We start from the raw sequence: 144,179 nt of genomic DNA, 5'->3' as shown, positions 1-144,179 counted from the left end.
GAGCAAGGCTGAGCAGAAAAAGTAACAAATTTTGCTGGAGCTGGAGGTGATTGCTACATTTCTGCAGGAGCTTCCCCTTTAGCAGAGTGTAGCAGAAGAAGTAACATCTTCTGGGGTAGAAGTCACATGTTGGGCAGAAGAAGGGAATAGCTCTGCTAGGACTTTCCCTTAGGGGAACACAGCAGAGCTCAGCTGTAGTGGCTCTCTAGGAGAGGAGCAGGGTTCTTATATCCTGTGAGAGATCATTCCCCTGCTCCCGCACCCTTGCTTCAGGTACCCTGGCTTCCTGACAAGTCAGGACACCTTTCCTTCCAGGATGGAGCTATCTTACTGCAGCTGCAGCCTCCAGAGCTGTCCTATTAAGGTTCGAGGTACAGCCTGGCTTCCAGATAAGTCAGGATAGCTTTGCGGCTCCAGAGCTGTAACACTCACCTTTGCTTACATGGTCTATTTGTGGGACTCCTAACAATGGGAGCAGGGACTGTCCCTAATGCTTTGACTGGCTCTTGGGAACCTATTCTTCATACCGGGTTGCCTTGTCCAGGCGACATACAAGAGGAGGGGCTTAGTTTTACCACAACTTGACAATGCCTTGCTTTGTTGATACCCATGTGAAGCCTGCCCTTTTCTGAACAGAAAGAAAGAGTGGATGAGTAGATTGAAGTGGGGAGGGAGATGAGGAGGGAAGGAAAACTGTGGTTGGGATGACAACTAAATAAAACTTAAAAATTCTGAGAATAAAAAATTCACTATTTTTTGCTCAATTCTTTCACTTTGCTCTCTAGTACACAGGTGTTGACACACATTGAAAAGAAAAATCTGTGTCCTCCCTAATAATATTCCTCTAAGCCAGTCTCAGAGACACGTGAAAGACACCCAGTTCACCTTCTGGTAGACTGTTCTTTTTCCAGTAAAGTTCTATCTATACCATTACCTTCAATGCTTGTGTAGTATTTTAATGAGCCCTCAGCCTTATATATCAGAAAATTCATTTCATAATCAATTGTGCAATGATTGCCTTAAGAGAATGACTTTATTTCCAAATCAACTTTCCCGCTGCAAATCTGTATGGAGCTGTGTTCAGCTTCGTTTCTGTTTCTATGATAAAACATCCAGACAGACAGAAACTTAAGGTAAAGAGTTAATTGCTTACAGTCCCAGGTTAGAGTCCGTTGTTGCCCAGAAATCAAAGCAGGAACTTAAAACTTCGAACTCACAGTCAAGAGCAGAGAGAATAAATGCAGAGACCTTTGGCTGATCACTTGCTGGCAGCTTGCTTTCTGCCCTCCCTCCCTCCTTTCCTCCCTCTCTCCCTTCCTTTTTCCCTCCCTCCCTCCCTCCTCTCTCTCTGCTTCAAGATCCAGCCTAGGGAATAGTGCCACCCACCATGGGCTGAATCTTCCTTCATCAATTAACAAACAAGACAATCCCACTCCGAGAACTGCTCACAAGTCAACATGATCTGAATAATTCTTAGTAATACAATATTTTCTTCTCAAGTATTTCTAGGTTGTCAGACTGACAGTGGGCACTGACCAGAAAAAAAACAGTAAGAAGGGAATTGTGGGAATAAGATAGGTGGAGAAAGGATGGTGGAGTCAGATTCAAGCGTGTCATTCTGCTTCCCCTTTGACACTTGGCAGCCAGTGTCATGAGTCCTCCAACCCCATGTTCATTCCAGAGGCTGTATAAATGGGAATTCTGCCACTATGATGGAATATCTTCTTTTGTGAAGAGACCCCAGACCTAGAGCTCCACCCGCTAGGTCCCATCCCCTGAAAAGCCAAGTCTTTGTATATAGGACTTCGAGGGACACTGCCTTTGCTTAAACCATTGCAGTCACCAAAACCAAACTTACTGTAAAGTGTGTTGGTCATAGTCACCTCTTCCCTTTTCCGCCTGTCACTGGATGCCAGCCCCATCGAACACCCTTCCTTACGAGGGGCCCACTCTTCCCCACAGTCATACCCAGACCAGAGCCCACAGCTGCATTTCAATTCACCCATAGCTTGTGCTCTGCTCGGTTGCAACCCAGGCTCTCCTGGATGTGTGTCTGAAAACGCCCAGTGGCTGGTTATTGTCCCTACAATATGCCTGGGCTCAGAGTGTTCTCTGGTCTTTCCGTCTGTCCCCTTGATCTCATGACAATTTCATCTCTCACCCATAGACTCGTCCTAAGTTTTAGCTCTGAACTTAGCAATACACTTGAAACTCCTCCCTCTCCTCTTTCTCACTCCCTCCTTTTCTGTCCCCCTCCCTCTTCCTTCCTTCTTTTCTCTCTCATCCTTTCTTTTCTTTCTTTCCTTTCTTCCTTTTCCCTCCGGCCTCCCTCTCTTCCTTCCCCCTCCTTTTATCACTGCCTTCATATCTCAATTTCCTCCTTTTTCCTTCCTCCCATTCTCTTCTTTCCATCTCCTTCTTTCTTCCTTTCTGTTCTCCCTTCCTTCTTCCCTTCCTCATCCCATCTCCCCTCTCTTCTTTCCTCCCATCCTCCTGCCCCTCCTTCTATTCCTCCTTCCCTGTCTTCCTCAGTATCTCCTTTCTCCCTCCATCTCGTTCTTCCTCAATTTCTTCTCTTGCCTCCTTCCTTTCTTCTCCTTTTCCTCCTTTCCTTCCCTCCCTTTTTCTCTTTTCCTCTTTCACTCCTCTTGCCTTCCCATCCTAATTCTCTTCATCCCTCTCCCTCCTTTTCTTCCCTTCCCATCCTTCCATCTCTTTCTTTCTAATAAGTATGGGTTTCATCCCTCTCCCCCATCCTGATCTGCTTGCTCTGTCTGTTAACCTAACACCTCACACTCTGCAGTCTCTGGACTCAGTGCCACCTTCTCTGGGAAGCCTTCCGTAGACAGACCATCAACCTGTGCCGATCTGCTGTCACAGGCATTGCATGCCTGGTGTCTCCTCTGATGATCCCCGAGTTCCATAAGACAAGACTCTGTGTCCCTCCATGTTGTGGTCCCAGCACTTAAGACAGTAGCAGGTATACAATTGCCCGCTAAATGATGTCTCCTGTGGGGGGGGGGGTGAATACCATATATATATATATATATATATATATATATATATATATATATATTACCACTATACATATATACATAATATGTATATATGCATAGTGGTAATATAGACTAATGCCAGCACAAATGTCGTCTATCATCTAAGTAGCACGCACAATGCTGGCCACCTTTGTCTGAACAAGGACCCACACACCTCTGCTTAGACTCCTCATGTGACACTCTTGTAAATGTGGCTAGTATCCAGAATGAGTTTCACTGGGGTCATATCTGAGGCAAGTGTCCTTTGTCAAAAGCCTCAGTTTCCCTTATCTTTGAAATGGGGCAATCATACATCCATCTACTGGCTGAGGAATGGAGGCATCCTGAAAACATCACATTAAAAGCTTCAAATGAACCTCATTAGCTACGCCAGACAAGACGACTGCTCACAGAGATCATGGACACTTGGAACGGAAGCCTCACTTACCTGGTACTTCTCAAGGACCCTTCGTTCCTCAGCTCTCTGAAATGAGTGATAAATCCCAGAGCAACGTGAATAATGGCTGCTCTTGCTGCCATAGTTGGGCATGGACGGGGTAAGTCTTGGTTGAGAGGCTTCCCCTGTGTGCTCGCAGCTGCGCTGGTTGAAGTCTCTGCACACGTGGTCATTATCCCATTCTCATATGGACATGTGGCACAGAAAGTTTAGAAAATACTGACCCATTTGTCTAAACACCAACTCATGGCCCTACTCGCCACGGCGGTGTCTGCTGTGCGGGGAGCAAGCAGATGCATAATCTTATCGGTACTGGTCCGAGGGAAAGTTGTGAGTTCAAATGCCCATCCCAGGCCCGTGGTCGCGTTGGCACATTTGCAACCAGCAGGCTGGTGAGGGGATCTGAAGAGGAGAAGGACAGAGGTGGGAAGAGAGGGCTGCTATTATCCTGGCATAAACATACGTTCAAATCATGCAGCCCGCTTGCCTATGCTAGATAAGGAGAATATTTTTTCCTGTTCCCAGCTGGCTCCCACCGTGCATATTTTCAGGCATAGGACTCAGAGAATCATGGAACTAACACATTCCTGCAAGAGAAAGCAATGTCCGTGTCTGAAACTCTACCTCACGTCTACTTGAAGGAAGCAGACCCAGGCAATGTCTCCCCTCCCTAGAAATACAGCTCGTGGAGTCAGGAAACATTTGGGCAACTTAATCAGTAAGAAACTTCCATTGCATAGCCCATTAGAAATATTAGAACGACACAGAGTGATGTTTAGAAGCTCATCTATTCCGTCCGTGAACATTAATTGAGCACTTGCTGTATGCAAAAAAGTGGACCCACAGTCTCCAAAGAAGTGTGGGGGGGGGCCGCAGGTGATTCCCATTTCATTCATCTCCAAGGCTGCTTGGATCTGAGGACGCTGATATGCAAATCTCCCTTCTCCTGCCATCCAGAAGACTGCTTATCTGATCTCGTTCTAATTGCAAACCAAGAAGAGTCACAGCAAGCTAATTACGTTCAGTTTCTGCCTCAGAAATACTTGATAGCATTTCAATTGCAAAAAAAATAAATCAGAGTTCAGATGTGGGGGGCCAAACTACATGGTCCATATTCCTAGCTCGTGTCTGGAGTATCACCTCGGCAATCGAGTTTGTAGAAATTGATCACCGTTTCTGTGGACAGCGGTAAAATCTGAGGATTAAAAAAAGCGGCAGGGGGTGGGGAGGTGTTTTCTCTTTTGTTGCTAAGGGAAATTTTCCTTAGTGAAATAAAGTAATTATAAGCAGGCTTGTCATCTGGGCCACTTCTCCAAAGCTTCTTCATGGCTTTATGACTTGACTTAGCTTTAGATTCTGAACAGGAAAACGTGGTACAGATGACATAGTCATGCCTTTTCCCACACACTGGTGACTTTGAAGATAAGAATTCTTGCACACAAAGTTTTCTGTAGCCTCAAATGCAAACACTTTACAAATGCAAATACTAGTACATTGCATTGTTTGCAGTGTGGAAGGTATGGCTCATACGTGTGAACCAGCCCACATCATCCGAGTTCTTCGGATTAGGTTTACCGTGACTTCAACAGCAAAATTGAAAAGGTCAACCCATCTCATTTTCATTTCTTTCTTTCTTTTTGTATTCCAGACAGGGTCTCATATAACTCAGGCTGGTCTCTCACCCCCTATGTAGCCGAAGATAACCTGGAATCTCAGGTTCTCCTGCTTCCACCTCCCAAGTGCTGGGGTTACAACTGTGTACACCCACAAGCCATGTATAAGATGCTAGGAGCTGAGGGCTTTCTGTGTGGGAAGCAAGCGCTCCACAGACTGAGCCACACCCCCAACTTCCATTTTTTTCACATCTCTTGGAGGTTAAGTTGTATTTCTTAGAACTTTCATAACAGGGTGACATAATCAGTAAATTAAGATAATTTAGTCACACTAAGGTCACAATCATGCCATCAATTAAAATAATAATGTATCTGAACACTGCAGAATGCCCTTGCTCAAATGAAGATGACCATAACATCACTAAAGAATATAGCATCCTGGGACCCCCGGTTGTATATGCACATGACCTTGGCCAAAATATCCTGATGCAGCACATGATTATAATTTCCCCACAACTAATTATTCCTGACTAAGTATAGCCTTTTTGTAGATGAGGTCATGATTCTTGTTTGTGTGTTTCTTCAGTCCCACAGTCCCTGGGTTCTCACGAATGAACAGTTCCCCATATCTTTAGTCCTGTGTGCCAAGGGATATGGCATCTCCCTCAGGCATCATCTGGAAAGGCCAGCTGAGCCACCGAGCCATGATGACTCTGTCCCTCCTTCCTCACATCTTACTTACAGATCCGAATAGTCTTGCACCCACTGCTTCTGGGAGCCATGCCCCTTTACTCTGATGACCCTGTAGCCTTGCCTCTAGTTTCATATTTCTGTTGGAGTATGGAGGACTGATATACTTATCCTGATATCACTTCCCTTCACCAGTCCCATCCCGCCGGTCCTCAGACTTCTTCCCACTGCCCTTGGATTTCTCTCCCTTGATCTGAGTCATATAAAATACTGATTCATTCAAAACAACCAAGAACCATCTAATTTAAAGTTTAAATGGCACCTACCCTTGGAGTGAGAGTCACCTCACCTCTAGCCTTTCACCTACCCTACCTTTGAGACCTGGAAGCCTCTACCGGACCTCTAGGTCTTCGTCATCTGTAAAGCCAGATCTACCTTCACATACAGTCCTGCGTAGCAACATCCATCACCAGTGCCGCCTTCATCTAGGATGCCCAACCTCCTGGTACCCTCACCCCTTGCCTTTTCCTTCATGTCCTCTTCTGTTCTTGTGACTCCTTCATGTGGCACATCTGGGCTGCCCTTGCCCCTTCCGCTGACCTGAGGAGGGTAAGGGACCTGCCTTCTTAGGAGCTATGCCACCACATAATCTCTCTGACAGCTCCACACATCATCTCCTACAATATCCACTCAAAACATGTCCCAAAGTTTAGAGCTTACCAGTCTCTTGAGAAATTCTTTCCAGGTATATCCTAGAATTTGACCGATTTATGGTTATCACATACAAAATAATTAAGATACAATCCATACCACGTTGTAAAATTGAGCCCTGGAGACAAAGCAGTGTGGCCAAGGCCTAGTCCTTATGGCTGTGTCTCTTGTGATGCACAACCAACATCTTGAGAATGATTCACCTTGGGACAAGCCATCCACTACTGCAAACATATGAACTAGGCAATTATGGTGGCAAAGATGCAGACAAATGTGACTCTTGACTCCTTTATAGTGTTTCACTCAAGTCACTGAGGTACCATTGTGGATACTGGAAAATGACTAAGATGCTCAACTGGGCCAAGACATGGTATAAGAATCAATATATAGAAAAAGGTCTGAGGAGATGACTCAGTGGGTCAGGTGCTTTGTACACAAGGCATGACGAAAATGTGAGGATTTGAGCTCAGATCCTCAACACCCACATAGATGTCATGTGTTTGTGTGGGAAGAAGGTGGGGTAGCCTGTTTGGCATCTTGGGCACTTGGGAGGCAGATAGAGGATCTGTAGAGCAAGCTGGCCAGCCAGACAAGTATGATGCATGAATTCCAGGTTCAAGTGAGAAATCCCACCTCCCTGTATAAGGTAGACAGTAACTGAAGAAGACATCTGATGTCAACATCTGGTCTCCTCATGGTCCTCCCCAATAAATGTAGACCAACATGCATGTGAACACACACACACACACACACACACACACAAACACTATACACACAATTACAGGGGAAACAATTAAAATAATAATATTTTGAAAAGAAGCAGCATGTGAAGGGGCCAGCATTTGAACCTGGTGTGATTAGAACTGGTAAAATGTACAAGTAAATACTGACATCAGAGGTAGCACAGAGGAAATAAAAAGTTCTCCATTCTGCTGTGGGAACTCCTTCAGCCAATAGCTTTTCAGATGCCAGCCCACTCTGGGCATGGTCTCATATACACATATATAGAAGGACATCCCACATCACCGTTTCTTTCAGATCTGCTAACCTCATGAAGCAACACTCCCCACAAGGTGTCCCTGTGGGGTGAGGATGCTCAGACGGCATGGTAACTATACTTTCATCTGCTTAGGTCCTATTTAGCTTAATTTAATGTCTAAGGCAGATCGCTCAGTTCCCCGCTTTGACTTCTTCTCATAGCCCGGAAAATTGCATTTAATAAATTGCAGCCCTTTAGTGTCCCTTGGCTGCCCATTTAGTTGCGGTAGCTGCATGAACAAGTTCCTCGTTGGATATTTATTATATTCTCCACACTAGCTGCTCCAGATCTTATCTCAGAGTAAGGAGCTCACACATTAACGTGCTGTTTCCTGGGAGGTGCAGGTCTGGCTTTGTCCCTTATACCTGAGTGCCTTTTCTCTTTCGGAGTGCTCTTTTTCTCTTTGAATATTTTGGTATCTCTCTGTGTGAGGAGCCTAGTGGGGAGTCAAGGAAATCAGGCTCTCTGGTGTAAATCTTAACTGGCCCTTGCTGGCCTTGTGACCTGAACCCATTCAATTGCTTGCCTTGTGCTTTTTAAGGTGTGTGTGTGTGTGTGTGTGTGTGTGTGTGTGTGTGTGTGTGTTGGGGCAGGGACTTTCTCCCCTGTGCCCTCCAGGTTCAGTGGTCCACAAACTTCCTAGCTCCATAGAACAATTCAGGCTGCAATTCAGGAACTCCCAAATAGAAACGATGTGTAGGATAAACATAGTGGAAGGAAACCCAGCTCCTCGTGCTATCGGTGATCCTTTCCAACACTCAGGAGGTTCACCAACACTGGGATTGTTTTCATTTAGTATTTTCTATAGAAGTTCCATCAGACCCTCTCCCACTCGCAGAGTTGGGCCTGATGACTTAATACGCATCACTGATCTCTTTGGGTCATCACCCTGGAGCTATCAAACTGCTTCCCCCCCCCCCCCCAGACTCATCGGTAAACAGAATCAGAACATTCTAATGCAGTGGTTCTCAACCTCTGGGTCACAACCCCATTGGGTATCAAAGGACCCTATATCACAGTGGTCACCTAAGACCATCAGAAAACAGATATTTACATTACAATTCATAACAGTAGCGAAATTAGTTATGAAGTAACAATGAGAATAAAACTATGGTCGAGAGTCAGTACACCACGAGAAACTTCATTAAAGGGTGACAGCATTAGAAAGGTTGAGAACCAGGGCTCTAAGGGATCAAGGTTCAGTTCTAAGAACAAGGAACAAAGAAAATGTAGTTTTTGTTTTACAAAGCACCACCACATCTCAGCCCTTAGAATTGTAGCCTTTCAATGTTGGTATGAAATGTGCCGAGGGACAGAAAGCGACTCTGGATGGGACCAGGATGTAGGCCACTTCTCCAGATTCCTCACCAAGGACCAAGACTGTTATGATTCAAATCTGAAGTGCTCCCTACAGCCTCCCAGTCTGAACACTTCTTCCATAGCTGGTCGTGGTAATCAAGGAGGCTATGGGGCATTTAGAATGCAGGGTCTAATTAGTGAAGCAGGTCGGTAGTGATGTGCCCATGAAGGTCATGTTCTTGCTCTGGTTCCCACCAGTTTCTCTGCTTCCTGGTCACCACAGTGTAAGATGTCTCCCTCACAAGCAACTGAAGGCCATGAGACTTGCTCTGGGACGGAGGACAAAAGCAAACCTTTCCCCTCTTGAGCTGTTTCTGTCGCGTTCAGTGATCACAGTGATGTGACAGCAACACACAGAAGAAAAAGTGACAGAGAAATGGGGTTGTTGCTTTGCCTAGAGGCCAATCATGAGCTCCTCAGACAGGAGGACTGTGGAAGAGATTCAGAGATGCAAGCTAGAGAAGCCCTGGAAATCTGTAATGAGTGCTTTGGGCTGGAGTCCAAAAGACCGAATTATCAATAGGAATGACGACATGGCACGCTAGGCTCACGCGGGTTCAAAGGGAACAAGGACTCTTCTAAGAATGGGATTGGAGGCCATTCATGTTCCATTCTGGCAAGGGAGTCCGTGTTTAATGTACGCTGTGAAAATTCGAATTTGAAAAATGAAATTGTAGTGGGTGAATAAGTCTGTGGGGGAAATTTCACCGCAGCGTAGCGTTCAGACTGCAGCATGGTTGTTGGTGGGTCTGTTTAACCAGATGCACAGTGAGAAAATGGAGCAGAAGGTTGAGTTTGCGATTATGAAGAAGAGGGCTCTCTGGTCTGGAGAAGAAGAGGGCACTCTGGGCTGGAAAGAGCTGTGATGAAGAAGCATACGTGAGGGCTCAAATGTCAGGGGGTTAACGCCACTAGGAAGATGTTGTGCCATTTGTCCTAGAGAAATAACAGGGTGTTTCGGGCATTTCAGGAACTGAGGAGACTCTCTCTACTCATGCAAGATTCGTGGGGTAAAACTACAAAGGCATTCTGAGCACTTTCCTTCAAAAAGAAGCCATGAAAAGGCCTTGTGGAAACAGGAGAACCTAGGGTAAGATTTTCCCAGGTTCATGCAGAGAATCAGTGCAGCAATAGTCTAAGGGCCTGACTACGCTTAACCTGGCAGCAGAACACCGCATCATCTGCATGACGCCGTGTTACACACATGCAGAATGCAGGAGTTACAGCGGCTTGCACCTAGGTTTTGAAGGAGAGACAACGAGGCCAGGCAATTGCATTGCTGAGAGCTCTCAGAAAGGAGCCCTTTGCAGAGCATAGGGCTGGGAGTCGGGGAGCCCAGGTTGCCACAGAGATCCTAAACCTGGAAGGCTGAAGCTGAAATGTCCTTAAATGCTCATATTTGGAATGATTGTTCCTTAGCATGGGACACTATTGTGGGATGCTGTGGAACCTTTAAGAAGTGTGGTGTATATAGAGGCAGCTCAGTAGGGGCTTCCCCTTGAATGTTCTAGCTTGCCTGCGGTTTCTGCCACTCTATCTGCTTACTGATTTTCCACAGTGTGAGGAGCCTGTGCCGTACACTCCCTGCTGCCACAAACCTTATCATATCTACCTTCTAAGAATGGACCGAAACCAAGAACCAAAATAGATCCTTTCCCACTTAAGCAGTGGTCACATAGAAAAGGCAACCAATCCAAGCCCAGATTCTTGGAGCACTCTTCTTTGTTATGGGCCAGATGTAGGCAAACGTTGTCCTGGCTACGCATTTTAATGCTCTCTTCCTGGGTATACAGGTGCAGTGACTGGAGAGATATCACTGATACAGTTACTCTGCTATGTAGCCATGGTTACCCTGACTCTAAAAGGAAGAGGACAGAATCCAGAGGTCAAGGGTTCTGGGCCCGGCAACCTTGCTTGTAAGTAGGTTCAATCTTCTAACTCTGGCATACAGAAGACTGTTCCAGCAGCAGCATTTCGAGAATTTGCTTTCAAGAGTTTCCCTTTAATGGCTCTTTATTGCCACTATAACAGTCCCATTTCTTTCCCATCAGGATTAGCGGTGACCATCTTTGCAAGCTTCCTCATAAGAAATTTATTTTCATTTCCTCTTGAAGCATGAAGTGTTTCCTACAGTTGAATTAACTGTAGCAGCGATTTGACTTGTTTATGTTGGAGGAGGCTGCTTGTTTGTTTCCTGGCTGCCCAGAAACTGAAATAATCACACAGAACTAGTATTAATTAAATAACTGTTTGTTTCATTAGCTCTAGCTTCTTACTGGCTAACTCTTACATACTAATTTAACCCATTTCTATTAGTCTATGTATCGTCACTTGACTGTGGCTTACCTAGCCTAAAGTTCTGCCATCTGTCTCCAGCGGGGTTACATGGCTTCTCCTTGACTCCGCCTCCTTTCTCCCAGCATTCAGCTTAGTCTGCCCCGCCCCACGCCTAGCTCTCTTCCCCTATAGCCTGCTATAGGCCCAAAGCAATTCCTTTATTTATCAGTGGTAACCTCAGCATACAGAGGGGATTCCCACATCATGTCTACCTTTCAATCCCACAGAAAGGGGGCTGGTGGAATCTTCACTTTCTTTGAAAGCACAGTTTGCTGGGGTGTGAGCTTTCTCGGACTCTTCAGGTCTCTCCTGGAGGCTGTACTGCTAGGAATCCCTGCTTTGTGTCCCATCACAGTAGACCTTTGGCCCCGTCTGGCCAGCGCATGTTTTTAGCACACAGCTTTTGAGCAGCTGACCATCTGCTTGTTTTGAGCCCTGCAAACATCTACCCCATCGGCTCTTTCATCCGGCCGGATTTTCTAGCATTTGGAAATTTAAAAGCCGGAGGAGGTCTTTTATTCTCTTCCAGCTTCATCAAACTCCAACTGTATGTCTGCCACATATGGACCTGTCCCAAATGATGCGCGGCCCACAATTCAAAGCTACCGTCCACAACGAGCCCCTCTCCTCTGCATTTGTTCCCGGTAACACATCCTCAGCTTCAGCCTCCCCCCCCCCCCTTTTTTTTAACAAATGACAATTCTCTCTCCTAAGCTAACGGCAAATGTTCAGACATTCTGGGATAAAAGTAACATCTTTCTCAGAATATACTAGACGCTCCTATGGTCACAAAGGAAGGGTCACCACAGTCCATTGCTGCCGGTGTCTAATCTTGCACAGAAGGCAATAGAAACTGTGGCTGTATCGGTAACAATGTAAGTCATTGTGACCCAGGAATGGGGATAATTATTTGAAAAGAAAGGCTACATATAAGCATGAGTAGTTATCCCTGCACAAGCGGCTACTCATCAATAATCGACATGAGCTTCCTGCCAATGCTCTTCTCTCTAGGCAATACGTGATTCGGAGGATTGGCCATGCATCCATGTGGAGGTTGAGCCCACAGGCAGCACAGCACCATCCACCACTGCCCTATGCTGTTCAGAGGCAGCTGTCAAAAGCTGGCTCTCTTGCCCTAACAGCAGTGGAGAAACGTGAGTACATAAATACATTATTTTGTGCGTATTTGTTATATGTGTAGTGTGTCTTATGTGATGTGTTTATCAGTGTATGTAGTCATGTGTTCCTACAGGCAAGCAGGTGGAAGCCAGAGGAGGATGTGCGAAGTCTTCTTCCATTGCCTTCTGGCTTCTTGTCTTGCAACAGTGTATCTTGTTGAACTAGAAACGGTGTCTCAGCTAGTCTAGAAGGGGAGATGTAGGGCTCTCAGATTCTACCTGTTTCCACCTCCTGATGCTGGGGTCCCAGGCACCCACAGTTATGCTCACCTGTGAATTCAGTTCCTGGTGGTTAAAGAGCAAACACTTCACCACTGAGCCGTGTCCCTAGCTCACCAATACAGACGTGCATCGATATGTGAGAAGATAGTCTTAATGCCACTAAAGTAGCATTCCCTCTGTCCTTGAAAGGATTGTATGTGAATTCATCCAGAGGACAGAGAGAAGGAAAAGTGAATCCAATCAGAAAGGAACAGAATTTAGAACTGAGAGAGAAGAGACATAGAGAATGCCTCTGAACTCATAGTTATAACCTTTGCTTTGAGACCAGCAGAAAAGATACAGGAAGGTTAGACCTCAGGACAGAAAGTATGTTTTCAAACTGAAAAGTCCCCCACAGACTCACTTTTGAGTGCTTGATCCCCAGAGGGATGATATCTCAGGATGTGGTGGACCCTGCAGAGGCAAGGCCTACATGGCAGAGGTAGACACCTGAGTAGGCCTTTGAAGATGAGGGCTGATTACCCAGTGAAATGTCTCCACCATGTACCTTTGTCCCCAGGAACAAGCCCCTCCACTCGACTCATCCCACGTTGATGCCACTTGTGTGCACGTAGGTCAAGAGACACGACCCCTCCCTTGTGCTGTATCTGCCAGACATTTTTTACAGCACAAGCTAGTAATGCACAATCTGCCCAGAAAACAAAGAGAAGTCTCTATTTCCATCAGCCTGAAGCCGGTCTAGAACCAGCTTGCATCCCCAAAGACACTGGGTTCATTCTGCCAATGCAGTGATGAAGAAAACAATCACGAAGAAACAAGTATTGGGTTCAACTCTTAAGGTGGGCAAAATAAAACCTCAGTTTCCACTTTAATTTTTTGAAGATTTGCTATTTTATTTGTGTTTTTATATGACTGTGTATGTCCATGTGTCTATGTGTGTATGAGAATGTATGTTCACATGAATACATACCCAGAGAGACCAGCAGGGATTCTGGATCCAGTTATAAGCTTTGTGAGCTGCCTATGGGGGCCCTCTCACTTAACTACTGAGCTAGCTCTGCAAGCCCCCTCCATTTTAACTAAATTATTGTTTCTCATAAGTTTTAAAGAATAAGCCAGATAACTATTTGTATAAAATTTTGTGAATTTTTTATGCATAAAGCAACCAAAATTAACTTTTGTTGTTATCTCTAATTATTATACCATTAATGCTTTCAAAAGTCCATGAAATGCATTTCAATCTGTATACGGGGTTTTGGACTCTTCTACCTGGAACACAGTTGATCACATTCTCTAGTTGGGCAGTGGTTCATGCATGACAAGGTCAATGGTGAGAATCAGTGGCTCCAATGTTTTGATGAGTGTCGCCAGATCAACGGATATGGAGTGGATGATCAGTTCACTGTTGACAGGAACACAGATTGCTAGAGAGTACACTCACCCACCTCTAAAAGGAGGTACACACACACACACACACACACACACACACACACACACACACACACATATATATGAATTCTAATTGTTCTTAATAATAATATAAAAATACAGAGTCAGCTATCAGGGGCGAAAGCCAAAGGATCAGTGAAGAGAGTGGCCAGTCACTAGAGTTCTAAACTCTACCAATGTTCAGGGCAATCCTGTCCTCAGGCCACCACTCAGACTGCCTAGACTGCTGACTCAGACTGATTGCTCAGACTGCAATAAGTTCCTGTCTCCTCCCTAGTGATGGGATTAAAGGGATCTCAAGTGCTGGAATCACCTTTGTGTGAGCTCTGTTTCCCTTTTAGACTGGATCAATTTCATGTAGCCCAGGGTGGCCTTGAACTAACAGAGATCCATCTGCTTCTGCCTCCTGAGTGCTGGGATTAAAGTAGTGAGCTACCACTCCCTGGCCTCTAGTGGCTTCACTCTGCACTCCGATCTTCAGGCGAACTTTATTTGTTAAAACACAAGCAAAATATCACCGTGTGTGTGTGTGTGTGTGTGTGTGTGTGTGTGTGTGTGTGTGTATACATATGTATGTATAGGATGCCACCCTCCAATAAATGTTTCTGATGCTGATGGGCTCCTTCAGGAAGGATACTAGGACTTAGTTTCAATTCGATCATGTTTCCAAATAGACTCAGCTTTCCCTTAGCCACCAGCAGAGCTGGATACACATGGGACAGCATAGAACAGCCTATGACTGGTATTGGCAACCATGGTGCTTTTAGCACAAGCCCTTTAGATGTGTGGCAGCTAAGTGATATTCTTACAGAAGAATGATGTGAACAATTGCCTGCCCCTGGAGGTTTTCTCCAAACCACTAACATCTAGATCAATTGTTTGTTTGTTTGTTTGTTTGTTTTTTGAATTACTTCTTTTAAAAGATTACTAGTGAAGCTGTAACAATGTCAGGAACCGTGTCAGGAAGACCCTCGTGGTGGAATCTAGCTGGAGTGAATCACCTCATTGGTCTGCTCAGAGGACCAGCAGGAACAGAAGGCCAAGGGTGCCACTTCTACATCAGGCTCCACCGATGAGGGTGTGGTTGCCTGCTTGGCTCCTCTCTTTCAATGATGTCCCTGTAAACTCTTCTCTAAGCCCCAAAGTGTGATCTCTGGGCCTGACCGCTGAGAAATTTGTTTCTTGCCTCCCTTCAAGAAAATCCATTACAGGGTCAGGCAGGCTGCAGAAGAGCAGACCCGACTGCCAGGGTTCCCACTGTTGGTGACAATGAAGATGTTCTCGTGGCATGTGCCAAACCCGCTTCTCCTCACAGACCCAGCCTGGAGGAAGCCAGCATCTCCACAGATTCCTGGCTCCTGTCCATCAACCTCAGGAGGAATCCAGCTACTGGGGAGAACAGCTCATGACTCAAAATCAGGTCCTGTTGCTAACACAGCAAGACCTCCATCCAAAGACAAAGTGTAATCAGAGAATATTAGAATTTGTTCTCCTCAGTAGAGACAGGATTTTCAAATGGTTCCAGACCCAGCAAACTTGCAATGGGGTCAATGCTATGACCTAAGGTACACATACACCCCTATCTGCAAGTAGCAGCTTGTGCTATATACGTAGGCCTCCTAGCATGTACACACATGCACTCACACACCCATTCATACGTACCTGCATTTATACATGATTATACATGTGCGATACACTCATGAACTGCACAGGTGTTCACACAGACACATATACACTCATGCACACATGCTTGCATATACATTCTCACACACACCCATACATGTACATACGAACTCAGGCCTGCACGGATTCATGCCTCTATTCATGAATACATACAAATCAGTTTTGAAGTTGTAACAATGATACCAATACATCCATAGACCTAGATGTGAGCAATGCCAGTTATGAATTCTGAAACCTGAACAAGTCCCTCATGAGGTCAACATTTTCCGTCATGCCATGTTCCTTACACCCAGAGGACCATGAAAAGAACCCTTCGCTTTGCTCATTTGTTTTGAAACTTAATTGAAAGAGAAGAAAGATAAGGACTTAGAAGCTTCCGGTTGTAGTAGCTGGTGATCGACACTGAGATGCACCAATGGCAAGGATGCAGAGAATAAAGGACTACAGAGTCCCGCAGGGGACACATACTGCACCATCTTCTCCCACGGTTCAGGAATCATTGCAGAAAAGGGAAGCAAAAATGGAGTAAGAGTCCAAGGCAGTGGAGGACTACAGGGAAACAGGGCCTTCCAGGCCCAGCAGGGCAGCTGCATAGGCAAACTCAAGGCCCTTGCAGTACGCATGAGACCAGCATAAAGACAAGCCATAGCTAGCTGTAGAGCAACTGGCAATTGCTAACTGCTGGTAATGACAGTTTTCTCTAAGAGGGTAAGCTGACCACAGTCCGGTGGAAGGTCACATGTCCGTGAATATATGGGCTGTATGGATTCATCCTGATGCAGAAAGAAAGAAAGAAAGAAGGGAAGGAAGGGAGGGAGGGAGGGAGGGAGGGAGGGAGGGAGGGAGGGAGGGAGGGAGGGAGGGAGGGAAGAAAGTTAGGTTGGTAGCAAAGACAGGGGATGGATCTGGGAAACACTGGTTGACGGGAGAGGGTGCTGTGAATATAATCAACATGCTGTACAAAACACTCAAGGAATTAATTATAAAAAAAAAAACTATAATGGCCCCTAAACATGTTCATCTTGAGCAATTGAGATTTTCACTAAAATGAAAAGTATTTTACCAAAAACAAAGAAACAAATGAATAACAAATAATAAAGTACTGGAACATACATAAAGTAGTTAAAGCACTCTATCAAAATAGAATCTCAGACCGGTGAGTTCCTCCTGAAAACACTCCATTTGTAGAGCTGAACTGAAGGGAGCTGTCCCCTAAGCAAAAGATGGGCTGTGGTATCCCTCTGAGTGGGCACACATCTGTGGACTCTGATGTCATTAAAGCAAAGTGGATGCTTGCATGACCTGCCCCATCCCTGCTGCTAGTGAGGAAACTGGAGCGCGAGAGCCAATGAAAGGAAATCCATAAATCACACCATGGCTCCCCAGCCACTGTTCTTCAAAGTCCAAGTTGAACACTCTTCCCAGGAAGAACCGGGTGACCCCCACATTGCCGTGGAATCTTATGAGAAGTGTTTCTTTGTTTTTCTGGAGTATCAAAAAGGCAGAAGAGAAAAAGGACATGGGATGAAGTGGGGCTGTTAGGTCAAGGTCATGTAGGGAGCATTTCTGTGCCACAAGGGTTTAGGGTAACTGTTGTGGGTTGAATGCCGTATGCACCCCAAATTCATACATCGAAGTCTTCACTTTCATTGCGACAGGATCTGGAAATGGGGCCCTTGAGTGTTATTTAGATGAGGACTTGAGGTTAGATGGATTAAGAGTTCTTATAGGGTGAGGACACTGAGAAACAGCTCATGTTGTCAAGTGCTTGGAGTTCAAGCAGAGGGATGCAAATTCCCGGGCCTCGTGTATGAGAGCAGTGTGGTGGCCTATGCTCATGACCCTAGGCTGGTAGGCTCTAGGTGGCTCTCTAGAGTTCACCGGCTAGTCAACCTACATACATCCGGGAATTCTAGGTAAAACGGAGAGAAGTGATTTCAAAACCTAAGGTGGACTATGTCCTGAGGAATGGCACCTTAAGTTGATCTCCAGCCGTCGCACAAGTTGGTACAATTTTATTGTATTCCTTGGCTCAAAATCCATACCCCGATTTTATGGACCACTGCATTGTGCTGCTCTGGCTGCTGTGATAAAGCCCCGAGAGCCAGAGGGGTTCTTTGTCTCCGCTCTGGAGGCCAAGGGCTGAGGGCCCACCATCCAGTTTCTGGTAAAGGATGTCCTCCAGGCTTGCAGAAGATTGCCTTCTTAGCATGCCTGAGCAAAGTAGAAGAAGAACCACTGCTGGAGTATCCCCGTTCTTACTGTGTCTAACTTCCTGTTGTCTATGTGTATATGTGGGTGTGCGTGTGTGCATGCTTGAGGGACAGACTAGGGACATTCTGAATATTGGAGACTTTCTTATAAACAAATAGGATTTCTCAAAGATTTGCTTTTGATTGTTGGATTAATATTTAAATTTATTTTTTACAGGGAATTGATTTAGGTGTCATTTTAATAGAAATGGAATTGATTGGGTACGTATGTAAACGACCTTTTGCCGCAGCCCATTATGGCAGCCTTATGCAGAAAAGACTAAAAAGTATGACTCTTTGTTGCTTGAAAAAAATAAGGCCTACACACATCACTGGGGTGTCTCAGAAACCAAACATTTCAAGGGACATGAGAAACAGTGCTAGCCCAAGGGTGTGGTTGCCTTCCTTTGTTACTTCCCATCTGAAAATAGGGATTGGTGGTAAGCCATCTTGGCAAGCTTCTCACCTCACGTGGAGAGGGCCCCTTACTCTACCCCAGCCCAGCCCAACCAGTTCAGGCAAGCAAGGACCTTCTGCTCTCAGGAACATCACAGCAGGTGGCCTTGCCCTGTGTCTAGGAACTGGTCTCATTTAGTGTACAGCATACAGGCAGGGGAAAAGGCAGTATAGAACACTTTCCTCTCATTATGTGAGGCCTACGTCTCCCACATTCCATAATAACTTTGAACCTCAGAGACTGGCCAGGCCACACAGCTGGTGTGCCATTGTGAGGATACATGTGAACCCAAATCATAGGTTTCCAGGCCTATGTTTTCCCCACCACACGGAGTCTTTCCAGTGCTCAGCACATTTATCAAACTTCATATCACCAACTGGAAACTGTCCATCCCAGCTGATACCAACTAGAGGCCTGGTCTAAAGGCTTTTCCTTCTGGTGGCTCTCCCTCTCCCTGAACCATGACATGAAGAGCCAGAGTGGGAAGGGCTCCTGAAGAAGTAGGGAAGGGTCATCTGGGGGTCACACAAAGCCTAGCCAGAGTGAGGGTCTGGCAGAGACAGGAGAGGCAGGAAGGGATGGTGGGTAGACAGATGAAATGGGGGAGCCAGCAACTATGGCAACAGAGCAGGGCAGAAGGTGATGGGGCCCTGGGGCCGATTGAGCCCTGGGAAGCAGGCAGGCCTGCCCACAGAGCCACCAAGTCTAGACTCCAGATGTGCTTGCAGCCAAGCCAGTTCCAGTGGTAAATATTCCTAGCAGATGACAAGGGACTTAGCTATACATTGGTCACAAAAAACAGAAAATATGATTATAGTTAAGGCTGGGCATTGCTGTTGTTCCCCAGGAAAGAACCCACGCTCATTCCTGTGCACACATGCATACACACACATACACACACTTGTGTGTGAACACATATATGTGTGAATCTATATGTATATATGCATATAAATGTATGAATATATGTGTACATGTTATGCATATATGTGTATGAGTGTATGCACATGTATATGCATGTATATGTGGTATGTGTGTATTATGCATGTGTGTATGAATGTATGTAAGTGTATGTGTGTATATGTTTGTGTGAATACACACACAAGGTACTTCTCCTAGTTAGTATTATGACAGTAAATTGTACATGTCCTTACGTTTTTCTTGCTATGCTTTACACAGTTCCAAGATAAATTGTCCTAACTAAATTAATTAGAAACTTCCAGTGACCTGATATGGGGTGCATGGAGAAAAGGCGAGCCATTTTCGTTCTGTTTTTCAGCCTCTGGGGAGACTGGGGGTTGAGAAACAGACAGACCCCAAGTGTTGTTAGTTAGGGTTCCTCTACAGTAACAATGCACCTGGGAAAAGGAACCTAGGGAAGGAGAGGTTGGTTTGAGCTCAGGATTTCAGCCTGGCTTCAGGAGCTCCGCTGTTTCTGGAGGAGAAGCACCATGACCAGCAGTGTGGGCAGGGCAAAACTGCTTACCTCCCAGGAAAGAGAAGATAAAGAAAGGGAGGAAAGAGGGTGGGGAGGTACTGTGTGACTCTTCCTGAGAGACATGAAAAGAAAAAAAAAAGCTAGTCACTGAAATAGGCCACCAACAACAAAGCAAAGAAGTGATTCCATCTGAGTCCAACTTTGGTGTGGGAGGTTCTTCTGTCTATGTGTTGCTCTTATTGGTTAACAAATAAAGAAACTGCCTTGGTCTGTTGATAGGGCAGAACTTAGGTAGGTGGGGAAAGCTGGACTGAATGCTGGGAGAAGGAAGGTGGAGAGAGAAGCCATGGATCCTCCGCATGAGACAGATGCTGGGAACTTTACCCGGTAAGCCACTGCCATGTGGTGATACACAGATTAATAGAATTGGGTTGAATTAAGATGTAAGAGTTAGCTAATAAGAAGCTAGAGCTAATGGGCCAAGCAGTTTTTTGAATAATACAGTTTCGGTGTGACTATTTCTAGTCTAAGCTAGCGGGGGGGGGGGGGGGGAGGAGGCGGCAGGGAACAAGCAGCCTCCTCCAACACAACTTGGCAAGCAGTCCATTTATGAGGGTGACTAAAAGGAGTGTGGGCATGAGAAGGAATATCTCAGAGGCATTACTGAAATGTCCGCACCAGCTCAGGTGACAACTCACAAAAGTCTCCTCCCTAGACCTCACTGCATGACTTGCAGGTGGCTGGACAGGAGGGAGGGACCTTGTGGGTCTGATAAGGGTCAGATATTTCCTAAAGCTTATGAGCTGTTCACTTCCTGAGGCTTAAGGAGCATCTTTACGGATGCAAATGTTTGCCTTCAGAGGATATTTCTAGGCAACAAAAGTGGGGAAGAAGAGAGGAAGGGAGGGAGAAAGGGAGAGGTTGTGAACTAGATACAGCCACCATCGTCACATCTCCAAAGACTGACTTCCTGCCATCTGGTCCCACCTTCTAAACGTCTGCCACTCACTAGTAGTTTGTCATTGCATCAGGGATTAGCCTAGCCATGAGGCCAGAGCCCTCATGATCCAATCACTTCCCCTAAACTCTCCTCTGAGTATTTACCAGGGACTAAGCCTTCAACATGCAAGTCTTTAGATGTACACTTCAAATCCAAACCACAACGGTTTTGTTGTTGATGCTGGTTGTGTGTGGACATTCATATACGTATGCAAGGCTGAGTGGACCAATGTGAGCTTGGTGTGAATGTCCGTGTAAGCACATGTGAAGCCAAAAGAAGATGCTGAGTTGTCTTTTTCTCATTCTCTGTGTTAGTTTTTGAGACAGACTCTCCCTGAGCCTGAAACCTGTGATTTCCATTAGGCTGGCCAGCCAATGAACTCCTAGCATCTGCCCATCTGTCTCTCAAGCCATAGTTACAAGGACAGTCATGCTCAGCTTTCACAGGGGTGCTAAGAATTTGAACTTAGGCCTTTCTTTGACAAGTGAGCAATCTCATCTGACTTAACAGCGAAGTTTTTTTGTTAAAAAAAGTTTTTTTTTAACAGCAAAGGTTTTTTTGTTAAAAAAATGGTTTTTTAGAATGTAAGACCATGAATTATCCATTTGTTTCAAGAGTTTTGCAGTTTTTAGGAAATCAGCATAGACCTGAATAACAGAAACCTAAAGATAGGTTTGTCCTCCTGCTTCCCCAACCCAAATGTTTATCACTGTCTCCCACGCCAGCCCTCCCGAGAGTCATCAGCTGGATCACCTTGGTTACAGCTAGTTTCAATGATGTCACAGGCTGATTTCAAATGCCGGGGTTCTTTCCTGTCTCCCTCGTGTAAGTGAAGGGAAAGAACACAGGGTTTCAATAATTCCAGAGTTGTAATAGCTTCTTACTTAAGATATATTGGCACCTGGCAGGAGGAAAGCTCTGACTTCCTTGTGAGATTTCAGCCTTCCATATGTCAGAGACAGCAGCTGAAAGAAGAGAATGCCGGGGCGTTTATGAACTCCCTCTTCCATAGCCAGGCTCCCAGGAGGCTCCTCGGCAATATTACAGCCCTTTTCACCATGTTGCTTGATTTCTTAAGAGAACAAGATTTTATCGGGAGGAACAACAGACCCAGAACTATAGTCTCGATCAGTACATGTTGGTTTAGAAGGGCAGAATGGCCACAAAGGGCAACCATTACTTAACAACCATGAGAGTTGGTTCACAGACCCTTGGCTTATTGTAGCCCTGGCAATCCTCCCATCATCCATAACAGGTCAGAGAGTTGCAAAATAAACAATTTCTATAGAGATGAAGTCATGGTCTGCGGTTGGGAGAGGATTTGATCCCCATCCTGAGGGCTTCCAAGTAGGAATTAAATAAATTCTAGAAAAAAATATTGGGGTGAACTGATCATGTAGCCGTGACTACACAGTCATCTGGCATCTGGCTGAAATAACCGGCATTCTGTCCTATTTCTTAAATTTACCCAATCTCATGTAATTTGATGAGTCTGTAATTAAATATAAAGCCTTGGTTTTCATTCACTTTCAGATCAAACTCAAAATTTACCTCCCAGACTCGCCTGGAGAAAATACTCACAATGCAGGCTGGGGAGAGAGTTCAGCCTATTAAGCACCATTTCCAAAGTCCAAGGACTGAATTCAGATACTGGCACTCATGTGAAAACCATGCATGGTGTTTGTATCTGTCACCTTCATGTCGGTGGGGGGGACAAAACCAAAACAGGCAGGGCTGTAGAGGGCTGTGGAGCTGTAACACCAGCATGTTTAGCCCGTTGGCTGCAGAGGTGGGTCAGTAGTTAGAAAGGCCTGCGGCATAAGCATGGTGATCTGAGTTGAAGGCCCCAGAGTCCATGTCACAGCCAGGATCTGTACAAGTGTCTAAGCCCCAGAAGCTCTGGGGCCAGCTCACCAGTACACATGGTACAGAGACTTTATTTAAACAGGAAGGTGAGGAACAGTATCTGAAGATTGTCCTCCCCTCTCCACACATGCTCTAGCATGTGCACACCTGTACCCCCTTCACATACACACACACACACACACACACACACAATTTCATTTCACCTCCATTCCCATTTTCTACCATATGCACATTTGTATACCACACATACACACACACACACACACACACACACACACACACACACAATGTCCTCTTATCTCCACACACATGCTACGGCATGTGTACATCTGCATACACATGTAAAAATAAGGTGAAGATATGATAAAGCATCTAGTGATGACCATGGGCCTTCACATGTATGCACACACAATGAACAAACATCCAATCACACACTATGTATCATATATGGAAGACTATCTGCCATCATGTGCACTCCGAGAGCTGCCACAAAGATTAAGTGACTCCATACCCAGTCCTCCAGCATCTCTCCCTGAGACATCACGGTGTCCATGAAGCAAGCCATCACCATCCCTTAAATGTGCTTCTGGGGACAATGGATATAGTATTTGAAACCTAGATTTCTCCCAGAATACCTACAACATATGGTCTCCAAAATTAGAGATGAAACATCCAATAAGCAATATGTTTCTGGAAAAGAAAAAAAAGTCCCTTAGAAACAGGAAACTAAAGAGAAGTTGTTTTGTTTTGTTTTTTTAACACACAAGTCAAATTCAGACCTGGAAGTTACCCTCTTAAGGGCAGCTTGGGATTTCTTCAATAGAGGAGAGAAAAACGCTGTTTGGATCTCACGGTTTCTCCACTGCTGCGGATATTATCCCCTCCGACAGTTGCCAGCATTCCCATTCACAATGACCCCACGTTCCCACTGCCATCACAAACGCCCATTCTTGCTGATGAGGGCTTTCTTTCCCATCTCGTTTCTTTGGAGTCTGCCCCCAGCCCGCTGCCACCCCCTTGACAGTGAAGGAACTTCCCACAGAGACAATGAGATCACTTCCTGCTGACTCAGCATGTCTCTGGCTGAGTCAGGACTCACTGCCCCCCCCCCCAGAAGGCTGTAATTAGAAGTGATTGTTGGAGTTAATACAAAGCCTCAGAAATGTCATATAAGACCCCAGGAATTGGGGAGACCAATTACTGCACTGCATCATCCCCGCACACCCCACGGCCCCAGTGAATGCTCTCCCTGTTGGATTTCTTCTTCCCATCAGCCCTACTTGCTGGTCACCAGCCATGATGGCCAGGCCCCTTGGAAGAGAGCTCACACAGGCCAAAGCTCCATCCCTGGGTTTCAGAAGTTTATGAAGAAAAAATGACAAGGAAGAAAAAAGGAAGGAAGAAGGAAGGAAGGAAGGAAGGAAGGAAGGAAGGAAGGAAGGAAGGGAGGGAGGAAGGAAGGAAGAGCGAGCTCTACCCTTAGCTGCCAGTGGCTTTGTCTTTTCTCTAACACTATTGTAAAAAAAAAAATGGCAATGGTCATTTATAAAGACAAAGGTTGACTTGGCTTGTAGTGTTGGAATGTTCAAGAGTTCAAGTCCCTGGCCTCTGGGCACTGTCTGCTGAGGACTTCCTTGATGCTTTATCACAGGGAAGTGGCACCTCAGCTTTGCCCAAAAGAAATGTGGAGGACTTGAATCACTTTATAGTTTTGCATGGATCAGCATCATTCAGTTTGATAGGCAAGCATGGTGAATGTTTACTACTTACTACTTCATCCCCTCCCCCACTTTGCTCCCTCTCATCCCCTCAGGCCTTACGCCAATATCAAAAGTTAAAGGAAATAAGCAAAGGCCTTCAGAAATCCTGACCTACCAAAATGAACACAGATGGTGATGATGAATTAATATCCAAATCTCATATTCTTATAACACATATATACCCCAGGCCCACAGAGCTCTCAATAGCCCTCTCAACACCTCAGCCCAAGTCTTCAAAGATAAGACCTAGGTTTGTTTGCTTAAGCCTGGAATACCAGGAGGAAAGCTGAGGCAGGAGGATGGCAAGGTAGAGGCCAGCCTGGGCTATAAAGTGTCTCAAAAATAAACAGGAGAATGAGAGAAATAAAAGTATGGAAGTCATGCTCATAGCTAAGAACATGAAGGAACCTTTCTACAAAACCAAAGTTGAGTCTGCAAAATCATGGAATTATAGAACAAATTGATGCGTATATACATCTGGGTCCAAAGTACGCTTAACATTAGAAACTTGATAGACACAACTCACCACTTTAACACAACACACTAGAATACTTCTGTGCTCTCAATGAATGGGGGAGGGCAGGAATCACATAAGATTCAAAACTCATTCTTGAGGAGACGTCAAAGGAAAATTTGAAGGGAAACTTCCTTTGTTGAACAATAATCGTGGACAATAACCTTATAGGAACTTGAACCTCTGAGTCCGCACGGGGAGCTATTTTCCCCTGTGGAGGCCACATCCCCCCTACTCACTTTCACCCTGTCCTGGTGTAGACACACCCCACCTACTCACTTTCACCCTGTCCTGGTGTAGACACACCCCACCTACTCACTTTCACCCTGTCCTGGTGTAGACACACCCCACCTACTCACTTTCACCCAGCCCTGGTGTAGACACAACCTACCCTACCTACTCATTTTTCACCTAACGCTGGTGTTTGGCACAGAGAGTTTATGTGGGAAGATCACATCGGGTCCTCTTTTATTCCGGACATTAAGATCAAGTCTGATCTGATCTGTTCAAATCCAAGTGAATAAGGCAAAATAGAAACAGCTTGGCCTCACATCCTCAGTTCTGATCCCAAAGACCCAACTGACTGCCACCTCTCCCAGCCATCAGCAGGACAAAATGGCAGCTGACATAATGGGAAGCAATTTTTACCAATTCCACATCTGAGAGCTAATATCCAAAATATAAAAAGAACTTAAGAAACTAGGCATCAACAAACCAAATAATCCGATTCAAAATGGGCTACAGCTCTAGAGAATTCCAAACAGAGGAATCTCAAATGACCAAGAAACACTTAAAGAAGTGTTAACCATCCTTAGCTATAAAGGAAACGCAAATCAAAATTACTCTGAGATTCCATCTTACACCTGTCAGATTGGTCAAGATCCAAAACACAAATGACAGCTCATACTGGAGATGATGTGGAGCAAGGGAAACACCTCTCCACTGCTGGTGGGAGTGCAAATCTATACAGCTACTTTGGAAACCAACATGGAACTTTCTCCAAAAAGTGGGAATCAATCTACCTCAAGACCCTGATACTATTCCTGGGCATATACCTAAAGGGCATTCCATCCTACTACAAGGACACTTACCAACTACATTCATAGCAAGCTCATTCATAATAGTCAGAAACTGGAAACAACCTAGATGTTCTTCAATAGATGAATGGATAAAGACAAAGGATAAAGATTTTGTGGGTAGACTTGGGGGCAGGTGGGATGGGAACAGGAAGGATTGGGTCACAGCAGAGGGATGGAGGGAGAAACTGGGGGCCATTTCAGGTACAAGGTGGAAACCTAGCTCAATGTGAATTCCTTGGACTCTCCAAGGGTGACTCTAGCAAAGACTCCTAGTCATGGGAGACATGGAGCCTGAACCGGCCATCTCTGTAACCAGGAAAGGCTTCCTGTGGAGTGGCTGGGACACTAATCCAACCATAAAACCTTTGACCTATAATTTGTCCTGCCCACAGATCTGGAATAAAGGTGGCACAGAACTTATAGAAGTGGACAACCGTGACTGGTCAACTTGAGCCCAGGCCATGAGAGGTGGTCCACGCCTGAGACCGCCTAGACCAGGACCCAGAGGCTGGAGACCCAGGCCATGAGTGGTGGTCCATGCCTGAGACCACCTAGACCAGGACCCAGAGGCTGAATTGTGTAGAGACCTAGGACAGAACCAGACATGGCTGGCAAAACAAAAAAGTCAATGACTATACCCATAGACCAGAGCCTGACATAATCATCATTAGAGAGGCTTCACCCAGCAACTGATACAGAGACCCACATCCAAACAGAGCACAGGATTGTAGGAGCCAGAGGGGTCAAGGACAACTCAAGAATACAGCCCACAGAATCAACTACCCAGTACTCATAGGGGCTCACAGAGACTGAACCGACAACCATGGAGCCTGTATGAGTCTGATCTAGGTCCTCTGCATATATGTTATAGTGGTTAGCTTGGTGTTCTTATGGGACTCCTAACAGTGGGAGCAGGGACTACCTCTGACTCTTTTGCCTGCTTTTGGGACCCTTTCCTCCTGGATTGCTTTGAACTGCCTTGATATAAGGGTATGTGCATAGTCTAATTGTAACTTGTTATGCCATGTTTGTCTTCTGGGCACCAAGTATTCAATGCCAGGGACGAAGAGGGGGTGTTTATCATTCAAACCCCACAAACCCTAAGACTCACTCCCATCCTACCCTCCAGGGGCACACCTCCTTCAGCAAGGCCTAAAGGTCCGCAAATTTCCAAAATGGCACTTCCTGCTGAGGACCAAGTGTTCAGACACATGAGCCTGTAACAAGACATTTCAAATTCAAACTATGGAAAGATGCATGATCAAGCTATCTGCTTCCTCTAAGCTTTACTCTTTTGGACAGGTTTGGTAGGCCTGTCTCAAGCGTGAAGTCATGTATTAAATCAGATATGTGTATTCCTCTAGTCATAGAACAGCTATTATTATTAGTGGAAGTGCTGATAGTATATAAAATCCTGGACTCTATGGGCTTGCTGACCATTGATGGAGGGTGAGCTGAGCCGTGTCATGTTTTGCACTAGGTGCTTCGTGAGATTGACCCGGAAGCGGTTGCAACTGAGGAGAAATGACAGGCTCCCGGTGGTGGGCGGGAAGTTTCCAGGTCTCTGGAAGGCGCCTCAGAGAGAAGAAACACAGCGGCCACCCCCCGCCAATCCTCTTCAGAGTCCAAGTCACATTTCTTCCTAAGGGCTGTGCATGTATGGGCTCTTAGTTGTTCCTTTGCTCAAGGGGCACCCTGGGAACTCCTTGTCGTGCCCTGGGGCTAGTGATGTGTGAGAGCTGACGACAGATGTGGCAGAAATTGAACTTGGGTCATTTTCAGTTAGGTCTTTATAAAGAACCTACTGAAAGTATCGACATGAAACCACGCAGACATCAAACCGGATGCAGGTTCTACCAAAACCGCGCACGCATTGGGGGAACTCTCAGAGGAACTGCCCAGCACAGTGCGCATGCCCTGCCCAGCGTTGCGGCTTAGCACTCCCATGCAGTCAAAGGCAGTCAGACACTGGCCAACTGGAGCGGTGCCCAGACCGCCTGTTACTAATGATAATTTGCAATGGAAAAACTTTAAAATGTTTCAGCATTTTCCCTTTCTCTGTATTTAATTTCTAAATCATCCTTAAGGGAAGGTTTTGGAGGAAGGACGGCAGCAGATATGGAGCTTTCCTCTTGTCAGAGGGAAGAATAAACGAACCCATACCTAATACCCAGTGATGGTGTTTCTAGGGCAATGGAATCACTTTACACATTGAGTCTGGAAAAGAGAATGCTAAAAGGACCAGGAAGTGCGCAGGAAAAAAAAAAAAAGATTGGTGTTTAAAGAAATGACACATTGTAGAAACACAATCAAGTATAGTTAGGAAGAGAGAAGACATGATAAGGCGGCGCGTGTATCCCACACCTGAGAGTTGACCCAGTTCAGCACCCGAACTGTTTCACTGCCGCACAGCAGTTCACTTGTTAAAAAAAAATCCGTTGAGAGTTTTATACATGTGTAGAGTGAAATACTACCATATCTACTCCAATGCTCCGCCTCCAACTCCTCCGAAACCCGCAACACACCCCTCTCCCAACTTCTTCTTTAACCTTTTTTTCTGTAGCTCACTGAGTCCAGTGAGTGCTGCACGTATGTGGGGCATGGGAACCTACCAGTGGTCACCCTTTATCACCAGTCAAGTCAAAGGTCAGCACACTGAGAGGGCCTCTTTGGGACTGAATTGTTTTAAGAATGGGGAGTGAGAGTGTGTGTGTGTGTGTGTGTGTGTGCAAATGTGAGTGTGTATTGTGCGTGCATTTAAGTGTGTGCATGTGTGTGCGTTCATGCATGTGTGTGCGCGTGCACATGTGAGTATGTGTGCATTTGTGCACATTCACGTGTGTGTGAGTGTGAGTGTGCATGTGTGTGTTTGTGTGTGTGTGCATGTGTGCGCATGTGTATGTTGAAGCTAGAAAGGGGTTAAGAGAAGGTGAAAGATCTTAAAGGAGATGGGAACAAGAAGGAATTAAGTATAAGTGTTAATAAATCAGAGGAAGAAATTAATTGGGAGAAGGAAGGGAATCAGATAGAAGAGGGACAGGGACATAAGGGATGGAGTACTGGGGAAGGGGAACCAGTGAGAACTTAGCACAATGACAAATCTGTATGAGAATGTAGTAATGGAACCCACAACTTTACATGCACATATAAAACCAAAAAGAAAAGGAAGGGGAGTCAAAGCTAAAACAGCTAGAGCAGAGCTGAGCTGCCATCAGGAGCAGGGCTTTAAACTTGAATACTTACAAAACTATTCAGTTCAAGATTTCCCCGCCAACTCCACTGCCTCTACCTCAAGTCTGTCTTCAAGAGATCTGCCACCAGAGAGTGTGCCCTGCAGAGCAAAGGTAAGCATGGCTGCGCTGGGGACAGCTGGGCACCAGTATCCAGTCCTTGCCCTCTCTCCAGTTCACCTTGCAAGCAGGGTCCTCACTCTCAGCCCATGACCCAGGGACATTCAGAGGATGATGTGGATCTGGGCTCTGTGGGATGCAGGAGGATCCTTGATGGATGGATCTAAGATCATGACTAGCCACCCAGGAATGGCCTGAAGATCTGTTTCCTAGGATAAGGGTTTTAGGGACATGGGACATCAACAGACATCCCAAATTTCTACATAAAACGACAGCTTTGCATTTTCAGCACACATTTGTTGCAAAACTGTCTCTGGCCCATGAATGACAATTCTTCAGTGATCAGGAAGCATTCCAGCTGAGTTCCACTCAGTAGAAATCAAAGTCATCCTTATTGTTCCCTTCAGGCATGGGTTAGATCATTGTCCCCAGAAGCTTCCACCATGTGGAAGGACGGTACTGTGAGTAAAATGGGTTGCTTGTGAGTCTGACTGCACACACACGCGTGCGTGCACAAACACACACACACAAACCACTCTTGTTAACACTGGCCATTAGCCATTGATCATCTGGAGTCCCAGCTTCTTTCATGGATGAAACCAGAAGCACCTGAACTGAATGCCTCTTAAAGAACATTCTATGGCCTTTGGGAAGCAGTGTTGTCTCTTCTTGCTCATTGGAGAAATGCTTGCCTGGTGAAAAGGGACACCAATGTTCATGTGGTACCCCCCCACTCCCACCTTTCAGGGAAGAACTTCACAGAGAAGAGACTTTCTGAGGCAAGACGGGGAGGCAGGGAGGCAGGAAGGCAGGGTGGCTTTTGTTTCTGAACACAGGCTCAGTGGCTCTCTGTTTAAATCTCTGTAAGGAGCAGGCGTTTGTCCCTTTATCCTTAAAGGACCCAGCTGTTTTGTAGTGGCCCACCTTAAAGGATCATTTTACAGCTGGGTTATTGAATTATAATCATTCGAAAAAGGCAGATTCACCTGACTTCTCCAGCGCTCTTCTCGTGCCCTTACGCCTGGCCTCAGCTGCAGGGCACTCTGGGCGCAGAGGAATAGGTTCCTGCCATCCTTCTGGTGCTCACTGGTGGCAGCGCCAGCTCTCCTAGGAGCCCTCTAAGCAGATGGAGAGGGGCTTACACTGGGAGTGTCTGCGCGCACATGGAGAATGTCTTGTAAATGTGGCAATTTCAGTTGCTATTTCAGAGAATTCTGTCAGGAGTCTTGACAATCAGTGAGAACTGAAAACAATTAGTCACAGTTGTAGATCTCTTCAAGTTCACGGTCAGCGCAGTTTCCTAGGGAAAGCCACGTCTGGAGGCAGAAGCAGTGCAGAATACCGTTTTGGGGAAGACAATAGTACTGCAGGCTCAGGAAGAAGCCCACCACTCCTTTCCTTTGTCTCATCAACCTCCTTTCCATCTCCTGAAGGCTGGCTGATTCGCAGAAGTAACTCCGTGGTTCCCAACCCCATAGATAGTGTAGCTGGTGTTGAAATCTGGACAGCTAATCTGGTCAGGACGCTTCCGACCAGCAGCGCACAGTGAAAACAAAGGCATCCTTGCCAACACTGACGAGAGAGACTTCCGAACGCCCCTGAAACAAGGCACAATTCCCACTCTCTTTCATTCCGTGTCAGTCACCCAAGTGACTTCAGACAGACTGGTGAAGCAGGAACCAGTCCCTCAGCTTTGGGGAGGGAGGCTCGGAAAAGAAGCATCAACCTGGAAGCCCTTCTGAGAACTGAAGACCCATCTCTCCTGCTTTTCGGAAGCCAGTTTGGGGTAGCCTCTGCTGTGGTTTGTGTCCTCAACTGCTTGGAAGGGGTGCTAATTAAGTCCTTCCAAAGAGTTCCATTTGTTGAGGTCTGCACCTGGTATTAGCTCATGTGATCTAGAAGATAGAAGGGCCAGGGGAAAGATGATCCCAGAGGAGGTATGTGAGGACCCCTTTCCAGGCTGATGGTAGAGATAAGGAAACATGACGCCGGGCTTCACAAGGAAGAGACAGGTGTTCCTCACACAAAGGCATGGACCCCAGTAACATAGGCAGCTCTGCCACCTGTGGTGCTGTACCTGTGGGCCCCCCATATAACAGTGCAACTGCTATGTCCTTCTCTGTGAGTTTGTGATTGTACCCCCACAACCTCTGGTAGTCTTGTTGGTGACCAGTCAAATAGTTAATAGTTGCATGTCACTCTGTGTCAGGTATGAATGGCACAAGGTGGGTGTATGACAGACAACATAGAGATTTCCCACGGCTTAACACATGTCATCTGTCTTCGCGGAGGGCTCCCCAACTTCTGCTTTTATGGCAAAGAGACAAGGGAGCTGTGCTGCCGCTGTATTGGTTGGAGTCATTTATTTGACCTGGTGTTGCCGCTGCCTCGTGGCCTTCATGCCTCTTCTCTGTTGTTCTAAACTCGTGGTGAGTTCCCTGGGAGTGACCTGAGAATGGAAGTGCCTGTCTGTAACCACATAAGTAGTTTGTTTTCCCAGAGCTCATTTGTCGTTGTCCCTCCCACTGAGACCAGCATGCCTGGTCCTGGATGGTGGGGGTGGGGAGAATATTGGACGGGTGATCTTCCTCATTTTCTTTTCTCCAATTCCCAGCGTGCCTGCAGAGGTGACAGACCAGGAGACCAGACCGCTACATTCTCTGTGAAGGAGCAGGAGGTGGAATATGGGTCCAGAAAGGGCTCCAGGAAGAGGCAGCCCTGAAGGGAACTATCAGGACAGGAGAGCTATACAACCTCAGCCTCGGAGGAACTCCTTCAGTTCACCTCCCTGTATTAGAAATTAGGGAAACCTCAAGCATGACATGAAAATTTGCTCTGCTTTGCCCACATCTAATAAAATGTATTTGGAGCAAAGGTGGCTGGAGGGGAAGATGCTCTGACTCTGACTCCCTCTCTCTCTCTCTCTCTCTCTCTCTCTCTCTCTCTCTCTCTCTCTCTCTCTCTCTCTCTCTCTTTCAAAAAGGATGAGAAGCTGCAATTCCCCTGAGGCTAAAGCCAGTCATATCCATCCCTTGTGGACATCTCCCTTCTCATGATCTGCAAAACAGAAGCAGGAGACAAAAGCAAAGGCTGTCCACCTCTCCAGGAGGGTAGCAAGAATGAGCAGAAGCCTCGGGACAGAAATCTGTGGGTTTACAGCCTAGGTTTCTCTCCTCCTTAACAAGACTCTGGCCCCACGCCCTGGCCGCCTCATTGGTGGCGGCAGCTGAAGCAAATGGATTTATCCTTTGAGGACTGCAAGCTGTTGCCGCTCACATCAAAGGAATGCCGCTATCCGGACTCTCAAAACACGTACATCACTTTTTTCTTTAGTTCCTTTCTGCTCTTTTTGCTGTCTGGTATTTTGGAGTGCAAAGCATAGTAGTCATCAATTAATCTTAATTTTTTCCCTTCCCTTCCTTCTTACTTTCTAATTTTCCATTCTTTTCCCTTCTCTTCCTCCCTTCCTTTCTCTCCTACTTCCTTTATTTCCCTCTCCTTCCTTCCTTCCTTTCCTTCCTTCTCCTTCTGCCTTCCATGGGCTCTCTCTCTCTCTCTCTCTCTCTCTCTCTCTCTCTCTCTCTCTCGTGTGTGTGTATACATTCCTGTGTGTGGTGGATGCACATATAGGTTTAGGTGTGCATGTATAGAAGTCATAAGACAATCTCTGATGTAGAAAAGGTACCTCAGGGTATCTTCCCCTTTTGTTTGAGAGTGGGATTTTCCTTGCCTCAAGCTTCTCCAGCTAGCTGGCAGAGAAGGCTAAGCTGTTCAGAGGATCCTCGGGACGATGCACCACACGATTCTCGGAAAACCTCCAAGACAGATGCCATGCTGGGCTGCCATGTTGGGCTACTGTGCTGTTTACCTTCAAAACACGTTCTGGAGTTCCATTCTTCTTGAATTTCCTTGTCTTCCTACGATGGGGCAAGTTAGGAAGGCAGACAGCAGCCCTGGGAGCTGAGCTGAACAGGATGCAGCCCTGAATGGAAGGGCCTGTGCTGCCTGGCCAGGTCACAGTCTTGAAGGAAGCCCTGGTTTGATGAAGGAAAGGGTACGGTGGAGGATAGAACCAAAGTGAGACGACATAGCCCAGATGGGGAACACGTGGTTGGCACCCTCACAGGCTTTTTGGGGTCCCTTTAACCATTTCCCAACCCAAGAGGAGGCCTTTTTGTGTTTTTGCAGGTTGTTTTCTGTGTACGGGGAAGGGGTGCCGACTCCCTTTGGGAGCTTCTGGGGATAAAACTGAGTGAGGTACCAAGTACCCAGACTTAGTAAGCATTATTTGGGTCCTGGGGTTGCCCTTGGATTCTGGCTGGGTTGGAAGGAGGTAAAGGAGAGGCTGGAATCCAGCCCCTGTGGAAGGGGCTGTCTCCTCCAGGAGACTGTTTTCATTTCTAATCTCCTCCCTCCACAGCAACAGGCCTCCCAAAGACTCTCTGGTCCCATGTCGTTCTTAGTTCCAGATTCCATGCTTGGGGTTCCAGAGCCTTCTGAAGGCCTCAGCTGTTCCACATAATTGGTTCTGAGACGACCTCTCTGCACACAGCTGCTCAGGGGTGCAGCTGGTAACCAAGTTCACGGACAGTGAGTATGGAAAAAAGACCCACTACAGCTGTTGAACTATTTACCTCGCCCGGACCTGGGCATCTGCGCACCTGAGATCTGGGGTCCCACTCTGTATCACACGGTTCTCTACCTTCAGCCAGGATGTGACAGGAACACTGGAGAGCCAATCACCCATATTTTTTGCTTTGCCAACAGCACATTTTCAATTAAAAGCACGAGTTCGTGGGTATGAATCACGTAGTCTATAAATCCTGCCTTGTGATAATTTATTTTCTTGACACCCAATAAATTACACAGTGTACTTGGCCTACTTTTCTACCGTGTCGTCTGTGGAGCCCAGGTTAGCACCAAGGGAGCTGACTGAAGTGACCAGTAATTTGACTCTATAACTTAGGTGGGCAAATTATCTTAAAGAAGTGGAGCGTCAAAACACCTTTACAGCTCTGAACGTTAACCTGACAGGTATGTCCTTGGGTTAGCTTCCTAAGGGAAGGTCAAAGATGCTCACTCCAGAACTCCTGAAGCATGCTGCCCTGCTTATTGAGGCTCTTCCAAGGAGGGACAAGACAGCAAGCATTTCAGAGCCAACCCTAACCTTTAACCCTGCTGGTAATAAGCTGTCTCACAGGCCTAATAGCCTTTCAGAAAATTATCTTTGTAGTTGATCTTTGTTTAATTTTTGCTCTGTTCTGTTCTGTCTTGAAGTCCTGGGATTTGAACCTGTGATCTCATGCACACTAGGCAAACGTTCTACCCCAATTTACAACTCCTTAATGACAGTTTTAGAGGCAAGTATCTCTCCTTGGTATATATGTGTGTGTTCATGTGTGTGTGTGCAGGTGCGTGTGCATGTGTATGCATGCTTCTGGAAGCCAGAGGCTGATTCAACTAGACTTGCCATCCAGACAGCTCCAGAGATCTGCTTGTCTCTGCCTACCCATACCCAATATGGGGATGCTGGAATCTGAATTTTGATTCTTATGCTTTTATGGCAAGCCCCTTACTGACCAAAATATCTCCCTAGTCCCAGCATCCCCTGTTTTTAAAGTCTCTTTAAGAGCCTGATAAACCTGTGATGTACTTCTGGGATCTGATATTTGTGCCAACCACAAGAGACTATCCTTCCTCTTCTACTTAGAGCAAACAAGGCCATGAATTTGAGATCCTGAATCGACAAACTTCAAGCAACCAGTTTCTTCTACCCTTAAACATTCAAACAACAACAACAACAAATGGGGCCTGCCTGAGGGAGCATGGGAGGTTGATTTAGGGATGGTTACAGCCCTGTGGGCAGCAATGAGACTCCCCGATGATCGGCCTAGGGCTCCCGTGCTCCTGCTGTACCATTGCTGCTCAGAGTGTCTTCTCAGAGAACAAGCATCTTAGCATCATCTAGGCCCAGGATCTCAGGCTATGGTCAAAGCCTACCTCATCAAGGTTTGCATTCAGGCTTAATAGTCCATGTGAAACTCAGGAACAAAAAATCAGACAGAAAATAGTGAAACGAATTAATTTGAACCCTGTTGAGCTCTGTAAAATGTTGCCTTGTTATGTATATCTATAATATAATATATCAATTATATATATAATTTTCTGTGAAAAGTAACTACTAGATACTTCATACAAGTGTAGTCATATACAATATGACCATCTTTTAATTGCCCACAGGGTCTCAGATATTCACAGTAAACCCCGCCTGTATGAATCCTTGCTACTCCTTAGCCCACGCCCACAGTCCCAAGCCTCTAGTGCTCTCCTCGGAAAGCAATTAAAACCTAGATTACCTACATCTTCTTAAGTTAACTCATCATCGCTTTACCTAAGAACTCAGCTGTGCCCTTTACAAAGCACTGTGACAAAGCCCAGCTCCCCAGGGCGATAGCATTTCAATGTGGTACCCTTGGGAGACTGTCAGTTTCATCAGAGGTCCCGAGCTCTTCTTTACTGCCCTGTCGTCCTTACAGGAGACACCAGAGACCGGTTCCCCGTCAGCTTGCTTGGAGCTGGGCTGCCCAGTCTTGGGGACGAACATCATTCCAGGTGGGTCACTGTTCTTGTCTGACTTCTGGGTTTGGATTGAGGGTTCGGCTCTTCTTAAGTCTTCCTGCCTGCTGGTTTTCAGACTAGAGCTTACACCACCAATACCTTTGTATATTTGGGATACAGTGGCAAAAATAACAACAGTGGATGGCCTAAATAAGAAACATGTGTTCTTTGTAGTTCCAGAGGCTAGCTAGACACTACAGGTCAGGGGGCTGGCACTTCCAGCGTTTTATGAAGACTTGTCGCTGGCTGCCACCTTCTACTCACCTCACATGGCAAATAGAGCGAGCTCTAGCCTCTCCTTCTTATAAGGACTCTAACCCCATTGTTGGGGTTTTATCCTTATGACCTCACCTGGGCTCTGTTATGCCCCTAAAGCCCCATTTCTTAGTATTATCCTATTGGGTTTCAAACATATGTTTTCCTGGGGCTTTATACATTTAGTCCTCACACATTAAGCTTCCACAATTACATGAGTGGACCAGAATCTACTTTTTAGGGTCTCTCATTAGTTAACTGTAGGTGTGGGGTGTCTCGTCCTCTGTAACTGTGTGTGAGCTGATCCCAGCGATTTCTCTTCTTTTCGTCCTAGGTCTCTTTAACTGTAAACTGACTTGGCCTAGGCACCTGAAAAGGGAGACTCAATTGAGCCATTGCCTAGATCGGTTTGGTCTGCGATGCATTTTCTTGATTGCTAACCGGTGTTGGAGGGCCCGGCCCACTGTGAGCCCTAGGCATCTAAATAAGAAAGCTGTCTGAGCATGCGTGAGGAGGTCCTTCAACCGATGAGCTGTGTGGAAGTGGAAGCCAAGGAAACCCATTTCCCCCCTAAGTTGCTTCTGTCAGAGTGCTCCCTCACCGCGGGGAGGAAACCAGAAGCCACCCTACCCGGGTATGCACCCTATCTGCTGCATTTCTCTGGTGAGCTTGTAAGATTGGTTAAGACAGCAGAGTTGGTACGGCAGGTAGCAGCCACGGGGAGGGGACGGTCCTTCCTGTGCCCCCTTTCCTCTCCACTGACCAAACTCAAAGCCCTGAAGCTACCGGCCTACCTCATAAAATCCCAGGAGACGGAGCCACAAACAGGCGCCAAATACGGTCCCCAGGCCCATGCGAGCTTCTCTATCTCTCACCGAGGAGAGACAGCAGTGCTCAGGGTCTCCTCACCAGTGGACCCCGAGCTCAGACCTTTTCCCTTGCTCCGTTCTTCTTCCCCAGCCTCTCTTGCTCTTGAATGAAGCTGAAGGCGTGCGTGAAGCTGTAGACTTCCGGGCCGTGAGCCTCCAAGGAGGAGGGCAACAGAGTGATTCCTGGAGATGGCCCTTCATCTTGTGCCACTCAGGACAGGAAAGGTTCTCCGAGGATCTCACCGCCATCCAAGACAAAGCCTTGCCAGAAGCTGGTGGCTCCTTCAACCGTTTGACGTGAGTGTTCGGTCCTCCCAATTTGGAGAATATAGAATCTTAAGTAAGAGAGTCTTGAGGAAGGTTTTAGGAGCCGAATTGTTTTGTTTTGTTTTTTGGTGCTGGAGGATGTTTCTCTTTAAGAAAAAAAGTTACAGCCTCAAAATGTAAGCAGATAATTATTTAGAATAAGAAAATAAACCAAGTTTCGCAAGTAAGAAGCACAAATACCACCAACATCTAAAAGAAAAGCACAACATTTTTTGTTAATTAACTACTTGACACATCTCTAGGATATTTTTATTCTTACATTTTTCTGGCTGTATGCTCAATGGAAAGCATTTCATCGGACAATAATTTGTAATTTTTTTTTTAGATACAAGAGAGGGGTGAGTTGGTCTTGTAAGACAGTTGATTAAAATTTGTTTTAATTTCTCACTGTCAGGATACGTGGATTACACTATTCTAACATAGGTGCACATATCTGTGCCTTAAACATGAGGATTCAAAATATATTTTATAGGAATCATGTGTGTTTTTGTGTTGTCTGGGTTGAGTATTCCTGCTGGAGAGAGCTTCCAGACCCAGTAGATATCCATGCAAGCAACATTTTTGCTCTGTGGTTTTTTTTTTTTTTTTTTTTTAATACAACAGAGAAAAGGGTTTTTCCAGACTAGCATTCAAACCTATGCTCTCCCCTTCACAACTAGCATTTCACCTGGAAAAATAAACTAGGGCCACCCAAGGAGAAAGGCGATGGCTGCTCATTTCAGGTGGCCAAGGAGTCAACTGCCAGGGCTGTCTGGAGGAGTCACAAGGAGCACCAGAACTTTCCAAGAAGCAGACGGAGAAGACCCACACTATGTGGGTCCTGGCTAGAGGCTGCTGGCCTGGGAAGCCAGAGGCAGTTAGCTAGAAGCAGGGCATCATTGATCCTTTGCACCGGTCCTAAATTAGAAGACAGGGCAGAACTTAGAGATTGCTCCAGTTATTCAGTCAAGCCCCAGCCATCTGGGGCTAACTTCACAGAAATATTATTACTAGCCTGGCTGGCCATTGGAATAGCAGGACAGCTTTCTCAGTGTGGCTGACCAAAGATTGGGCTGCTGGGCTGTTTGTGGTGACAAGGGGGCTGGCTTCCTGGATGAGGTGCTGCAGGCTGATGGTCAAAGTTCTATTTTTAGCTCTCATCTGCCCAGTGTCTGTTTGTATATTCAGCTTCTGGCCCTGGCTATCCAGCATGGGTGTGTCCGCTTCAGAAAAGAGTCTGTGCCCATTGTGTGTGTTTGTCCTGGAACCAGCTGAGCTTGAAAATGTGCCTTGGAACAAACCAGCCGTGTCTGTGCTCCTCAGGCAGTTCTCCGTGGTGCCCTGCAGCCAGCAGGTGTTTTGCATCAGATAGGCGTCTGTGTTTTAAATGAATTTTAAATAATTAGCTATTTGTCTTCTTGAGCCAGAGGCTCCCATAGCCCAGGTTGACCTCACACTAGCTACATATCCAAGGGTGGCCTTGAACTTGAGATCCCACTGCTCTGACTGAGAAGTGTTAGGATTACAGGAGAGGCGTGTGCCGGGACACCTGGTTCATTACAGTGCTGGGATTGAACCTGGGGCTTTGCCCATGCTTGGCAAGCACGCTTATCAACTGTGACCTATCCTCAGCCCAAGGTATAATTCTTAAGTCAATGTAAAATATTTATTATATATTTAAATATTATGTAAAATACTGAAACCAAGAATCTGAGTTTTAGGTCAGTCTTGGACATGTAGGTTAAAAACCCAACTGTTGGGGTCTTCTGTGGGGACTTCCTCAGGCAGGAGTTCACTGTTCATCATTCAGTGGGTTCCTGGGATATTGGCACAAGAGGCTGAAAATATAATTTCCTGAAGTCGACTTTCTGAACGCAGGGGAACACCATGTTGTCATTTTGAAACATAAACTGTCTAAGAAAGAATTTGCTCCTAGCCGAGTTTTATTAAGGAGCTCAAACATGATTAATTCTTGGCCAAGAAAACCATGTACCACCAGCCCCTGAATGCCTGCCGCTAATGCGGCAATTAATTTATAAAAGATAATAGACGTTATCTGGAGGGAGTTCTTGCTCCTGAGGGGAGCAAAGGACTTAGGATACATTTCTAGAGGACCCTCCTTGCTGGGTGTGCAGAGTGTGGTGGACTCAGACCCTTTTAGTGAGTGTCAATGAAAAGAAAAATCAATGCCCAGAGAACTGTGCCCCGGAAAACTTCAGTTCCTGACATGCAGATAGGAACGACTTTAGGAATTTCATATAATCAGCCAAACACTGTCCATCTTTGAACACCAGCAGCTAGCACTGCTGTGGATTTCATCTCTGAAGTTAACCTCTGCTTTGACATCTTCCAGGGACCTTTATGACTCATAAATAATGGTTGATGTCTACCTGTTTAATTGATAGAGCAGGCGTTGGCTGTGCAGTATAGACAGTGGGCCTTTAAGTTTAATACACAGCTTCACGGTTCGTGCTGGGATGTTGGCTACTGGTCTCAACATGACAAATGGAGAGCCTATTCATGATCTGAGGACTTGGCCAAGCCCCGTGTTTAATACATCCTTAAGTAGGGCTTGCTTTGACTTATATGCCCAGTGAATAAGTTTATGTGTTCTCTAAAGAAAGCCTAGAAGATACAGCTTCTTATATTGGTGTCATTATTAAGTGCTGGGGATTGAGCCCTAGGTTCTACACAGGTTAGGTAAGGTCCTCGGTCACTGAGCTGTTCATCCAGCACTTAGCAATGTTTGTTTGTTTGTTTTTTAATTCATTCATTACTAGCCTGTTTACCAAAAGAATCAACAAAGCCATGATCTGCATTTTAGGGCACATTGTATTGTTTCCTGGTTTTGATTATTAGATCCAAAGAGTTTGCTATGTGGCCCAGGCTGGTGTCTTATATCTGAATTTCAGCAATCCCCATGCCTCTGCTTCATGAGTGTGGGGTGTGCAGGCTCTGCACCACACGGCAGATCCGAGTCTTGACCCTTAGCCAGAAAACGCCTCTGTGCTCTGTCACTGTTTCCTCAGTTTACCTATAGATTTTATCCTTAATCCATGAGGAACTGGTGGTGGTGTGGAGGAGGAAGTCAGGGTGGGCCTGCTGAGGGTTTTAAATCAATTCATTCTAAACAAACTTGCTGAGTCCTGAATCCCACCTCCTTGATTTCCGAGACCTTAAAATGAAACTTATCAGCTTGGAAGAATCGTTCCTTAGACCTAGAACTTGTTCTTCCGGTCCACGGCTTGTGGTGTACCCGAAGCATTTATTATTAGAGCAAGAAACAATAAAAATTGTTTTAATACCCATTCCCACCTGTTTTCCCCTTTCTTGTGGTGCTGGGGTTTGAACCCACTCCCATATTTATTTTTAGATACCAAGCTGTACGTAACCTCAGAAAGTCTAAGAAAAAGATGCTTTGTAAAGCCCTACAGTGTGAGATGCCTCTATGGAATTAGGGGTTCTTCCTCAGAATTTTGTTTTCCCTATTTCTCTTTCCTTCCCTTCCTTGCCTTCCTGCATGCCATTTCCTCTTTCTTCTTTGCCTTTCCTTCCTTCCTGCTTTTCCTTTCTGCCCTTCTCCTTTTACTTTTCTTTTTTTAAAAAAATATAATTCTTATTCTTGGAAATTTTCACATCATGTACCCCAAACTCACTCACCTCTCAGTCCCTCCATATCCACCCTCACCTCCCCCAATTAATTAAAAAGAAAACAACTAAACAAAATCCCCACTCCGCTCCTTATCTATGATGAGTGAGTATAAGGTGGTGAAAAGGGAGCGTAAGAGGCAGAATGGTTCACGCACTGTGGTGGGAGCAATTGTGAAGAAGCAAGGGGCTGCGAGAGATGGGCTGACGGTGGTCTGCTTGTCACCTGGGATGACGGTGACGTCCAGGCCTGGGCTGCTGCCTATGCTCATATCTGAGCCTTAAACAGCTGGGATCCAGGTCAACATCCTCTTTCTTTATATAGGAAGACTAGGTATTAAGATTATCAGAGTCATGTCAAGGGAAGATAGCATAGAATCTTAGGCAAGGTAATAAATATCGTGTGTGTGTGTGAGTGAGAGAGAGAGAGAGAGAGAGAGAGAGAGAGAGAGAGAGAGAGAGAGCGAGCGTGTGTACGTGTGTATATTTTCACTAGCAAACTGTGCCACAGGTTAAATAAGTAAACACGTTAAAATGCATGGAACAACACCCAGGAGCCCCCACCATGGCACTGCCGTTACTATATACTAGTATATGGGGCCCACATACTGGCTGTACTTGGGTCCCAGCTCTGGGTTGTTAGGAAGGAAAGCAACAGGAGGACATAGAAGCTGAGAATAGAGGAAGAAACAAGATGAGGAGCTGGTGATTTCTGTGAATTATTTGCCCATATTAATAATACAGATCAGAACAAGATCTTCTCATGATGGCTTTGCGAACTCTAAGGAAACTCGAAATTTCCCAAAAGTCTGGAAAATTGTCCCTTCTTAAGACTATGAAGTTAGGTGATGCTCTTTCAATTGTAGGAAATGTTGAGTAATTTGTCAACCGTCAATCATTCATCTGCCCCTATGAATCACACGTGTGTGTGTGTGTGTGTGTGTGTGTGTGTGTGTAGGTGCTGGGTAAAGCAATGTCGTGTTCACCATTTGTGAGTAGCTTTGTGTATAGTTAGAACAAAGCTCAGTTTACAATTAGAACAAAGCTTAGTTTACTACTAAAAACAACAGCAACAAAACCTTTCAACAAAGAGGTATAGCATGCTGAGAGAAAGTGGATTGCATGGTAAGACGAAGCTGTGGTACACTCAGGGTCAGGAGAAGCTTCTGCAAGAATGTGGCATATGAAATGCGTTCTAGAAGGAAGGAAGTAACCTCACAAAAGGGTTAAGTGACTAGAGATGGAAAATGTGGTAGTTTTAAGAAATGAACAAAAAGTGTGTTAAAATATAAAGAACAAAAGAGATGTCAAATTCAAAGTTCATATACTGAAGAGGCTTCTGACACCTTTCCCAAGTCACTCCTTAGTAACGACTGACTCAAATAGAAAACACCAGTGTTAAATATGAACATGTAAGTGAAAAAAACACAAGGACCTAGGCATGAGCAAAAGGGACCATCACTGTGGAGTGACAAAGAATTAGAGATGGTAGGTAAAGATATAAGACAAGAAAAGTCATCAGTGTTTTTGCTCTTGGCCATTCTTACAGGTGTAAGATGGAATCTTGGAGTGTTTTGATTTGTATTATGGGGTAAAGGAAACACTCCTGCATTACTGGTGGGAGTGCAAACTGGTACAGCCCCTTTGGATATCAGTATGGTGATTTCTCAGAAAATTAGGAAACAACCTTTCTCAAGACCCAGTAATACCACTTTGGGGTATATACCCAAAGGATGCCCCATTGTACCACAAGGACATGGGCTCAACTATGTTCATAGCAACATTGTTTGTCATAGCCAGAATATGGAAGCAACTTAAATGTCCCTCAGCTGAAGAATGGGTAAGGAAAATGTGGTACAGTTACACAGTGCAGTACTACACGGCAGAAAAAAAAATGACATCTTGAAATTTGTGGGCAAATGGATAGATCTAGAAAACAATATATTGAGTCAGGTAACCCAGACCCAGAAAGACAAAATTTGTACTCACCCATAAGTGGCCTTTAGACATGAAGCCAAAAAAGCAGCCTACAAATCACAATCACAGAGAACCTAGACAACAATGAGGACTCTAAGAGATACATCCATGGTCTAATCTACATGGGAAGTAGAAAAAGAGAAGATCTCCTGAGTAAATTGGGAGCATGGGGACCATGGAAGAGGGCTGAAGGGGAGAGGAGAGGCAGAGAGGGGAGCTGAAAAAATACATAGCTCAATAAAAACGATATATGTGTGTAATATATATATAAATATATATATATAAAATATATATATGAGATAAGAAAAGTGGGGCTATAAGAAAACTCTCATTCATAGCTGGTGTCCTAGTTATCTTAAACTATCAACTAGATATAGGCTGGACTCTGAGATCTCAGGACAGAGTCTCAGTTAACAGATTGCCCAGATCAGATTGGCCCATGGCTGTGTCTCTGGCGGATTGTCTTGATTGTTAGCTGATATAGAAGGGCCAAGCCCACTGTGGGCAGAGCAGTCCCTAGGCTGGGGATCCTAAACTGTTTAGGAAAGCTAGCGAGCAGAGTATGAGCCTGCAACGGAGCCAGCAAGCAGCATCCCTCCATAGTTTCTGCTTCAGTTCCTGCCCTGACTTCCCTCACTGATGTACTATGGCCTGGAAGTGTATACCAAATAAACCTGTCTTTCCGTAAGCTGCGTTTGGTCACAGTGTCTGCCAGAAAAAAACAAAACAAAAGGAAATTAGAACAGATAGGGTGATGATCCAAGATCTAGAAAAACAAAAACAAGTGTTTAAAAAAAAGGATACTTAGCAAGGAGTCCGGGTACAAGGTCGATGATATCAATACAACGTTTAGTTCTTGACAACTGAAAAACATAATAAAAGACACTAACTCTGTTGACGACAGTGAAATGACTGGCTATTAATTTAACAAAGATGTTAGAGTAAAGTCCAGATTCATTGGGACATCACGTAGGCCTGTGATGGACATTTTAACTGATGTGACTTTAAATGTGGAGGTTTGAAAACCTCCTATTCTTGCCAGAAAAATCGACCAAGCCACGTGTCCCCAAAAGCTGCCTGGAGCTTAGGCTTCCTGGTATTTCCAAGAATCTATTCTGAGAACTCTTAAAGCATCACAGTCAATTGTCATCTCTCTCGTGAAGCTTTCTCCTACACGCATGTGCTGATTCTGTACTCTCAGTGCCAAGCTCATTCATCTATCCTTACAGAGCCCGTTTACATCATACCTGCATGGTTCTTTTACGATAACCTCATGAAACTTGCAGACCCAGAAAGACAAACATGGTGTGTCCTCACTCGTAGGTGGTTATGAGGAGTAAGGATAGAGAGGGTAGATAACAAGGAGGGCTCAAAGAGAGATTCATGGATTTCCCTGGAAAGGGCAAGTAGAAAAGATTTCCTGGGTAAACTGGGGGGGGGGGGGGAGAGCGTTGGGAGGATGGAGGGAACTAAAGGAAGTGGGTTAGGTGGAATGGGTGCAGGAGGCAGGTTGGAGGCAGGATGAATAGGGAGAATAATAAAAGACATGTCTTGATGAGGGATGGAATCGGGGGATTAGGGAGAAACCTGGTGCCAGGGAAACTCCCAGGAACTCACAAGAACTCACAAGAATGGCCCAAACTACGACTCCTAGCAATGGTGGAGATGGTGCCTGAACTGGCCTCCTACTGTAAGCTAGTTGGTGACTTCCCTAATTGCCATCAGATATTCTCTGTCTAGTAACTGATGGAAGCAGAGGCAGAGATCCACAGACAAGCACTTCATTGAGCTCTGAGAGTCTTGCAGAAGAAAGGGAGGAGGGAATGTAAAAAAAAAAAAAAAGCCAGGGGGGTTCATGACTGGGGAACCCACAGAGACAGCTGACCTGAGCTCATAGGAGCTCATGGATGCTGGACCATCGATCAGGCCCTCTGCATGTGTGTGGCAATCATGTAGTTTGGTCTCTTAGTAAGTCTTCTAACAGTGAGAGCAGGACCTCTTCCTGGCCGTTAGTTGGGTTTTGGTAGCCTGGTCCCACCTCGATGTAAGGGGAGGAGCTCGGTCCTGCCTCACTTTGATGTGCCATGCTTTGTGCAAGCCCATGGGAGGCTTGTCCCTTTCTGAACAGAGATGGAGAAGTGATGGGGGAGGGGGAAGATGGGAAAGAGAAGGAGAGGAGAGAAGAGGAGGGAGGAAAAACTGGCTTGTATGTAAAACAAATGGGAAAATGTTATTTTTAAAAAAAAGACATCATTAACTCTAGATTCTATTGCCTGGATTGGTTTCATTACCACAGACTGATATGTATTCACAGATATGATTGTATATGATAGACATATTATGCATTTTGTTTAAACGGGTCCTGTGGACAATATACACACTTTGGTTTTAAGTCTGCAACATTGTATTAGCCCTAAGCTAAAAGGAACTCAGAACTATTGCAGTAAGAACTGCTTGTAAGTAGAGCTTGCTGCTTGCTGCTTGCTGCTTGCTATCCTTGCTGTGTCCGCTGTAGGGGCATGAGAGGTCTATCCCGAAGAGATGCCCTGAGATGCCTATATGACCTGAGAAGGGATTCTTGCGGGAAGCTACTCACCTTCCCAGGTGGAACTTGGGTGGTTAACCAACACAATCAGAAACTCATTTCTCTCCTATCAGCTTGAGCACCCTCAATCTCCATGCTGTGATAGTAGTGTCAACTCTTGGCCACACACAAGGCCCCGGAAGAGGTCAGACTCATGATAGGTGCTGTGTGTACAACATGGCATCCTGGTGCTAGGCTGGCAACCGCTCAGTCTCAGAACCGTAGTCTCTGACCTAAGGGAAATGTTGAGATGTTCCAGGCATGGGAGGAGGCCTTGTTTATGTCCACAAGGCTGTGCATTATGGGAGAGGCAGCAGAATAGAAACCAGGCTCTCTGTGTGGGAATGTGATATTCCCAGCCATGCTTTGGGTTGCTGGGAGGTATTGTGGTCAGAGGAACACGTGTGTAAGTAGCAGCGTGGAGCCAGAAGCCAAGACTCAGACCACTCCCTGATTACTGTGCAGCAGTGCCAAGAGCTTAACCAGAAAACAACCCTTAATGCAGCTCTGCGGATGCCTGGATGAGCAGAGCCTTGACACTTTCCCACATTACTCTTCAAAGTGAAAGTGTCACCAAGAACAGGACAGAGACCAGGGTTATTGACAAGAGACCGTGGAGCAGCAAGATGGTGCCATACTTGGGCTCTTGCTGGGTTCTTCTGAGACTTGGTTGTGCAGAGCAAACTCATTCCTCACACATGCCTGGGTTGTCCTTGAAACCATGAAGATGCTAACTAAGGCCAGGCAGGAAACCTAGGAGGGGCAGGGCACAACATGCCAGTGCTTTGGGCTAAAGTGAACGATGTATGGAGAATTTGGAGCCTGGGATAAATGTTGTCACCGCACATAAGTGAAGCAGCGACATTGGGCACGGAACCTTCGCACAGAGCCCTCTCGGAGGAAAACCTTCGGGTGGAGATGTTCTCTGGGGTAACTGGATTACGAAGCTGTTTATCCCACGTCGGTTGCCGCCACCTCATCCCTGAGCATAGCTCAGGTGTACACAGCCTCTGAGAAGGAAATGGAGGACATAGATGTGCGCGTGCGCGCGCACACACACACACACACACACACACACTTTGCCGGCAAGTCGGGCACCTGTTCATCTCAGAAGTCCCAGAGAGCAGGAGGTCAAGGTCTGGAAGAACTTAATTCGGTTCCCATGGGCTGGTCACCTCAGCTGAGGGTTTCCCATCTCTGTTCCTAGAGACACGGGGGCTGAGGGAGATAGTCCTTTATCTTACCTAGAGTGCCGTGATTCTGGAGGACATGAAATGAACACTTCCCTCTTTTCAAATAGTTTTATTAGCTTTATGAGCATTTTTACCTCTGATATATCCCTAGCCACTCTAACCTTGAACTTGAAATCCTCTTCCTTCCTTCTTTTCACCATTTGCCTATCAACCAAGGCTACCACAACTTATAAGCATTTTTCCTCCTCCCCTTCCCTATCCTCCTCTTCTTCCTCCTTCTCCCCTCTTTCCCTTTACCCATCTCGTCTTTATCCTGCCCTCCCACCTTCCCTGCTGCTGCTGCAGTGAGATACGTATCTAATTTTTGTTCCTCGACAATTTCGTACACATTACTGAATTTTGATCATTTTTCTCTCCCCATTACACTCAGACCCCAGCATTGCTGCTTTCTTCCCAATAAACCCCCTACTCTCACATCCTGTTTTCAACCCACTGAGTTTAATTATAGTTGTTTGCATGAGTGTGAATGGGGGGGGCATTATTTACTGGAATACGGACAACCTATCAGTACCTATGTCACTCTAGAAAGTGACATGCCCTCCCTGGATACATAACTTGTCTCAGACTTTCATGAGCCCTTCCCTCGGGCATAATGAGATGCCAGTGGGTTCAGTCTTAAGCAGGTCTTGTAGAGGTAAGCACAGCCACCGTGAGCTCATGAGTACAATGGCTTTGTCAAGTCCAGAAGGTTCTGTCTGGCAGCACTCCTCAAATGAACAAGGCCGCATTTCTTTTGCTTCAAGGGTCACTGCTGAATTTAAAGAAACAATACTTTTGTTCTTTCTCCCTGGATCCCACATGAGAGTGTGTTGCCAGTTGCCATGTGGTTTCCATAGAGAGAGCTCCTGGCATTACTTTAGGCTGAGTGAATTCTCAGTAGATGGATGGCTCTTGGAAGCAGGCACTAGTCACGTCTGTCTCAGGATGAAGCCTTCAGTTTGGTCCATAGACCTCATTTGATTCACACCTAGGAGCTGTAAGCGAAGTAACCATGGATCCTAGAGAGACTGTAGCCCCCAGCCATCACCCTTCTTGAGGACAGGTCTGGTATGTATATGAAACATGATTAGGCTCGAATACAGCCCAATGAGGGAAACGGGTACGCATTAGATTCTAGTTTGCCCCAACCTGAGATGTCTGTAATGGAGATGGTCGAGGGACATAATGGGGAACAGAGGATGGTGCCTCTCATCGTTCTAGTGGATGAACCCTGCGGTGAGTGGCTGGGGGAGGGGCAGCAGACTTACTGGGAGGTGGTTATAGTACACCTGACGTGGAGAGGGGCACAGCTAAGTTGTCTGTCTCCGTGGCATTCAACCTTGGTGCTCACTGACTTTGGTCTGGCTCTCCAGAGCAAAACCTACTAGACTGAGTTACTCTCTCATGTGCTCTTGGTGGAGACACATCCCAGCCCTATGTCTCTCCCAATTCTTTTCTCCCACAGGCTGGACATTATCCATGCCTTCACGTGTTTCTGAGGCCTCATCTTCACGATGCAGTGTATGGGATTTTTTTGGTTTTTCGTAGTGTTTGTTTTAATTTATTATTTTCCTTCTGAAAGCGGGACTCCTGATAAGTATCTGGCACTCCTGCCATGAGTGTGCAGGGTGATACGATGGGGCCATTTTGTTCTCTACCGTAAATTCCTATTAGTCCCGGCATCATGGTTTCTGTGGGAAAATGCCACCTATAGGCCCATGTGTTTGAAAACTGGGTCCTCAGATGAGGGAGCTGTGTTTGAAAGGTTGTCAAAACATTAGGGAGAGAAACCTGTTGGAGAGAAAGAGGCAGCTGTGGGTGGACATTGATATTATAGCCCAGTGGTACATTCTATGAAGTTTCTGCTTCCTGATTGGCTGAGATGTTAGGAGTTCCAAGCACATATTCTCATCCCCTTGGTGCTCCCTGCTGTGAGGACATCTCCATAATGATGGACTGAGTTTCTTAAAACTGAGAGCCCAAACAAACCCTTATGCTGAAATTGTTCTTGCAAGGTTTTCTGACACAGCAATCAGGAAAGAAACCAACACTCCAGGAGAGCTCATTTCAAGGCTCTGCTCCTTGGTCCCTAACTAAATGGGTGATTTAGTCCTAGGAACCCAAAACTAATTATATGTAGCATTTATTGTCATCTAGTAATCTTACACTTGGACCACTTGTCCCCAGATGCCAGAACCTTGAATTATATTTGTAAAAGTGACAGTAGCTTAGCAAATACTGTCCCCCAATCCATGCTCAGAGACCCAAGGACATTGTTTCCCAGTAAAATCTATAATTCCTTCATCATAATCTCAGATGCTTATTAAAATGTTAATTTCTGGTCCTCATTTGAGACTCACAATATCAGACAAACAAGGTTGGGGCTTAGGCTCTTCCACTTCAGCCCCAGAGTTTGAATGGCTCATGTGATTTGCTGTTTCTAACATGCATAATGGATAGTAGTCTGGAACAGGTAATTGCATGGTCAGTAGAATAACAGGTTGCACATATTCAATGGCCTGTGTTTCATTTTGAGACATAGCCTAGGCTGACCTTGCTATGAAGCTGAGAATGACCTTGAACTTCTGATCCTTCTGCCCCTACCTCCAGAATACTACAGCCGTGCACCACTATGCCTGGTTTATACGGTTCTGGGGACCAAACAGAGGGATTTGCATGTATTCATAGTCTACCAATGAAGCCACATCCCAGGCCTAAAGTACTGTAATGATGAATGGATGCTAGAGGCATCTTAAGGGAGCTTGTAAAAACCCTTGACCTATGACATCGTCCCCTGTGAGCTAGCTTCAGCTCAGAGCAGGGAGCAGTTCCATGGCTGACCAGAAGTACAAACACAACTTTGGCATTGGGTAGCTATTCTCTGTGGGGCGGATGGCTTCTCTGCTTGGCTGCGGGGAAAGACTAACCTCATGTTTGAGTGGCAACACCTTTGGCCTCATCGGGCTCTGGAGATTAAAACAGAGGGGCCTGACTCACAGTTCCTGCCACACACCCCACAGCTCTGACTTCACGCCACAGTAGACAGTGTGGGCTTGGCAGCATGCTAGGGAAGAGTCTCCTGAAACACGTATTTACTCAATCACAGCTCTCTAGACTGGCGCTCTATATTTACCAATCTAACATGGCTGCCAACGTTCCACTCTTCTCCCGTGGTTCTGATTCCACTCAGCTGTAACGATCACTATTTTTAATGCTGAGTGAATGTCACATTTCCCTCTCTCTTTAGAGGATTCTAATTATCTGTTTGTCAGACTTCCCTCTGAGAAAATGAAAGATTTCTTGACTCCTCCCTCTCTTGGCAGATATCTGGGGGCCATTCTATATCTTTCCAATACCTTGCTAGACCTCTGCTAAGACTTCTTGTAGCTTAATTTACATTAACATTTCTTTCAAAAAAATATATCAAAAGATATCGAAGCATTTCTCTTGATTCTTATTTATAAAAACATCTCACTGTTTTACCATGATCTGGTCTATAATATCAAGGAACACTGTTCAAAAATAAATATGCTTATCCTAAAAGGAAACAGCCATTGTTGAAAATGTGTTCAATCTAGAAATATGGGGAACTCTATCATTAATTGTATCCCACCAACACTGCTGTATTAGAACATGGTGTGTGAAGTGGTCCCCAGAGTATGGCCATGTTTCCAGCTGTCACCTCGTGGAGATAAGATCTCACAGCCTCCTTTCTTCAATTAACACGAGTCAGGCAACTGCTAATGACATCATATTTATATCAGCTAGAAATCACTGTGTGGACATTCCCTTTGGTTGATCAATACTGCTGTTCTCTGTAAGCAAAACTATGAGAGTCTTCACTCGAAAGGTTTTTCTGTCTCTATCCCTTTCCCATCAGGATAAAAAAAAAAGTAATATTATTACACCCAGGGGTCATTTTTAAGGTCCCTGATACATATTTCCAAGTTGCTTTCCAAAAGGGTTGGATCCCTTTAAACTCCTACCAGCAATATGTGAAGAGTATTCACTGGCATGATGCAGCCTATGAAAACCATAGCTACGCTTCCAATGGGGGAAAATAGCATTCTATATTAGGAGAATGGTGGAAGTGTTTTCTGAGCTGAGCAGACATCAAGACAGTTGAAACACTTGGTTTAGAAAGCTCAGCAAATCCTTTGTCCATTGACCATGATGGAATGGGCTTCTGAAAACCATGAAAAAACACTGGCAATATATAGCTTGAATAGCCTTTATGTTCAGTGACCAAGCCCCCTGCCAATGCTTGGTCATTCGGTGGTGCCAGGAAACCAGAATTATTTGGTAAGTGCCGTGCTGCAGGAATAGGGGATCCCAAGGAAACATGTGGGGAGGGCCCTACCCAGCAGCAGCAGATGCTTCCCCCAGGAGGTAACATAATGAACCCAGGTACGAGACTTGCAGGCTATGAAGGAAGAACGAATGGGTGTTTCACAAGGAATTTTCTGCCGTGTGTCAAACAGCCTGGAGTCCCAGAAGGCACGGTGTCTCTGAGCAGGTGAAAGCAATGTCACAGAATTGGAGACGACAGGGGTAGGATGGAGGGAGTTAAAGGTTGACAGCTGGGCAAGTGAGAGATGAGGACAGGAGCTGAGCATTGTTCATGAGTTTACACTGGCAGGAGGCAATAGGGAACATGGGCAGGATATACTCATCAGGGTGGTGTGATTACGAGGAACAGAAGTAGAAGACCCAATACAAACCAAGAAACCTGGGACAAGCTGTGGCTATCACAGCTGCACCTGATCTACAAGAGTACCCGTGGGGTAGGAGAAATGGCATGGCAGACATAACATGTCCACTGGCAGCTCTAGGCTTGTCTGAATAAAGACTTGAAAGTTAGAGGGAGTAGGATTCTCATGTTCACACAAAGATTATACCATTGAGGAAGGGCATGCGAATGACTGAACTGAAGAAATAGGAATTTAAACGTTCTAAATCTTAGATGTTACTGAAGGAGAAGTCCAGGTAGGATGTCCCATATGTGATCTCTGTGGGATTAGCTCTGACTTGGAAACAGAATGGGGCCTGAGTACAGAGGAATCAAGGAAGGCATGGCAGTAGATGAAGCTGGCCAAAACCCGGGTAGTGAAGAGACAGAGGTGAGTTCTGTACTTACACATGACAGATAAGCAGCCATTGACTTGATCAAAGGGGTGCTGCTCTTATCACTCATGATTCATAGACCCATTCTCCTCTGCTCACTTATCTATGATTTTCTAGTTAGACATCTGCTGAGATGATTAAAAATCCTTGACCGAAATCTTCACTGGGGGAGAAAAGTTTTATTTAGTTTACTACTCCAGATTAGAGTCCATCTTTGAGGGAAGTCGAGACAGAAACTATATATCAGGTCTGTTCGCTATTTCACACAGCGTTAACTTCTGGCCAAGGAATTCACACACATCCAAGGGAATACATCTGGAGCCATGGGGGATGCTGCTCACTCGTGTGTCCTCAGCTAGTTTTTGTACATAGTCCAGGAGTGCTTGCCTAGGTATTGTGCCACCCACAAGTAGGCTGGGCCCTCCTACATGAATTAGCCATCAAGACATCACCCACGGACCAGTCTGACCTAGACGCATCTTTTTCTGTGGCTCTCCTTTCATGTGACTCTAGGCTGTATCAAGCTGATAGTTAAAACTCAGTAGGACATCTAGTACCTGGGCTTTCGCTAATCGTTCATGCATATAGCAGTCATTTACTGAGCCAGAGGATTAAGCTCTGAGGAATCACAAATCAATGAGACAATTTCTCCTCTCAAAGAGGGATATGTCTAGTCTAATGGCAGAGGTAGTCATGAGGACCCCAGATGACAACACATGGTAACAGATGCTTAATGTTAGCGAGGAATTGTTTGAATTCAGACTAATCGCTTTCTTTGGGGCTGTTCTTTAAAGGAGATAATGCTTGAATGAGTGGAGACATAGCCCTCAAAATTAGGCAAGGTTGTGATGGAGACTTGACAGACGGATATTGTGACCAGAAATATGCGAGCCTTTGACCAATGTGCCTGAGCCCAGGGGGTGTTGGGAAGATGCTGGAAATGAAGTAGGTCTTATCTCTAGGCACTCATGATGCCAGAATAAGAAAATCAAGCAAGTCTGGAAGTGCTGCTGGGAAGCAGTTTCCTCCTGGGAGGGTCATGGTAGTTCTGTAAGCTATAAGGATCAGTCACTCTGCATAGGGAGATGGAGGGCATCTCAGTTTTTTTTTCTGTTGCCGTGGTAACATACCCTGGCAAGAGCAACTTAAGGAAGGGTTTATTCTGCTCAGTTGTAGGTTACAGTCCATAATGTGGAAATTACAGCAGTGTGAGCTTAAGGGAAATGGTCACACAGCATCCACAGCCAAGAAACAAGCAAGGCCTGTACTTAGCATCCTTTCTCCTTTTCATTTGGCTCAGGGCTCAATCCATGAAACCGTCCCGCCCACAAGTAAAACGGGTCTTCCCGTATCAATAAACATAACTGAGATAAATCCCATGGGCGTGCCAAGAGTCATGTCAAGCTGACCAGAGACACTACCCATCAGAACAGGACGTGTGGGTACCTCAGAGACAGGAGTGAGGAGGTTAAGAATGAGGGCCTGGATTTAACAGACTCCAGCAGCATTGGGCAGAAGCACTGCCATCTCTGAGATGTTAAAGAGTTGGATTGGTGAGACTTGAAGCCATCTGGCAGTCAACGGTAGGGAAGGTGAGCGGTAGTGTGGTGTTCTGGTGAGGTGGGTTGCTTTCATTTGATCTACTTCCAGCCCCTGAGGGCAATCCGGCATCGTGGTGTTTCACCTGTGCAGTCTGTAGGAAAGAGGCCCAGCTCCACACAGATCAGCCCACCTGTTGTTAAAACTGCAGCATACCTTGCACTGTTCTCAGTGAGAAATAAGTGAGAGGGTATCTTGTCATCGGTGATCACCATTTGTAATAGGGTTCTCTCTGCTAGGACAGAACAGATGAGTCAGGGCTCATCCCGTGTTGAGCTGTGGACACACTGTGAGCATGTTGTTGTCTTAGAAAAGGGTGGGTACCAGAGCAACAGCCGGGGAAGAGGCAGGATCTGAGACAGGCTGGGGAGAACAGGAGCTGTAAATCCACAGTGCTAGGACTGTACTTTCAAATTAGGCCGTGGGCTGAGGGTCTGTGCCCCTTCTCAAACCACCGAGCTAGCTTAAGATTGGAGACTTAGAAAGTTACCCACAACCAGATAGTCTTTTTGGAATGCTGTAATTGCCATCAAAGTGTCCTCTAGCGTCACCCCTTAGTCCTTCAACGTCTTGGTGGCATCTTTGAAGACATTTCTGCCCCCGTGATGTGAGGTAAAGGGACTGTATTCAGAGAATGCTAGGCCGGATGCTAATGCGGCTGTCTGGGCAGGGCTTGTGCCAGAGACTGCTGTGTTCACACTGAGGTGGTCCTGGCTATGCTGAACAGCTTCTCTGGTTGCAGAGCTCATAATCAAGATCACCATCCTGTGAGCCAGACCTGATGACAAAGCCCAGTAACCCCGCTAATCAGGAGGCTGAGACAGGAGAATCATGGGTTCAAGGCTCCTCCAGCAACTTAGTAAAATTCTGCCTCAAAGTGGAAATAAAAAGGCTGAAGATATAACTCAGCAGTAGAGATTTTGCCTAGGTGTGTGAGACTTTGTGTTCAATTCCTGGTACTAAAAATGAGAGGAAAGTGCCACTAAGTGACGTGCTCAGAGTGTCCCCTTTACCCATCAGGAAAAATCTGAAAGGACCTCCACCTTGGGGTGGGAGGGTTTCCAAACTAAGGACTAATGGCTCCAGTCTCATCTGGGACCATTCACCTCTACTTTTCTGCCTGATTTTGTTTCTTGACTTGTAAGAAGAACTAAGGCCTTGGAAAGGAAACCCTGCACGCTCATCCTAAAGCTTCAGCGATACAGGTGAGCTGTGTGTCAGCACCCAATAGGTTAGAAGGGAGGCATGAGGTCAGAAAACCCAGTGAAGATTGAGGGTCTCTGTGGTAAACTGCATTATTGTTAATAACCTTCCTAGCTGGGCCTTCTGTCTTGATATTGATTTCTGGTTCTTCTGTTCTGAGACCCATGAAGGCCCCCTACCTTGGTGAGTGAGACTTAGATTTGCCTTGGAGACTCGCTTCTCACATCTCATGCTCTATGCCTGCTATGCCTGCTTGCTTTGATTTATTTTTCTGTCCTCCATACAACTCCTTCCTCATGTCTCAGTGTTCTGAGTTCCACTAGGCAGGCCACCTCCCAGCACCAAGTCCCACATTGTTGCTTGTGTGTATAGAGGGGATTATATGATAGTTCCCCCTGTCTCTTTGTAAAGACATTTCAGATGTTCTAACACAATCTACCACACTACTGATCAGCATCTTAGCTGGTCAGCTACACTGTCCATGTTGGAAGTGTTGGCTTGAGTCCTGGTACCTGGACCTTAATCAGAAGGTCCTGGGGAGGGTCTTCCCTAGTTAGTAAACCCATTCATCTTTCGTTCCCAGAGACTACTGCTTAAGAGGTGGGAGAGAGAGGCAATAGGAAAAGTTTCTGTTTATTTCTAGAGCCCAAATTCCTGTACTGAGAGAGCTTGGCCACAACACTGTTGGAATGGCCTTGGCCTTGGTGAGTGTCTTCATGCTTGCAAGGCATGAAGAATATTGGATATTCCATAACTTGTTTACTTCTGACTGCCGTACCGAGAGTGTCAAGTGTTGTGAAAAGCTTCCCAGCTATTTCCCACAACAGAGAAAAGCCTGGTGGTTTTTCTGATGCTTGTTGTCCGTGGTCAATATTTATTCTGAGTTTTTGCTCTCCAACATATGAAGCAGGAGCTCTCTGGTGGCTACCCTTCTCTAACTTCATATTCTTTCTATTCACTGGGTGGGAAAGTAGTCAGAGAGTAAGAAATGATGCGCTTGGGGATCTCATGATAGCTTGATTGACATATCGAGTCTTATGCCCTTTCAGCAACCCTTTGACTCACCATGAGCCCATACGTTAGCAAGGAGCAAAGCAGTATCTTTTGCTAACAATTTTAGAGCTGTCTTCTTTATCTTCTAAAGAGATTACAACTGTGGTATTCCTGGTGAGAAAAATAATAATTAGCTAGATCAGATATAATTTCCTAGCCCACAGGGATGGAGGATCCTTGTGAAAATATACTACAGACTCCTTCAAAATAGTGAGCTATGCCTGCGCACATGCATTTGAGAGAGGGAGGGGAGGGAGGAATGAGGATGGATATGGATGTTACCTTTTTTCCCCACGGTCACAGCAGCTAAGCCTCAGCAGAGTTGGTAGCTGCTGGTAGAGGAGAAACCAAAGACAAGCTGCATGTGTGTAGGGTGAGTTCCAGAGTTTTCGCTACAGTAATCCAGAGGTCCAGAGTGTGGGATCAGCATGGCTTTCTGAGGACCCGTCCCCACTACCATTCCCTCCCTATCCCTCCAGCCTTTTCTGTATTCAAACCCTACCTGGACAATGCAATTCACTAAGGTGAGTGCCAATCCTTGACCTGGACCTTTGCCCCAGGATTTCAGCTTTGGCCCCACCCATTCTTGAGCTTTGTGCATTGGCTGCCATTTCTGCAGTCAGATGACTCCCTTTTATCCAATAGCATTGGGACAGAACTTCTAGCATGTGGGGTTTTATGAGACCCTTCCCATTTCTCTCTCAAACTTCAATGACTCAATAGCATGTAACAACACATGCATGCCAATAGCAGGCCTCACTGATGCGAAGCTGCACAGGACAGGTCACGCTAAACTCCAGGGTCCTGCGTACACGCTTCACACTTCTGCCTTAGGAGAACGCCGTCATTCCTCAGTGCGCAGGTGCATCATCCAGAAATTTCACTTCCGGTTGCATATTTGAGGGAAACCAAGTCAGTTGTTCCGGGAGACACCTGACTGCCACCTCTCACACACCCTCACATACCACACTGCAGTGTGGTCCTTATACAGACCCACCCAATTATCTGTCAGTGCAGGAATGGGTAACGGAACTGCAGTGTATACACACAACGGAAAAATCACCCACCTTACAAAAACCAAGGGGGCTGTGCCATTTGGGATAAGGTGGCTGGATTGGGGGAGGTTCTCCTAAGTGATGAGAAGATCTCAAGCCTTGGACCAGGAAGGACGCAGTGGAAGAGCAGCAGTTTAAAAAGTTAAGGCTATGGTTCTTAACCGTGGGTCAAGACCCCTTTGGAAGTCCAACAACCCTTTCACTGGGGTCGCTTATCAGATATCATGCATATCAGATATTTACATTATGATTCATACCAGTAGCAAAATGACAGTTAATGAAGTAGCAATGAAAACAATTTTGTGGTTCGGGGGTCATCACAACCTGAGGAACTGTGGCAAAGGGTCACAGGATTAGGAAGGTTGATATGCACAGAGTGAAATGTCTGAGAATGGTTTGTGTTTATGAATATGATCTATCTCTGAACCCATAGGTGCACGTACGGCAAAGCCACAGAGCCGTGGTCAAAACATAGAGACGGGTTAGATTCTGTAACACTCTTTCCCACCGACCCTGACCAAGGCAGAGCCCTAGCAGCTCCTCTCTTCTCTAGCTAAGTCCTTCTCGCTCAATTCTCAGGGCATAAAACCAACCACAAATGGAAACAGTCTCTCTAGAAAAACCCCAGGGGCAAACTGAACTAAATCCTCAAGGGGTCTATTCCTTTGGTAACCCAGGGAAACAGGATGATAGGGGGAAAATGAGGTGAGGTGTGGGGAGACTGAAGAGGGAGCCAAAGGCTAACCGGGCTGGGCCTGTGGACACAGAAGAGCTGATTGCTGTGTTTGAGCTGTGGCCTGGTAAGGGCCAGAGGAGGGTGTTTGATACTAAGGGGCATAGGGAGTAGAAGGAGAAAGAAAACTGGGATCCGTGGTACATTGTGCACAAGAGATGGGCATAAATTACTATTCGGGCTGTGCTTTTAAAACTATACTGTTTTTAGACTGGGTATCGTAAGTAATGGTTCAATAAGAGTTGCAGATAAAAATAAAAGTGTAAGAATTTTTAATGTGGGATTTGGGGGTGGGGGTAGAAAAGAAGTAGGGATGGAAAAGAAAAAGGAAGCCAGTCAAACAACATAAATTTCCTGAACACCTGTTCCGTTCTTGGTCTGGCTGGGATCCTGGAAAAAGGGATGACTAACGGAGTTGCCCCTGCTCTCAGCATCACACAAATAACAGGGAGGGAGATGTGTTTATCAAGAACTTCTAGGCACGGTACCTGGGATGTGTTCCCGCAGTGCTTCCCAACTCTGAGGCTCACCGCACTGACCCCAATACTCAGACAGCAGGGTCCAGGTGGGATGCCAGAACACCCTGGCCAATGACTCCTGTATCCATAGCTGTGGAAGGCAAGATGAACGGTTTACAGTGTAGCATTAACGAAACACCCAAAGGTCCTTGAAACCCCATACATATTTATTGGTCACTACTATCTAGATAGTATACCAAATGCTTAAAAAAGCATTCTCTTGCTTAATCTTCCCACTCACCATGTGTTACAAGTTGGTCACTATAACTATCCTCATTTTATAGAAGAGCCTGAGCAACAACCAGAGACAATGATTTCCTCGTTTGTCATGGGGTCCAGTGCTAAGTTGAGAAGGGAGCAATGAATCACCCCATGACTTCTGCTTCAGGGAGAGCAGGGGTGAGCAAGCCCAGAGGGGAAGGGTCAGATGGTTCTGGAAGATGGCTAAGGACTTTGGCTTTGGTCAATAGGACTCTAGAGTCTTGGTATGGCTTATAGTGGAGATATGAGCTCAGAGTTCCACCTGAAACACACTACAGAGTGTTGCTGAGGGACACAGGGTTTGGGGCTCAGAAAAGATGAGGGCTGCACTGTGTGGTTTTTTTGAGCAGTGTGTTGTATGTGTGCTTGAGCACTTGTGTGTGGTTGTGTGTGGTTGTGTGTGGATGTGTGTGTAAACAGCCAGAGTACACATTCTAATGTCCAATGTGTACCACCTGGAAGTACACACTAATTAAAGTTCTGTGTCCTAGAAGACCTACAATATGTCCTTATGCTGTCCTTAGCTCCCATCATGGTTAAATTAAAATGAAAACAACTCATGCCTATCATTCAAAGGCAAATGGATTTTATTGATGGGGCTGGTGGTGTAGATGTGGGGCAAGAACTTGTTTAAATTGCTTCAAATCAATGGGAATCAAGTCTAATAGAAATCTAGTCATAGTACAAAAATACCTTCTATAGACTATAAATACTTGATTTTTATATCATCGTTGTGACACAATGAAACCCACATGGGCAGTGCTTGCCCCATTAATGTGTCAATAAGTTAAGGTTGAGAATCCCATGGGATAGAGGTGCCCTGAAGAGCAATGGAAAACAAGCTGGCATTGCCTCGGATACCATCTACTCAACTCTCACAGCGATGCCACTACTTGGCCTACACTCAAGGTGTGGGGACCATGAGTCTTGAGCAGAAATAATCCATAGGTATTTTTCAAAAGTGGCAGAAACAAGTGGGGGAAGCCAACCACCAGCAATAAAGGGGTTGACTAGACAGGTGGAGTAAAATAGGCAAAACATGTGAAAGCTGCCAAAGGCAGTAACACAGGGACTGTGATGATGGAGAAAAGTTAATGACATGGGCATGGTGCTGAATAAGATGTCTTCCATAGCCTTGAGCATTTGGATACTCAGTCACCAGCTGATAATGCTGTTTGAGGATGCTCAGAAGGTGTCACTTTATTAGAAGAGGTGTCACTGGAGGCAAGGCTGCGGGGGTCTAAAGACTCCCATCACTTTGCATTTTCTTTCTGCTTTCTATCCATGGCTCAGGGTGTAAGCTCTCAGTTTCCTGTTCTAGCCACCACGCCTCTACTCTGCCATCATGGATTCTTAACCCTCTGGAATTCTAAGCCCCAAGAAACTCATCTGTCGGTTGCTTTAGTCAAGATGTTGTCACAGCAAAAGAAAGATAGAATAGATACATAAAGATGTGACCAATCCGTGAGGAGGCAATAATCATATCTTACAGGTGGAAAATTCCACTCAGGTATAGCCAACAGAACATTTTAAATTAAATTTTAAATTAAAATAACTTATAAGCGCTTTCCACAGTTTTGTTAGAAGCACATACAAATGGAGTTGGTAAGAGAATGGCCACTCCAGGCAAAGATGGGCTTCAAATAGCACCACCAAGGCAGCCAATACTCAAGGCTGTAGGCAACCTTCTCTTTTGAACTGGTAGATTCGCCGGTTCTTCATGTCCAGTTGAAATATGAATTCACTACAGCTGATGGAAAAACATTTGCAGACTGACTAAGACCACTTTCATTTATGGCCTTGTGTAGACAAAGAGAGAAATCTGGTAAACTGTATGGCCAACTGACTCCTAGGTCAAGGGTTCTGACAGTCTTTAGTTGATTATGAAAAGGTCTCTGTTAAACAAGAAAGTCACACTATTGCAATAGTGTCACTTGGTCATCAAGCAGCTATTTTATGCAAAGCAGAGTGTCAGACAGAAAGACAGCTGGACTTCATCATTCCAATATAATAGGCTGTTGGGTGTCATTGCGTACATTTAATCTCTCTCTCTCTCTCTCTCTCTCTCTCTCTCTCTCTCTCTCTCTCTCTGTGTGTGTGTGTGTGTGTGTGTGTGTGTGTGTGTGTGTGTATTTAGGTATTTAGGTTAAGGCTTATAGCAAATCTCTAAAGTCCATAGAAACTTCACATACCTAGAGAAGGGCACATTACAATGGTAAAGATGAGAGGAACACGGCCTTGTGTATTCTGCAGCAATGGGTTTATTATAATAGGTTATGTGTGCAACTATATGATTGACTGAATGGGGAAAGATTGCAGGAACATCTATCATCTGCCTCTTTTATCATCTATTTACCTATCCCCTGTCTTCTATTTATATTTGAATCATTCATCTATCATCTATCATGTATTGGTCTTCTATCAATATATCTATCATCTATCTATCTATCACATCTCTATCCATCCATCATCTAATTTGTCTCATATGGCGAGACATTCATTGTTCAAACAAAGAAATCTAGAAGCCATCGTTTAGAGAGGGCAGTGAAAGCATTCCACACTGGGGGGTTTGGGTTCCTGGGAGACTGGAGTTAAATTGGGTCGGTGCCTCAACTTCACGGCTGAAGTGGCAGAAGGGGTAATGGCAAACACAGCTGTAAAAAATTCACTCAGCTAGTGGAGAAAGGGGAAGCCTTCTGGGTAGTAAGAACTTCAGACATTGATCAGAGGACAACCATGCGGAGTTTGTAGATCAAGAGTTCTGTCATGCAGGGAAGCCAGAAAGGGCCAGAGTGGACGGTGACAGAGCAGCGTTGTCTGGGGCTGAGCAGGGGAAGCGAGAAGTTTGGCGGTCCCAGGAAGAGAACAGACGAATTATGTGCGAGGGAAGAAGCGAAAGCTACATGAAGAGCACTCCAGAGACCTGAAGGAGGAGCCTTGGAAGGGGCAGCGTGTGGAGCCTGGGCAGTCGTGAAGAAGTGGGCATTTCATTGGACAGGGGCATGTTGGGTAACATACTTTTCAGACTCATGCCCAAAAGTGAGCAGGCAGAGCTCTGAAATCAGTGCCAGTTTTAAGGTGGCAACAGTGGAGTTTGGAGCCAGGCACGGGCAGGGTCTCACCAAGCACAGATCCTCCCGCAACTGCAGATTCCCTCCACCCACAGTGCTGGCCTGCTTACAGACCATGTTCAACCAAGATACAGCTAATTACAGGCCTTGGGGAAGAGGATGTGAATAAAAGGGCCATGGCGGGAGCCAAGCGGGCTGGTAGAGAAAGGATCCGGCCAAATTAGAATCTTGTTTCTCTTCTGACATGAAGATTTGGGGGGGGTGGGTGGGTTATTTTATTTTATTTTTTTTAAAGAACTGCCTTCTTATGGGACTTCTCCCAAGCAAAGAGAAGTAACCCAGAAACGACAGAAAGCCATATTGACTCCAAATCCCAAAGTGGGACTCCAACCAGAGCTGCATTTGACAAAGCTGTTAATGCCCGAGGGCGGCCAGCAGGCCAGAAAGGGCAGTTGGGGGAGCGTTCTCCAGGCTTACACGGCCATGAAGGGCCAGGAACGGTCATGAACACTTACCAGTCTAGCAAATCCTCCACACCAGCGATCCGCTATGTTACCACCTGCTGGACGGGCACACCAAGGGTTCTACAGTTGAAACAGGGATGTGGCAGTATTTGTTCTTGAAGGGAAATGGGGCCACTGCTAGGCAAGGACTCATTCATCTTTTCTCCCCTGATTAGAGTGTGTATATGTGACTTTCTCTCTCCTCCCTCCCCACCCCCTCTCCCTGTCACTCCCTCCTAGTTTGCTCCAAAGCTCTTATTTCCTTGATCTCCTGCGCCACTTCTTACCCCCCCCCCACTCCCAGATCAAGCTGGAAACAGAAGGGCAGTTATCTACCTGGCTCACACAATAACTCAGGAAACTCTCAAATGTATAGAGTGTTTTATTTTTCAGTCTACCACATCCATGGCTTCAGGGACCTCTTCAAAGGTAAGAAAATGAAAGGGGTTTTGTGTCAATGATCCTGTCACCAGAGCAAGGAGGTTGATTTAAATTACAGACCAGTCTGAAATCTCAACCAGTTCTGTCTCAGTAATTTCTCTATACTAGCTAAGATAACAGAGTCGGAAGACTCGCTGTTTGGCTTTGGCGTGAGTGTCTAAAGTTTACCCCGCTGGTGTCTCTGTAATCTGATGGCATCTGCCATTGGTGTCTGTGTAATCTGATGGCATCTGCCATTGGTGTCTGTGTGATCTGATGGCATCTGCCATTGGTGTCTGTGTGATCTGATGGCATCTGCCATTGGTGTCTGTGTGATCTGATGGCATCTGCCATTGGTGTCTGTGTGATCTGATGGCATCTGCCATTGGTGTCTCTGTGATCTGATGGCATCTGCCATCCAGAGAAATTTGCCCAGTCCACTCTGCTTTTTTTCTACAACTTTGCGACTTAATTACCAAGAAAAAGAAAAATAAAGTTAATACCAGTTAAAAAGACACAGCCATTGCTGTTACTTGACAACCAGCTGCCTGGCTATTGCACGGGTGCTAATTCACAGCCTGAAAAGATAGCACAAGTCTTAGGAACATGGATGAAAATCTTCAATTTTATAATTATTACGGCCGTTGAAGTTGGTCATAGTTATAAAACAGCCTTTGTTTGACGCTTCTTAGTAGATAATTGTTGTAAAAAGTTGGGGGAACCATGGTCAATTAAGATGAATGAAGAAAAATTGATCTAAACCCATCTCCCTGCTTTAACCACTACCGGCATCTTGGTCTGTTTCTTCCCATTTTGAATGCTTCTGGGTGTACACAGTTGATTTTACACTGTGTACCCTCCTGCCTTGACCCTGAAATCTATAGGAGGCGCCCCTCCCAGCCATGGCCAGCTTTAAATAACTGCCTTGTTGCAGGAGGAGAGCCCATTGTGTGGGGGCTGTAAATCGTTACAGGATTCCATCTGGAGATTTGAGGAGATTCCAAGCTTTGTGATAATAGCGAAGATCATTAATATTTTCCTGGGATAAAGGTTGTTTTATCAGACTTTTTTATATGTCTTTATATTCAGTTGGAGTTACATTGTGGGTTTCTTTTCTTCATGTTATATTGGGAAAAGTTTAGTTGGAGTTACCAGGTGAAAAGTAATTGATATTTAAAACCTGATCATTTTTCTCTCTCATGTTTCTTTGTTGTTGCAGTGTGTGTGTGTGTGTGTGTGTGTGTGTGTGTTACCCCACATGAGTGTTCAGGTGTATGGCTCAGTTAACCTACGTGTGCCTTAGCCGGAGAAGACTGGCCTCTGTCTCTATCCCTCTCAGCCCTCGCTGCCTTGAGACAGGGTCTCCCGCTAAACCAGAAGCGCAGCTTTTTTTGGGGGGGGGGGGGTTTTCGAGACAGGGTTTCTCTGCAGCTTTTTTAGAGCCTGGCCTGGAACTAGCTCTTGTAGAGCAGGCTGGCCTCGAACTCACAGAGATCCGCCTGCCTCTGCCTCCCGAGTGCTGGGATTAAAGGCGTGCGCCACCACCGCCCGGCTCAGAAGCGCAGCTTTTTATGTGAGTGCCAAGGAGTCAAACTCAGGTCCTCAAATTTGTAAAGAAAGCGCTCATGCCCATTGAACCCTCTCCCCAGTCAGTCCTGTGTGCATCTGTCAATTCACTTTCTACAACATTTCTGGTGTGCTAGGTTTCTCTCAGGAGTAATTGCTTTGAGTCTAAAGTTCCGGCTGACAACGTGTATGAACTCTGAGGCTGAAGGCAGAGTCTTGACACACAATGGCTGCTTGTCATTGGAACTCTGGGATCACATAATTTATGAATGGCCAGGTAGGTCTGCAAAATGACAAAAACAAACATTATCACCAAATAGAAGCCTCAGAATGTCATGGGCAAGTGGAGGGGGGTGCTGGTCGGAGCTATTAACATGTTTGTGAGCTAAGGCTGACACTCCTGGCATATAGCCGGGCACTCTGGTTGACTTTGATTGGAGCTTGCGGAATTCTCCTGGCGCTGCCATTAGTGTTCCTCATTTCCCTTTGTCTAGCGACGACTTCCAGAATACCCTCACATCGATTCCACTCGACTCATCTCATCCGACACATTCTGTGCGGCCATACATCCTCACTTATATTTAGACTCTGCTTGCTTGCTCACTCCCTTCTCCACATTCCAGGCAGATTTCAGATGCTACTAAGCCAGAGAATGCATGCTGTCACTTTGTCATATAAAGCGCACACGTACACATACACACATAGACATTTGAAGAACCTATCCTGACTAAGATGGCCTTTGCTTAGAGGGGAAAAAAAAAAACAGGAGAAGCCAGTTTACACTGCAGTGTAGCAAAGACCATATTTTCGCGTATTTAGGAACAAAGGCATGTCAGGCTTTATTGAGCACATCACTAACTATATAACTAGCGTTAAACACTCTATTTGCAACTGTTGCTGTGTGTTTTGTGTGTGATTATCACCCCTAGATCTGCATCCTATAAAAAGATATTTCTGTTTGCTTAATTATAAAGCTCTTTATGAACAGGCTCCTCTGTAAATAGCTTGGTGCGGCTGAAATAGAAATATAATTATAATGAAGGCAGATGTTTGTGAGATACTGGCTCATGAAACTTGTTCGGAATCTACAAAGGAGCAACGTCGGAGCGTGTGTTTATTGCCAGGCCAAAGCTGGAGCGAGGCGTGCTTTGCCTCTGGGCTGGGTGCATGTGCCTCCAACTTCTGCTCTGTGGCCTCCGTGTTGGGGACAGAAGGGACTCACCTGACTCAGAGCTGATAGACAGGACAGTCAGTTTGGAGAGAGAATGGGGCAAAGCTGAGAACAGAACACCCTGGACCAGGTCAAAGGGACGAAGCCACACTGTGCATACAGTTCTACCCACTGTACAACTTGGGCTCTGTTAGTGGGGACCGGAGGTTGGGTGGTCTGCTGTGATTGTGTTGAGGTCCATTCACGGGAGAGAGTTCCCTTCCTCCTGTCTGGATTATCTAGAGATTACTCACACGGGAAAGTGAGGGGAGGAGGTTAAAGGGAATGTTCAAGTGACGAGTTTCTCTGCATTTGGGAAAGCAATACACTGGTGTGGGGAAAGGCAGCAATCCGTGTGGGGGTTAAACACTGTGATGTTAAATGATCGTCTGATCTCTAGGCTAACACTAGGTGTTTTATTTGATTCAGGTGAAATTCCTTTTAAATTCCCTCATAAGGGGACAAGGCCCTTCAAGTCACCAAACTTCTGTACCCACCCTTTCTGAGTCACTGCTGTGCTGAGGTTTTGAAGTAGTTTGAAAACATTAGTTCCCTCTGTGTATTTCTCCCTATCTCTCTGTCTCTGTCTTTGTCTGTCTAACTGCCCCCTCTCTCTTTCTCTCTCTCTCAAATGATTCCAAGAATAAAAGGAATTAAAAGGCAGGCCACCATGTGCCTACGGGAATCCGAATAGATATGCTCTTTAAGACCACACTTTTGGGCTACTTTCCCCCATGTGCTGACATTTCGAGATTCTGCCATATGTATCTATATATTTCTATATATATTTGTTATCTGAAACCAGTACATATTAATTAAATTCATATATAGGCCTTATATTTCTAATATAGTATATGCACATACATGTATGCTATATCTTTTATCTATATTTCTCACTCCTTCTGGGGTGGCAGAGTCTCATGTGCCAGTCACACTGGCTTCAGACTCTATATGAGAGAGGATGGCCTTGAATTTCTGATTCTCCTACCTTCATTTCCACAGCGCTAGGATGCCAGGCTTGCTGTGCCTCGCCTATCTTCGCGGTGCCTGGCATGAGGACCAGAGCTCTGTGCATGCTTGCACTCCACCAGCTGAGCTATAGCCCCGACCACATCCTCCTCCTGGAGCGCATCCTCTGCCATGTTTCTAACCATGTGTTATGACTGTTGTTCTTTATTTAAGACTATGACAGGAGAAAGACGCCATGTGACAGAGCCCAGGTGGAGGGGCTTTTTATTGGGGGAAAGTGAATGGGAAAAGGGGTTAGGGAAGAGGGGAGACCAGCCTCTGGGAACAGACAGAGAGAGACAGAGAGAGCAAGAGAGACAGAGAGAGCAAGAGAGACAGAGAGAGCGAGAGAGACAGAGAGAGCGAGAGAGACAGAGAGAGCGAGAGAGACAGAGAGAGCGAGAGAGACAGAGAGAGCGAGAGAGACAGAGAGAGCGAGAGAGACAGAGAGAGCGAGAGAGACAGAGAGCGAGAGAGACAGAGAGCGAGAGAGACAGAGAGCGAGAGAGACAGAGAGCGAGAGACAGAGAGCGAGAGACAGAGAGCGAGAGACAGAGAGCGAGAGACAGAGAGCGAGAGACAGAGAGCGAGAGACAGAGAGCGAGAGACAGAGAGCGAGAGACAGAGAGCGAGAGACAGAGAGAGAGAGACAGAGAGAGAGAGACAGAGAGAGAGAGACAGAGAGAGAGAGACAGAGAGAGAGAGACAGAGAGAGAGAGACAGAGAGAGAGAGACAGAGAGAGAGACAGAGAGAGAGAGACAGAGAGAGACAGAGAGAGAGAGACAGAGAGAGACAGAGAGAGAGACAGAGAGAGAGAGACAGAGAGAGAGAGACAGAGAGAGAGACAGAGAGAGAGACAGAGAGAGAGACAGAGAGAGAGACAGAGAGAGAGAGAGAGAGAGAGAGACAGAGAGAGAGACAGAGAGAGAGACAGAGAGAGAGACAGAGAGAGAGACAGAGAGAGAGACAGAGAGAGAGGAGAGAGACAGAGAGAGAGGAGAGAGACAGAGAGAGAGGAGAGAGACAGAGACGAGAGAGAGGAGAGAGACAGAGACGAGAGAGAGGAGAGAGACAGAGACGAGAGAGAGACGAGACAGAGACGAGAGAGAGACGAGACAGAGACGAGAGAGAGACGAGACAGAGACGAGAGAGAGACGAGACAGAGACGAGAGAGAGACGAGACAGAGACGAGAGAGAGACGAGACAGAGAGAGAGAGACAAGACAGAGAGAGACAGGTATAGAAGCAGAGGGATGGAGGGAAGGAAGGAGAGAGGGAGAGAAGGAGAGGAGGGAGGGAGGAAGGGAGAAAAGGTGGAAAGGACAGAGACAGAGAAAAAGATAGAGGTGGGAGTGGGCAAGGTCCACCTTTTAAAAAGGAATGCAGTGGGAGTGCGCAGGAGGCGCTCTTAGTGGCTGCAGCTGAGGATGTATCTTGTCAGGACCCCAAGGGCAGGCTAATACAGATGCCTAAATACTAACAATGGTGACAAATGGCCAAGATAAAAGTATCCTCCCTCAGTTTACCTTTTTGTGAAGGGTCTTAACGAGAGCTTTTGCCCAAGCACTCTTTTAAATGCCTATCAATGGTTGGCATCTGAGTGAGATACCCAGCCAAGTATCCACTACAGAGCTGGGGCCTTTCCTGGAAAGCATGATGTCCCCCACAGGAGCAGTCGCTATGTGAATCTTTGAGGAGCCGCAGCAATGGCAAAGAATTGCACATTAAGTGCCCACTGTCCACTTTGATGCCCCACACGTGCCCTGTATTAAGCGACGCTGCATGTGCTTCAGCGTTTGATTGATACCAAGTCTGTTACAGTTCCTGGTCTCCTCTGTGTGAGGAGCTAGCTGAGTCTCTGCTATCCTGAGCAGTGTCCTGGTTTGCACTGATGGATGAACGCATAAGTCACAAACAATCCCACACCAGTTTGGAATTATGATTAATAGAATGGTTATTTATTTAAAGGAGAAAAACTTACAGATCACGGTCCCAGCCAACAGCCCTTTGCACAATCAGGAAGGGAGCCTAGCCACCAGAAGCAGAGCCAGAAGCCAGAGAGCGAGTGGAGGGAAGTGGCCGCCTATTTAAAGAGAGACCACACCCCAATGGGCTGGTATCTCAGTGGCTATTGGCTGAAGGAGCAGAAGGAGCTCCTGCAACAGATGGATGCCCAGCCAATGCTTCTGCCCATAGCAAACTTAGAATTGCTGTTTAGCCGGGATTATTTCTACGAGCTCTTTGTCCTTGTGAAGATTCTTGATATTTATTCCCAGAGTTTTTCTCTTGAAATCCATGTCTCCTCCCAGTCATTTGCTTCTGTCATCAAAAGCTGTCATAGTAAAGCAGGGCAGGTGAAGCACAGTCCCCCCCCCCCCCAGTTTTATCTGCCAGGGAGGTTTGGCTCCTTATACAACGTCCTGCCCATTCCTGTCAATTTTGTGTAGTGGTTTTCACATTTAGAAAATTGAGTGCTTCATTTTTAATGGATATGTGCTATTCATATATTGAGAATATTGACTATGTAGCACCCTGCTGTCCTTGGTGATTACATTATTTGTTATATTATTCAAAGCAACCAAGACAAAAAATTATCCTGGCTTCTATGCCATGGTTTTGTATTTGCTTTGGTTGTCATTTTGTAAAGATCAATGAAAGATTCATTCTCATATTCATTTTTATGCTTTCTTTTAGAAATATCTGCCCTTCAACTACCAAGGGAACTGATAATATCGGTCCAGGGAACAAAGCAAAACTCTAACTTCATGGAGGGCTGGGGATGGAGCTCCATGGTGGAATGCTTGCACAAAAAGATCCCAGCTCCACTTTTGTTAGTGTTCAGCATTCTGAAGTGCTAGTTGCATCAACGAATCCATTTCTTTCCTTAGGCTTGTGATAGTCTCTGCCTAAAGATAAGATGTGCACTTCTGGGGGTGAGTACAATTCTGTAACTACTCGTCTATCATTCCTCTTCAGGGCTACGCAAAACATGAGGGCTCTCTCTGTCTTTGCATGGTGAGGGGCAAAGATGCCAAACCAAGGAGAGGGAGACCCAAAACTAAGGGTACAAAGAGGAAGAACTCCTGCTTTGGTGTCCAAGCGGTGAAAGGAAGTTCCCTAAAGGCAACTGCACTGACTCTAACTTTGGCCATGGACTGAGAGGTTCCTAGGCCAGGTGTGTTTGCGCAGAGGCACAATGACTGCCAGTTAGGGAAGTGAGAGGGGACAGAGCTTTGCAGAATTGCAGAGAGCTCACAACAACTTGAGGCTAGATTGCTGGCGCAGAGAAAGTAGACATGACACAGAGAGGCAGCCTCCTCCAGGAGGCTGATTATGGCACATAAGGGACCTTTACCTCCTCCCAGGCAGTGTGGGACACACAGCAATGAACTTCATGGCAAATGAGTGTCAGGTGCCATCCATTTACCTGTTTACTGTCTGAACCCATCCCCGCCTCCACCTCCCCCCCCGTAGATGGTTGTAAGCTTTAACGGGGTAATGGTGAATCTTGGAAATTCAGCAGTGCTTTGGCGCAGCTGTGGATATGGGGTTAGCACAAAGCTTCCAGGCTCTCTGTGTATTGGTGGGATGATGAAGATGAACAATAGGAGGAAGTCAGACCAACAAAATTAAAAAGGCAGATCCCAGATGTGTCAGTCAGCCTTTGGAGACTGACAAAGATGCCCGAGACAAGCAACTTTAGGGGCCAAAGATTCAATCAGGAACACACACTTTCGGAAGTTTCTACCTGTGGTCACTGGTTCCCTGGTTGTGCGTCTGTGTGAGGTGGGGGCATCATGAAGAGAAGGCTCTCAGAAGGCTATCAAAACCAGGAAGGAGAAAGAGAAGAGGGGAGGGAGGAAGAGGGTGACAGGAGAGAGATGAAAAGGCATGGGCTTGTGCCGGGCGGCGGTGGCGCACGCCTTTAATCCCAGCACTCGGGAGGCAGAGGCAGACGGATCTCTGTGAGTTCGAGACCAGCCTGGTCTACAAGAGCTAGTTCCAGGACAGGCTCCAAAGCTACAGAGAAACCCTGTCTCGAAAAACAAAAATCAAAAAACAAAAAAAAAACAAAACAAAAAAAAAAAAAAGAAAAGAAAAGGCATGGGCTTTAAAGGCATGCTCCAGGGATTGCTTCACCTAGGGCTCCCCTCCTAATAGCCCATTCAGCTATGTGCTCACTGGCAGATTTACTTTTTATTATTATTGACAAAGCCCATGGCCTCGCAAGATCAACTCCTCTGGATATTCATTGTTAAAAGAGATCAGTCTTAAATGTATGAGCCTTTGGGGACATCCCAGGTACAAACCACAGCATGCAGATTCTTAGTGGTGGGAGTTTAGACTTTTGCCAACGTTAGTATTTGTTCTCACTTTCCAGAGTTCTGAGGTACCATGCTTGGGTGGACTCAACCTACACTCGGGTGTTATTTCAGCAGAAATAATATGTTCTCAGTGTTTGGGGGTCTGGATGTGTGAGATCGAGGTGTTACGAGGTTCTTCTGAGGGACATGAAGGACAGTCTCTTTCAGACATCATGCGTTGGCTTACACACGGGTCATCCTCGTGTGACGCTCACATTGTGTCTCAGCCTTCACTTTCTATAAGGACGCCAGTCTTATTGCTTCCAAGACCACCCCGATCCTACTGTTTTACGTTAGTTACCTCTGCAAAGTCCCTACCTCCAAATACAGTCACATATTGAGAGGCAGGACCTCTATGCAGATACCTGCAGGAGGGCGGAGCTTGTGCAGGAAGATACTCCTTTAAGGTACCTCACTTCTATTGCCTGCACAAAGGCACCTGCACATCCGGGAAGGTGAAGCGCATGGTCCGGCCGTGGCACTCCACACTTCCAGAACTGATGAATGGATGTGTGTGGGCACGAGTTGTCCCTGATGTTGACACAGGTGTGTTGTTCTTCTTAATCCGTATGCATTTTTCTCGATGTAGAGGATTTTTGCCGAGCAGAGGGATTTTATTGATTGAGTTCCTACCTACGATGTGGCAGCAGCTGCTTACCAACTGTTTACTTTGGGCTTTGATAGAACAGTTCCTTAGTTCGTGCATTCGTTTAGGGGTTGCAGGAGGTACTGGATGTGTGAGACCAGTTATTGACGTGATGTTGATTCTTGTGTCTTTGGTCAAACAGAACGTGTGCAGGGTAAACATATAAAGATCAGAAAACTAAACACACATCCTTGACAGGTTCTCATTTCCTCTGCATTATCTAATCATTCATTGATTTCATTATCCCCGCCCCCCCCACTTCCACTGGTGGTAGTGGGAACTGAGCCCAGGACTTTACACTTACAAGGCAAGGGCTGTTCCACTGAGCCATATTCTTAGCCCTGGCCCTTTCATCACTGATGTTAGTGGGACAACTCTGTGTGGGGGCGCAATGGGTGCCAGGGAGTAAGACAAGTTTCTTCTTTCAACCTTTGAAACTTCTCTCTCATACAAATTACAAGGCAGACATACAAAGAGCTTAAGAGGGATGCTACATGGATGATAGCCACTCTGGAAAAGACACAAATACTGCTCAACTGGATGAGAGAAGGACGAAGCACATCTGTCCTGGAGACACGAACCCATGACCAAGTCATCAGACGTCTGGGTGGAAGGGTCCATGCCTTGCCATTAAACATCCTCTACGATCTCACAATTTTCTGACAGAGATGATGGACTGTATTATATGTAGCACATGTGTGCATGGACAAGAGAAAGTGTGGTGCATGCACAAGCAAATACTCTTTCCCTCTCTCCTCTTCCTCTTTCTAGGGCATATAAAAGACTTCTCTGCCTCTGCCTCTGTCTCTCTCTCTCTCATGCATGCGCGCGCGCTCTCTCACTGTGAGGTAGGAAGCAATCACATTGTGACAAGGTCTGTCAACAGAGGAAACCATGCAGAAGCTCAGCGGGGCTTTGGATCTAAGGGCAGTCTTAGTCAAGAGCCATGGAGAAAATGGAAATTTTGTTTCTGCAGCTACAAGGAGATGCTATCTTCCAGAAACCCGGGGGAACTCCAAGGCAGGTCCTTCAGTCTGCCACCTCTGATGGAGATGTAGCCCAGGACACACCTTGACTGAAGCCTCCTGGACACAGAACACAGGACACAACTAAACTATGAGCAGGCTCCCAGCTCATAGAACCAGGGGGTAACAAATAGTTGTTCTTCAAACCTACTCACTTTTTGAAAGTTCGTAAATAGCATAAAAGGGGACTTATAAATGCAATGGCCAGGTATATGAAAACTGAATCTGGGAAACCATAAAAACAAATGATCCCTTTTTGTTTACAGACAACAAGTCTATGATATTAATAGGCCACTTTTGAAGGAAGCCATACAGAAAGAACTGAAAAACCAAGGGATCACTCTTAACTATTTGCTGTTATAAGAAATGAAGTGGCAAAAAAGAGCAGGGTGGGGACAGTGTGCAGCTTCCCTTTTTGAAGGCACTGTTAACCTGTCAACGAAGTCGGAGAAGAACAATAAAGGAAATTGGAAGCTAATATCCTTGATGAATAGACATGAAAAAAAAGCACTCAGGAAAACTCTACAAACAAGCTGAATTCAAGATCTGATACATGAAGATCAAGTGAGTTTTATCCCTGGAATGCAAGGATGGTTTAACCTATACAAGTCAATGCGCAGAACAGACCATGCTAACACGGGAAAGGATAAAAACCGACATTATCACCTCTATAGATACAGAAAAAAGATACAGAAAAAAGCATGTGAAAAACCATGGTTCTGTGACAAAAAAAAAAACTCTCAGAACATGAGATGTTGAATGTATCTCAACAAAACCAAACATCCAGAGTAAACCTACAGCTAACGTCATACTGAAAGACAGTAAAAAGTTGAAAATTCTCCTTGTGAGGTTGAGTAAAGAACGAGAGTGCTTGCTCTTGCCACTCCTGATCACTCTGAAGATGAAGTACTACACTGAGCAAATCGACAAGAGAAAGAAGAAAATACTCAAACTGGATATGAAGTAAAATTACAATCATTTGCAGATGGCAACTCTTATGCCCCCACCAAACCTTTGCTGAACCAATGAATTCAACATATTTGTAGGATTCACAATCAATGTATACAATCAGTTGCATATCTATATACAAATAATGAACTACTGAAAAAGAGAAGGGAATCACCTACATATAATAATATCATTACCAATACTTAATAAATAATTTGAGCAAGGTGGTGAAAATTCTGTACATTGAAAGCTAAAAGACACTGAGGGAAGAATTGAGGACTATACACATAAATGGAAAGATAAACTGTTTCATTGATCGTAGGGATAATCGTTAAAATGTCCATACTACTTAAAAATATAAAGATTGAGTATAATCCCAATCAAATTCCCAGTGTCATTCTTTACAGAAATAGAACAGAAGGCTCCTTTTCTAAAACGTGCATGCACCCACAATAGCTGCTGCAGGAGAGAAAATACTGTGCCGGAAGTATCACACTTTCCAGTCTCAATGTAAATGGATAGATATGCCAGTCATACAATATGGTTGGCATGAAAATAGACACACAGACCAATGGAACAGACTAGAAAGCATATATACATATAGATGCATGTAACCAGCATTTGACAAAGGCACCAAGAATACAAATGTGGAAAGGACAATCTCTCTAATAAGCAGACATCTATTTTATATGCATATAAAGATGAACTAAACATGGAGTAAAGACTTATAGCCCTAAAATTCCTGGAAGAAATTATGGAGAAAGCGCTTTGACATTGTTCTTGGTGATAACATTTAGGATAAAACACAAAGTACTAACAGCAAAAAATGCACTCAGACAGGGAGACAGTATAACTACAACATGCATACCTAACAAATGAAAACCCAAATTTCCCTTCTCTGGACATGGCATGATCTCAGTCATTCACATTTCATCCAGCCTTTATTTCTCCTCTTTTGATATGATCCAGAGTTCTGCTAGAATCACATTGGTTTTTGCTCCAGTTGGTGATTACCTAGAAGATCATATGACAGGAATCTCTCTCTTTCTCTCTTTCTCTTTCTCTCTCTCTCTCTCTCGTGTGTGTGTGTGTGTGTGTGGTGTGTAGGTATAGATGGCACAGTGTGGGTGATCTGCTGGTATAGTCTCTGTGTGTGCGTGTGTAGCTAGGTGTAGATGATATATTGTGTGGTGGCTTAAGAGCCCTAGAAGGTATAGAGCGTAGATAAGATGTACTTATATAATGTGGTGTTTGCTGCTTTTGTTCAATATTGAATGTAACAAACTGGCTTCATGAACTCATAAGAACTATAGAGGGGATTTGCCAACTGTTACCATTTCTGTTCCCAATGTACCGTGACAGGGAAAGTTGACAGACCTAAGATTAACACATTATCAGGAGACATGAGGAGCCCACGGAAGACTATCACTAGAAAGAGGGTGGACATACTTTCTTATTCACTGTCTCCCCTGAAAGTCCATGGGTCTCCTTGACTTCCACAAAGGAGACCCTGGCACCCAAGCATTGCAGAATGGGCCAAACATGAAGTGTAGTGAATGAGTACACTCTGTTCTTGAGACTCACAGGGTCCGTAACTACAACCCTCATGTGTAGTGAGGAGCAGCGGGCTGTGTTCCTGCTCCTTTGTCATACTAGGCATATTTCTAGAAGGCAAGGGCATGTGTGACTCGGGATGCTTGTTTGGAAGCAACAAGAAGCACATTTACATCAGCTTGGTAGGATATGGAAGATGTAGACAGCAACAGTCTTGCTACCTGCAGCAAGGCTTTTGACCATGATCAACTTAGTAACCAAAGAGATGAGCCGCATAGGTAGGAAGTACCAGCGTTACCTGGATTCAAATGTCAGTTTTTCTAGCAATAAGTTCAAGGGCAATTGAGGAGATAAAGTGAAGGTCAGCTTTTGGCAAGGATGGGCTCCTGCCTGTTCATTACCCATTTCTAAGATGCATTGGAATTTAGGTTTTTACCACTTGTCAATGAGGCTTTTGTAGAATATTGACTGAAAATATGACTGCACGCAGAAAGTCTCTGAAATGCCCGATTCTTCCAGCTCAGACTTTCCCTATTGAAAACAAAACAAAAATGAAAACAAAAGCCTCAAGGTTTTGATTCAATCTGAGGCAGATAATGCTGTAATCTCACTTGAGTAGCTCTCAGAGGTCAGTTGGCAAATACATAGTTTGTCACATGTGTAACTTGAGATGGGCAGTGAGGTCACTCACTATCACACAGCAAGGTACTCATACATGAAGTCACATCTGCCCTCTTCCATTCATGGCTGTGATCTGTCATGCCAACTTTTATAAAGAAATAAGCTGTATTTTAGGATGTAGTCCCTGTTTGCCATCTATTCAGACACCTTTTATTAAACATCTACCAGTGTGCTTGGGCACTGTGACAAGTGGACAATTTAGACAAAGTTCTCTCTTATGGCTTCAATCTAGAAAAAGCTTGCTCATTGATTCATAACAGAATTGAAGATGACCTTGGAGAAATGTAGCTAGGAAGGACCATAAAAAAAGTAGAGAACTTTGTGAATTCTTTAGCCATCAGCTAGACAGTCAGCGTCCTTCAGGAAACCCATGTTGAGCTGATTGGTGAAGAGAGAATGGAGGTTAATCAAGTTGGGGGGAGGATGTACCGGTCCTTCTAAACAAAGAGCGTGAGGTGGGTCAAGAGCAGACAAGAGTCCTAGCACAGACAGATGATGGGATAGAGGCAAAGGGGAGATTCATAAGCATGGTCTATAGTGAGACAAGACTGAGTAGGCTGAAGCCCAGACCGTACAGAAGCTGTAAACATGTGGCTTCATTACCTAAACAATGAGCAGGGAGGATTTCTTTTTCTTTTTCTTATAGGATTAACCATGGAAGCTATGTCCCTTCCATCTTTCTGAATGCAGAATGGCGGGTATAAGCCCCTTATACTAATGGTCTAAAGTTATAAACTGATGGCTTGTTTCTTAAACTCAAGCTGATAACCTCTATCTTGTATTAATGGATTTAAGCTATTTACATTTAATGAGATTACTTATACAATCGGGCTATAGACTATTGAGGAATTTTTCATTACAGAGAAAACATATTTTATCGTGAAGAGACACTAGACTTGAAGTCTAAATGCCTAGTTTTATTTTTGACACGTTTTAGCTTTGAGGTTTAGATAGTCACTTAATTGTCCTGCTTCAACTTACTGACTCTCACAGGTTGATTATGCTATTCCAGGCATGGGACTATAAAAATTAATGAGTTTAAAAACTCTGCGTCTTGTCTAAGTATTTTATAGTTTCTACAGTCTAGGAGAATATCGTGGTTCATTGGTTCCTAAAAGCTAATCAGTTTGTAGTACTGTTCTGCCCTATATCCGGTAGTGACACACAAAGTCAGTCTTCGGGCAAACTTTTTTCTATGCAATGTTTTTCTTACTGATATTTTATTTGCCATGACCCTTGTGGCTATTACTTACAGCTCCCATGTCAGAATAAGTTCTTAGTAAAAGAGGAAAGTACAGCCAAAAAAATAAAAGTCCGCATTCCAGTGCTGTACAGCGTTCCTAGAGAGCAATGAGTACAACCGTGTCACATTCTACAACCTTGTAGAAGGAGCAGCGGGCTGCGTCCTGCCACCTGGCTAGCTTTACACCTGAAATAATTACATGGAAACTGTATTCATTTAAACACTGCTTGGCCCATTAGTTTCAGCCTCTTATTGGCTAATTCTCACATCTTGCTTTAACCCATATTTAGTAATCTGTGTAGCACCAGGAGGTGGTGCCTTACTGGGAAAGATCCTAACCTGCATCTGTCTTGGAGAGGAGAGTCATGGTGACTGCCTGAGGCATCTGCCTGATTCTGCTTTCTTTCTCCCACAATTCTGTTCTGTCTACTCTGCCTACCTAATTTTCTGTCCTATCAAAGGGTCAAGGCAGTTTCTTTATTAACCAATGAGAGTAACACATAGACAGATGACCCTCTTCCATCAAAACCTCGTCTTGGAGCTTGGGTCCTAACTGAGTGTCTCTCAGCCCCCACCATTTGGACAGTCTTTTGTAATCTTGCTCCAGGGCTGAATAGTGATTGCATTTAACAATGTTTGAGCACTCCACATCTCAAAAAGTCCCGGCTCAGCAGCTAGCATCCTGGGTAACGAAAAATGTTTTCCGTAGCAGTTGAAAAGGGTGGCAGTCAGGCTACTGTACACTGAACACTATTAATTGCACTGCCAGATCGCGTGATTTTATGCGCCTGGTTCGCCTGACTCTACGGATCGCTGCATCTGCGTGAGACTGCTCAGTGTGGGCATTACTCCCCACATGCTCCAGATGGAACACGGGGAGAGAATTCAGGGGTTCTGCAAGCTTTTAGAGAACTTCCAGTCCTGTATCCCCTCTTTTGCTGGGTAGAACTGTGAGGTTCTTGTCTGTCTTTAATGGGGTTCTGGGGGTTCACCGTATGCCCCAGTTTGGTAATGTTTCACCCTTGCCTTTTACTTCTGAGTACAAAGGTCCACTCTCTGCCTGGGAGAAGACTCCTGATTGAGAACACGCAACTCCTCTTAGGAAGGCAACCTTCACCTACTTATTCCAACTTACTGACCCCATTTTCCCGCTGCTCCGGGCTTGTGCCAGCCTCATGCATCCTTCCCCTCTCCCCAGTCTGTTCTCGTTCTCAGCACATACTGTCAGGAATCAACTGTATCCTAGCTCTAAACTGTTTGCTTCCATTCCACTTTGATGTTGTTCTTACAGATTATGACCTCCTAGTCTTAAAATTATTTGTCTTACCTGCTGTGGCTTTTCAGGAGGCATCTACCAACTCCGTACCTCTGCTCACACATGCTTCAGGCTTTCTACTGAGACAGTATGCCATGGTGAGACCTAGCCTGAAAATCAAGACTCAACACCTCTACAGACATAGTTTTGGACACCCAAATATTTCCTTTATGAAATGCTCCAAGATGGTCTCCAAAAATGAACAGTTTTATTTGGAAATCCTAGACCATCGCTGTGTGAGCCTAGGTGCCACAGCCAACGATAGGTGCATTCAAGGAGGCTAAGGCTTCAGGTCTGGGACTCTGCGAATGGTCACATGGAATATTTTGCAATGATAATCATGGTCACAAGTATTAATAACATGTATTTAAGAACAGATGACAATCACAGGGCCAGTCCAGGCCTAGACATAGATTTGCCAAAGGACTCATCCTTGCGTGAGTCCTCTTCATAGAATGTCGTGGTGACTTTCATGCAAGGCTGTGGTCACAGCAGTATCTTTGGTGACTAGTTCTGATTATCAGGCATACAGTCAGGGTATCCCCCCATTTACAGCTTCCTTACTTTACTTAGTATGTTTTGGTGATAGCCAATGTGACTCCATTTTGGCTGTGGTTAACTTCACAGGGGCTCGGGGGTATTAAATGTAGACAAAACAGAAGTGGTTTCAGATCCCAGTGAAAACATTACAGACCACTCAGGAAGGTCCAGTTTGTGTTGAGACACAAGAACCTGAGTTGGGAGAACTTTGGACCATAGGACTTAATCCCTAGCTCTGTTTATTCTTCTTAGCTTCCTCCTGCTGGGCGACTTTGAAGTACTTTGAGTATCTGCACTGCAGAATGTTTTTGAAAACTACATTTAGTGTGGGGTTGGCGTTTTTCCCTCTTTCCAGGAGCCTGACACTACTTGATGCATCATGGAGAATAGGAAAGGAGGGGCCCAGGAGACATTCAGGACTCAGCACATTTAAGTGCTTAGAAGTCAGAGAGAAGGCTGTGTCTTCTTTCACCCATTCTTCTTGGCAAGACTGGCATTTGGACGATATTAGAATGCATTAACAATGTCTCCGTTAAAGCCAGGAAAAAGGATCTTCCTGTCCCAGAGAGACTTCTTGTCACATGGAAGCATTTCCCTAGAGGGTAGACTCTGGCCTTCTGCCTTACCCATGCCATGGCTTCTTCATCTTGGAAGCAGTTTTAGCCAAGTGTGTATCATGTCTGGGTTTCACTCCTTACTGAAAGATGCTGGCTAGTCTCAGCCCAGTCCTAAAGAGGACAGACAGCCTTTGCCCCATTAGTCCATGTTTATCATTCTATAGATGTACAGGGTCAGGATCATTACTACTCACCATCACAGAGACAATTAGAACAGTGACATCGTTGTTCTTGACCACTCAGGGCTCCTGTCTCTACTCTGGCTTCAAGGTGTCTCTCTGCCCTGGCAATCTCCAGACTCCCCAGCATCGGTTCTGAGACTTCAGCTCAACAACAGCACAACAGCGGATGTTTTCTGCATCTGGATAGCTCTTTGCAGAAGCCCACGCATCCCTCAGGCTTGTGTAAATAAAAGGTTATTATCATTAGGCTTAGGGCTTGAATTCCTTCTTACATATTAGACAGATTTCTTTATGAAGTGGGAGTATAGTTTCTAATTCTAATGATAACACATGTAGCTTGAACTTCTCTTGCAACCATGAAGGAGAGAGAAATGTATCGTTTGTGGTCATCATATATGCAAATGTGTCATGTCCTATGTCAAGCTAGATGTGGAAGGACAAGTAAAGGCTTTCTTGAGGGGTGTCCTTGCCTGTGATCTCCTGTGTGGATGTCCTATGAGCCTGAAACTGTGACATACTCTCTCTGAACCTCTTCACTATAGTTTTATGATATAAACTATTATTATTGCCGCCTGCAGAGGGAGAAATGCAAATTCAGGCTCAGGGGGTCTCCAAATACTCAGAGATCTCTGCACAGCCCTAATTCTCAAGGACTTAGCAATAGTACATAGTGGATCCATGGCCTGAGCCCTGGGGATTCCGTAGGCACAACCGTTTATATAGAGGACTTTTGAATGCTTTGAAGACGAATGAATGGACGGTCAATGCCATGAGCTGGGTGATTTACTAATGCCTTTGTAAAGATAGGTTATATAGACCTCAACCACAGGCAACAGAGGATAATATGTAATTAAGTACTTAAGTAGATCAGGGACTCTGGAATGATGTTGCAAGAAGATTTTGCGAGCCAGCTTAATCCTATTATCTTCACATAATCCATGATCAGACTGGGGATTTGAAGTATCAAATATTTCCAAGGCCTCAGAGCTGCTCCGAGATGCAAAGCCAGTACACAATGCTGGGTTATCTCAACACTAATCCGTTATTCATTTTCGCATATCCCCCTGCAATGGTGGCTTCTTGGAATCAAAATCTAATTAGTGTTTTATCTTTTAAAATAGTGTAGGTATATTTTGTCCGCAATATAACCAGTATATGCATTTTAATCAAAGCAAGGAAAACAAACTTATTTATGAGAATAGAAGTTGTTCTTTGCCTTAAATCATGTAGCAATATATTGATGCATCTAGAGGGCTCAACTTTCACCAAAAATTTGTGCTGTCAGCCCAAACCATTATTTACTAGTGAACATATGTTATTAGTGGGGTAATTTGGCTAAGTGAATACTGAGCTAAATTATCTGGAATCTATAAGATAACACGGATAACAGTTTTATGGAAAAATTACTTCAAAATTACACTCTTATAAAGTTCACACATTAATAACACAGCAAAGGACACATAAATTATATAAGAGCCATATTCCTTTGCCTTTGCAAACATTGAATAATGGGATATTGCAGCAGCAGAAGGTATAAGCTGTGTTGTTAAAACATGCTGGCATTTAAATGCTACATTAAAATCACCATGGACAACTAGGTGACACAGAGATAATAAAGATAGCATCTTGAGATAGATGAGGTTTGTTCCTTTTCTAAAGGGAAAAGTCAAGGAAAAAATAGCCTACATATAGAGAGATGAGATGAGCCCCAAATAGGATTAGAAAAGGCTAGTGCCATCTGTCATTATTCAGTATATTTTGTTGCATCAAAATCATCATGAGCGTTAAAGGCACAAGTAGTTCTTTTTCCTTCAATGCTTCTTCTGGAGTTTTGTTTCTTCCTCAGAGGTTCTTGAGGGCCCAAAGTTGAAGTAGGAGCTAACTGGCGTTGATATAATGTTAATAAAATGAATTCAAGAGCAGCTAGTTTCCCCGGTAAACGGCAAAGGCAAGCCTTTGCTAGAGAAAGCAAGTCTTCACTGGCAAACATGTTGTTCCTTATACAGTCAAACACCCTGCATTGGACTCCGGACTCTTGCCGTTCTCGGGACAAACAGCAGTGTCTGGATCAGCGTGCTTGTCAGCAGAAGTGAAGAAATGCCATTTTCAAGTATAACTCTGTTTTTCTGCTAAATCCTCTTGGGTTTTCTCTTTCCTCTGGTAGCTGACTGGATAGGAATACCAGAGTTTGGGATTATGCGCACGAGATGGGAAGAACCTGGGTTTTGGGGTGAAGTAAAGTATTACATTCAAATGATTAAAACCATCATTGATCTGGAGAGCTAACACTACTGAGAGAGGGGAGAGAAAAAAGGAAGGAGGGGGAGGGTGCGAGATGAGGGGACAGGAGGGGAAAAGGGAAAACAGACTGTTAAGAGAGGCAAATGAGATTTAAGGATTATTAAGCAAAACAATTTATCTACTCTGGTTGATATGACTTCTTCAGAGAATTGGCAGCCCCTACCCCACCCCTACCTACCCCCACCTCCACCACGACTTAGTGACCATCTCAACTTTCTTCTTTCCCTTTCTATTTTGAATCCCTTATTTTTGGGTCGCACCATCTCCTTCACAAACTCCGGGTGATACATTGTTTCCAGCATCTGCTTCCATTTGCAGGGAAGCAGGTCTAACTCGCTGGAACAAACAACAGACTGCGCACCCTGCTGCCGAGCCCCTTCACCTCTGGTCCTTACCATCTGCTGCTCCTCTCAGCCCCAGCTGAGCTTCTTTAAATGTTTGTCTATTCTTTATTATCTCAACTCCATTAACTTCTAGGCCCATTGCCATGGCCTTGACATGAAGGGACTTCTACTCAGATGGTTGCCAACCTCTTGGTACTCCCTTTCTCCCTCCCTTCCCCTTTCCTTTCTTCCTCTCTTTTTCCATCTCTATTTATATCCATCCATCCATTCATCCATCAGTCTGTCATATCTCCCGTCTATTATCCATCTATCGAGCATCTATCAGTTATCTATTCTGTCATCTATCTAAACTGACATTTATCAATTATCTATTAGGATACTCTGACAAATCGAGCAGCATTTGGTCTTGCCAACTTTCTGTCTCACGAAGTGAGAGGAACACCCCCACACACACCTGCCATCACCTCCACCAACGAAAAGACCTCCTCTCTTCCTTGATAATACTCTATCACTTGGCCTCTAGACAGCACATTGTCCAGATTTCCTTTGGCTTTACCAAGTCCCCCTGCCACTGATTTTTTGAATATTCCTTTCCTTTTCTGTTCTCCAAATGCTAGCCTTTTGATCTAAGCTACTACTGTCTTACAACGTCAAAAAGATGCTATTTGAAATATATATATATTCATCTTCTAGCTAATATAGATTATATATAATATAGTTATTGTTGTATACAATAATATATATTATTGTAGACATAATATATATTATTATATATAATCTATATTAGCTAGAAGAAGGTTTGTAACTAATTCTTCTATTCTTGTCTAAGTTCTTCACAAACTGCCTGTGCTCTGGAAATACTTTTTGTTCAAGCACCTCTGGTACATTACAAACATTATCTGTTATAAATAACTTTGCTCAGTCATCATTTTTCTTTAAACTTGTTTGTTGATATTAAACAGATATATATGACAAGCCATTTCTTAAGGAGGCCCTTCGAACTGTGCCAAGAGTTAAATTTACCTCTCCCATCTTCCAAACTATGAGCGCGTTCACAAAGGTTTGCAGTGGCGGTTTGGAGGTGATGTTTTCACGTTCTTATTTGGATCCACACAGAATTTATTTTCTAAAGAATGAGAGAGGCTGCAGGGGCTTCATTGAGCCTCATTGATTTGAGGGGGGGGTGATGTCATGAAGTAACAGAAACAGAAATTAAGGTGGTATTGCCCTGTGTCAAAAGACAGCTGGAGTTTCCAGAATCTGAAGGGGGCAGGAAATGCTGTGCTGACAGACTTCGGAGTGAGCAGGTCATTTCCACACTCAGGATGCCTCTCAATGGCAGCATCAAGGCCCAGCATTCCCTCAGGCTGCCTTCCCCTCTCTGCTCTAGCCTGTTTCCTTTCAATGTTGCTGTCCTCTCTGATCCATTGCTTTTCCAAACCTGCTTTCAAGCTAACCGAGTGGCATGATCCTAGTGACAAGATTCATGGCTGTTTCTGTGGCTTTTCTGTTTTCTCTGCTGGTCCAATTCTTACAAAGATGCATTTGCTCACCTGAAGGTTTTGTATGGAGAAACCTGCTTTTTGACCTGTGGTTCTCTGGAACCTTCTCTGGCTGGCTGTTAGCTCAGAGGGACATATGAATCTTGGTGCAGGTTTATGGAAGGTGACTCAAGGCTGTTGGTCTCCATACGCAGTTGTCACAAGGCACACCATGTGGTGTTTTAACCTGGTGGTGCCTGCTTCCATGAGCAGCCCAGACCTGCTACCAGAGAGGTTGGATGAGGCCACCCACACACTGACAAGGTGTGTCACTGACTCCGCTGCTCTGCCAGGGACCCACTACACCCTGGAGGCTTTTATACAACAGTGCTTAAATTGCAACAGTGCTTCCATGCACAGAGACAGAGAGAATCTTGGGGTGTAATCTTTGTAATATATAACCTACTGCACAGCTGTGTGTCACTGCATAGAAGACGGAGTTTGCCTTCGTCTTGTGGGCATTAGGCAATGTCCTCCCTCCTTTAGAAGCAGAGAACCACCATCTGCCTCCTTCTTGACCTGAGGACAGAAGCTGTTCCACAGCAGTGACTGCAGGCAGAGCCGCTGTGGGGATGGAGGCACAGGGAGTGTTATGTGGGTGAATGAATGAGGAAAGCAAACGTAATAACAAGCATCGGTGGTGAAATTTGAACCCTTGTGAGGTAAGCGATTGTCTTCATTACTCCCAGATTAGTTGGTTGATCTTTTGAAATCCATCTGCATTAGAACTTTGGAAATCTTCATGTGTGCACAAATGACAATGTCTTTCTCACTACAGAAGGCCCCTGGGAACTTGAACTTTTCATTCACAATAAACCGAAGGCTGGGTGGTGAGAGTCGGAGCCATGGTTTGCATGTGAACTCTCATCAATACACTCATCTGTTTGAGCCCTGATCTCTACCTCGTGGCACTGTTTGGGAGGATAGGAGGTTTTTAAAAAGTGGGGTTTCTCTTCAGGAAGTTGGCGGGTCACTGGGAAAGGGAGGGCATCGTGGAGTTGGTTATTGCCTGGCCACAGCTGAAGCTGAATGCTTTCTTTCTAGTTTGCTGAGATGGATACCAGCTATTACACACACCTCCTGGCTCCCAATAATGTCTTCCTTGCTATGATGACTGTGTCAGCTCCCCCAAAGTGTGTACCCAGATAAATCCCTTCTCTGTTAATCAATTCTGGAATGTATTAAAAGTAACTAACAAAATTAAGAAAGAGAATATCAATTTAAGTTAATAGATTTTAACAATAGAACATCCCAGTGGACAAATATAGTTTTCTAGATATGAGGACTTACTAACAAAGAATTACATGCTCAAATTCAGTTTGAGACGTTAGTGACCATAAGAGAGCTGGTGTGTCTTAACATCTCATCTGAATATGAATGATGCAGGGCTTGGTCACAGAAAGATCTGCCCATGTAACTCCCATTTGTTTATCTTAGGAGCATCCTTACCGCAGTCAGGGGATATGATAAGTCCTTAACGTGATAAGCACAGTAGATCTTTAACCCTGAACAAAGACCCTAAGGACAACTAGGGAATGCTGAGAGGCGGAAAAACTGTCTCCTCCAGGGAAGAGCCAATACCAAGTGCTCAGTCCTAAAATCATGCACAGAGAAATAACTTCAAGACTGCACAGGTTATATTACATGTTGAGGAATAATATATACACACACACACACACACACACGTGCAAAGAGGCATGAATTTGAGAGCAAGGGAGCAAGGAAGGATGGATGCTTGGGAAAGGTTGAAGGAAAGGAAGGCAATGGGGGTCTGAGGCTTGAGGGGGTGGTTCTGGATATTTAAACACCACAGCGCATGACACATTTCTACACTGTAAAGTAGAACCCCTGTTGCATAAGCATTCGTGAGTAAATATCCACAAGTTACAGCTATGTGACAAGTCACCCTCAGGTGTAGACACCTATTGGGAAAGGCTTTCAAGGGAGAGCATCACAAGAAGGTCTCTCGGCAGACTGCCACAGTCATCACCTCAAAGGCCGACTCTCATGCTGCTGTCCTCAGATCTCAGGGACTCACTGGGTATTGATCAGAGAAAGCAACCCTTCCTCTTGGGGGCCTACTACATGATAATGTCTTCTCCTTTGGTGAGATGAGACAGACGGGGAGAGCCCAAGAGAGTGAGAGCGTGAAATAACAAGGGGTCGAAAGAGCAAGAGGGATAGAGAAAAAAAAGATAAAGATCAATTATGAGAGTCATTCACCAAGCAGATGCCACCACAGTCTTCTGTCTTTGAAGTGACATTGCCTTGCTTCCACCATGGTAATATTCACCAGAGAGGAGAAAGGAGTCTTGTCAGACCCCAAGAAAGGGAGACGACATGAGGCATGAATTCCAACAGTTTCCTGATAGTGTTTGTGCTTAGGGATGATGGCCCATCTGGGGATGATATCTGGCAAACAGCTTGAGGTTCAGACCAGAAAGATACGAAGACATGGCGTGGCAGTTTGAATGTAATAGGCCCCATTAATCTCATAAGGAATGGTACTATGAGGAGGTGTGGTTTTGTTGAAGTAGGTATGGCCTTGTTGGAGGAAATGTGTCACCATGGGGAACAAATGGGCTTTGAGTTTCCTATGCTCAGAATACTGCCCAGTGTGTCAGTCAACTTCCTATTGCCTGCAAGATGGAGAACTCTCAGCTCCTTCTCCAGCACCATGTCTGTCTGCATGCCACCATGTGTCCTGCCATGGTGATGATGGACTAAACCTCTGAAACTGTAAGCCACCCAAATTAAATGTTTTCCTTAGAAGAGTTGCCATGGTCATGGTGTCTCTTTACAGCAATAAAAGCCCTCAAGAAAATGAGTGTCCTCAGACTTGATATGACAGGATTTATCCCAGATTCAGAGAGAGCAACAGGTACTTCTGGCTCTACAGTCGTGGGCTTGGAAGGAAGTCACCCTGATTCTAACTCAAGCATTGGGAAAAGACCAAGTTGCCCCTAGAATGGTGGGACTTGCCTGTAATCCTAATGCTCAGAAGCCTGAAGCAGGAGGATTGCTGTGAGTTCAGGAACAATGTAAGCTACATGGTGAAACAATGCCTCACCAACATCAAAGCAGACTAAACCAAGCTGAACCTTTGTCTGAGGAAAGAGTCATGGACTATTGAAGTCTCTCAACTGGGGTTCAGTAAGTGACCCACAGCAGTTCCAGGGCTTTCTGTAGCGTCATGTTTTCTCCACTGTGAACTGGGGCCTGGATCCCATCACTACATTCATGGCTGCCCTAGGGCACCACAAGTTTATGCAAACCAGGTTGGGCTTTGTGAAGCTGGTTCTCCTGGTGCTGGGTCCAACTGGCCCCCAGTTCCCTCTTGCTCTGTATTTCAGGCAAGAGAGGAAGGCCTTATGTGTCTGTGTGGGTTGGGTAAATTTGGGGACACTCCTTGAACTAGCGGTAAATAATTGGGGAGGAGGGATGAATTTCAAGTATGAACCCATCTTCCCTGGAGGCAGCGGAAAGACATGGGGAACTGCTAAACGCTTCCAGACAGGATCTGGGGTACCATCTTCCCTGGAGGCAGCGGAAAGCCATGTGGAACTGCTAAATGCTTCCAGACAGGATCCAGGGTGCAGACGTTGAGTTCCTGGACTGTGACTCCACCGACAGCGGCCAGCCAGCCCATCAGTTTGGACTCCTGCTCGCTTTGTGCACACCCTCGGGTTCTCTGCGTGCTCCCAGTATAGCAGGGCTGATCGGGCAGCCCCAGACTTGGTGTACGAAAGGATGCAAACAAATGTGCACATACAGCCTGTAATGCCCTCCTCTTTCCTTCCCAGAAGCCCGGGCTCTAGGATTTTAGATGCATGCCGATTCTTGTTCATCTCCTCCAGGGATTGGGCAAAAGGCTTGTAATCGGGGTACAGAGCCATCCTGGGTGCTTTACAGTTCTCTGTCCCTTTTCAAGAATACCAGAGAGTACCTGGTGTGCTTTTGGTGCCAAAACCCAGTTAGAGAAGGGCAACAAACTTCTCCCCAGTGTGAGAGTTTTCAGAAATATTAACTCTACATGCAAACCCTTCCCAGATAGTGTTCTGCTACGAACCTTGACTTCATCTCCACTATAAAACCTGTTTTCAGTGAACGCCATCTTGGTTTCTGTTCAATGCTTTTCTGGTTTGAAATGTTTGTTACAGAGAAAAACCACCCATGACATTTCTTCCTGGCTTAACTTATGCAAAAATATCCATGCACAGGTTGTTGCTATGCCACAGGAGGAGTATGGTGCTCAAGGGTGAAGCACCACACACCTAGTTTCTATGCACATCCTAGAACACTCATGCACATATCATTTAACCAGAGGATTTCTGATTCTGGGGTGAGAACTAAATCTATTTCTTCTCTCCAATTGGTACATTCAAGAAAGGCCGTGTTTCCCAGCCTCATGCATCAGTGTGCTCAGGCTTAATCATATGTTTTTTTTGGTTCACCTGCATAAGAGAAAGGCTGAGTCCTTGATATCTAAACAAAAGGCTCCAGTGGACCAGAAGTCCTTCCTTCCCTTTGCTTTTCATCCTTCTGAGCCCGACTGTGGTATGCACGCTCCATTGACGTCACCATGACTTTATGTAGTAGGAGCTGCGGGCAGACCTGCTTTTTGTCCTGCCTGGCTCCCGCACGGCTAGCTTAAAACCCAAAATAACAACACACAAATTGTATTCATTTAAACACTGCCTGGCCCATTAGTTTCAGCCTCTTATTAGCTAATTCTCACATCTTGCTTTAACCCATATTTAATAATCTGTGTAGCACCACAAGGTGGTATCTTACCGGAAAAGATTCAGCATGTCTGACCTGGGGGCTAGCTCCCTGGCATCTGTCTCAGAGAGGAGAGGCATGGCAATTGCCTAAAACATCTGCGCCAATCTGTAGTGGTGAGGCGGCGGGATGGGGCTGTGTCCCACCACCCGGCTCCCAGCTGTCGGCTAGCTTTACACCCAAAATAACAACACACAAACTGTATTCATTTAAACACTGCCTGGCCCATTAGTTTCAGCCTTTTATTAACTAATTCTCACATCTTTCTTTAACCCATATTTAGTAATCTGTGTAGCACCACAAGGTGGTGGCTTACCAGGAGAGATCTTAACCTGCGTCCAACTCAGGAGAGGCATGGCGACTGCCCATGGTGACTGCCTGAAGCGTCTGCCTGACTCTGCTTTCTTTCTTCCACATTTCTGTTCTGTCTACTCCGCCTACCTAATTTTCTGTCCTATTAAAGGGCCAAGGCAGTTTCTTTATTAACCAATGAAAGTAACACATAGACAGATGACCATCCTTCATCAACTTTAGAAACTACAACATACATAATCGTACATTGAATGGAACCCAATCACACACCTCCAGCAGGCCCTGTGAAACAGCTGCAGACAACATAGACTGAGCTAACACCAACTGTGGCTATCAGGCCTTGGGATGGTTGTCTGGCCTCCCAGTGGGAGTTCCTCAAAGAGAGTCCTTGCCCGAAAAGAGCCTGGGTGTGATTCTTCCCTCTAGTCCTGTGGTGGTCTCTGCCTGGGTAAAGCCCTCTGTTGAGCCCCACCAATCTTTCGAATTCAGTAGAGTAGAAGTGAAAATTCTTCCTTTTTTTTTTTTTCACTTGCCAAGTCCCAAGCCAACTCTTACCTCATTTGAATAATGGAGTCCCCGGACCCTCTATTTGCTCCTCAGTGATCTGCAGAGGCTTTCCTCTCAGGCAGCAGCTCAATTGCAGGGTGGTACCCTCTGGCCCTGAACTTCTGTCCCAGCTCCAGTCCTCTTCCTGGGAGGCACATGCCAGCTGTGCAAACTTCAGATAATAATCGGTTTGATGTAGTAGGGGTCCAGTTGGTGATCCGAAGTGGCCTTTCATTTCACAGATGTAGAAACTAGATAGCAGGGAGGCCAGCATGTCTAACTCACAGACTCAGCCAGCCTCACGGCAGCAGTGACTTCATCTCCACGTCCCTCCCAGGCCTTTCTGGGCCCCAGCGTCATTGTTGTCAGCCATCTTTAATTAGTTATTAATTTTATTTAGTGTATATTTGTATATGTATGTTTACATGTGCCAATAGGTTCTGTGCACAGGTGTGTGTGTGTGTGTGTGTGTACATGTGAAAGCCAGAAGTTATATCAGATGTCTTCCTCAATCACTGTCCACTTTAATTTTTTTGAGGTAGGGTATCTCACGGGACCTGGTACTCACCAATTTATCTAAAATGCTTGACCAGTGAGCTCCATCCTGGCTTTCTTTTGTCTGAGGCCAGAAACGACATGTCGTCCGTTTGAGAAGCAGAGAGTTTATTTGGCTCTCCCTCGCCCTGCACTGGCTAGTTTTTTATGTCAGCTAGACATAGGCGTGAGTCATCTGGGAAGAGCAGGTAGCAGTTGAGGAAATGGACCCACCAGGTTGGCCTGTGTACAAGCCTGTGAGATGTTTCCCTAGTGACTGATATGAGAGGAACTGAGCCATGGTGAACATCACCATTCCCTGCAGGTGGTCCTTGGGTCTAGAAGAAAGCAGGCTGACAAGCCATGAGGAGCAAACCAGTAAACAGCCCTCCTCCATGGCCTCTGCATTGGCTCCTGCCTCCAGGCTCCTGCCCTGCTTGAGTTCCTGTCCTGACTTCCTTCAGTGATGAGCTGTGGTGTGGAACTGTGAGTGAAATCAACCCTTACCTCCCCATGTTGCTTCTAGCCATGGTGTTTTCATCACAATGGAAAGCCTAAGACCCATCCCATCCAAGCTGCTAGACCATGTCTGGCCCCCCTTCTTTGATGGTTAGCTCTTTTGCCTCATCTCTCTCCATCCATAGGAACCATGGAGTACTACAGAATAGTGGGGTGCAGCAAAGGGGCCCAAGGCATAATATATCCTGTCAACACAGAAACAGAGTAGGGGCTGCTGGAAAATTTTTATATCCCATTTAGTTTTTAGTCTCTTTCTATCCGTGGTGTTCTGAAAGAAAATGACCCTTCTAGCAAGTGGCACTATGAGGTGTGGCCTTATTGGAGGAAGCCTGTCACTGTGGGGGTGGGCTTTGAGGTCCACATGCCACATTCAGTGCCCGAGACCACTTCCTGTTGCCTGTAAGTCAAGATGTGAGAACTACCTCTCAAGCACCATGTCTGCCTGCATGTCACCGTACTTCCTGGCATGATGAGAATTGACTAAACTTCTGAACCATAAGCCAACCCCAACCAAATGTTTTTCTTTATAAGAGTTGCTGTGGTCATGGTGTCTCTTCACAGCAATAGAAACTCTAACAAGACTGTATCTCTGACTATTTGTCATCCAGCCACCCTTGCTTATGTTTCCAGGTTATTTGAAATGAGACAAAATTTCAGACAGTGTAGAGGGATGGAGTAAGTGTCAGAGCCCAGCTTCATGCTGAGCAGGAGGCTTGGTTGCCAGAATAGTAATTCTAATCCTTCTTGGAACCCGGTGCTGTTATCTCCCAATGATGCCATGTGGCTGGTCTCCTTCAGTGACTTCAACATTGAATGGCTTTGTCTCCTGTGATTTCTGGCGGATTGGCAAGCATCATGTTCAGCTAGCATGCACCATGCAGTGTCCCTGTGATAAGACAGACCTGGAAGCCCTGCTTACGACATCTGATAACAGAATCTAGGGAAACAAGGTGGCCGCCATGCTTGGTGACTTCTTTGTTCTGTGTTGTTTCCAGACCTCTCTTGATGCTGCGGTTCTCAGATGGAAGACTTCAAAGACTAAACATTGCTGTTCATGGCTCTGCCTCTCTTTCATGCTTTCCTAAATGTGAGCAAGGGGGGAGGTGGGTGGAGATGGTATTTGAATGACTCACCCTAGTATTGAATAGTTTTCATGACTGGGAGGAGTCCTGGGTGGGGTACCGGAATGCTGGGCAATCTCAAAGAAGCTATGGTACTTCTCTATGCCGACTTTAATGGCTTGAAGAGCAGGACATTGAATTAAGTGATCGTTGATGAGGTATCTCTAAAGCACGTATGTCATAACCTTTGTTATACTCTATTCCGGGCTATTGTGGACCTCTGTAATAGGCCTACAGATGCCCTTCTTAACAGAAGCCCTTCCTAAAGAAGCCATCCATGGTGCTTAACCTGCAAATCTCAAGCTTTGACCTCATAGCAGGTTCCCTATTCCTCAATCTCACACTTCTCCATTAACAAAAGCCGAAAGGGGCAAAAACAAAGACAATAAAACCGAGGGAAAGAGTCAATCAGTCACCAATTCCCTTACTCCATACACAGAAAATTATCACCAGCTGTTGCCCAATTAAATGCAACAATAGAGCAGGGCACCAGATCTCACAGGAGACCACAGCATACACTGTGTGCCCAGCCAAGCCACTTGCATAAAGCCCAGAGGACGTCAGCATCAAAGCATGCTTTCCCATAAGCTGCCCTTGTGTCTTTTTGCTAGAAGCATTTAATCACAAAGACTTGGTTATCAGGAAGGAGGAAGCCCTGTTGTAAACTGCACCAGATCCTGGTCATGCTACGCCTCAGGAATCTGCAGAAGGGAGTTTTCATGACTAGCCCATAAAGCCTACCTACCACAGGTTCTTCCTAGCACACAGCCAGATGAGCAGGTAGGAACATCCAGGCACTCCGTCCAGTTTCCTGTGTGCCTGCCCTTCATCTGCCAAACAGAACAGCCAAGGACGGAAGTCAATGAGACGGTCCTGCCACAGAAAGATTCCCAGTCCAGTCAGTGTGACTGAGAAGAGTGGAATTCATACCATTTTTCAGGTAAGGCCTGGCTAGGTTGGTTTGTTTATTGTAACAAGGTAGCAGAGATAAGCAACTTATAGAGAGAAGACATTTGTTTTGTCTTAAGATTTCAGTGGTTTCAACCGTGGTTAGTTGATCCTGGTGCTTTGCGAAGGGATCCACATACTGCAGGGTCCTCCCCTCTGGACCACATACCACACACCACACCCAAACACCAATCTTCAAGCACAAACCAAATGCAAAGATAGTGTTTATTAAACAAGGCAAAAAGACAAAATGACTGCATTTGAATTGGGCAGAATCAGCAGCAAATGGTTTTAAGAGGGTTTTTGTTGTTGTTTCTTTTTTTTTTTTTTGTTTTTTTTTTTTTTTTTTTTTTTTTTGCAAATGGCTTTAATAGGGGAAAAGGAGAGGTCTGTGTTAGAATGAACTGGGATGTGCTGGTAAGTTCTGATTGGATATTTTGGTTAGGTTAGTCAAATGATGAATTTTGATTGCTGGACCTTCAATTTTGATAGTTGGACTTGCTGATCAGTATCAGGAATGAGTTAGTGACCAAATAAGGGAATAGACCTTGGGGGCTAGCTTTAGGAATGTCATCTAACGGTTTAGCAGTACAGAGAAGGGTAAAGGGTAAAACGTGTTGGTGCCATGTTTGCCATGATTGGGCCTGCATTTGCCATGATCTGGCCTCCTGGAGCCCTGCACTTTGTGCCTGTGGTAGCAGAAGCCAGTTCTTCTCATGATGCCTGGAAACAAAGAAGAGAGAAAAGTGTGTGGAGGTGCCAATATCCCCTTCAAGGTTGTGCCTTCCAGTGACCCAACGTCCCACTAGGTCACACTTTCCAATAGTTCCACTTCCCAGCAGTGTCTCAGGGTGGACTTTGACACAATCTACAGCAGAAGGGTTGGCTAGGACCTTGGGTGAAAAAAAAGCAAGTATCAAGATGCATGTGTGAGCCAAAGGACGTCTAGAAGGGAAAGTGTGTGGCCACCGCCTAAATCTAATACATTTTTTTTTCTCTCCTTTATCATTAGGACTTATCTTTCTTTTCCTCCTCTTACCCATCCTCCTCATCTTCTTGTATGTTATGCTGAAGAAACTGCTTCCTAAAATTATCATGGAGTCATTGTCAACGGAGGTGTGCTATTTCAGATTATCATCCAAGCTATTGTTTGGGGAAGTTTCCCCCCAGAAGATGGAAATCAAGGTCTTTTTTTTTCTTTCATTCTTCTGTATATATTACATCCTGACCACAGAGTCTCCTCACCAGATCCTCTGCTCCTCCATTTCCCTTCAGAGAAGAGCAGGCCTCCCGGGGATGTCAACATAACGTGGCATAACAAATTCCGGTAAAACTAGGCATATACCCTCATAACAAGGCTGAACAAGCCAACCCAATAGGAGGAAAAGGGTCCCAAAAGCAGGCAAAAGAGCCAGAGACAGCCGCTGTTCCCACTGTTAAGAGTCCCATAAGAACACCAAGCTAGCCACCATAATATATGTACAGAGGACCTAGGTCACACCCATACAGACTCCCTGACTTTTGATTCAGTCTCTGTGAGACCCTATGAGGCCTGCTTAGTTGATTCTGGGGATCGATCGTGTTCTTGTGTCATTCCTGACCCACCCCCCCCATCCTACAATCCTTCCTCTGCCTCTTTGCGGGGATTCTGCAAACTTAACCTATTGCTTGCTTGTAGGTCTCTGCATCTGCTCCTGTCAGTTGCTGGATAATGTCTGATGGCAATTAGGCTAGGCTCCAGTCTGTGAATATAACAGGATATCGTTAAGAATCATTTCATTGACTTTTTTTTTGCCAGTCATGTTTGGTTCTACCCTAGGTCTCTCTAACCTCTAGTTCCTGAACCTTCAGGTGTTGATGGAGGGAGGGCCTGCTTTTGGTCCCAGCTGCCCTGCTAGCTTACACCCAAAATAATCACACAGAAATTATACTAATTAAATCACTGCCTGTCCCATTACCTCTAGCCTCTTATTGGCTAACTCTCACATCTTGATTTAACTCATTTTTAATAATTTGTATAACACCATGAGGTCATGGCTTAGTGGGAAAGATTCAGCATGTCTGACCTGACATCTCCATGGCAGCTCTCTCTCTGCTTTCTTCCTCCCAGAATTCAGTTCTGTCTACTCCCCTACCTAAGTGCTGCCCTATCAAAAGGCCAAGTCAGTTTCTTTATTCAACCAATGAAAGCAACACATAGAAGAACCTCTTACCCCATCCAGGCAGCGTGTGGCTCATATTTCAAGTTGGCCACTCCCACGAAGTCTGCGGCCACCTTTACCCTAGCACATCTGGCAGGCTGGACAGATTATAGGTCAAAGATTTTGTGGCTGGGTTGGTGTCACAGTCTCTCCCCTGAAAGGCTTGCCTGGATACAGAAGATGACCAGTTCAGGCTCCTTATCCCCCACTCATTGAAGTCTTCACTGGGGTCACCCTCATAGATTCTAGGGAGTTTTCATTGCTGTAGGTTTCTACCTTGTTCCCATGATGGCCCCCAATTAAAGTCGTCTCTCCCAGTACTCTTCTGCCTCCATCCCTCTTCTTTCCACCTGATTCCTCCTGTTCCCATCCCCACCAGCCCCTAGTTCACCTGCAAAATCTATTCTATTTCCCCTTCCCGGGGAGATACACACTTCCTGTCCCTAGCCCTCTTTGTTACTTAACCTCTCTGGGCATGTGGATTGGAGCATTATTATCTTTTACTTAAAAGCTAATATCCACTTATAAGTGAGTACATACCATGTTTGCCTTTCTGGGTCTGGGTAACCTCATCCTGGATGATTTTTTTTCTAGTTCCATCCATTCGCTTGCAAATTTCATGATGTCATTTTTAACAGCTGAATAATTATATGTTATGCAAATGTACCACATTTTCTTTATCTATTATTTAGTTGAGGGACAGCTAGGTTGTTTCTGGTTTCCAGCTATTATAAATAAAACTGCTATGAACATAGCTGAGCAAGTATCCTTGTGGTAGGATAGAGAGAGCATCCTTTAGGTACATGCCCAGGAGTGGTAGTGAGTAGATGCCCAGGGTCTTAAGGTAGAGTGATTCACAATTTTCTGAGAAATCTCCATATTGATTTCCAAAGTAGCTCTACAAGTTTCCACTCCCACCAGCAATGGAGGGGTATTCCCTTGCTCCATATCTTTGCCAGTATGAGCTGTCACTTGTGTTTTTGATCTTAGCCATTCTGGAAGGTATAAGATGGGATATTAAAGTCATTTTGATTTGCATTTTCCTGATGGCTAAGGATGTTGAACATTTCTTTGGGAATCTCTGCTTAGATTAGTACCCCATTTTTGATTGGATTATTTGGTTTGTTAATGTCTAGTTTCTTGAGCTATTCATATATGTTGGATAGTAGCCCTCTGTCAGGTTTGGAAGTGGTGAAAATCTTTTCCCAGTCTATAGGCTGCTATTTCGTACTATAGACAGTGTCCTTTGCCTTACAGATGTGTTTCAGTTTCGTGATGCTCAATTTATTAGTGGTTGATCTCAGTGTGTGCACTATTGGTGTTCTGCTTAGGAAGTTGTCTCCTGTTCCAATGCATTCAATCTATTCCCCACTTTCTCTTCTATCAATTTCAGTGTATCTGGTTTTATGTTAACATCTTTGATCCACATGAACTTGAGTTTTCCATCTTATATCTTCATTTTCTTTTTTCAAAGACTTGAAGTCATTGTCATACAAGTCTTTCACTTGCTTTGTTAGAATTACCCCCAAGATAGTTTATATATGTGGCAATGTGAAGGGCATTGTTTCCATAATTTCATACTCAGCCTGATTATAGTTTGAATATAGGAGAGCTGCTGATTTTTTTTTAGTTAATCTTGCACCCAGCTACTTTGTTGAAGGTGCTTATCAACCGTAGGAGTTCCCTGGTAGAATTTTTGGAAATCGCTTATGTATAATATTATATCATCTGCAAATAATAATACTTTGACTTCTTACTTTCTAATTTGTATATCCTTGATCATTTTAGTTGCCTTACAGTGCTAGCTAGAACTCAAAGTACTATATTAAATAGATATATAGAGAGTAGACAGCCTATATTGAATAGATATAGAGAGAGTCGACAGCCTTGTCTTATTCCTGATTTTAGTGGAATTTCCTTGAGTGTCTCTCTACTTAATTTGATGTTGGCTATATGCTTGTTGTAAATTGCCTTTACTGTGTCTAGATACGTCCCTTACATCCCTAATCTCTTCAAGACTTTTATCATGAAGGGATGCTGGTTTTTTTCTAAGACTTTTTCAGCATCTAATGAGATAATCATGCATTTTGTTTTCTTTCTGTTTGTTTATATCATAGATTACATAGATTAATCCCACCTCTCTGAGTAAAGTCTACTTGATCATGATGAATGATTTTGGATTCAGTTTGTGAATGTTTTCTTGACTATTTTTGCATCAATGTTCATGAAAGAAATTAGTTTGTAATTCTTTCTTTGTTGAATCTTTGTGCAGTTTTGGGTATCTGAGTGAATATGACCTCATAAAATGGTTTTGGAAATGTTCCTTCTGTGTCTACTTTGTGGAAGAATTTGAGGAGTATTGGCATTAACTCTTCTTCAGAAGTCTAGTAGAATTCTGTGCTAAATACATCTGGCCCTGGGATGGATTGATTGATTTGGTTGGGAGATTCTTCTCCTATTCCTCTTATTCTTAGGTTTGGCCCTTTGATCTTGTCCCATATTTCCTGGATGTTTTATCTAAGGAAGTTTTAGATTTAACAGGTGTATCTATTTCTTCTGTCATATTTTCAATTCCTTAGATTCTCTTCCATATCTTGTATTCTGTTGGTAATGTTGTATCTGCAGCTCTTGTTTACTTACTAGATTTTACATTTTCAGAATTCTCTCATTTATTGTTTTCTTTATTGCTTCTATTTCCATTTTGAATAATTTTGTTTCCTTCAACTGTGTGTTAGCTCTTTCTTGGCTTTCTTTTTAATTTTTTTATTGATTTTATTGAGCTATACATTTTTCTCTGTTGCCTTCCATTCCTCTCCCTCCCCTTCTACCCTCTCCTATGGTCCCCATGCTCCCAATTTACTCAGGAGATCTTGACTTTTTCTATTTCCCATGTAGATTAGATCCATATATGTCTCTCTAATGGTCCTCATATTATCTAGGTTCTCTGGGATTGTGAACTGTAGCCTGGTTTTCTATGTTTTATGTTTATAAGCCACTTACGTGAGTACATAATGATAATTGTGTTTCTGTCTTGAGTGAGGTTTCTGGCCCACCCAGCCCTACAGTCATTCAGTTCTAAAGAAATACAGAAGTCTACATTAATTATAAACTGGATGGCCTATTAGCTCAGGCTTCTTATTAACTCTTACACTCTACATTAACACATAATTATTGTCTGCATTAGCCAATAGGTTTGGTGCCTTTTATCATCTTGCTTCCTCTGCATCTGGGTGACAACTGCAGACTGAGCCTCTCCTCTCCCAGAATTCTCCTGTTCTGGTTGCCCTGCCTATACTTTCTGGCTGGCTACTGGTCAGTCAATGTTTTATTAAAGCAATACAAGTGACAAATCTTTACAAGGTAGAATACCATTGTCCTACAACATTTCTGAATCTGGGTTACCTCACTCAATATGATGTTTTCTAGATCCATCCATTTGTCTGCAAATTTCAAGATGTCATTATTTTTCTTGCTGTGTAGTACTCCACTGTGTAAATATGCTACATTTTCCTTATCTATCCTTTAGTCAAGCAACATTTAGGTTGTCTCCAGGTTCTGGCTATGACAAACAATGCTGCTGTGAACATAGTTGAGCACATGTCCTTGTGGTACAATTGAGCATCCTTTTGTTATATACCCAAAAGTTGTATTAATGGACCTTGAGGAAGGTTGTTTCCTAATTTTCTTAGAAATGGCCATACTGACATACAAAGGGGCTATACAGTTTGCACTCTCACCAGCAATGGAGGACTGTTCCCTTTACGCCACATTCTCTCCAGCATAAGCTGTCATCAGTGTTTTTGATCTTGGCCATTCTTATAGGTATAAGATAGAATCTCAGAGTTGTTTTGATTTGCATTTCTCTGATGACTAAGGATGTTGAGCATTTCCTTAAGTATCTTTCAGCCATTTTAGATTCCTCTGTTGAGAGTTCTCTGTTTAGGTCTGTACCCCATTTTATATTGGATTATGTGTTATTCTGTTGACCAATTTCTTGAGTTCTTTGTATATTTTGGAGACCAGCCCTCTGTATGATGTGGAGTTGGTGAAGATCTTTCCTATTCTGTAGGCTGCTTTGTTGACTGTGTCCTTTGCTTTACAGAAGCTTTTTAGTTTCAGGAGGTCCCATTAATTAATTGTTTCTCTCAGTGTCTGTGCTCCTGGGGTTATAATTAGGATGTGGTCTCCTGTGCCAATGTGTACTTCACACTTTCTATTTTATGAGGTTCAGTGTGGTTGGCTTTATGTTGAGGTCTTTGATCTATTTGGACTTAGGTTTTGTGTATGACAATAATCTATTTTCATTCTTCAACATGTTGATATCCAGTAATTCCAGCACCATATGTTGAATATGCTTTCTTTTTTCCATTTTATATTTTTTGCTTCTTTGTTAAAACTCAGGTGTTTGTAGGTGTGTGAATGAATATCTGGGTCTTCAGTTTGGCTCCATTGGTCCTCCTGTCTGCTTTTATGCCAATACCAGGCTGTTTTCAGTACTGCAGCTCTGTAGTAGAGTTTGAAGTCAGGGATTGTGATGCCTCCAGAAGTTCCTTTACTGTACAGAATTGTTTTTGCTATCCTGGGTTTTTTTGTTTTTTGTTTTTTTCATATGAAGTTGAGTACAGTTCTTTCAGGGTCTGTGAAGAATTTTGCTGGGCATAGCATTGAATCTGTAGATTGCTTTTGGTAAGATAGCCATTTTTACTATCTTAATTCTACCTACCCAAGAGTGTGGGAGATCTTTCCATTTTCTGGTGTCTTCTTCAATTTCTTTCTTCAAAGATTAAAGTTCTTGTAATACAGGCCTTCTACTTGTTTGGTTAGAGTTACTTTAAGGTACTTTATGTTATCTATGGCTATTGTAAAGGGTGATATTTCTCTGATTTCTTTCTCAGTCTATACAAAGAAAGGCTACTGATTTTTTTTAAGTTAATCTTGTATTCTGCTACATCACTGAAAGTGTTTGAGTTGTAAAATTTCCTCAGTAGAATTTTTGGGGTTACTTATGTAAACTATCATATCATCAGCAAACAGTGAGAGTTTGACTTCTTATCTGATTTGTATCTTCTTGATCTTATTTTGTTGTCTTATTGCTCTAGCTAGAACCTCAAGAACTATATTGAGTAGATATGGAGGGAGTGAAAAACCTTGTCTTGTTCTGATATCAGTGAGATCACTGAGTTCTTCTCCATTTAGTTTGATGTTGGCTGTTGGCTTACTGTAAATTACCTTTACGATGTTTAGGTATGTTCCTTGTATCCCTGCTCTCTCCAAGACGTTTATCATGAAGGGGTGTTGTATTCTGTAGAAGCCTTTTTCAGCATCTAATGAGATGATCATGTGGTTTTTATTTTTCAGTTTGTTTATATGGTGGATTACATTGACAGATTTTTGAATGTTGAGCCATTCCTGTATCTCTGGGATAAAGCCTGCTTGGTCGTGGTGGAATATTTTTCTGATGTGTTCTTGGATTCAGCTTGCCGGTATTTTTATTGAATATTTTTGCATCGTTGTTCATGAGTGAGATTGGTTTGTTATTTTCTTTCTTGGCCATGTATTTATGTGGTTTTTGTATCAGGGTAATTGTAGCCTCATAAAAAGAGGTTGGTAATGTTCCTTCTGTTTCTATTGTGTGGAACAATTTGAGGAGTATTGGTATTAGCTCTTCTTTGAAAGTCTTATAGAATTCTGAGCTGAAACCATCTGGCCCTAAGCTTTTTTTGGTTGGGAGACATTTGATGACTGTGTCTATTTCTGTAGCAGTTATAGGTCTATTTAAATTTGCTTCTCTTATCTTGACTTCATTTTGGTAAGTGATATTTATCCAGAAAGTTGTCCATTTCCTTTAAGTTTTCCAACTTTGTGGAGTACAGGTTTTTTAAATGTAACCTAATGATTCTCTGGATTTTCTCTGTGTCTGTTATGTCCCCCTTTTCATTTCTGATTTTGTTAATTTGTATAGTCTCTGTCTGCCTTTTGGTTAGTTTAGATAAAGGTTTGTTGATTTTGTTGATTTTCTCAAAGAACCAACTCTTTGTCTCATTGACTCTTTGTATTGTTTTCTTTGTTTCTATTTTGTTGATTTCAGCTTTCAATTTGATTATTTTCTGCCACCTGGTTCTCCTGGGTGAGATTGCTGCTTTTTGTTCTAGAGTTTTCAAATGTTCTATTAACTCATTGGTGTGGGATTTTTCCAGCTTCTTTATGTGGGCATTTAGTACTACGAACTTTCCTCTTGACACGGCTTTCATTGTGTCCCATAAATTTGGTTATTTTGTGTGGTCATTTTCATTGAATTTTAGGAAGTCTTTAATTTCTTTTTTTAAAATTTCTTCCTTGACCCATTGATGCTTCTGGTGAGCATTGTTTAATTTCCATGTGTTTGTGAGGTTTCTGGAATTAGTGTTGCTGCTGAATTCTATTTTTAAACCTGGTGATTGATTAGGGTTATTCCAGTATTTTTGTATCTGTTGAGCTTTACTTTGTTACCTAGTATGTGGTCAGTTTTTGAGAAGGTTCCATGAGGTGTTGAGAAGAAACTATATTCTTTTATGTTTGGATGGGCTGTTCTGTATATGTCTGTTTAGTCCATTTGAGTCATAAACTCTGTTAGTTCCCTTATTTCTCTGTTAATTTTCTGTCTGAAAGACCTGTCCAGTGGTCAGAGTGGGATTTTGAAGTCTCCCACTATTAGTGTATGGGGTTTGATGTGTGATTTAATCTTTAGAAGTGTTTCTTGTACATATGAGGAAGCCCTTGTATTTGGGGCATAGATGTCCAGTGTTTTCTTGGCTTTCTTTAAGGAATTCATCCCCCCACCCAAATTTTCTGTTTCCCTGGATTTCTTCAAAGGATTTCCTCATGTCCTCTTTATGTATCTCTGTCATCTTCAGAAAGTTGTTTTCTTGTGTTTCAGCTCTGTTGGAATATTGAGGTCTTTCTGTAGTAGAATAGGTGGGCTCTGGTGGTGGCACACTGGTCTGGCTGTTGTTGATTGTGTTCTTACACTGGCACCTAGGTTTTGAGCTACTATAGGTCTAGGTGCCGATTTCTGAGTTTGTCTTTGTTGGGTGGATGTTTTATTCCTTGATTTCTGTTTCCTCTTTGATTTTCTGGTCTTTGTGGCCTGGAGTTCTAGCAGCCTGCATGACCTCTGGTCCAGCAGGCGGTGTCTACCTGAGTTGGGGAGTGGGTATAGTGTTGGGGGGACTGAGAGAATGGAGGAGGTCCATGGATGGGCTGCCTATCTGGAGTTCTCACAGTGGTGTGGTGTCTGGTCCAGCAGTGTGTCTCTGCCCATGTTTACCCATATGTTCTTCTTACTGGTGTGGCCTGCACTTGAGCAGTAAATATCCACCTGAGGAGGGGAAAGGGAGTGGTAGCAGTGGGTTGAGTCTTTGGGATCTGAACTGAGGGCATAGGAAGGTTGGAAGGCGGGTAAGCCTCTTGCCTGTTCTTCTGACTTCTTTGCGTTTCTTATCCTGGGAGCACCTGGATTTCCAAACTAGAGAGAGACAACACAGGGCTTAGGGCCACACTTGCAATTGGGTAGCCAGAAAGAGAATCCAACCCTGACTAGAAATCTAGAGCTTTCCTTAGTCTAACATCTTTACCTTCAGGTATTTTATCTTTATTTTTAAATATTTCTGGTACTTTTTATTTACTGCAAAGTTCCTACTACCTGCTGCTGATGGAAATAATATTTTCTACCAACCCTTTGTTATAAAATACCCCACTAAATCAATCCCACCATGAGATGATTTCTCAAATGATATACCTACATGGGGTTAATTCATCAGGAAATCAAGTATATCAAAATCACCATCCCTTAAAAAATAAATAGTATAGAGTGTTCTAGAACACATTAGACTGTCATTTATGGTCTGGGTTTTCAAGCAAGGGTGGTTCTCCTAAGTAGCATAGTGCTGATGACACACTGTTCGTTGTCATAGCTGGAGTCAGGAAAGAAGAAGTCAGCATGTGACTGACCATTTTGCTGTGCACACAACAGATAGGCCTTGCCTCTAAGAATCAACCAGCCAAGATCAACCCCAGGCAGAGAAACTATGGTCTATGATAAGGCTGTTTGCTTCCTAAGGTTTTTGTTCTGAGATACGAGTACATGTATTTAAAAAAAAAATGAAAGATTTTAAATAGATTTTTATTATATGTGTAACTCTCAAAATATTTCACATATTCTGTTTTAAAATATATGCAGACAGTTTCTCTTTCCAGAACAAGGTCTACACACACATCCCACATGAAGACAGCTTCCAAGGAGGAGTAGAACAAAGACTGAGCGCGATGTTTGGGTCACCTCCCTGATGAGGCCAGAAAGGTCAGTTATCCTTGAGTTTGGGTTCCACAGGTTCACAATGCTCTCAGCAAATGAAATGAACCAGGATATACTCTTGAACGGTACTCAGTATTTCCCAGAGAGCAAGGGCCCAGAGAGCACCAATTATATCCAAGGACGGCTTTTTACATCTGTGCCCTCAGTCTCTCGCATCCCAGAAGCAATACTCTGAAGGAAAATGTCAGGGTCAAAGCAATCTGTGCTTGATCCTTTGACTGACCACTGTCCTCTTAACTGTAGTGAGATAAACTCAGCTGTGTGAAGTTTTGCAGCTCATTCATCAGTAAACTATCAGTAAGAATGCCTGACCTAGAAGGTGCTTGGCACACACATTTAATCTCAGTACTTGGGAGGAAGGGGCACGTGGATGGATCCCTGTGAGTTTGAGGGCAGCCTGGCCCACACAGCAAGTTCACATCAGCCAGTGCTATAGAGTAAGGCCATTATTTTTTTAAAGAAGCCTAATCATATAGGGCATGGGCTATTAAGTCGGTCACATGACATAGAAATACATTCACATCATCTTCTCATAATCCCTATGGATTTAAAAAATATCCTCTATGAACTTGGAAGAATTGAGCTGGGCTGACCTGGAGGCCAGCTCTGATAATATCTGAAGGTGCTGTACAAGCTGCTTAGGGAAAATATAATCCATATTCCCACCCAGCTGTGAAGCAGATAAACTATGACAACTGTCCCCAGAGGTTCAATAATCGCACTTATATCTTGAGGGTAAGCAATAGCTGTACAACTGGAATTAAGACTATTAAACAGGAGGTAAACCATAACCAATACTATAACCCTAGCCAAATACCTGTGGCTGGTAAGGCCGTGGAACCCAACAAAGGCCTTCCTACTGTCATTTTTCTAAACCGTTAAAATTCCTAACTGCATCCTAAAAATGTATCCTTATACCTACAGATAAGTGTGGCTGTGACCCCCTCATCTAAGATTCTTCCTTCAGGACCATATGGACACTATTACAGATATCCATAATTGGTCACAATAAAGAGAACTGGCCATGGAATGCACAGCCTAATTGACTCCTCTACAGCACAACCCCTGTACCTAAAGCTCAGGTGACAGCACTGAAGAGGAAACAGATTGTAAGAGCCAAAGGACTGGGACAGCTACTGTGACATAATGTCTTCAGTTGATGACAGCGAGCTGAACCCATGAAATCCCAATAGTATGGTCTCCTAAGCATGACCCATAGAATAACAACACCAGTTGACATGCCAGAAAGGATGGAGGAAATCTCACAGGGTCCCATCCCTAGATGAAGGGCTACAGATCCCCTTCTCCCTTCCCACCTGCCACCAACCTCCCAATTTACTCAGGAGATCTTGTCTTTTTTCCCCATTCTAGACGGATCTATGTTTCTCTCTTAGGGTCCTCTTTGTTCCCTAGGTTCCCTGGGCCTGTAGGTTGATTGTCCTTTGCTTTATGTCTTATATCTCCTTATGAGTAAGTACATATTATGTTTGTCTTTCTGGCTCTGGGTTAATTCAATCAGTATGTTTTTTTTCTAGTTCCATCCATTTGCTTGCAGATTTCAAGATACCATTTTTTTAACCATTGAGTAGTAGCACTCCATTGTGTAAATGCACCACATTTTCCTTATCCATTCTTTAGTTAAAGGGCATCTAGGTTGTTTCCAGGTTCTGGCTATTACAAATAATTCTTCTATGAACACAATTGAGCAAATGTCCTGTGGTGTAAGTGTACATCATTTGGGTATATGCCCAAGAGTGATATTGATGGGTATTGAAGTAGATTGATTCAAAATTTTCTCAAAAACCACCATGCTGATTTCCAAAGTGGCTTTGTACAAGTTTTCACTCCCACCAACAATGGAGGAGTGTTTCCCTTGCCCTACAACCTCTCCAGCATAAGTTGTCATCAGTGTTTTTGATCTTGGCCATTATTACAGGTGTAAGATGGAATCTCAGAGTCATTTTGATTTGCATTTCTCTGATGACTAAGGATTTTGAACATGTTCTTAAGTGTCTTTCAGCCATTTGAGATTCTTCTGTTGAGAGTTCTCCTTTTAGATCTGTACCCAATTTTTTAAATTGTATTATTTGGTCTATTGATGCCTAGTTTCTTGAGTTCTGTCAGATATGGGGTTGGTAAAGATTTTTCCCATTCTGTAGGCTGCTGTTTTGTCTTTTTGATTGTCATTTGCCTTACAAAAGCTTCCTCAGTATCATGAGGTCCCATTTATTATTATTGTTCTCAGTTTGTGCTACTGGTGTTATATTTAAAACGTAGTCTCCCGTGCCAATGTATTCAAGACTATTTCCCACTTTCTCTTTTTGAGGTTCAGTGCAGTTAGTTTTATGTTGAGGTCTTTGATCCATCTGGACTTGAGTTTTGTGCATGGGGATAGATATGGATCTATTTGAATTCTTCTACATGTCGACATCCAATTATGCCAGCACAATTTGTTGAAGATGCTTTTTTTCCCCTCATTGTATTAATTTTAGCTTCTTTGTCAAAAATCAGGTGTTCATAGGGGTGTGAATTGATATCGGGGTCTTTGATTCTATTCCATTGATCCACCTGTCTGTTTTTATGCCAATACCAAGCTGTTTTTGTTAATGTAGTTGTACAGTAGAGTTTGAAGTCAGGTATGGTGACACTTCCAGAAGTTCCTTTCTTGGGTTTTTTGTTTTTCCATATGAAGCTGCGGAGTATTATCCTTTGGAGGTTTGTGAAGAATTTACTGAGATTTTAATGGGGATTGCGTTGAATCTGTAGATTGCTTTTGGTAAGATTGCCATTTTTACTATGTTATTCCTACCCATCCAAGAGCATGTGAGATCTTTCCATTTTCTTATGTCTTCTTCAATTTCTTTCTTTCTTTTTGGTTTTTCAAGACAGGGTTTACCTGTAGTTTCTAGAGCCTGTCCTGGAACTAGCTCTTGTAGACCAGGCTGGCCTCGAACTCAGAGATCCGCCTGCCTCTGCCTCCCGAGTGCTGGGATAAAAGGCGTGCACCACCACTGCCGGCTTTCAATTTCTTTCTTCAAAGACTTGAAGTTCTTGTCATACAGGTCTTTCACTTGTTTGATTAGAGTTACCCCAAGATATTTTATTTGTGGCTGTTTTAAAGGGTGATATTTCTTTGATTTCTTTCTCAGCCCATTTATCATCTCTATATAGGAGGGCTACTGATTATTTTTTTAGTTAATCTTGTATCCTGCTACATTACTGATGGTGTTTATCAGTTGTAGGAGTTCTGTGGTAGTATACATAAATGACCCCCAAAATTCTATCATATCATTAGCAAATAGCAAAAGTTTGACTCTTGTTTTCCAATTTGTATCCCCTTGATCTCTTTTTTGTTGTCTTATTGCTCTAGCTAGAACTTCGAGTACTATATTGAATACATATGGAGAAAGTTGACAGCCTTGTCTTATTCCTTATTTTAGTGGTATCACTTTGAATTTTTCTCCATTTAGTTTGATGTTGGCTGCTGACTGTATATTGTCTTTATTATGTTTAATTATGTTCTTTGTATCCCTCTCTCCAAGACCTGTACCATAAAGAGGTGTTGAATTTCGTCAAAGGCTTTTACAGTGTCTAAAGAGATGATCATGTGGTTTTTTTCTTTCAATTTGTTTATATGGTAGATTACATTGATGAATTTTTCTATGTTGAACCATCCCTTCTTTTCTGGGATAAAGCTTACTTGGTCATGGTGGATGACTTTTCTGATGTGTTCTTGGATTCGTTTTGCCAGTATTCTATTGAATATTTTTGCATCAATGTTCAGGAGGAAGATTGGTCTGTAATTCCCTATCTTAGTTGTGTGGTTCAGGTAACAGGGTAATTGTAGCCTCATAAAAAGAGTTTGGCAATGTTCCTTCTGTTTCTATTGTGTGGAACAATTTGAGGAGTATTGGTATTGGCTTTTTGAAATCCTGGCAGAATTCTGAAACCATCTGGCCCTGGGCTATTTTTGCTTGGGAAACTTTTGATGACTGCTTCTATTTCCATAAGGGTTATAGGTCTATTTAATTTGTTTGTTAATTTTGATATGTGGTACTTATCCAGATGTTGTGGGACAATGGTCTGTACCCTGTCCATTGTATTTTAATAAAACTGATTGGCCAGTAGTCCGGCAGGAAGTATAGGCAGGGCAACAAGAACAGAAGAATTCTGGGAAGAGGAAAGACACAGTCTGCAGTCATCATCCAGACACAGAGGAAGTCGGACACAGAGCAAGCAAGATGAAAATGCCCTGCTGATAAAGGTACCAAGCCACGTGGCTAACACAGACAAGAATTATGGGTTGAGATATAAGATATAAGAGTTAATAAGAAGCCTGAGCTACTAGGCCAACTAGTTTATAATTAATGTAGACTTCTATGTGTTTCTTTGGGGCTGAGCGACTGTGAAACTGGGTGGGACAGAAACATCTCTCCCCCCCCCTTTAACACCCAGAAAACTGTCCATTTCCTTTAACTTTTCTAATTTTTGTAAAGTACAGGTTTTTGAAGTATGACCTAATGATTTTCTAGATTTCCTCCATGTCTGTTGTTATGTCCACTTTTTATTTCTGATTTTATTGATTTGGATATTCTCTCTCTGCCTTTTGGTTAGTTGGGATAAAGGTTTGGTTATCTTGTTGATTTTCTCAAAGAACCAACTCTTTGTCTCATTGATTCTTTATTGTTTTGTTTTTATTTTATTGCTTTCAGCCCTCAGGTTCATTATTTCCAGCTGTCTATTCCTCCTGGGTGAGTTTGCTTCTTTTTGTTCTGTTAATGCACTAGTGTGGGATTTTTCTAGCTTCTTAATGTAGGCATTTAGTGCTATAAACTTATCACTGCTTTCATTGTGTCCCATAAATTTGTGTGTGTTGTGCTGTTATTTTTGCTAAATTTTAGGATGTCTTTAATTTCTTTTGTTATTTATTCCTTGAGCCAATGGTGATTCAGTTGAGCATAATTCAATTTTCATGAGTTTATGGACTTTCTGCAATTAATGTTGCTGTTGAATTCTAACTTTAAGCCATGGTGATCCAATAGGATACAGAGGGTTATTTCATTTTTTAAAAATCTGTTGAGGTTTGCTTTGTTACAGAGTATGTTTCAGTTTTAGAGAAGTTTCCATTAGGTGCTGAGAAGGTATATTCTTAAATGTTTCCATAGAATGTTCTATAGATGTCTGTTAAGTCCATTTGAGTCATAACATGTTTGTTCCTTTATTTCTCTTTTAAGTTTGTCTGACAGACCTGTCCAGTGGTGAGAGTGGGGTGTTGAAGTCTCCCACTATGAGTGTGTGGAGCTTGAAGTGTAATTTAAGCTTTAGTAAATGTTTCTTTTACAAATGAGGATGCCCTTGTTTTGGGGCATAGATGTTCAGAACTGAGACTTCATTATGATAGATTTTTTTTTCTTGTGGTGAAAATGAAATGACTTTCTTCATCTCTTTTAACTAATTTTAGTTTGAAGTCTATGTTGTTAGTTAGCTATTAGGATCTATTAGGAGAGCTATGCCAGCTCATTTCTGGGGTTCATATGTTTGGAAAATCTGAGGTAATGTCTGTCTTTGTAGTTGAGGTGTGTTTCTTGTATGTAGCAGAAGGATGCATTCTGTTTTCAGATCCAATCTGTTAGCCTTTGTCTTTTATATAGGCAAATTGAGTCCATTGATATTAAGGGATATTAATGACCAGTGATTGCTAGCTCCTGTTATTTTTGCTTTTGTTATTAGTAGTTTGTATTGTGTGTGTACATTTTTCTTTTTTGAGATTTTCTGGTGTGAGGTTATCTATTATCTGTGTTTTTGTGGGTGTAGCTAACTTCCTTGGGTTGGAGTTTTCCTTCTAGTACATTCTGTAGGGGTAGATTTGTGGATAGGTATTGATTAAATCTGTTTTGTTATGGTTTATCTTGTTTTCTCCATATATATTGATTGAAAGCTTTGCTGGATATAATAATCTGGGCTGGCATTCATGGTCATTAGTGTCCACATAATGAAAGCCAGAAGGACCTGGTCAGTTTTGTTATGGAGAAGCTTGGTATAATTCAAATAGGTCTGCCTTTATATGTTACTTGGCCTTTTTCTTTTGCAGCTCTTAATATTCTTTCTTTATTCTGTACATTTGGTGTTTTGATTATTATGTTGCAAGGGGAATTTTTTTTGGTCTAGTCTGTTTGGTGTTCTGTAAGCTTCTTGTATTTTCATAGGCATGTCCTTCTTTAGATTGGCAGTTTTCTTCTATGATTTTTGTTAAATATTTTTTTGTGCTTTTGAGTTTGATTTCTTTTCTTTCTTCAATTCCTATTATTCTTAGGTTTGGTCTTTTCATGGTGTCCCAGATTTCCTGAATATTTTATGTTAAGGATTTGTTGGATTTAACACTTTCTTTGGCCAATTAATCTATTTTTTCTATTGTATCTTCAATGCCTGAGATTCTTTTATCTCTTGTATTTTGCTGTTTATGTTTATACCTGTGGTTCCTGATCATTTATCCAGATTTTCCATTTCCAGAGTTCCCTCAGTTTGTGTTTTCTTTATAGCCTCTCTTTCAGTTTTTAAGTCTTGAACAATTTCTTTCATGAGTTTGATTGCATTTTCTTGGTTTCCATTAAGGGATTTGTTAATCTCTTCTTCCATTTCTGACTCCAGCAGGGTGCCTGGTGAGAATTACTTCTCTCTGAAACTAGTTTTAGTGACTCAGGCTTTTTTTCCTGTATAAACAGTTAATTTCCTGGATTATGAGCCTATGTTAGTTGAAACCAAGGTAAAGGGTAAATATAGAATATTAGTATCCTTTTAATTCAGTGCAGAAGACCAATATTACACCTTCCTGAATCTGATGTTAGAGCAGACATACCTACCTCCTGTATGGGGTTTCTTTCTTCTCAGTGACTACTGTCAATAAAGTAGATTTATAGGGGACTATATTTATGTAGATTTTGGCTATGAACACAAGGACTTGACTGACTCCTTTTCACACCATGGCCTCACAGTGTGGGGAGAGGTATCTGGTTATCCTACAGGAAAAGTTGATTTATACACAGCTGGGATACTACAGAAGGGAGAAATGCGATGATTTCACAAGATTTTTACAGAACTGACAGTGTGTATCCAAAGGACACATGTTCCCACAACTCTGCAAAATCAGGTTCTCCAGGTAGAGTGTATGTATACACTTACATGGCTAGTCCAATACATCTGTCAGCTGTACATTGACTGTATAATACATGTGGGCTCATCACACATTTCTTTAAGGGAATTTTTCATTTCCTCTTTAAAGAGTCTCAATCATCTTCATAAAGTTATTTTAATGACCTTTTCTTCTGCTTCATCTGTGTTGGGGTGTTCAGGTCTTGTTGTAGAACCACTAGTTTATGGTGCTGCTGTGTTTCTCTTTGTGTTGTTGAGTATATTGTCTACCCATCTCTTCCTCCTATTGGTATAAGTGGGGCCTGTGCTTTGAAGGGGGGACGACGGGCGGTCCCTCTTCTCCCAATTAGTGTAGCTTGTGACTGTGGCTCCCTTGAACACTCCTTCAGGTGCAGGCAGGGTTGAGCCTCTGGTGATCTATGGCCCCAGCCCTGACACTGTCTCCCAGCACCACCCGGGCGTGCCACATAAGGCCACCTGGAACAATACAGCAGCCTGGGCCCACTACCTTATGCTGATACCCGACGACATGTATTTTGAAGGGAGGGGGAGTCATAGAGGTTGGCGTGTGAGGAGAAATGATGTCAATATCATACAAATGTAGGAAATTCTCAAAAAAATGGATTTTGTTCATGGAGTAACTCCACCCACCCACCCACCCACCCACCCCCCCACCCCCCCCCCCAACACACGAGAACCATGCTTGGGGAATTATCTCCCTAAGCAGTAGCTGGTCTGGAGATTTCTGCATCTGTGGGCATGTGCAGGAAGCTGCATGGGGCTGTTCTGATTTGCTCAGCTTCCCCTCATCAGGGATGCTCACTCGTCATGTATGTGTGGCCCTTGAACTTCCCCCAGCAGAGGCAGCACGAAGAACATGCTTCTTGTGCCATCCTCATGGTTCCCCGCCCAGCCATACAGTCCAGGGCTTCTTTGAATTTTGTTGCCGCCTCCTTTATAATTTTCCCCCTTTCTTCTTCATCGTATGGGGCTTACACGAGGCCAGTTCTGTCTAAGTAGATAAGGCACTTGAGACATGTTTCCTCCATGTCCTCTGCCTTCTCTGACCCATTCCATTCAGCCCCGGAAGATTTCCCTTGAGAGAAAACATGAGTCTCCTTAGCTCAGTCTGATGGTCTGCAGTTCCTCTTTATGACTGAGAGACATACCAATATGAATATATACCACACTTTCTTTACCCGTCCATTTCTCTTTTGTTGAACACATAGAGATCCTCCCTCTGCCTGGAAGCCCTTCCTCCAGGCGGTGAGTGGACCCTCGTTCTACCTATCAGCTTCTTTCCCAGCACGTGTTTCTTCTCACATCTCTGAAAAATAAAACTCTTTGGCTTATGTAAGCCCCTCACTCTCCTTCTGTCCTCTCCTAAAAATGGCAGGCTTCACTGTGACTTTGAACCATTCTGTGTTGCTAGAGCTCTCGTCTCCCTCCAGGGACTGAGGCTGTGACTTCCCTAAGGCCCAGGTCTATTTAGTTCAACACTCTGACCCAGGATCCAGCCACCCGTACTTCCAGTCACATGCTCAACGCCTGGGTATCTACCTATTTCTGAGCTTCATAAATAACCAGAGCAGTCAGATAGTGTAGCTATTCAGGAGCAAATACAGATATGCATGCAGAGTAAGTTTCTACCTGGGTGTGATGGCAATGATTTTAATCCCGGCACTCAGGACAGAGAGGAGCTAGGTGGTTCTCCACGAGGTTGAGGTCAGTCAGGTCTTACGGAAGAGGGGGGGTCTCAAAGTGAAAACTAAAACTTTAGGGGGGGGGGCAGAAAGAATCTCTCAAGACACTGAGCATAGTGCTCAGCTGATGACAGATACCAGGAATGTCTGAATTAATACAACATAGAAACACTGACCCTTACACAAACCTGGTTCAGTCCTAGCTGGATAGCTGGATATCCTAGGTCTTGTCTGGACCTATCCCTTCTCAGGAGGGCTTGAATTAATTGAGACTTGCTGGAGGCCTTGAATCTCAATGTAGTGTGGCTTGGCTGATACACTAGTCTGCTGGGAATTTCTCCTCCACAAACAGCCCACGTCCCAGAATGAACCTGAGGAACTGACAGAAAGACGGATAGCTTGGGCTTCTCAAAGCCAGTCACTGCTGTTGGCACATCCCAGACACCTGCCAGATATAATACAGGCCTCCCACTTGGTTATAACCATCCCTGTGCAAAGGGGAAGGGCTGCTTACCACAGGAGATGCAAAGTGAAGTTGGGGTGACATCTCAGGACACACTTGTCTCTTGCCCATATTTATCCTGCCAGACCTAACATCAGCAACTTGTCACCACTGCATCTGCTTTCAGAATTTAATCAGTAGAGATATCTCTCTATTTAAGAAAATAGTTTTGCCTGATGCTTTGTTTGTTTTGTAGTTATTGTTGATTGGAGGTTAGTTTAAGAGAGGTGTCACTCAGTATTCCAACATGGCCTCCTCTCGTTCATTATGTGTCCCAAGCTGGCCTCAGTCTCCCTGGTGCTGGGATTACAGAACTAAACCACCACAACCACATAAAATTCTTTTAAAAATTGTTTTAAATAACACATGATTTTTTTTCAGTTATCTGAGGAGTGATGTTGTAATCCAAACATTGGACAACATGTAGTGATTGGGCACATGGTAGCATTTCTACCTCTTTGGGTATCATTTTTTTTTTACAAGTAGGGAAGTTTTGGTCTTCCTTCAAGTGATTTTGAAAAACAACTTGAGTTATAGACTTTGTGTGCCTTCCTGTGCTGTAGAACCTTCTAGAACACATTCTTCCTGTGTCCAGTCTCTTCCTTTCACCTTCTCTACCTCTGGAGAGACTGCTCCTCCACTCTGTGAGATCCTTAGGTATTGTTTATTGGTGCAGCTCTTAGGATCCTTGTCTTCAAGCTGGTCAAGTCTTCAAATGGAGAACAGACTCCGGGTAGAAATTAACCGCAGCGCCCTTCTGGAATCCCTGTAGATTGTAATAAATGCCCCTGCCATTTGTTTGCTGACTCTAGACAGTGAGGAACATTCAGATAAATGAAGCCCTGCCTTCTAAGGGCTACACAGCTTCCCAAAACAATCACATTTGCTCAAATCATGGTGTTCATGTGAACCTGTGGGACTTTTCTCCCATGTTAACCCTGACAGTGGAGTTTAAATACAGGCTCTCTAAACACAGATGGATGCTCAGCCCTTTCAGGAGAGGAGACAGCAATGGACCATGGCTGGGTTTATGTGGCTTTCTACCAGGTTTAATACACAGGACAGAGGTGAGTCACCAGGGCCATCCTTGGTGATTAGTTTTCTTCACAGAACTATAACCAGAGGTTCTAGAATCAAAACCACATGGGCTCATCCTGTTTCCCTCACAGCACTATTTGTATGATATGAAATAGGTCAACATGAATATTTAAACCTCAATTTCTTAAACCCAAATGTGGCACGATCACATCATATGTTGTGTTGACAGATGGAACCACAGGGACCAGGAAGGAAGGCACCAAGCAGGGCTATGATTTATATGTGCCCCTGGGGCATAGGATGGAGACTCTAATGATCCCTGACTCACCCTGTCAACTTCTGAAACAGACGCATTTGAAAAACAGAACATGAAGTAGGACAGACGTGTAGCCATGAGGCTAGAGGAGTTCAGGGTGAGGATGAGTGGTCCAGCCTCGGCAACATGGTGCTGGATTCCTGAGAGAGAATGTCTGAGTCTCTAGAGCAGAGCTGTTGGAGATGGGAGTGGCTGTGGGAGCATGGACCAGAAGAGAGAGGATGGGAGATCCAGCACCTGGCACACTCGTGACTGACTGGGTGGACTTGGACTCCCAGTTCACAGTGAGCAGACAGGGCGGATGTGTACCCCAAGGACACTCCCAGCCCCCATCAGGCTCTACTTGTCCCTGCTTTCTCACACCTCTGAGCTCCCCCTCTGCTAGAGTGGAAGCCATAGAACAGGCCATCCTGTCAGAAATCCTAGCCAGCGTGTCCATGATTCGTCTCCCCTTTTAGCACAGACTCCTTGGGGTGCGTCTGGACCCTCCTGTGACACCCTGACCACCTCATAGTGTTGTTTCCTTCCAGGGTGTGAGACGCAGATTGTGAACTCGCCTGGCACGCTCAGCCAACAAACCTACTTGGTGGAAAGAAATCTGATTATGACTGAAAGCGGTGTGTTGAAGCCTTTGGGTTATCCCCATCCAAGGCCTCCCAGATGGCGCCGCCTCCTCTTGTTGAATTCTGTATTTCCAAAGTGCATTAAAAAAAATACCCTTGGTTCTAGCACTCTTCTAGACATGTTCTGCTTTCCCCCTCCACGTGCGTATTTATTTAAACCTAGTTATGTCTGAAGAGGGTGCTGCTTGTAAGGCGGGAGCGAAAGAACAAGCTGGCCAGTGCCCTGTATCTGTTTACTGATGCTAATGGAGAGGCATATGGTCTTCATGCAGGCAATGTCCCAGGAAGGGCACAGTTCATTCCTTACTTTGCATAGCACCAGGGAGATACGGATTCTCCACAAATTTGCCATTCTAGCAGGTTTCCTAGGACTTGGTGGTTTGTTGTCTGTTTGTTTTTATTATTACAAAACATTCTACAGAGCTGTGCCATCCAGAAAGCCCATTGCCCAGGCCACTTATGGGAACTCCCCTTGAGAGAAACTTGGTCTCATCCAATAACCTTTCATTTCGAGGTCTTCCAGCAAATGCCCAAGGAGCCTGCTCAGAGCAACAAGCCTGAGACCCTCAGAGACACACAGTATCCCTCTGACTGGGGAGCTGGAGCATGAGGTATAAACAGCAGCGCCCTTCTGGGGTCCCTGTAGATTGTAATAAATGCCCCTGCCATTTGTTTACCATCTCTAGACAGTGAGGAACGTTCAGATAAATGAAGTCGGCGCCTGGAAGATTTATGAAGCCCTTCTGTGCTTAGTAATGTTTAATCAGGAAGTTAGCATATTAGAGTGTAAAATCCTTTACATGCATGTACAAACTGAGCACTGCCATTAACGCTCTGGCAGGCTTAGGGGTCAAGAGGCACCCCAGACTCTAGCGCTCCAAAGGTTAATTGCAAAAAAGAAAGGCACACATGGCTGCAAATAACACTGGTGGAGATGGGAGGATCCCCCCCCGCACCCCCCTCCACTTTGTTTCTTTCTCCCCGCTTTAAGTTTCTCATTTGGGATAGGCCGTGTGATAAGCAATAATACAACGCACATACTGTGTTCCTATCTGGGACCCACCAGAGAGCGAGGGATTAGAGGAAGGTAAAACAAGGTCAGCAGAGGTGCTGGAGGTTAGTGTGTTTGGACAAGGCTGGGAGCCTGTGGGGGAAGCAGCGTGAGCTATCCCACCTGGAGGAGGAGACATGGCTCCAGCCCCAGTGCCATAAGCCTGGCTCCACAAAGTCTAGCCAACATCTGGAATGGATATCAGGAGACACAGGAGGCCTTGCTGGCTCGCCTCGCTACCTTTGTACTTTTCATTGCAAATTGAAAAGCAAAACAGACATCAAGGATATATTTATATAACTGTCTTCAAGTTGCATTTTCTACTCCCATCCGCGGCACATGATAAGTTTCAAGCGTTTTCTAATAAAGGGAGTGGGGGCACGGGCAGATTAGAAGGAAGACCGTGGTGTGTGCACAACTGCCTGAATGCCTGCTCCTTATTTGGTGTGGAGACTGATCTTGCTTAGGCTTCATTTAAAGATGTTAAAATACCCACTGGCTGGAAGCACGGCTGTGAAAAGATGTTCCGATATTTTGCATGTCATGTTTATTCAAAAATTTGCACTGGATCACATTAAAGAAAGGACAGCGAATCTTCTTAGACCCTTCAGCCTCTTTTTCTTTGGTGGAAAAGAAAGCAGCACATATTTTTGTTGTTAAGTCTTTGGAGAGAGGAGAGACGTGGGGGCGTGAGATGGCAGAATGAGATATTTAGAGAAATACAACACAAGATAGAAACACATCAGGGCCCAACCCAGATAATTTAGGTTTGTCTATATTTAGGTCAGTATATGGATCCAGATGTGACCTTGCTGGTTATTCATGGACAGAGCTGTAATCTCTGTCGGCCAAGTTCACTGCAGAACTGAACACTTGAGTTACCAGCCAGGGCTGAAACGGGTCTTTTTCTCCTTTCATTCCTCAGCTAATAAGAAAAGTCTCAAGAAGAGGGGATCTATGATTTCCCTTGTGCCACAGAGCTGTGTGTCCACCCAAAGATGATCACAATAAGCTGGGCAGAGAAGATGGCTTAGGCGCTAAAGTACTGGTGGCTGTTCGGGTACAAGGACCACAGCTCAGTCCCGCAGCACTGACATCAAAGACAGGCATGGAGGTACATACTGTAACCACGACACCGGGGAGGCAGACACAAGAGGATCCTTGGGGACTTGCTGGCCCCGCAGCACAGCTGAACCATTGAGCTCCATCCTCAGGGAGAGACCCTATCTCAAAATATAAGGTTGGAAACAATTGAGGAAGACACATGATATTATTGACCTCTGGATACATATATACACACATGTGAACACCATGCACTTAAACGTGTGTGTGTGTGTGTGTGTGTGTGTGTGTGTGTGCATGTATGCACACGGGAAAAAAGGACAACTACCCATATAATTGGGAATTTCTCAAAACACTATGCCTAGAGACCTGGACATATGGGGTTAAAATAAAGAGTCCGCTAGGCTTCGTTGGTCATCTGTTATTCACTCTGAGGACAGTCTATCTGGAGCTTGTTTAAAGGAAAAGTAGAGTGCCTGGGCCAATTATTGATCAGCCTCCAAGATGTTTCCTTCTGGTCATTTTTTTTTTTTTTTTTGCATTCAAATGATGAACTATGCTGATCCAGAAACGCCACGGTCCCTATTAACATGCTGGGCACAGAATGGGCCAGGAACATGCAGTAGAGTTCTCAGAACACAGCTGGCCACAGCCCCAGACAGGGGTGGAAGGATCAAGGCCTGGGGATAAGATAGATGGGGGTCAGCTCTGCTCTCTACCACTCGCTGCCCTGAGAGCTACACAAGCTGTTTAATTCTTCATGACCTCATCTGGAAAATGAGCATGCCATGGAGTTAACATGTATAATGTCAAGTATGCTCTTCTAGGCAGACAATACATAATTTCACTACCCTCGAACCCCTAGTAAAGTGAGCTACATAGGCACCCCCCCCCCATTTGAGCCTCTACCTACCCAGATGGGCATCCTAACATGCCCCTAGAAATTGTCGCCATCAGAAGACTTTTCATCAAAACTTGCTACATATAAGTCACGCCTAGCCAGCATGGTCTTAGAATTGCTTGGGCTAGTCCTGTCTTCAGGAGTATATAGTCACAGAACTTTTCCCTGTTATGTAGCCTATGTTTCAGGGGCCTTTCTCACTCGACTGAGGTGAATTACCCTTATGGGAAGAGGTGTAGGGGACCTGGACATCAGGACTCCTGCATTGAATATCCCCCTTCCTCTACATCTCTTTACATCCGTCTACTGTGTCGCGTCCCTCACTTGGGCAGTTAAGACTGCTAGAGGACTTCACGTGGCACCCGAAGTGAAGACCCAAAGTCTGTGGGAGCAATATGTGGCCTACCAACTGGAGGGGCCAAGCTACATTAGTTAGCATGGCATGTCTAAATGTGGGAACTGCATTTTTTTGGCTCGCACAGAATAATTTACTGAAACAATGTGCGTTTTAATACCATGAACCACATTCCTCTGAGATAGAATATGGTGCTCTGTGCCTCAGCTTCTCACAACAGTGAGAAAGGCACGAGAACCAGAGGGAGATGGCACTGCCCGTCCAGAGTTCTCTCTCCTCTGCAATGCAAACCTCAGCCCCTAACGAAGCTTGTGGCTTCAGAGTTCACTGGTGTCTGAGTCATTCTGAGATCGCCTTCTCTGCATCTGCCCCCATCCTCAGGAGCCAGCCTTGGCTGGAGACAGCTTGGAAAGAGAGAGACTGACGGGACTTGACTCCAACCTCTCCATGGAGACTGAACAGAGATTCCAGGAGGAGACAGCAAGTTGGCTTAGTCGCCTCTATCAAAGTAGAAGGGGGAGAGGAACAGTTGAGAAGACAGCGTGAACAGTAAAGAGACAGTATGAGCTAGACTTACTATATACTTCCCGCATTTTGGGATGCTGAAGCAGAAGGATTTCAGGTTCAAGGCCCAGAGAGAGCACATAAATACTTCATTCCGGCACCAGTCGCCGAGCCAGACCACATGCCATCTGGTGGCACAAAGTGCCTCAGCTTCAGAGGTATAATGGAAACCAGCAGACCGGGACAGCGGCATCCTGGCCTTCTGGATTTAAGAGAATTAAGAAAGAGAAGCATGGAGGCACTTGGGAAGGGACCTACTCCTGGATGGTTGAGAACCGGGAGAGCACGCTGTGATCACAACCAGCAACATGTCAGTGAGGCCCGTGGGAAAGTGGGGTCATGAGGTAGCATGGAACTGACAGGCCCCCCCAAACATCCACCTACTTTCTTCAGAATCCCAGGCCATATTCACACCTCTGATGATTTTTGATGATTCCATGGAGCCTTTAAAAAGAATAATTTTGCTTTGTTGAGAACAAAACAGGTTCATTTAGCTCAAGAGGCCAAAACAATTGTGTTAGGATTCTGAAACTTAGAACTACATCCTTTTATTCCTAAGAAGTATGCATGCTGATTTTGTAGCAATCTGAGAACATGCCAAAGGGGCCTATTTGTCAACACCCAACAGCAGGCCATTGGCCTGGATAGAGCCCCTGCCCTGGGACCCGCAGACTGGGCCAATGTGGTGTGTGGTTCACAGTGATGTTCTACCACACCCAGCAGTTCCTCCGACCGTCTATAGAATCAGCAGAGGAAAACTAGCCATGTGCCTGAGAGATGAGAAAGGCCCTCAGTACAACCGTCATGGGAAAGAGATTTCACAACAATGTGTCCGTCCTGGGTTCTGATTCCATTTCCTTGGTCCTTTTGTGTGGATGACGTCAAGCTTAACTCATTCCTCCGAATGAGGATTCAGATTGAGAATGGGGCACTGCTCAGTACCACAGTTACAAAATAGATGCCACGGATTCCTTGTCATTTTCCCCTCAAGCGTCATGTGTGCATACACATTCCTCATCTTGGCACGTCTAGCATGCTTTCTGGTATCCGTTTTTTCCTTAGACTTACCTCAAATATTATATTTTTAAGAGGAAAATAAACTCTTTTTATAAAGCTCAGCAAGCACATTGCTATTTGGTAAAGAACTTCGGTTATTGCTCCCTAATCAAATTTTCAGTTTTGCCTGGTGGCTAAAAGAATGCTGGGAAGAGTTTGGCCTCTTAAGTCAGTTGTGTCTGAAGAGGTTAGCGTCAAGCCTGGAAGACTCCAACCCAAGAAGGAGTGATCATGTTTTCAGTCGTTCTGAGATAGTTAGGAAAAATTGCAACACAGATGTCAGTATTTAATCTGTCTTCAGTTGCCCGAGGCTCCATGAAGCCAACGATCAAACCAGAGGTGGAAAATAAAAAGGCTTGTGTGGTCTGTAAAGAAAGACCTATGAAAGCAGCACTATGGTCCTCTTCATACAGTGGGGAGGACAGCAGGGGAGAAGGGAGGAAGAGGGAGAGCAGCAGGGGAGAAGGTGGGAGAGGAAAGAAGGGGGAAAGTGAGAGAGCAGCAGGGGAGAAGGGAGGAGAGCGGCAGGGGAGAAGTGGGGAGGGTGGCAGGGGAGAAGGGGAGCATATAAAGGAAACAGGAAAAACTCCCTTGGTAAGCTACAGAGCACAGATGGTTCCAGCAGAGTTTGAATTTTGAGTCTAAGACTGTGATCCAAAGTCTTCACTGCATCCTGCTCAGCTACTTCACCTGTGAAGTAGGAACCACAACAGCCACTCCTTCACAGTGTCTATATGCTGGGAGGAGTGTGCGATTTGATGTCTGTTAAATTCTTACACTGGCGTCTGACACAGAGCCTGATGAATCCACTCTGTGGATGACAGAAAAGGACTGAGTGGAAACCACCAACACTTACCATGGGAGACGCAAAAGCCGCAGCCTCAGAGACTGTCAGGGGCTGAGGAAAGGAGCCGGGAGGACTTACCAACAGGTATGACTTCCTTCTTGGGTGAACTAGACATGTTTGTTACAGAACTCCATGAATGTGCTAAGTGCCCCGGGATTGCACAATTTGAAAATGGCTGACAGCTTATCTGAAGTTCTGTGAACTTTACCTCTCTCCGGGGAAGGAGAGGGGGGGATAACCATAGATGAGGACTTAGAAAAGTATGACTTTGTGAGCATGGATTGTGTGCATGTGATCGTGTGTGTGCACGGGAATGAGGGTTCGTATGCACACGTGTACATATAAATTCATGTGGAGGCCCAAGATCAGTCTCAAGCATCCTTCCCTGGGGCCCATCCACCTTGTTTTGTGAGAGAACTCATTTGAAGTTAAGTGAATTTTAACAACTCAGGGCCTTTTTTACTGCTGTGTCCCTCAGATCAAACATTCAACTAGAGAGGACACGGTCTTGGACTCAGCTGTGATGCAGGAGGAATAAGAGATCCAAGACAGTGACCAAACAGTTTTCATAAAAAGCAATCAGAGCAGAACAGTCCAGTCCTGTAATCCAGGAAGGCAAAGACTCTATTCCCTGTATCTGTAAGAGATGCAAAGACTCTCATCCATGTCTAGCTCCAGGAAGCAGCAGAGGCCCAGACCCCAGCCTGCTTTAGTCTTTTTCCTCCAGCATGCTTGAGAGGCTGCAGATGTGCCTACATCTGGAAACGAGAAGGGAGAGAGCCCTTGGGTCTAGGGAGTGTGGCACAGATCCAACCAGCCAGTCCCTGCCAATTTAGGGATGCACTTCACAGCTCTGAGCCACAGCCCTGCTCTTCCGCGCCTGCCCCAGCATTGCCCACCTCCAGGGGCAGGGAGATCTGCTCCAAGGCTGGCAGCTGCTGAGCAGGAAGAGTGGCCAGCCAGCCTGGCCACGCATGCTCAGAAGGCACATGTCCCCAGAGCCCAGGCAATCAATGGCTGAAGCACCCTGACTTCTTCATTCAACTTTGTCAAAAGTTGCTCTCTTTCTCTGTGCTATTTTCCAAAGTTCAAATGTATTGTTACTATGTTTGCTAATTCAATAAATATGACATACCGAAAACCTTCTGTATGTTCAGCACGGGAGAAAAAATTAAAAGTAGTCATCAATCGCGTTAGGAAGGGCAGGAGCTACATGACAAATGATGTTTGTACCTTGAGAGACAAGGCCTGCCCCTTCCCCAGGCTCCCTCAACCCTGGGTCAGAAAAGATGGATCCCATTGGAATGTTGAGATTTCATGTGTGATAAGAACGGTATTTCCCAAAGGGATTTTATACAGAGGCAGGGCTCAACACTTTGTGAACTGAAATGGTACGTTTATAGGACTGTAGTTGCTCTCTAGTTGCTGAATTAAAGTCATTGTTCAAGCAGGAAGAAAAAAATTTAAAAGAAAGTGGAGGAAAACAGAAAGAAAGAGGGAAAGGGGAGAAAGAATGGGAGGGAAAACAGAAAGCAATGTGTGACTTTGTTTCATTTTTGTATCCAGAGGGTTCAGTAAGCACAGACAGGAAAGAGTGACCATAAGCGTCAATAGAGTCCACGGTGATAGGGCCTTTGAGAAGCCAGCCAAGTGCTTCCGAGACACTTAGATTGTCTGTGTCCCTCTGTGTTTGTTTGTAAAAGGATTTTACTTAGACACACTGTAAGATCCTTCCAACCATGTCAATTTCCCGACATACCTTGCAACTCTACAGATTCTAGAACGTCTTTGTCCTAAAGCAGCAAGCCACCCGGATGATACAGAGTTGGGAAAGGAGGCATCGCCATGTTTAGGATGAACAGAAAGTCCAGGGGAGGCTCAATGTCCATCCATTCACACCAGCCAAGACGTGGTGTCTAATTATTGTTTATCTTCAGCTGTTGGAACAGATCATGGGGCCATCTGCCTCAGAAAGGCTACGTGTCAAGCTCGTCCAAAGGCAATCAAAAGGAAGGCAGAACCATCAGCGGTACACAAGACAGGAGCTGCAGAATTGAACTCCGGCTCTTAGGACACGCTTAGATCTAAGCACCACAATCTGGGGTGTCTTCCCAACAGAAAATTGAAAAGCCTCCAGTTTCACCTGGTATAAAATGCTAGAAGCAGACATTGCTCTCAGGTGATAGTGTTTCTGCAGGAGAGCAGAGACAACTCACCCCAGCATGGATGCTCGGGAGTGCTAGCAGATTCTTGACGAACATTCCCTAAAAAGTACCTGGATGGGATCAGGAGCCTGCGCTGCCTTCCCTGTCCGAATGCCCACCAACCCAAAGCTCAAGCAGAAAGTCCGTTCCCGCCAACCAGACTTTGCTGACCCAAATCACAGGTCAAGAAGCCGCAAAGGACGGATTGCCCCACGGAGAAAGTTCTCACTTTCGGGAGCGCGCCCGTCTGCCGCAGGGATAGATTAATGCCGTTCTTATGAAATCTATAAACTTGAAACAGGGACACAGAACTAGTGGCTGCCAATAACTTTAACTTCATTTATCTATATTTGGCAAAGGCTGCGCTGCAGCTGGGCATGGAACGCTGAGCTAGATAACTACGGAGGCGTGAGCCCCAAACAGCAATTACCGAGCTGCGTGGTTGCCTTTTGGAAGATTTCACTTTTATTTATTGTTCTGAAGCTGCACTCTAACCCGGTACAGTACAAACCACACCGCCAGTGTTCAGAAGGTCCCTGGCCAGCTTTGTCTAGGGAAGGTGCCTAAGGCGAGGGGAAAGGTCTCCCTAGAGGCCGCATGAGTGCAGCTTCCGTGCCAACCTCGCCATCGGACACACCTCTCTTTTGTCTGTAATTAGAAGAGACTATTTCCATGTTCAACTCAAACTTGGCTTATCACATACTTAACAGCCATGATGATGTTTCCCCCTTCCCACTTTTTTTTTAAACCAGTAAAGATATTGATAATTATAATTGGCAGCGGGAGGAAGACGGCTATAAATATCTCATCAGCTGCCACCAAGTGGGGAAGTGGGGGAGCAAAAGAGGTGGTCGCTACAGCCTGAAGGAGGCTGGCTGGGTGTGGGGACGGAGCCTCCCAACCATTGTCTCCCCAGCCAACATCTGTTTCTTATGGCGGGTGGTGGTTTTCATAGAATCATAGAAATTAGAGCTAGAAAGGACCTATTAGGTCATCTAGCACAGCTCTCTGCCAGGAGAGGAGGATTCTCGACCGAGAAGACTATCGCTTTGTTCTCAGCCAAGCACTAGTGCTCAAACTCATAGATGGCTCCCGAAGAGGGAGGCAATGGCGCTCAGATATTACTAAAAATCTACTTCTGTGCAACAGGGGCCTTTTAGATGCTCGCAAGACATAGCACGGTGAAATGCCCATGATTTACAGAGCCCGGGACAAATTCCACCCATAACATTGGAACTCAAAGAAAATATATTTTTTTTTCACTTTCTCTCAAAGAAAAAAGAGGAGTAAAGGGCTGGTCATGCAGTTATTGAAATTAGTTTTAAATCCAGTTCTAAAATGGCTTCTAAAAGTTGAATTATCTGGGTGGGGCTCGACACATCTTTATGTGGGTGTGGTCATCCTTCACCTAACCTAGATGGAAACAAGACAGCTTGCCTTTGGACTAGCAAAATTAATTCTGTCTCTGAAGAACTTTGTGTCTGGTGTTGCTTGAAGCCACTGCACATTTGCCTGGCCCTTGGATCCACCCTTCTCTACCCTGGTCTCTCCATACGACAAGAAATGTAGAATGTTTGTGCTGAGTGACTGCTACGTCTGATTCGTGCTGCTGAGTGGGATTGTGAATTGAGAGGATCACCAGGGTCAAGCCAACTCCTTATGCTTTCTAATCTCTAGCAGCCAGACCTCCTGCTTTCTATCTTCAACTCCTTTCTCTTATCTTAGGCAATAACTTGTGTCCCGAGTCCAGACACTTCTGTGAACTCCTGCCCATCACATGTGGCTCAATAACAGACACCAGCTCAGGATCAGAAGTCTGCCTTTCAGTAGGGAGTTGCTCTGAAGGAATAGAAAAAATGGTTCTGTCTGGCATGTCCGGCTGTAAGTGAACGAGACCCTTCCAGGGTGGCTTTGGTGACACACACTCAACCACATTAAAAAAGTGTGTGTGTGTGTGTGTGTGTGTGTGTGCGCGCGCGCGCTGTTTTGGAGAAATGTGCTTTTACACCCCAAAATAAATGTGGGCACAATATTTTCTCCACCTGGAAGATCAAGCAAGGGGCGGCAGTTGACTTAGATGTGCGTGGCTGTTCTCACTTCTTCCAGCCGAGGAATGACATCATCTTATAGGAAGGATGGAGTCACACGAGGATCTAAAATTCATTGTCACTTTTTGTAGGGTACATGCCTGCCAGTTTGACAGGAAAAATCTTCAGAACATTATACAATCTTTTCTTTAATGTCGTGACAATATTTCAAGAGTTGTTAGCAGTATTTATTATTAGCGATTGATAGCTAACCTTAGTTGTCAGCTTGACACACCTGGAAGGAGGGAAGCTCACTTGAGAAATTACCTGCATCGGTTTGGCTTGTGGCCATGTTTGTGGAGAATTTTATTGATTGCTACTTGATGTAGAAGGACCCAGCCCACCATGGGCGTCGCCATCCTTACGCAAGTGTGCCTGGGCTATGTCAGAAAGGTAGCTAAGCCATCCAGGAGAAGCAAGACAGCAAGCAGCATTCCTCAGGGTCTCCGCTTCAGCTCCTGCCTTGGCTTCTCTCCACTGTGGACTGGGACTTGTAAGCTGAAATAAACCTTTTCCTACCTAAGCTGCTTCTGTTCACAGTGTTTTCTTGGCAAGGGGAAGAAAACCAGGACATCAATGAGGTTGTGACTACCAACAAAGATATCTAATCAGACTCTGTTTTCAGCAATGAGACCAGAAATAAAAGGTCTTATTCAACTTATGGTTTTTTTTTTTAATCTAATAATCACAGTTACTCCACAATAAACTACTGATTATCCATTAGACCCAAAACACTGAGCATGGAACGTGGGTGGGGATTGGAAGATAACAGGAGAGGACAGGTGCTGCCTAGCAAGGTTAAAGGGGCCCAACTCAGTGAGCAAGGGAGGCACAGAGAAAGGCAGGGAGCGGAGTCTCATTTGTCAGAAATGTACACGGCAGCCATGGTTCCAATAGCGCGCAGGGGAAATGGGTGTGGAATGGAAACAAGTTAGTTGACATCCATCAGCTAGCCATTGTGTAACCCAAACTCGAGAGCTAGATGATGCCACAGTCTTTTAAGAAGTGCGTTCCTAAATTTAAAGCGGTGTTCATCTTAAACCAAAGACTAGCTAAGGATCAGGAAACCCCTTTGGTCTGTGCTGTCCCATGTTGTCCAAGCCATGCCATGCCTTCGTTTGTTGAGGTCACACGGGGCAGCCACTTCACACCTGTGAGCACCAATTTCTATAAAATAGGCTCAAATATATCTACAGATGGCGACAACAGACAGCACATCCAACCTCTGAGGACATGTCCTGTATGCTGAACAATTTCTTTTTCTATATCTGCCAGTTTAATGAGTTTATTCTTTATCTATGCAAGAAAGTACATTGTTAATGACACTGAGCAGCCGTGTTTCTAAGCTATTCTTCAAAAACCATCATAGATGCAGACAATATAGGTTAGTCATTTCTACCCCTCTTCCTCCAACTTACGGAGACCCCTCAACTCATCTCCCTCCCAACTTTACACCCTCCCTTTGTCTTTTTTTAATAACCCCCTGAGACCAACTTAGTGTTGTCCATATGCCCATGAGTGTGGAGCCCTGCTCTAGGGTATGGCCACCCCCATCCCTGCTCCAACAAAAAAAAAAAAAAAAAAAAAAAAACAATTTTCTCTCAGCCACCATCAATTGCCATTAGCTTCTCAGCCAAGGCTCATTAGGAGCCCCTCTTCTGACGAAATTTTGAACTGTTTGATCTTGTGCAGGTAAGCTCCCGATGCTTCTACTTGGTTCATGTAACACCCAAGACCAAGACATACTGAGGATAGCGTTTCCCGGCACCCCTTCCCACCCTCCAGTTCTTGCACTCCAGCCTGCCACGCCAGATAAGAGACCTTTTGCCTGGGACCTTCTAGAACAATTTTGCTCTTGATTCCTTGTCCTTTTTCTTGTATGTAAGCTCCTTAGCCAACTAACTCTGAGGTCATGATTGAGTCTACCCTGGAATAATTTAAATGACCTGGTATGAGTCTAGACAAGGTTTCTAGGTATTTTACAGGTACTTTCGCACTGATCCAAATGCCCTTCCTCCAAGCATCTTCCCAGGTTATGGGCTGGTGAGCATCATGGCCCATCATAGGGATACATGGGAAGCATATTCCCCTCAGAAGGACATCAACACTGCTCTTTGAGGTATCCTGTGTTTAAGCCGTGCACAGTGTGTCACTCAGTTCAATTCCTGTTACCTGTGGATCAAGATGTAGAACACTCAGCTCCTTCTCCAGCACCACATCTGCCTGCTCACTGCCATGTCCCACCATGATGATAATGGGCTAAACCTCTGAACTGTAAGCCACCCCAATATATGTGTTCCTTTATAAGAACTGCCATGGTGTCTCTTCGCAGCAATAGAAACCCTGTCTAAGACAGTCCATCATGGCAGGGAAGAAATAGTAGAAAGCACACCAAACAGTTATTCAATTGTGTCCACAGTCAGGAAGCAGAATGAGATGAAGCTTGGTGCTCGGCTCACTTTCTCCAGCCTGTGGAATAGCACTACCCATATCGGAGGTGGAACTTCCCATCTCAATTAACACCTGGTAGAAACTCCCTCACAGACGTGTCAGGCTGGTCTCCTGGGTGATTCCAGAGCCTGTCAAGTTGATGCTTTAAATCTTCCGGGGCATCTTCACTGTTTCTTGGATGATGGCGTTCTGAGGGCCCATGTATGATCAGTGTTGGTTTGCCAAATACTCTCCCTCCCTCCCTCCCTGTCCCTCTCCCTGTCCCTCTCCCTCTCCCTGTCCCTCTCCCTCCCTCCCTCCCTGTCCCTCTCCCTGTCCCTGTCCCTCTCCCTGTCCCTCCCTCTCTCCCTGTCCCTGTCCCTGTCCCTCTCCCTGTCCCTGTCCCTCTCCCTGTCCCTGTCCCTGTCCCTCTCCCTGTCCCTCTCCCCCTCCCCGCCCCCCTCCCCCTTCCCCTCCCCCCCCCTCTCTCTCTGGACAGGAGAACAGCCGACAACCCGGGGTCCTTCCAGAACCCAAGCTCTCCATTCGCGTTTCCTTGAGTGATTCCTTACAGCAACAACTGATTGGGTGACTGAAAAACAAATGTATCTTTGTTTCCAGGAAGAACTACAAATTCCTGCTCAGACAGGAGATAATATCAAGTGCTAGTACAACTATAAGGGGTTCTGGAGCTGTGAGGGGTGCAAAACAAGGGGTTGGGAGCGGAACCTGGTATTGTATCTTTGATGGTGTCATAAATTTCCCAACAATCGAGTAAAAGCTGTGGGCGAGACTGATGTTGCTCTTGAGCAAGTGTACTCTGCTTCCCATCACAGACGTCTGAGAGTTCCTTTCCCGGGAGCACCCTTGCAGCTGGACCGGTCTCACTTCCCTCATCCTGTGTTACTTCCCCACTCTGCTTTCTGCACATAGAGATCCTCTGCATCGCACCAGACCTCACGCTGCTTCCTCCATGTGGGTCACGGGCATTCATTTATCAGACTGTACACAGTCTCTGAAAGGTTCCTTTCCTTTGTTTTCCCTGGGAACTCTCGTTTGCTCCTCAGCATCCAGGCCACTCTCTGTAGAAATCTGAACTGTGTTCCTTTGTTCCTGAGACTTCCAACTATTCCCTCCTCTGGCGCAAACCCTCATTCTAGCAAGGCATCAGAGTGGTTCTGATGACACAGACTTCCCTAGCTTCCCAGACAGAGATGCCCTGCTACTAAGCCCGCATCCCTAGCTGGCCTGGATTCCCCCAGACAGAGATGCCCTTCTACTAAGCCCGCATCCCTAGCTGGCCTGGGTTCCCCCAGACAGAGATGCCCTCCTACAAAGCCCGCATCCCTAGCTGGCCTGGGTTCCCCCAGACAGAGATGCCCTTCTACTAAGCCTGCATCTGCACCAACCTCAGTGTAGGACAGCCCCACCTGCACTTCCCTGTCTCAAGGCAAATATTACCAAACCGTTACGTGTTTGTAACCCCGTCTTTATGTGAAAAAGCCAGTCTCACCCCTTGCACATCAGAAGGAAATGAAACGACAGCCCTGGCACTGAACAGCATGGCAAGATGTCTGGCAGGAGCAGGCAGGAGGCAGGGGCAATCCCGGCGATTATAAGGAGACCCTGCCTCTCATGTGTTCCTCTGAGAATATTAGAATGGCCTGTGTGCGCATGCCTGTCCCTTCTAAGAGATTCTCCCTAAGGGCAAGGGGCTTGTCTTCAACTGTATCCTTTGGAGGTCTTGCTGACTTCAGAGAGCGTGTACAGACTGAGTCCAGAGGGTCATATGATTGCCTACCGGTAGACGTTCTTTGTGAATTCCACATATAATAGCTCATCCCACCCTCATGTGACCTCGTATGAAAGCAAGTATAGTAGCTGGACAAACCCAGGAGTAGCGCGCGCATGTCGGTGGGGTGGGAGCCATCAGCTCATATCACTGTGGTGTGGTGAGTCTGCAGGCAGAAGGGCATGCCCACAGGCGGAAGACCTGAAATAGCAGCTGGAGTCTAGAGGCATCTGGAGGCAGAACCATGTCTTACTCAGAAACTTCCATCTCTCTTTTTCTTTTCTTGAGACTTTCCTGATTGGATGAGATCCACCTACCCACCCCAGGAGGGTCTTCTGCTTCAGTCAGTTTCCCTGATTTAAATGTCCTTCTCTGATGAGTGCCTACTTCTGACTTCTGGTTGGCTGAACACGGTCCCCACCTAGCCTTGTTGGCACACAACGTTATCAACTATAGGATGACATCATCCCTACCCTCATTCCATGCAAGAGGAGGAAAAGTCACAGAATGCTTAAATAACTGCCCACATCACAAGATGATAAAGAGAGTTGGGACAGTTTCCTTAAAATCCAAGCTCAGACATCTTCTTACGAATTGCAGCCTAGTAGCCAATATTCTGCCAAAAGGTTGTGTCTTAGGGTTATGATTGCTGTGATGAAATACCATGACCAAATACACCTGGGGGAGAAAAGGGTTTACATTCCACAACACAGCTCATCATGAAAAAGACTCCAGGAAGGGCCTCAAGCACGGTAGAACTCTAGAGGCAGGAGCTGATGCAGAGGCCACGGAGGGGTGCTGCTTACTGGCTTGCTCATTGCTTGCTCAGCCTGCTTTCTTATAGAACCCAGGAGCACCAGCCCAGCAATGGCCAACCACCTCCTAGCGATCTGGGCTCTCTTCATCAATCACCAGTGAAGAAAATGCCCCACGGGCTTGCATGGAGCTGGATCTTCTGGGAGCATTTTTCACAACTGAGGCTCCCTCCTCTCTGATGACTCTAGCTTCTGTCAACATAAAACCAGCCAGGACAGGCCATGTGATGAGGAACAGTGGACGGTGAAGCATGCCTTTCTGACACAGCCAAGTGTGAAATGTTATAAGACAGACATGGCCTTGAGCAGAAAGGCTTGTCCAGGAAACAGCCCAAGAAGAGGGTCACATACCTAATTTGGTCACATGTTAACCACCTGAACATTACCCTTAAACTGTTGGGCTATTCCTGGAAGAGTTGCTAGGAGACTCGTAGGCACACATTTGCTTTGATTTGGGGGCTGGGATGTGTGTGCATGTGTGTGTGTGCGTGTGCGTGTGCTGTCTGGCTCTTCATCTATATGCTTCTTGAGAAACCCGCTTCTAATCTCGGTTATTGAAGTTGCTAGAGGTGCACTTTTCAGTCTTGACTTCCACACCTGCCTCCTCCTGCAAAAGACTGGACCCCAACTGGCCTACATTCGTCTTACATCCCCAAAAGAAAATCAAACTTGCTCTGTAGTTCAGAAAACGGACTCCAAATTCTCTCTCTTATTGGCTGCTCAGTACATGGGACACTTATTTAATCTTTTCAAGTCTCAATCCCATTCATGCATTGAGGCTAAAGGGATAACTCCCTGGCACAGTTGCCATGGTGACCAAGAAAGAATGATGCCGGTAAGAACGTCAGCCCAGACCTTGCTGTAGGAGTGGGCACTGTGAATGTTAGTCATGAGTTTGAAGGATAATTAATGTATAAACTATCTTCAATATTTCCTTACCAAGCCATTTTAATTATAATTTTATGACTCTGTGTTAATTATAAATTATATAATTTATGGGTAAAATTAATTATTTATTATATTAATTATAAACATGCAATATATAATTAATTATACAAAGTAAAGGTTTTTATTATGACATTTCCATACATGCATGTAATTTACTGATTATATTCATTCCCTCTGTTAACTCTTTCTCCTCAACAGCACTTTAAATGTATAGCTACTCTGTGTGTGTGTGTGTGTGTGTGTGTGTGTGTGTGTGTATGTGTGTGTATGTTCATACCTGCCACAGCATACACGTGGTGGTCAGAAGACACTTTCAGGCGTCAGCTCTCTCCTTCCATTATGTGGATGCCAGGGCCCTAACTTGGATTGTTAGCAGCAGCTCTTTATCCACTGAGCCCCCAGTGACATTTTAACAGCAAACAATACCTAAACAAGGTAGCCTCCAATCTAAACATCAGGGACTTCAAGAATCATTTAAAGGTTGCCCCGGCTAACACCTAGGTAGCTGCATCCTCCCTAACTCTTTCCATTGCCAGCCTTTGGTGACCCTCCTATCTCCAGGTCCCCGCCCCAACAGGACGCCTTACTAGTTCCTCTCCAGACACTGGCCATCCACCTTCAAAGGCCCAGTCCCAGCCAGGGTCACAGCTGGAGTATGTGCGGGACCTGGTTGTGTGTGGTTACCATCATCCTTACATGGAAGAAACTACAAGGTCCCAAGGGACCCCCATTTGTTCCCAGGGGGGAAATGGAATATTTCCCAGGGCACCAGCCTGGGAAATATTCTGCTCTTCGGCAGAAAATTAAGTGGCTGTGTCGATGTGCCTTCGGGGCTCTGACATCATCTCACATACATGAACACTGACCTGGGGCTGAATGCATTCCAGCCATCCTATGTCCTCAATCATGCCCAGGCCGCAGTTCCTCTGTCACGACTCAGATGAAACCATTTTCTCACATGGCACCTCCATTTTCTTTTTCCGGTCTTTGAGCTCAGTATTGAGCCTCTCACTTTGCAGAAACCACAGAACATGGGAGCCTCCTCAGCCTCATGGCTCCCACCAACTGTGATGGACATTCACCAAGCTCCTCATGAGACAGTGAGGGCTCCCTGCTGCTGCTCCTACCACACACAGGGGACAGCAGGGGGAGGGGCAACCTACTGAGCATCAGTGCTGCTGGAGGCTGGACTCCCTGCACAACAAGGTCCATTGAACACTGAGTAAACATAAAGAAATACCGCCCCTAACTGGATTCGCACTGTGGACCACACAGCATTGCGCTTCTCTGTGGGTTTTACGTGTCTTCAGAGATACACAGTAAATTACTATCATGGCCTTGGAAATGTGTGCTGCTGAAGATGGGTAAGGGAAAGCATGAAGGGGCTCTCATAGAGACCTTCTCCTACAGAGATTAGCAAGCTCCTCCCTTGTGCTGAGGTTTCTGATGGCAGTGACAGCGGAACCCCTCCCCTACCTGATCCCAGCTTTCCTGTACCTATGTCTGTGTGTCTGTCCCTTCTTCATTCCCTTGCAAATCCTAGTCAAAGTTCCAGGACCCAAGCCATGGGAGATGTGACGTAAAATCATGGAAAGAGAAGAGACTAGTGGGAGGCAAAGGCTAAGCAGAAGGAAAGACGGAGGGTAATTGATGTGTATGAACCTACATTTGAGGTCAAAGGATATGATGGTTATATAACGTAAGCCTATTTGGTGCATCATTGGACTCTGCACTTTCAAATGGCTAACAAGATGCACTGGCTACCATTGTCAGCTGGACAGAATCTAGAATCTTCTAGGAGTCCAAATATACCTGTAGACCATCACTTTGATTGTGCTAATTGATGTGGAAGGATCCATCTTAAAAGTTGTGTGGCCATTCCTTGGACAGGAGATCTTGAGCTGTGTAGAGAATGGGAGCTGAGGACCAGGGTTCATATATCAATCACCCTCTGCTTCTGGCTTCAGATGCCTCGATCTGTCTGAATCTCTTGCTGCCATGCCCTCCCTCCCAGACGACTGTACCCTTGAACTGTGAGTGAAAGAAACCATGTTTCTTATAAGTTGTTTATATCAGGGTATTTCATCCCAGCAACAGAAAAAGAAACTAAGCTACATGGCAATGCCTGCGACTGTTTTGTTGTGGGATATCCGAGCACCCTGTAAAACTCTGAGACTGTGCTAATAAAATTAACCTTGGATGGGGACAGAGCCAGTGACTAGTTGACAGGAATTAGCCATAGAGAATACGAAGGAGGCAGGGATATGGATAGAGAGACACACAGGAAGGAGTGGGGGGGGGACTTAGAGATTTGAGGGCTTTTTTTGGTTTGGGGTGGAAGGAAAGATGCTCTCTTGCTGGATCTCCAGACAAAAAAAGGAAGGTTAGCTGGTTGCTTTTTGGCTTCTCTGATCCAGTAGGTTCTTACCCCAACATCTGACTCCTGAATCTTTCTTGGTAGATAGAAGTAGTAGGTTCTTACCCCAACATCTGACTCCTGAATCTTTCTTGGTAGATAGAACAACTTAGATAAAAACAGCACTGTATTCTTCAATGTTATCAGAAAAATAAGACAATTTGATCAATTTTACAGATACAGCAGGTGACAACTTCAAGGTAAGTCTGCAGCTTAGAACAGCAAGGCCTAGGTTGGAGGCAGCAGGATGGACAGAGCCTCTGAATGTCAGCAGCAGGAGAGAGATGAGTCTCCTGATCGGATACCCAACCACACAGGCAGGCAGAGACTGCAGGACATTGAGAGGAGAATGGTAAAGGGGGAGGGGGTTCCCCTCATGGAAGGGGCCCTGCTATCCTGCCCCATCAGGAGTTCCCACAATCCCCAGATATGAAAAGTCATGAGAGAGCGTGCCCAGATTTTAAAGGTAGCAACTCATTTAAAAACTTTAACACATATGTGGGCCATGTAAAGACATCTTACTGGGGGGAGGGGTTGGGCAGGAGGGGAGAAAAGAGCTCTAATAGTGGATTGTTTATTATACAAGCATGAAGAACAAAGTTCCATCCAAGAACCCATGTGAAAAAGTCAGGGGTGAGGTTACTGGCTTCTAATCCCAACCCTGAGAAGGCAGAGACAGGTTGGTCCATGGGCTGACTAGAAAGTTATCCTATCCTTCTTGGTGAGCTCAAGGCTAAGACCCTAAGGTCAAGGGTAAGACCCTGTCTCAAAAATCAGGTAGACTGCACCTGAGTAATAACACCTGAGGGTGTCTCCTGGCCTCTGCTAACACAGGTGCACATATGCATGTGCACACACACACACATGCACAACATGCACTCACACACAGACACACATGCACACACACACACAGAGGACATTTGCTTAGAGTCACCAGGCTGCCATCTCCAATGTAACACATCCTAAACATCGAAGCTGGATGAAGAATATGAAGAATTTTATAATACAGATGTGAGCACTGAGAGATTTGCAACCTATATCTTTTCTTTAAAGTACCAACAAAAACAAGCCACCAGTGTCAGATGAGAGGATAAGGTCTCACTATGGATGTTGTGTGTGTGTGTGTGTGTGTGTGCGCGCGCGCACGCGCGCGCACGCTATCCTCTGTAAGATCTCACCCCCAAGCCTCAGTAAGTCCCTTCTATCCTTCTCACACAGACTTGGGCTGTGCCCAGGAGAAGCTAGGCAAGGTCTCACACACATGACGTGACTATGAGGGAGAGCCAGCACCGGGACCAGTGTATAAGACTTAACCTCAATAAACATCAGAACGAGCGACTGAAACAGGTCAGACGTCAGGGCCAGGATCCCGCAAGGTGACACCTTCTACCTTTTGTTCCTCTTAAACCCACTGGAAAGGGAGAGACTCTCCCTGGGGTTATGACAAAATCAGCTTAAATAAAGAAGGGCTTGCCATGGCTCTCAACTCAAGGTCACGGTCCATCACAGCAGGGAAGGGATGGGCAGCAAGAGTAGGAAGCAGCTGAACATATGGCATCTGTAGCCAGGAAACATAAGACAGAGAGATGAATGCTGTGCCCAGCACCCCAGCCCACAGAATATTACTACTCACATACATGGTGTCCTCCCCACCTCAAACCCACTTTGGAAACCCCACCCAGACACATACAGAGATTCGTCTCCTCAGTGATCCTAGATCCTGTCACAATCAAGACTAACCATCCCAAAGATGCAGCAAGCCACATAGTACCACTGAGGCTGAGTCCAGGACAATAGTGAGAGACAGACATGCTTTGCAGTGGCAAGTTACAGGCACCTCATGTCTCCCGAGGAAGATGCAATTAGCATTCTAAATAATCTATCAGGTTATCAAGAGGCAAAACCTGTACGTGAAGATGGAGGACCAGGTGGAATTACAACCAATTTGGAAACTTCTCTGTACCCCTGAAGTCCCATGAAGCTCTAAGACACAGTGGCCACACTGCAAACATAAGGTATTAAAATCATCTCAGAAACATCCTCTCAAACAAAAATCAGACTGTGTGTTGTAGGGGGCTTCCTGTTCATCCTGGCTGATAAAAAGCTACAGCTAATGGATCAAGCAGTGATTTAAATAACATAGTTTCTGTGTGATTATTTTGGGGCTAAGCGGCTGGGAACCAACAAGTGGCCCTCCTTGCAACAATCATGTCTGCCTCGCCCTCTGGGACAGCTCCCCCGATGGCCTGTCCAGTCCCATTGGGACAACCCTAGGGATGCTGGAACCTATTTGTACTCCCTACTCACCCCATGCTATCCTGTACACTTGGACCTTCGGTGGTCCAGTCGCTAGTATTATGATCATCACCCAGAACCTGTTTGTTCCTTTTACACACCCACACCATCCCGCACACTTGGATCTTCAGTGGTCCAATGGCTGGGACTATGACCCTCCCAGCTTCCCTGTAGCCTCAGCATGTGGTGTTCAAAGACTCCACCCACACCTCTTGAGCATTGCTTCCACTCAGTGGTGTAGTGTAGAGCTGTGGGCCAGCTTCCTGCCGCCCTGCTTTCGGCCTCCTGACTAGCTTATGCCCCAAAATAATTACACAGAAACTGTATTCTTTTAAACACTGCCTGGCCCATTATTTTCAGCCTCTTACTCACATCTTGACTAACCCATATCTAATAATCTGTGTAACACCACGAATGGTGTCTTACTGGGAAAGATTCAGCACATCTGACCTGGTGGCTGGCTTCATCGCATCTCTCTCCCTGAGGAGAGGCACGGCAGTCTGCCCCAGAGAGGAGAGGCGGGGCAATTGTCTGAGCCATCTACCTCACTTCCTTCTTCCTGTTCTGTCTACTCCACCCACCTATGTTCTAACCTATGAGGCCAAGCAGTTTATTAATTAACCAATGAAATCATCAGATACAGAGAAGACACACCTACATCACAGTAGGGCCTTCACATCAATATTGCTAACTCCATCTCACAGGCGAGAAAATTGAGTTCAGGGAGGTTAATTGAGTTGCTGTGGTCCAACTGCGAGCAGACATGATGCTGAAAGTCGGATGTGAGTCTTTGGCCGGCAAGTCCAGTACTCTCCCCGTCACAGTGCCTCTTCTACCCTAGCCACACAGCTCTTCACGTCTCTGTTCCTGCTTCAGTCCTACGGCCATCCTGTGCCCCAAACTCAGAGGGCCAAAGCAGTGTTCCCAAAACTCCACAGCAAGCACCCCTTCAGCCTGACAGCAAATGAGCAAGTGACCACACATGTGGTTGGATTCTTAACTGGAAAATGTCACATACTACTTCCTGAGTGTTTCCTCTGTAAGGTCTTCAAGCCATAGGAACATTTTCCAACATAGTGACTTTGTGTGCATATATGTGTGTGCATGTGCAAGTGTGTGTGTGCATGTGTGTATGTGTGTGCACATGTGTGTGAGTGTGCATGTGTGTATTTGTGCATGTGTGTGCATGTGTGTGCGTGTGTGCATATTTATGCATGTGTGCATGTGTGTGCTTGTGCATGTGCGTGTGTGTACATGTGTGCACATGTGTGTGAGTGTGCATGTGTGTGCATGTGTGTGAGTGTGTGCATGTGTGTGTGTGTGCATGGTGTGTGTAGGCATGCATATACACTGGCCTCTGTAATGCCGATGATGTCTCTTCTATGGACAAAGATATCAGCAGTACCTTTCAAACACTAGTTGAGGTATAAGTAACTTAATAGGAAAATTGAGAGGTTTGAGTGGGAAATATCCCAACAGGCTCATAAACTTTAAACACCTGGTCCCCAGTTGGTGATGTTTGGAACCTTATGGAAACTTTACAAGGTGGAGTCCTGCTGGAGGTAGTGTGTCACTGTTGGTGAGCTTTAAGTTTTTTAGCCTGTCCCTCTGTCTCTCCCCCACCCCTCTGCTTCCCCACTTCGAGGCTAGCCTCATACTCCCACTTCCTTGCCTCCTTCCCTATGAATGGACCCCATCCTCTGAAACTCAAGACAAAAACACATCCTTTTCTCCTACAATTGGCTTTTGGTCCTGAATTTTATCACAGACAGAAGAAATAATACAGAAACCAATTCCATTTTGCACATAACACTTCTACAGGCCTCATGATATCTTAAGGAAGTTACATGTCCTAGCTCTATAATGAAGAGAGTCCTGTAAAGAGGGAACCCTACTTAAAGTAATTCTGAAAAGCCTCTCTCTGCCCTAGACGGTGACCCCGGTTCATCTCAGAGCACAATAGGAGGCGTGTTTTCAAGAATTCTGTCTACTGTTCCTAGCTCCGTGTCCACAGGAAATGAAGGGGACATTAGCTCCATCATAAGACAGAATTGTTTCTGATCCTAATGTCCCATGTCTGGGAACAAGGATAAGTACTACAGAGCTGAAAGGACATTGGTGATTGATTCTGAAAATTACCCGTAACCATCACAGCCAGAATAATCAAGAGGATCACAGTCAGAGAGCAAGGAGGACCATGGAGTATTGGAACCTCATGGACACTCGGGGAGAGGAAGGGATTAGCAGTGAGAACTTTGGTGCACCGGGCATCTTCTCTCTCTGTAGCTGGTAAATTGTGTGAAATGTGACTGTCACTTCACCACCTGACCCACAGATGAGGAATGGATTTCACCTCTGTCCCAGCAGTAATGAGCCACATGACCCTGGCCAATCACACCTAGTTCAGTGACTGGCTTCTCTCTGCACACAGGGAATGAAAACTTTCCCCAATGGTCTCCTAAGGACTGAACAGAACACTGTGTGTGAGTACTCAGAATATTAGCCAAGTGACCGTATGTGAGAAGTCAAGATGAATGTGCTAACTGAATGGCAATAATAACAATGAATATTTTAGTCCCTTCTGAATAACATGTACAATGAACTTTACATGTATTATCTAGTCCACCTGCCACAAAATAGCTCCATGGGAAGGGGGATCATAGCATCCGCATTTAGTAGATAAAGGAGCCAGCCTACAGAGAAATTAAAACACACACCAAGTTGCCACACAGCTAAGAAACATTAGCTCTCTTGCTTGCTTCCTGTTCCTGGTCGCGGTGAGGGCTGTTGTCTAGGACAGTGATCTGTAATTTTTTTTCCCCTTAAATAAATAATCCTTTTATTAATCATAATTCCAAACTGATGTGGGATTGTTTTGTGACCTACACCTTCACCTCCCTGTCTTTAAATGCAGCCGCCTTCGAAGACACAGCAGTTACAGCCTTCACGTGAAGTGTGAGGAAGCACCATTTAATGCATAATCCCCGGCCTTGGGTTGCAAATAAGTCACAGCCTCAACCCCTAGCAAAGTCCGCCAGACTCCTGAGAGTTCAGTGGGAAGCGGCCTCTGCAGCAGGTTGCCTTAGAGCTGCGACCCATCCGTGCCCAGCATGGATGAAATGAAACCAGTGTTCATTAAGCTCACCGGTGCTCTGTCACCCCCCCACACACCCATTCTACTCCTTTTCAGGACCCCGACGACGATCCCTAAAAGAAGAGCTGGGAATCTGGGACGACCACAGTTGGCATTTCTGGCGTGATTGGTGCCACCCGTAAACTGAGCCACGGTCTAGGAGTGTAACACGCTCTGTCCATTAGAGCCTGCGTGACAGCTGCATTGAGCCGTATCACCTTCCAGCTTATAACAAATAGAGGCGAGGGAGAGGCAGAGGAAGGGATGACAGAGGAAAGCAAGAGACAACGCAGAAGAAAAGCCAGTCGTGACTACAAGGTTCTGTTGCCGTCTGAGACTTTGCAGTTTTGCTTTGAGGGCGAAGCCGCTCGAGACGGATTGCAATGTTGCACCAGCTCTGGCCCCATGAAGGCTGGTGAGATGTAAAGTGAGAAAATCGTAATTCTGGTGGCAGTCACACAGAATCGGAGCTGGAAATCCAAACCGCCCGGAGTCCCAGTCCTTGTGTCAGGCAGGCACTAACCGCTTCTCTGTTTACCTCTCCATCGTAGGGGCTGCTCAGTGCCATCTGGACCCACGGCCCCTCCAGGCTTCTTTAGACCCTCCGAAATGCGTGCTTTGGGGGTCCTGTGGTGGGCTGGAGGATTGCTTGGGTTGGATGAGTTAAAAGAGCACACAGGCATTTGGAAAATCTATGGTTTCCCAGCTCAAGTTTCTATTTTGAATGATCATGACAAACGTTTTGTTTGTTTTGAAGCTGGAGTCTGCCTCCCTCCCATCATTAGAGTTCGCAGTTTCTTCTCTTCTGCCTCTCTTCCTCAATTGCTTCACCTGTAGTTCCCAGAGATACCAAAGTGCAGACAACAACCTTTTAAATCACAAAGCAATGCCAAAGTAAGAAAATATGAGTTGAGGGGCTTTGTTTAATATTACAGAGTACACTCGTAAGACTGTCCTTGTTTTCCCCATTTCATCGAGGGATGGGAAATCTTAAGACATCCAAAGTCCTGTGTGAGAATCCTTGTCCATCACCCCCGCTGTGGGTCCATCACACTGCCAGCTGAGAAAACAGCATCAGTAGATGGACTCCAGGCTTCTCTAGTGTCCTCTTCCTCAGAACTGGGCCTGCCTGGCACCAGTGGGCAATTATTAGACTCACGTGGATTCTCTCTTCTCCATACCCAACCTCCACGTAGCCCACCCCTTCTTCCCTTCCTGCTGTTCCTCAGTTCAAACTTCCTAGAGAACGCTCCCTCCTATTCCCACACAGTTGCCCTTGCCACCACCCAGAGGTCAGACGTCTGTGCTCGAAACTCTCCCCTGCTGATCTCTCTTGGCTTGGTCTCACGTGTACCTCCCTCCATGTATCCCTAAAACTCCCTCCTCTTCCTGTCCTGAGACTATGTAACATTTATTTATTTATTTATTTATTTATTTATTTATTTATTTATTTTTGGTTTTTTCGAGACAGGGTTTCCCTGTAGTTTCTAGAGCCTGTCCTGGAACTAGCTCTTATAGACCAGGCTGGCCTCAAACTCAGAGATCTACCTGCCTCTGCCTCCCGAGTGCTGGGATTAAAGGCGTGCGCCACCACCGCCCGGCTGTAATATTGAAAATGACTCCTCTCCCACCCAAAACCAACGCTACTGAGACACTCCAAGTTCAGGGTCACCAATGCCCTCAAACTCCTGTGTCTGCAAGCCTCTGCAGCGTAGGTGGGGGACATCTCCACACAGCCATGCACTCCAACTCCAAGGACACCCCCACCTATGATCCACGCCTCAAGGTGGCTGCTTGGCCTCAACATGGTAGCTTGCAGCAAACTGTTTCTCATCCATCTGGCTCTCCCATGCCCTTGCACCTCCCACTTTCTTCCCAGCCACTCAATCCTTTGCCTTCTTCCGTGGAGGGAGCACTGATGTCCTACCTCTCTGTCTCATAGGTCACTGTGCCCCTCACGGGTTGACAGTTTCATACAGGACGTTTCCACATCTTCCCTTCTCAGTCCATTTCCTGTTAGAGGCCCAACTATCCAGGAAGTACTTACTCTCCTATCCCAGGCTATTTGTGCTGGGGCCGCCCTAGACAGCTGTCCCCATCTGGAGTAAGCTAGGTGAATATATCCAACTCCAGCAGAAGTTTACCCTGGTCTTCTACCCTAAAGCACACCAAACACAAGATCGACATATTCATGCTCAGAGAGCATTTGCACAAGATGGACACGTGCACGCTCAGAGGACATTTGCACAAGACAGACACGTGCACACTCAGAGGGCATTTGCACAAGACGAACACGTGCACACTTAGCATTTGCACCAAGATGGACACATGCACGTTCTGAGAGCATTTGCACAAGATGGACTTGTGCACGCTCAGAGAGCATTTGCACAAGATGGACACGTGCACACTCAGAGAGTATTTGCAGCTGGAAAAATGGCACAGTGAGCAAAGCCTTGGGTGAGCAAGCAAGCATGAGCGGCCCATCTTAGATTACCTGGCATTCACATAAAGGCTGGGCAGCTGACTGTAATCTGAAAAAGGTGAAAAGAGAGACAGAGACAGAAACAGAGAGAGACAAGGAGAGCTCCCTAGCTAGACTTACTAGGAGTTCTGGGTTCAGGAGCAGACCATGACTCAAACTATTAAGAGCTATCAGAGAGGACACCCAAAGCCAACTACACACACACACACACACACACACACACACACACAGATACATACAGATACACATACATACACACAAACACACATTCATATACACACATAAACACACACATTCATATACACAGAGACACACATATACACACATTCACACAGATACACATACACACACAGACACACATACACTCATCTACACACATACTCACATAGACACACACACACTCAGGTGCTTTACAATCTGTGCAAGGGACCCCTCATGTGTTAATTACTCTTGTCTAAGAGCATTGTCCTTGCACAAACAGAAGCAATCTTCTCTCCAGTTTCCAAGATTCAAATGATACCGTGTATGTGTACAGCCCAGGGACCCTTGAACTGTGCTCCTAGTGCATCTTCAGGGCAAGTGTGTGGAGGGTTCTGATGCTCCATGCTGCCAGCACCATGTGTCGGATGCCTTTCCTGGAGCTAATGACAGAATTCACCCTAGCTGGACAGAACCCGCCTCTAGGCTCCATCCTATCTCCACGATCTCAAGCTCTGATTCTACATCACCTTGACCCCTCAGCCCCTCTCTCTGAGGCTCTCTGCTGAGAGGTAGAACTCCAGGAATGTGTTTGGTCCATCTCAACTGTCATCTCTGGACAGACCAGCCCCACCTCCTCCAGCCACTTGGAGTGGGCGTGGCCATACCGCCTCCTTTCCCTGTCAGCCAAGACTTTGTTTCTCCTCCTTCCTGTGGTCTCATCGCTGGCTTACACTAAGATGTACCATTTCACTGCCCTCTTAATGAATACAATTCTCTTCCAACATGCCTCTCCATTTGCCCTTTAGTTTCTCAAATAAAGAACTCTTGTCAGGGACAAATCATCATCATGAAAAGTAGGTAGGGGCTGAAATCATCCCCCCACCTCCCTGATAAATAAAGGAACAGGCAGATAAGTTCACATCGCTAGAACATAAAGAGTTCTTAAAAGTCAATGACTTCCATCCTTCAAGCATGACCAAGTGTGGTATATTTTGAATGATGACCAAGTTAGACCCCATGTAGATTTGAGACCCAGTTCTCTCTCAATTGCTCTGACAAAGGCTGTAGCTGAAAGTAACTTGAGGGGAAGAGGGTTTATTTGACATGTATGTCCGAATCACAGTCCACCATGAGGTGAAGTCAAGCAGGAGCTCCAGACGGGGACCTGGAGGCAGGAACTGAAGCAGAGACCTTGGAAGTTCCCTGCTTTCCTGGCTTGTTCCCATGGCTCGCTCAGCTTGCTTTCTCATCCAATCCAGGATGACCGCCCAGGGGTGGCCCCACCCACAGCGAGCTGAGCCTTCCCACATCAGTTGTTAGAGAAGAAAATGCTACCACAGACATGTTCATGTGCCAATCTGATGAAGGCATTTTCTCAGCTGAGAGTCGGTCCCACTTTCCAGATGATTCTAGCTTGTGGCAAGTTCACCAAAGCTTCCCAGCACAATTTTTTGATACCTTATATGTCACAGGGAAAAGTCTGTGGGCAATTTCTGCATATTCTCCAGTGTCTTTCAGGCAAGGATGCCTCCGTCTCATGTCTACCCAGAATAGAGATGCTTCTAGGAGAGACACCGGTCCAACATTCACATTACAAATGAGGAGAGGCCTAGGTTCAGAGATGTGCAGTTGTAGCCCCTGCTCTAGGTTAGTAAAAGCACTCCAGTTGATTCTAGGCTGTGTCCAGAACTGGTTTGGAGCACAGTTGGTCACCATCTCAGTGGACATTATCCATAACACATTAGACCATGGAAGAGGCACGCGGGTGGGGAGAGCAAAAGACTCAGCGACCCATCCCCACCAAGGACCTATGGAGAAAGGTCAGCATTTCCACAATGCTGTCCACCCCCCTTTCCCGTTGCTTAACAACACAGGTTTAGACCCTGATGTAGCTTGGACCATTCTTCCTTTCTGGGCTCTGAGAGAGTGTTCATGGGTCATCTCCTATGCACTTGTCATTTCAATGAAAATGGACATGAAGGTATCTTAACCAACATCAGCAAACAAATGTACCTTACAATGGAACCCCTCCAAAATCTCATCTGTGTGCATATGTGTATGTGTGTGTGTGCGAGCGTGCACAAGCACGCACATGCTTGAGAGATGGCTCAGCAGGCGAAAGCACTCTCCAGCAAGCCTGACGACTTGAATTCAGTCCCCAGAACCCACATGAAGAAAACTGACTTCTGCAAGTTGTCCTTTGACCTCATATACATACGATGGCATGCTCACTTCCATGTGTGCACACATATGCACGAACACAGACACGCCAAATAAGCAAAGCGTAAAAATATATATGTATGCAATCTGAGAAATGCTAGCCCATGTTACTCAGCCTGGCTCTCACTCCAGAGTTCTCTGATATATACTAGAGCCCCTCTGGACCAGTGGGCAGGTGCAGTTGCCATGCCAACACATCTACATGCCCCCAGACTCCCCTCTATCTAGGAGGACTGTATTCATCACCTTTCTGGTTGCTGTGATCCAATGATCAGAGGCAGCTTAAAGGAAGACTGACTGATTGATCTATCACAACTCAAAGGGTAGCAGTCCATCATGGTGGATAGACCACGGCCACAGAAGCATGGGACAGCCACACTCCTCCCACAAGCAGGAAGCAGAGGGGCCCGTTACTAATCACCCACTTCCTTGAACAAGGTTCCACTTCCTAAAGCCTCCACAACCTTGCCAGACAGCGACACAGTTGGGGACCAAATATACAAACTCGTGTGTCGGTGACACCTCACACGCGGACCGCCTTTGGGGACTTGAATCCACCGTGGGAACTTAGCTTTCAGATCCTCGTGGGGTCTTTGCGATATCTCCTTGTGTGCGCCGAGTCATTAATCGATTATAATTTATTCAAAGGTAAACTCTGATGCAACACTCAGTTTGGAATTAGAATTGGGTCTTTGCAATCCTTGAAAGTGTATTGTGGGATGAATTACCAGCTGGGTTGATAAGTAGACATTTTCACTTTGGTTGTCTGCTCTGGTCTGCAGATCTGACCTCCAAAGTTCCCATTACCAGAGGACAGCTGCGGGCTTATGTGGAAGAGGAGTGGTTCTCAACCTGTGGGTCGCAACCCCTTCCACCAGGGTCACCTAAGACCATCGGAAAGCACAGATATTAACATGACTCCACAACAGTATCAAAATGACGGTTATAAAGCAGCACTGAGTGTAATTTTATGGTTGGGGGGTCACTACAACATGAGGAACTGTATTGAAGGGTCACAATGTTAGGAAGGTTGAAAGCCACTGTGGTAGAGGACACAAACATTACAAGGCAGA

This window comes from Arvicola amphibius, chromosome 2 (genome assembly GCF_903992535.2).
Source record: "Arvicola amphibius chromosome 2, mArvAmp1.2, whole genome shotgun sequence".
In the NCBI taxonomy this organism is placed as follows: Eukaryota; Metazoa; Chordata; class Mammalia; order Rodentia; family Cricetidae; genus Arvicola; species Arvicola amphibius.
This window is presented reverse-complemented; position numbering follows the sequence as displayed.